This window comes from Schistocerca americana, chromosome 3, assembly GCF_021461395.2.
Source record: "Schistocerca americana isolate TAMUIC-IGC-003095 chromosome 3, iqSchAmer2.1, whole genome shotgun sequence".
NCBI lineage: Eukaryota > Metazoa > Arthropoda > Insecta > Orthoptera > Acrididae > Schistocerca > Schistocerca americana.
In genome coordinates, this window is record NC_060121.1 from 61,918,651 (window position 1) to 62,062,829 (window position 144,179).

Here is a 144,179-nt window from a genome sequence, read left to right on the forward strand (position 1 = left end):
ATCTAAAACTGGACTCACGGGAGAGGTTCATATAATAGAAAGTGAGGGTGTCAGTCCTCTTGTACTTAAGTCGCCATTGTGCCTTTTGTATTAAATTCCGATGCAATATCTGTGTTTCATCGTCAATAAGAAGGTCCAAGGTATACAGTAAACCTGAAGTGAAGCATCGGAATCAAAAACTGGACTCAGAGGAGAGGTTCAAATCATAGATAGTGAGAGTGTCAGTCCTCTTGTACTTATGTCGGGATAGTGCCTTTTGTATTAAATTCGGATGCAATTTCTGTGTTTCATCGTCAATAAGAAGGTCCAAGGTATAAAGGAAACCTGAAGTGAAGCATCGGAATCTAAAACTGGCCTCACAGGAGAGGTTCAAATCATAGAATGTTAGAGTGTCATTCCTCTTGTACTTAAGTCGGCATTGTGTCTTTTGTATTAAATTCGGATGCGATTTCCTTGTTTCATCGTCAATAAGAAGGTACAAGGGATACAGTAAACCTGAAGTGAAGCATCGGAACCTAAAACTGTACTCACAGGAGAGGTTCAAAACATAGTAAGTGAGAGTGTCAGTCCGCTTGTACTTAAGTCGGCTTTGTGCCTTTTGTATTAAATTCGGATGCAATTTCTGTGTTCCATCGTCAATAAGAAGGTCCAAGGGATACAGTAAACCTGAAGTGAAGCATCGAAATCTAAAACTGGACTCACAGGAGAGGTTCAAATCATAGAAAGTTAGTGTGTCAGTCCTCTTGTACCTAAGTCGGCATTGCGCCTTTTGTATTAAATTCGGATGCCATTTCTGTGTTTCATCGTCAATTAGAAGGTCCAAGGGATACAGTAAACCTGAAGTGAAGCATCGGAAACGAAAACTGGACTCACGGGAGAGGTTCAAATCAAAGAATGTTAGAGTATCAGTCCTCTTGTACTTAAGTCGGCATTGTGCCTTTTGTATTAAATTCGGTTGCAATTTCTGTGCTTCCTCGTCAATAAGAAGGTCTAAGGGATTAAGGAAACCTGAAGTGAAGCATCGGAATCTGACACTGGACTCACAGGAGTGGTTCAAATCATAGAAAGTTAGAGTGTCAGTCCTCTTACACTTAAGTCAGCTTTGTGCCATTTGTATTAAATTCGAATGCAATTTCTGTGTTTCATCTTCAATAAGAAGGTCCAAGGTATACAGTAAACCTGAAGTGAAGCATCGGAATCTAAAACTGGACTCACAGGAGAGGTTCAAATCATCTAAAGTGAGAGTGTCAGTCCTCTTGTACTTAAGTCGGCATTGTGCCTTTAGTATTATATTCGGATGCAATTTCTGTGCTTCATCGTCAAGAAAAAGGTACAAAGGATACAGTAAACCTGAAGTGAAGCATCGGAATCTAAAACTGGACTCACAGGAGAGGTTCAAATCATAGAAAGTGAGAGTGTCAGTCTTCTTGTACTTAAGTCGGCTTTGTGCGTTTGGATTAAATACGGATGCAATTTCTGTGTTTCATCGTCAATAAGAAGGTCCAAGAGATACAGTAAACCTGAAGTGAATCATCGGAATCTAAAACTGGACTCAAAGGAGAGGATCAAATTATAGAAAGTGAGAGTGTCAGTCGTCTTGAACTTAAGTCGGCATTGTGCTTTTGTATTAAATTCGGATGCAATTTCTGTGTTTCATCGTCAGTAGGAAGGTCGAACGTATACAGTAAACCTGAAGTGAAGCATCGGAATCTAAATCTGGACTCACAGGAGAGGTTCAAGTCATAGAAAGTTAGAGTGTCAGTCCTCTTGTACTTAAGTCGGCATTGTGCCTTTTGCATTTATTTTGGATGCTATTTCTGTGTTTCATCGTCAATAAGAAGGTCCAAGGTATACAGTAAACCTGAAGTGAAGCATCGGAATCTAAAACTGGACTCACAGGAGAGGTTCAAATCATAGTAAGTGAGAGTGTCAGTCCTCTTGTACTTCAGTCGGCATTGTGCCTTTTGTATTAAATTCGGATGCAATTTCATTGTTTCATCGTCAATAAGAAGGTCGAAGGTATACAGTAAACCTGAACTGAAGCATCAGAATCTAAAACTGGACTCACAGGAGAGGTTCAAATCATAGAAGGTTATGGTGTCAGTCCTCTTGTACTTAAGTCGGCATTGTGCCTTTTGTATTAAATTCGGATGCAATTTCTGTGTCTCATCGTCATCAAGAAGGTCCAAGGTATACAGTAAACCTGAAGTGAAACTTCGGAATCTAAAACGGGGCTCACAGGAGAGGATCAAATCATGGAAAGTGAGAGTGTCAGACCTCTTGTACTTAAGTCGGCATTGTGCCTTTTGTATTAAATTCGGATGCAATTTCTGTGTTTCATCGTCAATAACAAGGTACAAGGGATACTGTAAACCTGAAGTGAAGCATCGGAACCTAAAACTGGACTCACAGGAGAGGTTCAAATCATAGAAAGTGAGAGTGTGAGTCCTCTTGTACTTAAGTCGGCATTGTGCCTTTTGTATTAAATTCCGATGCAATTTCTGTGTTTCATCGTCAATATGAAGGTCCAAGGGATACAGTAATCCTGAAGTGAAGCGTCGGAATCTAAAACTGGACTCACTGGAGAGGTTCAAATCATGGTAAGTGAGAGTGTCAGTCCTGTTGTACATAAGTCGGCATTGTGCCTTTTGTATTAAATTCGGATATAATTTTTGCGTTTCATCGTCAACAAGAAGGTCCTAGGGATACACTAAACCTGAACTGAAGCATCGGAATCTAAAACTGGACTCACAGGAGAGGTTCAAATCATAGAAAATTAGAGTGTCAGTCCTCATGTACTTAAGTCGGCATTGTGCCTTTTGAATTTAATTCCGATGCAATTTCTGTGTTTCATCGTAATAAGAAGTTCCGAGGTATATAGTAAACCTGAAGTGAAGCATCGGAATCTAAAACTGGACTCACAGGAGCGGTTCAAATCATAGAAAGTTATAGTGTCAGTCCTCTTGTGCTTAAGTCGGCTTTGTGCCTTTTGTATTAAATTCGGATGCAATTTCTGTGTTTCATCGTCAATAAGAAGGTCCAAGGGATACAGTAACCCTGAAGTGAAGCATTGGAATCTAAAACTGGACTCACAGGAGAAGTTCAAATCATAGAAAGTGCAAGTGTCAGTCCCCTTGTACTTAAGTCGGCATTGTGCCTTTTGTATTAAATTCGAATGCAATTTCTGTGTTTCATCGTCTATAAGAAGGTCCAAGGGATGCAGTAGACCTGAAGTGAAGCATCGGAATCTAAAACTGGACTCACAGGAGAGGTTCAAATCATAGAAAGTGCAAGTGTCAGTCCACTTGTACTTAAGTCGGCATTGTGCCTTTTGTATTAAATTCGAGTGCAATTTCTGTGTTTCATCGTCTATAAGAAGGTCCAAGGGATGCAGTAGACCTGAAGTGAAGCAACGGAATCTAAAACTGGACTCACAGGAGAGGTTCAAATCATAGAAAGTTAGAGTGTGAGTCCTCTTGTACTTAAGTCGGCATTGTGCCTTTTGTATTAAATTCGAATGCAATTTCTGTGTTTCATCGTCAATAGGAAGGTCGAAGGTATACAGTAAACCTGAACTGAAGCATCGGAATCTAAAACTGGACTCACAGGAGAGGTTCAAATCATAGAAGGTTATGGTGTCAGTCCTCCTGTACTTAAGTCGGCATTGTGCCTCTTGTATTAAATTCGGATGCAATTTCTGTGTCTCATTGTCAACAAGAAGGTCCAAGGTATGCAGTAAACCTGAAGTGAAGCTTCGGAATCTAAAACGGGACTCACAGGAGAGGTTCAAATCATGGAAAGTGAGAGTGTCAGTCCCCTTGTACTTAAGTCGGCATTGTGCCTTTTGTATTAAATTCGGATGCAATTTCTGTGTTTCATCGTCAATAACAAGGTACAAGGGATACAGTAAACCTGAAGTGAAGCACCGGAATCTAAAACTGGACTCACAGGAGAGGTTCAAATCATAGAAAGTGAGAGTGTGAGTCCTCTTGTACTTAAGTGGGCATTGTGCCTTTTGTATTAAATTCCGATGCAATTTCTGTGTTTCATCGTCAATAAGAAGGTCCAAGGGATACAGTAAACCTGAAGTGAAGCGTCGGAATCTAAAACTGGACTCGCTGGAGAGGTTCAAATCATAGAAAGTGAGAGTGTCAGTCCTCTTGTACATAAGTCGGTATTGTGCCTTTTGTATTAAATTCGGATATAATTTATGCGTTTCATCGTCAACAAGAAGGTCCAAGGGATACAGTAAACCTGAAGTGAAGCATCGGAATTTAAAACTGGACTCACAGGAGAGGTTCAAAGCATAGAAAATTAGAGTGTCAGTCCACTTGTACTTAAGTCGGCATTGTGCCTTTTGTATTAAATTCGGATGCAATTTCTGTGTTTCATCGTTAATAAGAAGGTCCAAGGGATACTGTAAACCAGAAGCGAAGCATCGGAATCTAAAACTGTACTCACAGGAAAGGTTCAAATCATAGAAAGTTTGTCAGTCTTCTTGTACTTAAGTCGGCATTGTGCTTTTTGAATTAAATTGCGATGCAATTTCTGTGCCTCATCGTCAATAAGAAGGTCCAAGGTACACAGTAAACCTGAAGTGAAGCATCGGAATCTAAAACTGGACTCACAGGAGAGGTTCAAATCATAGAAAGTTATAGTGTCAGTCCTCTTGTACTTAAGTCGGCATTGTGCCTTTTGAATTTAATTCCGATGCAATTACTGTGTTTCATCGTCAATAAGAAGGTCCAAGGTATACAGTAAACCAGAAGTGAAGCATCGGAATCTAAAACTGGACTCACAGGAGAGGTTCAAATCATAGGAAGTTAAAGTGTCAGTCCCCTTGTACTTAAGTCGGCATTGTGCCTTTTGTATTAAATTCGGATGCAATTTCTTTGTTTCATCGTCAATAAGATGGTGCGAGGGATACAGTAAACCTGAAGTGAAGCATCGGAATCTAAAACTGGACTTACAGGAGAGGTTCCAATCATAGAAAGTGAGAGTTTCAGTCGTCTTGTACTTAAGTCGGCATTGTGCCCTTTGTATTATATTCAGATGCAATTTCTGTGTTTCATCGTCAATAAGAGGGTCCAAGGGATACAGTAAACCTGAAGTGAAGCATCAGAATCTAAAACTGGACTCACGGGAGAGGTTCAAATCATAGAAAGTTGGAGTGTAAGTCCTCTTGTACTTAAGTCGGCATTGTGCCTTTTGTATTAAATTCGGATGCAATATCTGTGCTTCCTTGTCAATAAGAAGGTCCAAGGGATTAAGGAAACCTGAAGTGAAGCATCGGAATCTGACACTGGACTCACAGGAGAGGATCAAATCATAGAAAGTTAGAGTGTCAGTCCTCTTATACTTAAGTCGGCATTGTGCCATTTGTATTACATTCGGATGCAATTTCTGTGTTTCATCGTCAATAAGAAGGTCCAAGGGATACAGTAAACCTGAAGCGAAGCATCGGAATCTAAAACTGGACTCAAAGGAGAGGATCAAATTATAGAAAGTGAGAGTGTCAGTCGTCTTGAACTTAAGTCGGCATTGTGCTATTAGTACTAAATTCGGATGCAATTTCTGTGCCTCATCGTCAATAAGAAGGTCCAAGGTACACAGTAAACCCGATGTGAAGCATCGGAATCTAAAACTGGACTCACAGAAGAGGTTCAAATCATTGAGAGTGCGAGTGTCAGTCCTCTTGTACTTAAGTTGGCATTGTGCCTTTTGTATTAATTTCGGATGCAATTTCTGTGTTTCATTGTCAATTAGAAGGTCCAAGGGATACAGTAAACCTGAAGTGAAGCATCGGAAACTAAAACTGGACTCACAGGAGAGGTTCAAGTCACAGAAAGTTGGAGTGTCAGTCCTCTTGTCCTTAAGTCGGTATTGTTTCTTTTGAATTTAATTCCTATGCAATTTCTGTGTTTCATCGTCAATAAGAAGGTCCAAGGTATACAGTAAACCCGAAGTGAAGCATCGGAATCTAAAACTGGACTCACCGAAGAGGTTCAAATCATAGAACGTTAGAGTGTCAGTCCTCTTGTACCTAAGTCGGCATTGTGCCTTTTGTATTAAATTCAGATGCAATTTCTTTGTTTCATCGTCAATAAGAAGGTACAAGGGATACAGTAAACCTGAAGTGAAGCATCGGAATCTAAAATTGGACACACAGGAGAGGTTCAAATCATAGAAAGTGAGAGTGTCAGTCCTCTTGTACTTACGTCGGCATTGTGCCTTTTGTATTAAATTCGGATGTAATTTCTGTGTTTCATTGTCAATTAGAAGGTCCAAGGGATACAGTAAACCTGAAGTGAAGCATCGGAATCTAAAACTGGGCCCACGGGAGAGGTTCAAATCATAGAAAGTTAAGGAGTCAGTCCTCTTGTACTTAAGTCGGCATTGTGCCTTTTGTATTAAATTCGGATGCAATTTCTGTGCTTCATCGTCAATATGAAGGTCCAGGGGATTAAGGAAACCTGAAGTGAAGCATCGGAGTCTGACACTGGACTCACAGGAGAGGTTCAAATCATAGAAAGTTAGAGTGTCAGTCCTCTTATACTTAAGTCGGCATTGTGCCATTTTTATTAAATTCGGATGCAATTTCTGTGTTTCATCGTCAATAAGAAGGTCCAAGGGATACAGTAAACCTGAAGTGAAGCATCGGAATCTAAAACTGGACTCACAGGAGAGGTTCAAATCATTAAAAGTTAGAGTGTCAGTCCTCTTATACTTACGTCGGCATTGTGCCTTTTGTATAAAATTCGGATGCAATTTCTTTGCTTCTTCGTCAATAAGAAGGTCAAAGGGATTAAGGATACCTGAAGTGAAGCATCGGAATCTGCCACTGGACTCACAGGAGAGGTTCAAATCATAGAAAGCTAGAGTGTCAGTCCTCTTGTACTTAAGTCGGCATTGTGCCTTTTGTATTAAATTCGGATGCTATTTCTGTGTTTCATCGTCAACAGGAAGGTCCAAGGTATACAGTAAACCTGAAGTGAAGCATCGGAATATAAAACTGGACTCACAGGAGAGGTTTAAATCATAGAAAGTCAGAGTGTCAGTCCTCTTGTACTTCAGTCGGCATTGTGCCTTTTGTATTAAATTCGGATGCTATTTCTGTGTTTCATCGTCAATAGGAAGGTCGAAGGTATACAGTAAACCTGAACTGAAGCATCGGAATCTAAAACTGGACTCACAGGAGAGGTTCAAATCATAGAAAGTGAGAGTGTCAGTCCTCTTGTACTTCAGTCGGCATTGTGCCTTTTGTATTAAATTCGGATGTAATTTCTGTATTTCATCGTCAATAAGAAAGTACAAATGATACAGTAAACCTGAGTGAAGCATCGGAATCTAAAACTGTACTCACAGGAGCGGTTCAAATCATAGAAAGTGAGAGTGTCAGTCCTCCTGTACCTAAGACGGCATTGTGCCTTTTGTATTAAATTCGGATGCAATTTCTGTGTTTCATCGTCAATAAGAAGGTCCAAGGGATACAGTAAACCTGAAGTGAAGCGTCGGAATCTAAAACTGGACTCAAAGGAGCGGTTCAAATCATAGAAAGTTGGAGTGTCAGTCCTCTTGTACTTAAGTCGGCATTGTGCCATTAGTATTAAATTCAGATGCAATTTCTGTGTTTCATCGTCAATAAGAAGGTCCATGGGATACAGTACCCCTGAAGGGAAGCATTGGAATCTAAAACTGGACTCACAGGAGAGGTTCAAATCATTGAAAGTGCGAGTGTCAGTCCTCTTGTACTTAAGTCCGCATTGTGCCTTTTGTATTAAATTCGGAAGCAATTTCTGTGGTTCATCGTCAATAAGTAGGTCCAAGGGATACAGTAGACCTGAAGTGAAGCATCGGAATCTAAAACTGGACTCACAGGAGAGGTTTAAATCATAGAAAGTGAGAGTGTCAGTCCTCTTGTACTTAAGTCGGCATTGTGCTTTTTGTATTAAATTCGGATGCAATTTCTGTGTTTCATTGTCAATTAGAAGGTCCAAGGGATACAGTAAACCTGAAGTGAAGCATCGGAATCTAAAACTGGACTCACGGGAGAGGTTCAAATCATAGACAGTTAAAGAGTCAGTCCTCTTGCACTTAAGTCGGCATTGTGCCTTTTGTATTAAATTCGGATGCAATTTCTGTGCTTCATCGTCAATCAGAAGGTCCAAGGGATTAAGGAAACCTGAAGTGAAGCATCGGAATCTAAAACTGGACTCACAGGAGAGGATCAAATCATAGAAAATTAGAGTGTCAGTCCTGTTGTACTTAAGTCGGCATTGTGCCTTTTGAATTTAATTCCGATGCAATTTCTGTGTTTCATCGTAATAAGAAGTTCCGAGGTATACAGTTAACCTGAAGTGAAGCATCGGAATCTATAACTGGACTCTCTGGAGAGGTTCAAATCATAGAAAGTTAGAGTGTCAGTCCGCTTGTACTTAAGTCGGCATTGTGCCTTTTGAATTTAATTATGATGCAATTACTGTGTTTCATGGTCAATAAGAAGGTCCAAGGTATACAGTAAACCAGAAGTTAGGCATCGGAATCTAAAACTGGACTCACAGGAGAGGTTCAAATCATAGAAAGTGAGAGTGTCAGTCCTCTTGTACTTAAGTCGGCATTGTGCCTTTTGTATTAAATTGGGATGCAATTTCTGTGTTTCATCGTCGATAAGAAGGTCCAAGGGATACAGTAAACCTGAAGTGAGGCGTCGGAATCTAGAACTGGACCCACAGGAGAAGTTCAAATCATTGAATGTTAGAGTGTCATTCCTCTTGTACTTAAGTCGGCATTGCGTCTTTTGTATTAAATTAGGATGCAATTCCATTTTTTCATCGTCAATAAGAAGGTACAAGGGATACAGTAAACCTGATGTGAAGCATCGGAACCTAAAATTGGACTCATAGGAGAGGTTCAAATCATAGAAAGTTAGAGTGTCAGTCCTCTTGTACTTAAGTCGGCAATGTGCCTTTTGTATTAAAGTCGGATTCAATTTCTGTATTTCATCGCCAATTAGAAGGTCCAAGGGATACAGTAAAGCAGAAGTGAAGCATCGTAATCTAAAACTGGACTCACGGGAGATGTTCAAATCATAGAAAGTTAGAGTGTCAGTCCTCTTGTACTTAAGTCGGCATTGTGCCTTTTGTATAAAATTCGGATGCAATATCTGTGCTTCTCGTCAATAAGAAGGTCCAAGGGATTAAGGAAACCTGAAGTGAAGCATCGGAATCGGACACTGGACTCACAGGAGAGGTTCAAATCATAGAAAGTTAGAGTGTCAGTCCTCTTATACTTAAGTCGGCATTGTAACATTTGTATTAAATTCGGATGCAATTTCTGTGTTTTATCGTCAATAAGAAGGTCCAAGGGATACAGTAATCCTGAAGTGAAGCATTGGAATCTAAAACTGGACTCACGGGAGAGGTTCAAATCATAGAAAGTAAGAGTGTCAGTCCTCTTGTACTTAAGTTTGCATTGTGCATTTTGTATTAAATTCGGATGCAATTCCCTTTTTTCATCGTAAATTAAAAGGTACAAGGGATACAGTAAACTTGAAGTGAAGCATCGGAATCTAAAACTGGACTCACAGGAGAGTGTCAAATCATAGAAAGTTAGAGTGTCAGTCCTCTTATACTTAACTCGGCATTGTGCCATTTGTATTAAATTCGGATGCAATCTCTGTGTTTCATCGTCAATAAGAAGGTCCAAGGTACACAGTAAACCTGAAGTGAAGCATCGGAATCTAAAACTGGACTCTCTGGAATGGTTCAAAAACATAGAAAGTTAGAGTGTCAGTCCGATTGTACTTAAGTCGGCATTGTGCCTTTTGAATTTAATTATGATGCAATTACTGTGTTTCATCGTCAATAAGAAGGTCCAAGGTATACAGTAAACCAGAAGTGAAGCATCGGAATCTAAAACTGGACTCACAGGAGAGGTTCAAATCATAGAAAGTGAGAGTGTCAGTCCTCTGGTACTTAAGTCGGCATTGTGCCTTTTGTATTAAATTCGGATGCAATTTCTGTGCTTCATCGTCAATAAGAAGGTCCAACGGATTAAGGAAACCTTAAGTGAAGCATCGGAATTTGACACTGGACTCACAGGAGAGTTTCAAATCATAGAAAGTTTGAATGTCTGTCCCCTTATACTTAAGTCGGCATTGTGCCATTTGTATTAAATTCGGATGCAATTTCTGTGTTTCATCGTCGATAAGAAGGTCCAAGGGATACGGTAAACCTGAAGTGATGCGTCGGAATCTAAAACTGGACTCACAGGAGAGGTTCAAATCATATAAAGTTAGAGTGTCATTCCTCTTGTACTTAAGTCGGCATTGTGTCTTTTGTATTAAATTCGGATGCAATTCCCTTGTTTCATCGTCAATAAAAAGGTACAAGGGATAAAGTAAACCTGAAGTGAAGCATCGGATTCTAAAACTGGACTCACGGGAGTATTTCAAATCATAGAAAGTTAGAGTGTCAGTCCTCTTGTACTTAAGTCGGCATTGTGCCTTTTGTATTAAATTCGGATGCAATATCTGTGCTTCTTCGTCAATAAGAAGGTCCAAGGGATTAAGGAAACCTGGAGTGAAGCATCGGAATCTAAAACTGGACTCAAAGGGGAGGATCAAATTATAGAAAGTGAGAGTGTCAGTCGTCTTGTACTTAAGTCGGCATTGTGCCTTTTGTATTAAATTCGGAAGCAATTTCTGTGTCTCATCGTCAATAGTAAGGTCGAAGGTATACAGTAAACCTGAAGTGAAGCATCGGAATCTAAATCTGGACTCACAGGAGAGGTTCAAATCATAGAAAGTTAGAGTGTCAGTCCTCTTGTACTTAAGTCGACATTGTGCCTTTTGTATTAAATTCGGATGCAATTTCTGAGTTTCATCGTCAATAAGAAGGTCCAAGGGATACAGTAAACTTGAAGTGAAGCATCGGTATCTAAAACTGGACTCACAGGAGAGGTTCATATCATAGAAAGTGAGAGTGTCAGTTGCCTTGTACATAAGTCGGCATTGTGCCTTTTGTATTAAATTCGGATGCAATTTCTGTGTTTCATCGTCAATAGGAAGGTCGAAGGTATACAGTAAACCTGAACTGAAGCATCGGAATCTAAACTGGACTCACAGGAGACGTTCAAATCATAGAAAGTTATAGTGTCAGTCCTCTTGTACTTAAGTAGGCATTTTGCCTTTTGTATTAAATTCTGATGCAATTTCTGTGACTCAACGTCAATAAGAAGGTCCAACTTATACAGTAACCCTGAAGTGAAGCATCGGAATCTAAAACTGGACTCACAGGAGAGGTTCATATAATGGAAAGTGAGAGTGTCAGTCCTCTTGCACTTAAGTCGGCATTGTGGCTTTTCTATTAAATTCGGATGCAATTTCTGTGTTTCATCGTCAATAAGAAGGTACAAGGGATACAGTAAACCTGAAGTGAAGCATCGGAATCTAAAACTGGACTCACAGGAGAGGTTCAAATCATAGAAAGTGAGGGTGTCAGTCCTCTTGTACTTAAGTCAGCATTGTGCCTTTTGTATTAAATTCGGATGCAATTTCTGTGCCTCATCGTCAATAAGAAGGTCCAAGGGATTTAGGAAACCTGAAGTGAAGCATCGGAATCTGACACAGGACTCACAGGAGAGGTTCAAACCATAGAAAGTTAGAGTGTCTCTCCTCTTATACTTAAGTCGGCATTGTGCCATTTGTATAAAATTCGGATGCAATTTCTTTGTTTCATCGCAATAAGAAGGTCCAAGGGATACAGTATACCTGAAGTGAAGCATCGGAATCTAAAACTGGACTCAAAGGAGAGGATCAAATTATAGAAAGTGAGAGTGTCTGTCGTCTTGAACTTAAGTCGGCATTCTGCCTTTTGTATTAAATTCGGATGCAATTTCTGTGTTTCATCGTCATTAGGAAGGTCGAATATATACAGTAAACCTGAAGTGAAGCATCGGAATCTAAATCTGGACTCACAGGAGAGGTTCAAATCATAGAAAGTTAGAGTGTCAGTCCTCTTGTACCTCAGTCGGCATTGTGCCTTTTGTATTAAATTCGGATGCAAATTCTGTGTTTCATCGTCAATAAGAAGGTCCAAGGGATACAGTAAACTTGAAGTGAAGCATCGGAATCTAAAACTGGACTCACAGGAGAGGTTCATATCATAGAAAGTGAGAGTGTCAGTCGTCTTGTAGTTTAGTCGGCATTGTGCCTTTCGTATTAAATTCGGATGCAATTTCTGTGTTTCATCGTCAATAAGAAGGTCCAAGGGATACAGTAAACCTGAAGTGAAGCATCGGAATCTAAAACTGGACTCACAGGAAAGGTTCAAATCATAGAAAGTTGGTCAGTCTTCATGTACTTAAGTCGGCATTGTGCTTTTTGAATTCAATTGCAATGCAATTTCTGTGCCTCATCGTCAATTACAAGGTCCAAGGTACACAGTAATCATGAAGTGAAGCATCGGAATCTAAAACTGGACTCACAGGAGAGGTTCAAATCATAGAAAGTTAGAGTGTCAGTCCTCTTGTACTTAAGTCGGCATTGTTTCTTTTGAATTTAATTCCGATGCAATTTCTGTGTTTCATCGTCAATAAGAAGGTCCAAGGTAAACAGTAAAGCTGAAGTGAAGCATCGGAATATAAAACTGGACTCACAGGAGAGGTTCAAATCATAGAAAGTTAGAGTGTCAGTCCTCTTGTACTTAAGTCGGCATTGTGCCTTTTGTATTAAATTCGGTTGCAATATCTGTGCTTCTTCGTCAATAAGAAGGTCCAAGGGATTAAGGAAACCTGGAGTGAAGCATTGGAATCTGACACTGGACTCACAGGAGAGGTTCAAATCACAGAAAGTTAGAGTGTCAGTCCTCTTATACTTAAGTCGGCATTGTGCCATTTGTATTAAATTCGGATGCAATATCTGTGTTTCATCGTCAATAAGAAGGTCCAAGGGATACAGTAAACTTGAAGTGAAGCATCGGAATCTAAAACTGGACTCAAAGGAGAGGATCAAATTATAGAAAGTGAGAGTGTCAGTCGTCTTGAACTTAAGTCGGCATTGTGCCTCTTGTATTAAACTCGCATGCAATTTCTGTGTCTCATCGTCAATAGGAAGGTCGAAGGTATACAGTAAACATGAAGTGAAGCATCAGAATCTAAATCTGGACTCACAGGAGAGGTTCAAATCATAGAAAGTTAGAGTGTCAGTCCTCTTGTACTTAAGTCGGCATTCTGCCTTTTGTATTAAATTCCGATGCAATTTCTGTGACTCATCGTCAATAAGAAGGTCCAAGGTATACAGTAAACCTGAAGTGAAGCATCGGAATCTAAAACTGGACTCACAGGAGAGGTTCATATAATGGAAAGTGAGAGTGTCAGTCCTCTTGTACTTAAGTCGGCATTGTGCCTTTTGTATTAAATTCGGATGCATTTTCTGTGTTTCATCGTCAATAAGAAGGTACAAGGGATACAGTAAACCTGAAGTGAAGCATCGGAATCTAAAACTGGACTCACAGGAGAGGTTCAAATCATAGAAAGTGAGAGAGTCAGTCCTCTTGTACTTAAGTCGGCATTGTGCCTTTTGTATTAAATTCGGATGAAATTTCTGTGCTTCATCGTCAATAAGAAAGTCCAAGGGATTAAGGAAACCTTAAGTGAAGCATCGGAATCTGACACTGGACTCACAGGAGAGGTTCAAATCATAGAAAGTTTGAGTGTCTGTCCCCTTATACTTAAAACGGCATTGTGCCATTTGTATTAAATTCGGATGCAATTTCTGTGTTTCATCGTCGATAAGAAGGTCCATGAGATACGGTAAACCTGAAGTGATGCGTCGGAATCTAAAACTGGACTCACAGGAGAGGTTCAAATCATATAAAGTTAGAGTGTCATTCCTCTTGTACCTAAGACGGCATTGTGCCTTTTGTATTAAATTCGGATGCAATTTCTGTGTTTCATCGTCAATTAGAAGGTCCAAGGGATACAGTAAACCTGAAGTGAAGCGTCGGAATCTAAAACTGGACTCACAGGAGCGGTTCAAATCATAGAAAGTTAGAGTGTCAGTCCTCTTGTACTTAAGTCGGCATTGTGCCATTAGTAATAAATTCAGATGCAATTTCTGTGTTTCATCGTCAATAAGAAGGTCCATGGGATACAGTACCCCTGAAGGGAAGCATTGGAATCTAAAACTGGACTCACAGGAGAGGTTCAAATCATAGAAAGTTAAAGAGTCAGTCCTCTTGCACTTAAGTCGGCATTGTGCCTTTTGTATTAAATTCGGATGCAATTTCTGTGTTTCATTGTCAATTAGAAGGTCCAAGGGATACAGTAAACCTGAAGTGAAGCATCGGAATCTAAAACTGGACTCACGGGAGAGGTTCAAATCATAGAAAGTTAAAGAGTCAGTCCTCTTGCACTTAAGTCGGCATTGTGCCTTTTGTATTAAATTCGGATGCTATTTCTGTGCTTCATCGTCAATAAGAAGGTCCAAGGGATTAAGGAAACCAGAAGTGAAGCATCGGAATCTAAAACTGGACTCAAAGGAGAGGATCAAATCATAGAAAATTAGAGTGTCAGTCCTGTTGTACTTAAGTCGGCATTGTGCCTTTTGAATTTAATTCCGATGCAATTTCTGTGTTTCATCGTAATAAGAAGTTCCGAGGTATACAGTTAACCTGAAGTTAAGCATCGGAATCTAAAACTAAACTCACAGGAGCGGTTCAAATCATAGAAAGTTAGAGTGTCAGTCCTCTTGTACTTAAGTGGGCAATGTGCCTTTTGTATTAAATTCGGATTCAATTTCTGTATTTCATCACCAATTAGAAGGTCCAAGGGATACAGTAAACCAGAAGTGAAGCATCGGAATCTAAAACTGGACTCACGGGAGATGTTCAAATCATAAAAAGTTAGAGTGTCAGTCTTCTTGTACTTAAGTCGGCATTGTGCCTTTTGTATTAATTTCGGATGCAATATCTGTGCTTCTCGTCAATAAGAAGGTCCAAGGGATTAAGGAAACCTGAAGTGAAGCATCGGAATCTAAAACTGGACTCACAGGAGAGGTTCAAATCATTGAAAGTGCGGGTGTCAGTCCTCTTGTACTTAAGTCGGCATTGTGCCTTTTGTATTACATTCGGATGCAATTTCTGTGTTTCATTGTCAATTAGAAGGTCCAAGGGATACAGTAAACCTGAAGTGAAGGATCGGAATCTAAAACTGGACTCACAGGAGAGGTTCAAATCATAGAAAGTTAGAGTGTCAGTCCTCTTGTACTTAAGTCGACATTGTGCCTTTTGTATTAAATTTGGATGCAATTTCTGAGTTTCATCGTCAATAAGAAGGTCCAAGGGATACAGTAAACTTGAAGTGAAGCATCGGAATCTAAAACTGGACTCACAGGAGAGGTTCATATCATAGAAAGTGAGAGTGTCAGTTGTCTTGTACATAAGTCGGCATTGTGCCTTTTGTATTAAATTCGGATGCAATTTCTGTGTTTCATCGTCAATAGGAAGGTCGAAGGTATACAGTAAACCTGAACTGAAGCATCGGAATCTAAAACTGGACTCACAGGAGACGTTCAAATCATAGCAAGTTATAGTGTCAGTCCTCTTGTACTTAAGTCGGCATTTGACTTTTGTATTAAATTCCGATGCAATTTCTGTGACTCAACGTCAATAAGAATGTCCAAGGTATACAGTAACCCTGAAGTGAAGCATTGGAATATAAAACTGGACTCACAGGAGAGGTTCATATAATGGAAAGTGAGAGTGTCAGTCCTCTTGCACTTAAGTCGCCATTGTGGCTTTTCTTTTAAATTCGGATGCAACTTCTGTGTTTCATCGTCAATAAGAAGGTACAAGGGATACAGTAAACCTGAAGTGAAGCATCGGAATCTAAAACTGGACTCACAGGAGAGGTTCAAATCATAGAAAGTGAGAGTGTCAGTCCTCTTGTACTTAAGTCGGCATTGTGCCTTTTGTATTAAATTCGGATGCATTTTCTGTGCTTCATCGTCAATAAGAAGGTCCAAGGGATGAAGGAAACCTGAAGTGAAGCATCGGAATCTGACACTGGACTCACAGGAGAGGTTCAAATCATAGAAAGTTAGAGTGTCTGTCCTCTTATACTTAAGTCGGCATTGTGCCATTTGTATTAAATTCGGATGCAATTTCTTTGTTTCATCGCAATAAGAAGGTCCAAGGGATACAGTAAACCTGAAGTGAAGCATCGGAATCTAAAACTGGACTCAAAGGAGAGGATCAAATTATAGAAAGTAAGAGTGTCAGTCGTCTTGAACTTAAGTCGGCATTCTGCCTTTTGTATTAAATTCGGATGCAATTTCTGTGTTTCATCGTCAATAGGAAGGTCGAATCTATACGGTAAACCTGAAGTGAAGCATCGGAATCTAAATCTGGACTCACAGGAGAGGTTCAAATCATAGATAGTTAGAGTGTCAGTCCTCTTGTACTTAAGTCGGCATTCTGCCTTTTGTATTAAATTCGGATGCAATTTCTGTGTTTCATCGTCAATAGGAAGGTCCAAGGTATACACTAAACTTGAACTGAATCATCGGAATCTAAAACTGGACTCACAGGAGAGGTTCAAATCATAGAAGGTGAGTGTGTCAGTCCTCTTGTACCTCAGTCGGCATTGTGCCTTTTGTATTAAATTCGGAAGCAATTTATGTGTTTCATCGTCAATAAGAAGGGCCAAGGGATACAGTAAACTTGAAGTGAAGCATCGGAATCTAAAACTGGACTCACAGGAGAGGTTCAAATCATAGAAAGTTAGAGTGTCAGTCCTCTTATACTTAACTCGGCATTGTGCCATTTGTATTAAATTCGGATGCAATTTCTGTGTTTCATCGTCAATAAGAAGGTCCAAGGTACACAGTAAACCTGAAGTGAAGCATCGGAATCTAAAACTGGACTCTCTGGAGAGGTTCAAAAACATAGAAAGTTAGAGTGTCAGTCCGCTTGTACTTAAGTCGGCATTGTGCCTTTTGAATTTAATTATGATGCAATTACTGTGTTTCATCGTCAATAAGAAGGTCCAAGGTATACAGTAAACCAGAAGTGAAGCATCGGAATCTAAAACTGGACTCACAGGAGAGGTTCAAATCATAGAAAGTGAGAGTGTCAGTCCTCTTGTACTTAAGTCGGCATTGTGCCTTTTGTATTAAATTCGGATGCAATTTCTGTGCTTCATCGTCAATAAGAAGGTCCAAGGGATTAAGGAAACCTTAAGTGAAGCATCGGAATTTGACACTGGACTCACAGGAGAGGTTCAAATCATAGAAAGTTTGAATGTCTGTCCCCTTATACTTAAGTCGGCATTGTGCCATTTGTATTAAATTCGGATGCAATTTCTGTGTTTCATCGTCGATAAGAAGGTCCAAGGGATACGGTAAACCTGAAGTGATGCGTCGGAATCTAAAACTGGACTCACAGGAGAGGTTCAAATCATATAAAGTTAGAGTGTCATTCCTCTTGTACTTAAGTCGGCATTGTGTCTTTTGTATTAAATTCGGATGCAATTCCCTTGTTTCATCGTCAATAAAAAGGTACAAGGGATAAAGTAAACCTGAAGTGAAGCATCGGAATCTAAAACTGGACTCACAGGAGAGGTTCAAATCATAGAAAGTTAGAGTGTCAGTCCTCTTGTACTTAAGTCGGCATTGTGCCTTTTGTATTAAATTCGGATGCAATATCTGTGCTTCTTCGTCAATAAGAAGGTCCAAGGGATTAAGGAAACCTGAAGTGAAGCATCGGAATCGGACACTGGACTCACAGGAGAGGTTCAAATCATAGAAAGTTAGAGTGTCAGTCCTCTTATACTTAAGTCGGCATTGTAACATTTGTATTAAATTTGGATGGAATTTCTGTGTTTCATCGTCAATAAGAAGGTCCAAGGGTTACAGTAAACCTGAAGAGAAGCATCGGATTCTAAAACTGGACTCACGGGAGTGGTTCAAATCATAGAAAGTTAGAGTGTCAGTCCTCTTGTACTTAAGTCGGCATTGTGCCTTTTGTATTAAATTCGGATGCAATATCTGTGCTTCTTCGTCAATAAGAAGGTCCAAGGGATTAAGGAAACCTGGAGTGAAGCATCGGAATCTAAAACTGGACTCAAAGGGGAGGATCAAATTATAGAAAGTGAGAGTGTCAGTCGTCTTGAACTTAAGTCGGCATTGTGCCTTTTGTATTAAATTCGGAAGCAATTTCTGTGTCTCATCGTCAATAGTAAGGTCGAAGGTATACAGTAAACCTGAAGTGAAGCATCGGAATCTAAATCTGGACTCACAGGAGAGGTTCAAATCATAGAAAGTTAGAGTGTCAGTCCTCTTGTACTTAAGTCGACATTGTGCCTTTTGTATTAAATTCGGATGCAATTTCTGAGTTTCATCGTCAATAAGAAGGTCCAAGGGATACAGTAAACTTGAAGTGAAGCATCGGTATCTAAAACTGGACTCACAGGAGAGGTTCATATCATAGAAAGTGAGAGTGCCAGTTGCCTTGTACATAAGTCGGCATTGTGCCTTTTGTATTAAATTCGGATGCAATTTCTGTGTTTCATCGTCAATAGGAAGGTCGAAGGTATACAGTAAACCTGAACTGAAGCATCGGAATCTAAAACTGGACTCACAGGAGACGTTCAAATCATAGAAAGTTATAGTGTCAGTCCTCTTGTACTTAAGTAGGCATTTTGCCTTTTGTATTAAATTCTGATGCAATTTCTGCGACTCAACGTCAATAAGAAGGTCCAACTTATACAGTAACCCTGAAGTGAAGCATCGGAATCTAAAACTGGACTCACAGGAGAGGTTCATATAATGGAAAGTGAGAGTGTCAGTCCTCTTGCACTTAAGTCGGCATTGTGGCTTTTCTATTAAATTCGGATGCAATTTCTGTGTTTCATCGTCAATAAGAAGGTACAAGGGATACAGTAAACCTGAAGTGAAGCATCGGAATCTAAAACTGGACTCACAGGAGAGGTTCAAATCATAGAAAGTGAGAGTGTCAGTCCACTTGTACTTAAGTCAGCATTGTGCCTTTTGTATTAAATTCGGATGCAATTTCTGTGCTTCATCGTCAATAAGAAGGTCCAAGGGATTAAGGAAACCTGAAGTGAAGCATCGGAATCTGACACAGGACTCACAGGAGAGGTTCAAACCATAGAAAGTTAGAGTGTCTCTCCTCTTATACTTAAGTCGGCATTGTGCCATTTGTATAAAATTCGGATGCAATTTCTTTGTTTCATCGCAATAAGAAGGTCCAAGGGATACAGCATACCTGAAGTGAAGCATCGGAATCTAAAACTGGACTCAAAGGAGAGGATCAAATTATAAAAAGTGAGAGCGTCTGTCGTCTTGAACTTAAGTCGGCATTCTGCCTTTTGTATTAAATTCGGATGCAATTTCTGTGTTTCATCGTCATTAGGAAGGTCGAATATATACAGTAAACCTGAAGTGAAGCATCGGAATCTAAATCTGGACTCACAGGAGAGGTTCAAATCATAGAAAGTTAGAGTGTCAGTCCTCTTGTACCTCAGTCGGCATTGTGCCTTTTGTATTAAATTCGGATGCAAATTCTGTGTTTCATCGTCAATAAGAAGGTCCAAGGGATACAGTAAACTTGAAGTGAAGCATCGGAATCTAAAACTGGACTCACAGGAGAGGTTCATATCATAGAAAGTGAGAGTGTCAGTCGTCTTGTAGTTTAGTCGGCATTGTGCCTTTCGTATTAAATTCGGATGCAATTTCTGTGTTTCATCGTCAATAAGAAGGTCCAAGGGATACAGTAAACCTGAAGTGAAGCATCGGAATCTAAAACTGGACTCACAGGAAAGCTTCAAATCATAGAAAGTTGGTCAGTCTTCATGTACTTAAGTCGGCATTGTGCTTTTTGAATTCAATTGCAATGCAATTTCTGTGCCTCATCGTCAATTACAAGGTCCAAGGTACACAGTAAACATGAAGTGAAGCATCGGAATCTAAAACTGGACTCACAGGAGAGGTTCAAATCATAGAAAGTTAGAGTGTCAGTCCTCTTGTACTTAAGTCTGCATTGTTTCTTTTGAATTTAATTCCGATGCAATTTCTGTGTTTCATCGTCAATAAGAAGGTCCAAGGTAAACAGTAAAGCTGAAGTGAAGCATCGGAATATAAAACTGGACTCACAGGAGAGGTTCAAATCATAGAAAGTTAGAGTGTCTGTCCTCTTGTACTTAAGTCGGCATTGTGCCTTTTGTATTAAATTCGGATGTAATATCTGTGCTTCTTCGTCAATAAGAAGGTCCAAGGGATTAAGGAAACCTGGAGTGAAGCATTGGAATCTGACACTGGACTCACAGGAGAGGTTCAAATCATAGAAAGTTAGAGTGTCAGTCCTCTTATACTTAAGTCGGCATTGTGCCATTTGTATTAAATTCGGATGCAATATCTGTGTTTCATCGTCAATAAGAAGGTCCAAGGGATACAGTAAACTTGAAGTGAAGCATCGGAATCTAAAACTGGACTCAAAGGAGAGGATCAAATTATAGAAAGTGAGAGAGTCAGTCGTCTTGAACTTAAGTCGGCATTGTGCCTCTTGTATTAAACTCGCATGCAATTTCTGTGTCTCATCGTCAATAGGAAGGTCGAAGGTATGCAGTAAACATGAAGTGAAGCATCAGAATCTAAATCTGGACTCACAGGAGAGGTTCAAATCATAGAAAGTTAGAGTGTCAGTCCTCTTGTACTTAAGTCGGCATTCTGCCTTTTGTATTATATTCCGATGCAATTTCTGTGACTCATCGTCAATAAGAAGGTCCAAGGTATACAGTAAACCTGAAGTGAAGCATCGGAATCTAAAACTGGACTCACAGGAGAGGTTCATATAATGGAAAGTGAGAGTGTCAGTCCTCTTGTACTTAAGTCGGCATTGTGCCTTTTGTATTAAATTCGGATGCATTTTCTGTGTTTCATCGTCAATAAGAAGGTACAAGGGATACAGTAAACCTGAAGTGAAGCATCGGAATCTAAAACTGGACTCACAGGAGAGGTTCAAATCATAGAAAGTCAGAGTGTCAGTCCTCTTGTACTTAAGTCGGCATTGTGCCTTTTGTATTAAATTCGGATGAAATTTCTGTGCTTCATCGTCAATAAGAAAGTCCAAGGGATTAAGGAAACCTTAAGTGAAGCATCGGAATCTGACACTGGACTCACAGGAGAGGTTCAAATCATAGAAAGTTTGAGTGTCTGTCCCCTTATACTTAAGTCGGCATTGTGCCATTTGTATTAAATTCGGATGCAATTTCTGTGTTTCATCGTCGATAAGAAGGTCCATGAGATACGGTAAACCTGAAGTGATGCGTCGGAATCTAAAACTGGACTCACAGGAGAGGTTCAAATCATATAAAGTTAGAGTGCCATTCCTCTTGTACCTAAGACGGCATTGTGCCTTTTGTATTAAATTCGGATGCAATTTCTGTGTTTCATCGTCAATTAGAAGGTCCAAGGGATACAGTAAACCTGAAGTGAAGCGTCGGAATCTAAAACTGGACTCACAGGAGCGGTTCAAATCATAGAAAGTTAGAGTGTCAGTCCTCTTGTACTTAAGTCGGCATTGTGCCATTAGTAATAAATTCAGATGCAATTTCTGTGTTTCATCGTCAATAAGAAGGTCCATGGGATACAGTACCCCTGAAGGGAAGCATTGGAATCTAAAACTGGACTCACAGGAGAGGTTCAAATCATTGAAAGTGCGGGTGTCAGTCCTCTTGTACTTAAGTCGGCATTGTGCCTTTTGTATTACATTCGGATGCAATTTCTGTGTTTCATTGTCAATTAGAAGGTCCAAGGGATACAGTAAACCTGAAGTGAAGCATCGGAATCTAAAACTGGACTCACGGGAGAGGTTCAAATCATAGAAAGTTAAAGAGTCAGTCCTCTTGCACTTAAGTCGGCATTGTGCCTTTTGTATTAAATTCGGATGCAATTTCTGTGCTTCATCGTCAATAAGAAGGTCCAAGGGATTAAGGAAACCAGAAGTGAAGCTTCGGAATCTAAAACTGGACACAAAGGAGAGGATCAAATCATAGAAAATTAGAGTGTCAGTCCTGTTGTACTTAAGTCGGCATTGTGCCTTTTGAATTTAATTCCGATGCAATTTCTGTGTTTCATCGTAATAAGAAGTTCCGAGGTATACAGTTAACCTGAAGTTAAGCATCGGAATCTAAAACTAAACTCACAGGAGCGGTTCAAATCATAGAAAGTTAGAGTGTCAGTCCTCTTGTACTTAAGTGGGCAATGTGCCTTTTGTATTAAATTCGGATTCAATTTCTGTATTTCATCACCAATTAGAAGGTCCAAGGGATACAGTAAACCAGAAGTGAAGCATCGGAATCTAAAACTGGACTCACGGGAGATGTTCAAATCATAGAAAGTTAGAGTGTCAGTCCTCTTGTACTTAAGTCGGCATTGTGCCTTTTGTATTAATTTCGGATGCAATATCTGTGCTTCTCGTCAATAAGAAGGTCCAAGGGATTAAGGAAACCTGAAGTGAAGCATCGGAATCGGACATTGGACTCACAGGAGAGGTTCAAATCATAGAAAGTTAGAGTGTCAGTCCTCTTGTACTTAAGTCGACATTGTGCCTTTTGTATTAAATTTGGATGCAATTTCTGAGTTTCATCGTCAATAAGAAGGTCCAAGGGATACAGTAAACTTGAAGTGAAGCATCGGAATCTAAAACTGGACTCACAGGAGAGGTTCATATCATAGAAAGTGAGAGTGTCAGTTGTCTTGTACATAAGTCGGCATTGTGCCTTTTGTATTAAATTCGGATGCAATTTCTGTGTTTCATCGTCAATAGGAAGGTCGAAGGTATACAGTAAACCTGAACTGAAGCATCGGAATCTAAAACTGGACTCACAGGAGACGTTCAAATCATAGCAAGTTATAGTGTCAGTCCTCTTGTACTTAAGTCGGCATTTGACTTTTGTATTAAATTCCGATGCAATTTCTGTGACTCAACGTCAATAAGAAGGTCCAAGGTATACAGTAACCCTGAAGTGAAGCATTGGAATATAAAATTGGACTCACAGGAGAGGTTCATATAATGGGAAGTGAGAGTGTCAGTCCTCTTGCACTTAAGTCGCCATTGTGGCTTTTCTATTAAATTCGGATGCAACTTCTGTGTTTCATCGTCAATAAGAAGGTACAAGGGATACAGTAAACCTGAAGTGAAGCATCGGAATCTAAAACTGGACTCACAGGAGAGGTTCAAATCATAGAAAGTGAGAGTGTCAGTCCTCTTGTACTTAAGTCGGCATTGTGCCTTTTGTATTAAATTCGGATGCAATTTCTGTGCTTCATCGTCAATAAGAAGGTCCAAGGGATGAAGGAAACCTGAAGTGAAGCATCGGAATCTGACACTGGACTCACAGGAGAGGTTCAAATCATAGAAAGTTAGAGTGTCTGTCCTCTTATACTTAAGTCGGCATTGTGCCATTTGTATTAAATTCGGATGCAATTTCTTTGTTTCATCGCAATAAGAAGGTCCAAGGGATACAGTAAACCTGAAGTGAAGCATCGGAATCTAAAACTGGACTCAAAGGAGAGGATCAAATTATAGAAAGTGAGAGTGTCAGTCGTCTTGAACTTAAGTCGGCATTCTGCCTTTTGTATTAAATTCGGATGCAATTTCTGTGTTTCATCGTCAATAGGAAGGTCGAATCTATACGGTAAACCTGAAGTGAAGCATCGGAATCTAAATCTGGACTCACAGGAGAGGTTCAAATCATAGATAGTTAGAGTGTCAGTCCTCTTGTACTTAAGTCGGCATTCTGCCTCTTGTATTAAATTCGGATGCAATTTCTGTGTTTCATCGTCAATAGGAAGGTCCAAGGTATACACTAAACCTGAACTGAATCATCGGAATCTAAAACTGGACTCACAGGAGAGGTTCAAATCATAGAAGATGAGTGTGTCAGTCCTCTTGTACCTCAGTCGGCATTGTGCCTTTTGTATTAAATTCGGAAGCAATTTATGTGTTTCATCGTCAATAGGAAGGTCCAAGGGATACAGTAAACTTGAAGTGAAGCATCGGAATCTAAAACTGGACTCACAGGAGAGGTTCATATCATAGAAAGTGAGAGTGTCAGTCGTCTTGTAGTTTAGTCGGCATTGTGCCTTTCGTATTCAATTCGGATGCAATTTCTGTGTTTCATCGCCAATAAGAAGGTACAAGGGATACAGTAAACCTGAAGTGAAGCATCGGAATCCAAAACTGGACTCACAGGAAAGGTTCAAATCATAGAAAGTTGGTCAGTCTTCATGTACTTAAGACGGCATTGTGCTTTTTGAATTCAATTGCAATGCAATTTCTGTGCCTCATCGTCAATTACAAGGTCCAAGGTACACAGTAAACATGAAGTGAAGCATCGGAATCTAAAACTGGACTCACAGGAGAGGTTCAAATCATAGAAAGTTAGAGTGTCAGTCCTCTTGTACTTAAGTCGGCATTGTATCTTTTGAATTTAATTCCGATGCAATTTCTGTGTTTCATCGTCAATAAGAAGGTCCAAGGTAGACAGTAAAGCTGAAGTGAAGCATCGGAATATAAAACTGGACTCACAGGAGAGGTTCAAATCATAGAAAGTTAGAGTGGCTGTCCTCTTGTACTTAAGTCGACATTGTGCCTTTTGTATTAAATTCGGATGCAATATCTGTGCTTCTTCGTCAATAAGAAGGTCCAAGGGATTAAGGAAACCTGGAGTGAAGCATCGGAATCTGACACTGGACTCACAGGAGAGGTTCAAATCATAGAAAGTTAGAGTGTCAGTCCTCTTATACTTAAGTCGGCATTGTGCCATTTGTATTAAATTCGGATGCAATATCTGTGTTTCATCGTCAATAAGAAGGTCCAAGGGATACAGTAAACTTGAAGTGAAGCATCGGAATCTAAATCTGGACTCAAAGGAGAGGATCAAATTATAGAAAGTGAGAGTGTCAGTCGTCTTGAACTTAAGTCGGCATTGTGCCTCTTGTATTAAATTCGCATGCAATTTCTGTGTCTCATCGTCAATAAGAAGGTCCAAGGTATACAGTAAACCTGAAGTGAACCATCGGAATCTAAAACTGGACTCACAGAAGAGGTTCATATAATGGAAAGTGAGAGTGTCAGTCCTCTTGTACTTAAGTCGGCATTGTGCCTTTTGTATTAAATTCGGATGCAATTACTGTGTTTCATCGTCAATAAGGAGGTACAAGGGATACAGATAACCTGATGTGAAGCATCGGAATCTAAAACTGGACTCACAGGAGAGGTTCAAATCATAGAAAGTGAGTGTCAGTCCTCTTGTACTTAAGTCGGCATTGTGCCTTTTGTATTAAATTCGGATGCAATTTCTGTGCTTCATCGTCAATAAGAAGGTCCAAGGGATTAAGGAAACCTGAAGTGAAGCATCGGAATCTAAAACTGGACCCACAGGAGAGGTTCAAATCATAGAAAGTGAGAGTGTCAGTCCTCTTGTACTTAAGTCGGCATTGTGCCTTTTGTATTAAATTCGGATGAAATTTCTGTGCTTCATCGTCAATAAGAAAGTCCAAGGGATTAAGGAAACCTTAAGTGAAGCATCGGAATCTGACACTGGACTCACAGGAGAGGTTGAAATCATAGAAAGTTTGAGTGTCTGTCCCCTTATACTTAAGTCGGCATTGTGCCATTTGTATTAAATTCGGATGCAATATCTGTGTTTCATCGTCGATAAGAAGGTCCATGGGATACGGTAAACCTGAAGTGATGCGTCGGAATCTAAAACTGGACTCACAGGAGAGGTTCAAATCATATAAAGTTAGAGTGTCATTCCTCTTGTACCTAAGACGGCATTGTGCCTTTTGTATTAAATTCGGATGCAATTTCTGTGTTTCATCGTCAATAAGAAGGTCCAAGGGATACAGTAAACCTGAAGTGAATCGTCGGAATCTAAGACTGGACTCACAGGAGCGGTTCAAATCATAGAAAGTTAGAGTGTCAGTCCTGTTGTACTTAAGTCGGCATTGTGCCATTAGTATTAAATTCAGATGCAATTTCTGTGTTTCATCGTCAATAAGAAGGTCCATGGGATACAGTACCCCTGAAGGGAAGCATTGGAATCTAAAACTGGACTCACAGGAGAGGTTCAAATCATTGAAAGTGCGAGTGTCAGTCCTCTTGTACTTAAGTCCGCATTGTGCCTTCTGTATTAAATTCGGAAGCAATTTCTGTGGTTCATCGTCAATAAGTAGGTCCAAGGGATACAGTAGACCTGAAGTGAAGCATCGGAATCTAAAACTGGACTCACAGGAGAGGTTCTAATCATAGAAAGTGAGAGTGTCAGTCCTCTTGTACTTAAGTCGGCATTGTGCCTTTTGTATTAAATTCGGATGCAATTTCTGTGCTTCATCGTCAATAAGAAGGTCCAAGGGATTAAGGAAACCAGAAGTGAAGCTTCGGAATCTAAAACTGGACACAAAGGAGAGGATCAAATCATAGAAAATTAGAGTGTCAGTCCTGTTGTACTTAAGTCGGCATTGTGCCTTTTGAATTTAATTCCGATGCAATTTCTGTGTTTCATCGTAATAAGAAGTTCCGAGGTATACAGTTAACCTGAAGTTAAGCATCGGAATCTAAAACTAAACTCACAGGAGCGGTTCAAATCATAGAAAGTTAGAGTGTCAGTCCTCTTGTACTTAAGTGGGCAGTGTGCCTTTTGTATTAAATTCGGATTCAATTTCTGTATTTCATCACCAATTAGAAGGTCCAAGGGATACAGTAAACCAGAAGTGAAGCATCGGAATCTAAAACTGGACTCACGGGAGATGTTCAAATCATAGAAAGTTAGAGTGTCAGTCCTCTTGTACTTAAGTCGGCATTGTGCCTTTTGTATTAATTTTGGATGCAATATCTGTGCTTCTCGTCAATAAGAAGGTCCAAGGGATTAAGGAAACCTGAAGTGAAGCATCGGAATCGGACATTGGACTCACAGGAGAGGTTCAAATCATAGAAAGTTAGAGTGTCAGTCCTCTTGTACTTAAGTCGACATTGTGCCTTTTGTATTAAATTTGGATGCAATTTCTGAGTTTCATCGTCAATAAGAAGGTCCAAGGGATACAGTAAACTTGAAGTGAAGCATCGGAATCTAAAACTGGACTCACAGGAGAGGTTCATATCATAGAAAGTGAGAGTGTCAGTTGTCTTGTACATAAGTCGGCATTGTGCCTTTTGTATTAAATTCGGATGCAATTTCTGTGTTTCATCGTCAATAGGAAGGTCGAAGGTATACAGTAAACCTGAACTGAAGCATCGGAATCTAAAACTGGACTCACAGGAGACGTTCAAATCATAGCAAGTTATAGTGTCAGTCCTCTTGTACTTAAGTCGGCATTTGACTTTTGTATTAAATTCCGATGCAATTTCTGTGACTCAACGTCAATAAGAAGGTCCAAGGTATACAGTAACCCTGAAGTGAAGCATTGGAATATAAAATTGGACTCACAGGAGAGGTTCATATAATGGGAAGTGAGAGTGTCAGTCCTCTTGCACTTAAGTCGCCATTGTGGCTTTTCTATTAAATTCGGATGCAACTTCTGTGTTTCATCGTCAATAAGAAGGTACAAGGGATACAGTAAACCTGAAGTGAAGCATCAGAATCTAAAACTGGACTCACAGGAGAGGTTCAAATCATAGAAAGTGAGAGTGTCAGTCCTCTTGTACTTAAGTCGGCATTGTGCCTTTTGTATTAAATTCGGATGCAATTTCTGTGCTTCATCGTCAATAAGAAGGTCCAAGGGATGAAGGAAACCTGAAGTGAAGCATCGGAATCTGACACTGGACTCACAGGAGAGGTTCAAATCATAGAAAGTTAGAGTGTCTGTCCTCTTATACTTAAGTCGGCATTGTGCCATTTGTATTAAATTCGGATGCAATTTCTTTGTTTCATCGCAATAAGAAGGTCCAAGGGATACAGTAAACCTGAAGTGAAGCATCGGAATCTAAAACTGGACTCAAAGGAGAGGATCAAATTATAGAAAGTGAGAGTGTCAGTCGTCTTGAACTTAAGTCGGCATTCTGCCTTTTGTATTAAATTCGGATGCAATTTCTGTGTTTCATCGTCAATAGGAAGGTCGAATCTATACGGTAAACCTGAAGTGAAGCATCGGAATCTAAATCTGGACTCACAGGAGAGGTTCAAATCATAGATAGTTAGAGTGTCAGTCCTCTTGTACTTAAGTCGGCATTCTGCCTCTTGTATTAAATTCGGATGCAATTTCTGTGTTTCATCGTCAATAGGAAGGTCCAAGGTATACACTAAACCTGAACTGAATCATCGGAATCTAAAACTGGACTCACAGGAGAGGTTCAAATCATAGAAGATGAGTGTGTCAGTCCTCTTGTACCTCAGTCGGCATTGTGCCTTTTGTATTAAATTCGGAAGCAATTTATGTGTTTCATCGTCAATAGGAAGGTCCAAGGGATACAGTAAACTTGAAGTGAAGCATCGGAATCTAAAACTGGACTCACAGGAGAGGTTCATATCATAGAAAGTGAGAGTGTCAGTCGTCTTGTAGTTTAGTCGGCATTGTGCCTTTCGTATTCAATTCGGATGCAATTTCTGTGTTTCATCGCCAATAAGAAGGTACAAGGGATACAGTAAACCTGAAGTGAAGCATCGGAATCCAAAACTGGACTCACAGGAAAGGTTCAAATCATAGAAAGTTGGTCAGTCTTCATGTACTTAAGTCGGCATTGTGCTTTTTGAATTCAATTGCAATGCAATTTCTGTGCCTCATCGTCAATTACAAGGTCCAAGGTACACAGTAAACATGAAGTGAAGCATCGGAATCTAAAACTGGACTCACAGGAGAGGTTCAAATCATAGAAAGTTAGAGTGTCAGTCCTCTTGTACTTAAGTCGGCATTGTATCTTTTGAATTTAATTCCGATGCAATTTCTGTGTTTCATCGTCAATAAGAAGGTCCAAGGTAAACAGTAAAGCTGAAGTGAAGCATCGGAATATAAAACTGGACTCACAGGAGAGGTTCAAATCATAGAAAGTTAGAGTGTCTGTCCTCTTGTACTTAAGTCGACATTGTGCCTTTTGTATTAAATTCGGATGCAATATCTGTGCTTCTTCGTCAATAAGAAGGTCCAAGGGATTAAGGAAACCTGGAGTGAAGCATCGGAATCTGACACTGGACTCACAGGAGAGGTTCAAATCATAGAAAGTTAGAGTGTCAGTCCTCTTATACTTAAGTCGGCATTGTGCCATTTGTATTAAATTCGGATGCAATATCTGTGTTTCATCGTCAATAAGAAGGTCCAAGGGATACAGTAAACTTGAAGTGAAGCATCGGAATCTAAAACTGGACTCAAAGGAGAGGATCAAATTATAGAAAGTGAGAGTGTCAGTCGTCTTGAACTTAAGTCGGCATTGTGCCTCTTGTATTAAATTCGCATGCAATTTCTGTGTCTCATCGTCAATAAGAAGGTCCAAGGTATACAGTAAACCTGAAGTGAAGCATCGGAATCTAAAACTGGACTCACAGAAGAGGTTCATATAATGGAAAGTGAGAGTGTCAGTCCTCTTGTACTTAAGTCGGCATTGTGCCTTTTGTATTAAATTCGGATGCAATTACTGTGTTTCATCGTCAATAAGGAGGTACAAGGGATACAGATAACCTGATGTGAAGCATCGGAATCTAAAACTGGACTCACAGGAGAGGTTCAAATCATAGAAAGTGAGTGTCAGTCCTCTTGTACTTAAGTCGGCATTGTGCCTTTTGTATTAAATTCGGATGCAATTTCTGTGCTTCATCGTCAATAAGAAGGTCCAAGGGATTAAGGAAACCTGAAGTGAAGCATCGGAATCTAAAACTGGACCCACAGGAGAGGTTCAAATCATAGAAAGTGAGAGTGTCAGTCCTCTTGTACTTAAGTCGGCATTGTGCCTTTTGTATTAAATTCGGATGAAATTTCTGTGCTTCATCGTCAATAAGAAAGTCCAAGGGATTAAGGAAACCTTAAGTGAAGCATCGGAATCTGACACTGGACTCACAGGAGAGGTTGAAATCATAGAAAGTTTGAGTGTCTGTCCCCTTATACTTAAGTCGGCATTGTGCCATTTGTATTAAATTCGGATGCAATATCTGTGTTTCATCGTCGATAAGAAGGTCCATGGGATACGGTAAACCTGAAGTGATGCGTCGGAATCTAAAACTGGACTCACAGGAGAGGTTCAAATCATATAAAGTTAGAGTGTCATTCCTCTTGTACCTAAGACGGCATTGTGCCTTTTGTATTAAATTCGGATGCAATTTCTGTGTTTCATCGTCAATAAGAAGGTCCAAGGGATACAGTAAACCTGAAGTGAATCGTCGGAATCTAAGACTGGACTCACAGGAGCGGTTCAAATCATAGAAAGTTAGAGTGTCAGTCCTCTTGTACTTAAGTCGGCATTGTGCCATTAGTATTAAATTCAGATGCAATTTCTGTGTTTCATCGTCAATAAGAAGGTCCATGGGATACAGTACCCCTGAAGGGAAGCATTGGAATCTAAAACTGGACTCACAGGAGAGGTTCAAATCATTGAAAGTGCGAGTGTCAGTCCTCTTGTACTTAAGTCCGCATTGTGCCTTCTGTATTAAATTCGGAAGCAATTTCTGTGGTTCATCGTCAATAAGTAGGTCCAAGGGATACAGTAGACCTGAAGTGAAGCATCGGAATCTAAAACTGGACTCACAGGAGAGGTTCTAATCATAGAAAGTGAGAGTGTCAGTCCTCTTGTACTTAAGTCGGCATTGTGCCTTTTGTATTAAATTCGGATGCAATTTCTGTGTTTCATTGTCAATTAGAAGGTCCAAGGGATACAGTAAACCTGAAGTGAAGCATTGGAATCTAAAACTGGACTCACGGGAGAGGTTCAAATCATAGAAAGTTAAAGAGTCAGTCCTCTTGCACTTAAGTCGGCATTGTGCCTTTTGTATTAAATTCGGATGCAATTTCTGTGCTTCATCGTCAATAAGAAGGTCCAAGGGATTAAGGAAACCTGAAGTGAAGCATCGGAATCTAAAACTGGACTCAAAGGAGAGGTTCAAATCATTGAAAGTGCGAGTGTCAGTCCCCTTGTACTTAATTCGGCATTGTGCCTTTTGTATTAAATTCGTATGCAATTTCTGTGTTTCATCGTCAATAAGAAGGTCCAAGGGATACAGTAGACCTGAAATGAAGCATCGGAATCTAAAACTGGACTCACAGGAAAGGTTCAAATCACAGAAAGTTTGTCAGTCTTCTTGTACTTAAGTCGGCATTGTGCTTTTTGAATTCAATTGCGATGCAATTTCTGTGCCTCATCGTCACTAAGAAGCTCCAAGGTACACAGTAAACCTGAAGTGAAGCATCGGAAACTAAAACTGGACTCTCTGGAGAGGTTCAAATCATAGAAAGTTAGAGTGTCAGTCCGCTTGTACTTAAGTCGGCATTGTGCCTTTTGAATTTAATTATGATGCAATTACTGTGTTTCATCGTCAATAAGAAGGTGCAAGGTATACAGTAAACCAGAAGTGAAGCATCGGAATCTAAAACTGGACTCACAGGAGAGGTTCAAATCATAGAAAGTGAGAGTGTCAGTCCGCTTGTACTTAAGTCGGCATTGTGCCTTTTGTATTAAATTCGGATGCAATTTCTGTGTTTCATCGTCGATAAGAAGGTCCAAGGGATACAGTAAACCTGAAGTGAGGCGTCGGAATCTAGAACTGGACCCACAGGAGAAGTTCAAATCATAGAAAGTTAGAGTGTCAGTCCTCTTGTACTTAGGTCGGCATTGCGTCTTTTGTATTAAATTAGGATGCAATTCCCTTGTTTCATCGTCAATAAGAAGGTACAAGGGATACAATAAACCTGATGTGATGCATCGGAATCTAAAACTGGACTCACAGGAGAGGTTCAAATCATAGAAAGTTAGAGTGTCCGTCCTCTTGTACTTAAGTCGGCATTGTGCCTTTTGTATTAAATTCCGATGCAATATCTGTGCTTCTCGTCAATAAGAAGGTCCAAGGGATTAAGGAAACCTGAAGTGAAGTATCGGAATCGGACACTGGACTCACAGGAGAGGTTCAAATCATAGAAAGTTAGAGTGTCAATCCTCATATACTTAAGTCGGCATTGTAACATTTGTATTAAATTCGGATGCAATTTCTGTGTTTTATCGTCAATAAGAAGGTCCAATGGATACAGTAATCCTGAAGTGAAGCATCGGAATCTAAAACTGGACTCACGGGAGAGGTTCAAATCATAGAAAGTTAGAGTGTCAGTCCTCTTATACTTAAGTCGGCATTGTAACATTTGTATTAAGTTCGGATGCAATTTCTGTGTTTTATCGTCAATAAGAAGGTCCAATGGATACAGTTATCCTGAAGTGAAGCATCGGAATCTAAAACTGGACTCACGGGAGAGGTTCAAATCATAGAAAGTTAGAGTGTCAGTCCTCTTGTACTTAAGTTTGCATTGTGTATTTTGTATTAAATTCGGATGCAATTCCCTTGTTTCATCGTCAATAAAAAGGTTCAAGGGATACAGTAAACCTGAAGTGAAGCAACATAATCTAAAACTGGACTCACAGGAGAGGTTCAAATCATTGAAAGTTAGAGTGTCATTCCTCTTATACTTAACTCGGCATTGTGCCATTTGTATTAAATTCGGATGCAATTTCTGTGTTTCATCGTCAATAAGAAGGTCCAAGAGATACAGTAAACTTGAAGCGAAGCAACGGAATCTAAAACTGGACTCAAAGGAGAGGATCAAATTATAGAAAGTGAGAGTGTCAGTCGTCTTGAACTTAAGTCGGCATTGTGACTCTTGTATTAAATTCGGATGCAATTTCTGTGTCTCATCGTCAATAGGAAGGTCGAAGGTATACAGTAAACCTGAAGTGAAGCATCAGAATCTAAATCTGGACTCACAGGAAAGGTTCAAATCATTGAAAGTTAGAGACTCAGTCCTCTTGTACTTAAGTCGGCATTCTGCCTTTTGTATTAAATTCCGATGCAATTTCTGTGACTCATCGTCAATAAGAAGGTCCAAGGTATACAGTAAACCTGAAGTGAAGCATCGGAATCTAAAACTGGACTCACAATAGAGGTTCAAATCATAGAAAGTAAGAGTGTCAGTCCTCTTGTACTTAAGTCGACATTGTGCCTTTTGTATTAAATTCGGATGCAATTTCTGTGCTTCATCGTCAATAAGAAGGTCCAAGGGATTAAGGAAACCTTAAGTGAAGCATCGGAATCTGACACTGGACTCACAGGAGAGGTTCAAATCATAGAAAGTTTGAGTGTCTGTCCCCTTATACTTAAGTCGGCATTGTGCCATTTGTATTAAATTCGGATGCAATTTCTGTGTTTCATCGTCGATAAGAAGGTCCAAGGGATACGGTAAACCTGAAGTGATGCGTCGGAATCTAAAACTGGACTCACAGGAGAGGTTCAAATCATATAAAGTTAGAGTGTCATTCCTCTTGTACTTAAGTCGGCATTGTGTCTTTTGTATTAAATTCGGATGCAATTCCCTTGTGTCATCGTCAATAAAAAGGTACAAGGGATACAGTAAACCTGAAGTGAAGCATCGGAATCTAAAACTGGACCCACAGGAGAGGTTCAAATCATAGAAAGTTAGAGTGTCAGTCCTCTTGTACTTAAGTCGGCATTGTGCCTTTTGTATTAAATTCGGATGCAATATCTGTGCTTCTTCGTCAATAAGAAGGTCCAAGGGATTAAGGAAACCTGAAGTGGAGCATCGGAATCGGACACTGGACTCACAGGAGAGGTTAAAATCATAGAAAGTTAGAGTGTCAGTCCTCTTCTACTTAAGTCGGCATTGTAACATTTGTATTAAATTCGGATGCAATTTCTGTGTTTCATCTTCAATAAGAAGGTCCAAGGGATACAGTAACCCTGAAGTGAAGCATCGGAATCTGAAACTGGACTCACGGGAGAGGTTCAAATCATAGAAAGTTAGAGTGTCAGTCCTCTTGTACTTAAGTCGGCATTGTCCTTTTTGTATTAAATTCGGATGCAATATCTGTGCTTCTTCGTCAATAAGAAGGTCCAAGGGATTAAGGAAACCTGGAGTGAAGCATCGGAATCTGACAGTGGACTCACAGGAGAGGTTCAAATCATAGAAGGTTAGAGTGTCAGTCCTCATATACTTAAGTCGGCATTGTGCCATTTGTATTAAATTCGGTTGCAATTTCTGTGTTTCATCGTCAATAAGAAGGTCCAAGGCATACAGTAAACCTGAAGTGAAGCATCGGAATCTAAAACTGGACTCAAAGGGGAGGATCAAATTATAGAAAGTGAGAGTGTCAGTCGTCTTGAACTTAAGTCGGCATTGTGCCTTTTGTATTAAATTCGGAAGCAATTTCTGTGTCTCATCGTCAATAGGAAGGTCGAAGGTATACAGTAAACCTGAAGTGAAGCATCGGAATCTAAATCTGGACTCACAGGAGAGGTTCAAATCATAGAAAGTTAGAGTGTCAGTCCTCTTGTACTTAAGTCGACATTGTGCCTTTTGTATTAAATTCGGATGCAATTTCTGAGTTTCATCGTCAATAAGAAGGTCCAAGGGATACAGTAAACTTGAAGTGAAGCATCGGAATCTAAAACTGGACTCACAGGAGAGGTTCATATCATAGAAAGTGAGAGTGTCAGTTGTCTTGTGCATAAGTCGGCATTGTGCCTTTTGTATTAAATTCGGATGCAATTTCTGTGTTTCATCGTCAATAGGAAGGTCGAAGGTATACAGTAAACCTGAACTGAAGCATCGGAATCTAAAACTGGACTCACAGGAGACGTTCAAATCATAGAAAGTTAGAGTGTCAGTCCTCTTGTACTTAAGTCGGCATTTTGCCTTTTGTATTAAATTCCGATGCAATTTCTGTGACTCAACGTCAATAAGAAGGTCCAAGGTATACAGTAACCCTGAAGTGAAGCATCGGAATCTAAAACTGGACTCACAGGAGAGGTTCATATAATGGAAAGTGAGAGTGTCAGTCCTCTTGCACTTAAGTCGGCATTGTGGCTTTTGTATTAAATTCGGATGCAATTTCTGTGTTTCATCGTCAATAAGAAGGTACAAGGGATACAGTAAACCTGAAGTGAAGCATCGGAATCTAAAACTGGACTTACAGGAGAGGTTCAAATCATAGAAAGTGAGAGTGTCAGTCCTCTTGTACTTAAGTCGGCATTGTTTCTTTTGAATTTAATTCCGATGCAATTTCTGTGTTTCATCGTCAATAAGAAGGTCCAAGGTAAACAGTAAAGCTGAAGTGAAGCATCGGAATATAAAACTGGACTCACAGGAGAGGTTCAAACCATAGAAAGTTAGAGTGTCAGTCCTCTTGTACTTAAGTCGGCATTGTGCCTTTTGTATTAAATTCGGATGCAATATCTGTGCTTCTTCGTCAATAAGAAGGTCCAAGGGATTAAGGAAACCTGGAGTGAAGCATCGGAATCTGACACTGGACTCACAGGAGAGGCTCAAATCATTGAAAGTTAGAGTGTCAGTCCTCTTATACTTAAGTCGGCATTGTGCCATTTGTATTTAATTCGGATGCAATATCTGTGTTTCATCGTTAATAAGAAGGTCCAAGGGATACAGTAAACTTGAAGTAAAGCATCGGAATCTAAAACTGGACTCAAAGGAGAGGATCAAATTATAGAAAGTGAGAGTGTCAGTGGTCTTGAACTTAAGTCGGCATTGTGCCTCTTGTATTAAATTCGAATGCAATTTCTGTGCTTCATCGTCAATAAGAAGGTCCAAGGGATTAAGGAAACCTGAAGTGAAGCATCGGAATCTAAAACTGGACTCACAGGAGAGGTTCAAATCATAGAAAGTGAGAGTGTCAGTCCTCTTGTACTTAAGTCGGCATTGTGCCTTTTGTATTAACTTCGGATGCAATTTCTGTGCTTCATCGTCAATAAGAAGGTCCAAGGGATTAAGGAAACCTTAAGTGAAGCATCGGAATCTGACACTGGACTCACAGGAGAGGTTCAAATCATAGAAAGTTTGAGTGTCTGTCCCCTTATACTTAAGTCGGCATTGTGCCATTTGTATTAAATTCGGATGCAATTTCTGTGTTTCATCGTCGATAAGAAGGTCCAAGGGATACGGTAAACCTGAGGTGATGCGTCGGAATCTAAAACTGGACTCACAGGAGAGGTTCAAATCATATAAAGTTAGAGTGTCATTCCTCTTGTACTTAAGTCGGCATTGTGTCTCTTGTATTAAATTCAGATGCAATTCCCTTGTTTCATCGTCAATAAAAAGGTACAACGGATACAGTAAACCTGAAGTGAAGCATCAGAATCTAAAACTGGACTCACAATAGAGGTTCAAATCATAGAAAGTTAGAGTGTCAGTCCTCTTGACTTAAGTCGGCATTGTGCCTTTTGTATTAAATTCGGATGCAATATCTGTGCTTCTTCGTCAATAAGAAGGTCCAAGGGATTAAGGAAACCTGAAGTGAAGCATCGGAATCGGACACTGGACTCACAGGAGAGGTTCAAATCATAGAAAGTTAGAGTGTCAGTCCTCTTATACTTAAGTCGGCATTGTAAGATTTGTATTAAATTCGGATACAATTTCTGTGTTTCATCGTCATTAAGAACGTCCAAGGGATTCGGTAAACCTGAAGTGAAGCATCGGAATCTAAAACTGGACTCACGGGAGAGGTTCAAATCATAGAAAGTTAGAGTGTCAGTCCTCTTGTACTTAAGTCGGAATTGTGCCTTTTGTATTAAATTCGGATGCAATATCTGTGCTTCTTCGTAAATAAGAAGGTCCAAGGGATTAAGGAAACCTGGAGTGAAGCATCGGAATCTGACACTGGACTCACAGGAGAGGTTCAAATCATAGAAAGTTAGAGTGCCAGTCCTCATATACTTAAGTCGGCATTGTGCCATTTGTATTAAATTCGCTTGCAATTTCTGTGTTTCATCGTCAATAAGAAGGTCCAAGGGATACAGTAAACCTGAAGTGAAGCATCGGAATCTAAAACTGGACTCAAAGGGGAGGATCAAATTATAGAAAGTGAGAGTGTCAGTCGTCTTGAACTTAAGTCGGCATTGTGCCTTTTGTATTAAATTCGGAAGCAATTTCTGTGTCTCATCGTCAATAGGAAGGTCGAAGGTATACAGTAAACCTGAAGTGAAGCATCGGAATCTGAATCTGGACTCACAGGAGAGGTTCAAATCATAGTAAGTTAGAGTGTGAGTCCTCTTGTACTTAAGTCGACATTGTGCCTTTTGTATTAAATTCGGATGCAATTTCTGAGTTTCATCGTCAATAAGAAGATCCAAGGGATACAGTAAACTTGAAATGAAGCATCGGAATCTAAAACTGGACTCACAGGAGAGGTTCGTATCATAGAAAGTGAGAGTGTCAGTTGTCTTGTACATAAGTCGGCATTGTGCCTTTTGTATTAAATTCGGATGCAATTTCTGTGTTTCATCGTCAATAGGAAGGTCGAAGGTATACAGTAAACCTGAACTGAAGCATCGGAATCTAAAACTGGACTCACAGGAGACGTTCAAATCATAGAAAGTTATAGTGTCAGTCCTCTTGTACTTAAGTCGGCATTTTGCCTTTTGTATTAAATTCCGATGCAATTTCTGTGATTCAACGTCAATAAGAAGGTCCAAGGTATACAGTAACCCTGAAGTGAAGCATCGGAATCTAAAACTGGACTCACAGGCGAGGTTCATATAATGGAAAGTGAGAGTGTCAGTCCTCTTGCACTTAAGTCGGCATTGTGGCTTTTGTATTAAATTCGGATGCAATTTCTGTGTTTCATCGTCAATAAGAAGGTACAAGGGATACAGTAATCCTGAAGTGAAGCATAGGAATCTAAAACTGGACTCACAGGAGAGGTTCAAATCATAGAAAGTGAGAGTGTCAGTCCTCTTGTACTTAAGTCGGCATTGTGCCTTTTGTATTAAATTCGGATGGAATTTCTGTGCTTCATCGTCAATAAGAAGGTCCAAGGGATTAAGGAAACCTGAAGTGAAGCATCGGAATCTAAAACTGGACTCACAGGAGAGGTTCAAATCATAGAAAGTGAGAGTGTCAGTCCTCTTGTACTTAAGTCGGAATTGTGCCTTTTGTATTAAATTCGGATGCAATTTCTGTGCTTCATCGTCAATAAGAAGGTCCAAGGGATTAAGGAAACCTTAAGTGAAGCATCGGAATCTGACACTGGACTCACAGGAGAGGTTCAAATCATAGAAAGTTTGAGTGTCTGTCCCCTTATACTTAAGTCGGCATTGTGCCATTTGTATTAAATTCGGATGCAATTTCTGTGTTTCATCGTCGATAAGAAGGTCCAAGGGATACGGTAAACCTGAAGTGATGCGTCGGAATCTAAAACTGGACTCACAGGAGAGGTTCAAATCATATAAAGTTAGAGTGTCAGTCGTCTTGTAGTTTAGTCGGCATTGTGCCTTTCGTATTAAATTCGGATGCAATTTCTGTGTTTCATCGTCAATAGGAAGGTCCAAGGTATACAGTAAACCTGAAGTGAAGCATCGGAATCTAAAACTGGACTCACAGGAAAGGTTCAAATCATAGAAAGTTGGTCAGTCTTCATGTACTTAAGTCGGCATTGTGCTTTCAGAATTCAATTGCAATGTAATTTCTGTGCCTCATCGTCAATTAGAAGGTCCAAGGTACACAGTAAACATGAAGTGAAGCATCGGAAACTAAAACTGGACTCACAGGAGAGGTTCAAATCATAGAAAGTTAGAGTGTCAGTCCTCTTGTACTTAAGTCGGCATTGTTTCTTTTGAATTTAATTCCGATGCAATTTCTGTGTTTCATCGTCAATAAGAAGGTCCAAGGTAAACAGTAAAGCTGAAGTGAAGCATCGGAATATAAAACTGGACTCACAGGAGAGGTTCAAATCATAGAAAGTTAGAGTGTCAGTCCTCTTGTACTTAAGTCGGCATTGTGCCTTTTGTATTAAATTCGGATGCAATATCTGTGCTTCTTCGTCAATAAGAAGGTCCAAGGGATTAAGGAAACCTGGAGTGAAGCATCGGAATCTAAAGCTGGACTCACAGGAGGGGTTCATATAATGGAAAGTGAGAGTGTCAGTCCTCTTGTACTTAAGTCGGCATTGTGCCTTTTGTATTAAATTCGGATGCAATTTCTGTGTTTCATCGTCAATAAGAAGGTACAAGGGATACAGTAAACCTGAAGTGAAACATCGGAATCTAAAACTTGACTCACAGGAGAGGTTCAAATCATAGAAAGTGAGAGTGTCAGTCCTCTTGTCTTTAAGTCGGCATTGTGCCTTTTGTATTAAATTCGGATGCAATTTCTGTGCTTCATCGTCAATAAGAAGGTCCAAGGGATTAAGGAAACCTGAAGTGAAGCATCGGAATCTGACACTGGACTCACAGGAGAGGTTCAAATCATAGAAAGTTAGAGTGTCATTCCTCTTGTACTTAAGTCGGCATTGTGTCTTTTGTATTAAATTCGGATGCAATTCCCTTGTTTCATCGTCAATAAAAAGGTACAAGGGGTACAGTAAACCTGAAGTGAATCTAAAACTGGACTCACAGGAGAGGTTCAAATCATAGAAAGTTAAAGTGTGTGATGTTACAAAATAAAAGTGATGTTGTTATTCAATGGAAAGTTGGAAATTGAGATTTAGCTTACTGTTTTATCAATCGCAATTGGCGTAAGAATCATGGATTGACCATTGTCATAAAATATTGCATTATGAGATGTGAATAGTTTTTACTTGCGGTTTCGCGTGGCTTGAGGCAGTCTCAACTAGCGTGCTATTGATTAAGAAATTGCGTTATCGTCTTTCTAATTACTTCATGATCGTAGATACGATCATACCCGGTTGTGAAGTTATTGTTATGACAAAACAATTTCCTAAGGGACCAGAAAGTTCTTAAGGGCGCAAAAACAACTGTAACATCACACAAAAGGGAAATTCGATATTAAAGCTGATGCAAGAAGACGATAAAACAGTTTTCTTATTATCAATGTAACACGCACATTAGACTGCTGATCTTGGTGTCTGTAATATTAGCAAAATGCATAATTAAAATGAAAATAATACTGAGGAGATAATAGAAATGAGCACTGCTAAATGATTCAGTATTCCCAGAACAAATATTTATTATAACTAAAACATATATCGTACCTTAAGCTTAATACTACAATGACGGTAGATTTTTATGTCCATATCATGTCCATTGAGCGCTCTTTTATATAGCCATTGTCCTCTTGAGTCGCTCGTGCTTCGTCACGGTAAGTTACAACAGTTCTTCTTCCTACACTTCACTCAAAACTTAGACGGAACACGTTTTTATTTATTTAGTAAAAATAAATAGATCAGACCGCCATAAATCTGCGTCCGTCTTACTTCAGAAAAACAGTAAAAGTCTTCTTAGCGCTCGAGGCTTCATTTGTTCTCCAGCGAACAAAATAGTGAAGGATCGCATATACATCCGTAATTTTCTGTTTATATTGCCGCCCAAAGACGACGAATTACATTATCTAGAAAATTCCACCGTCGCCATGCGACGCCTTATTATATATTAATCATTCTTTATAAACAAGTATTTGCCTTCTGGCTGAATTTGCTGTTTTAATTAAGCCAAAAATAGGAAATATCACATTGCCTCCCATGAGGAGAGAGGAAATGACGAAGGATTACCTCGATCCTCAAGTCCTCATGAGATATTCGTGATTTTTGGTGTGACATTTACATAACGTTACTGGCGTACAAAGTACATAAATTGAAATCACATTTATAAACATATATCAGATATTTATCATTTTTCAAAATAAAGTTTTTCATTCTTTGTTCATCAGTCACTTCATTCCATAATACCAAGATTAACATTTATGTGCATATTTAAGTTTGGTCCATATTTGCTTATAACAATAAGTGAACGTTCATTTCGCTCTTCAGGGGATAGAATTCAGAAATTACTTTCTCTTGAGCTTAACAACTAATACATGAGTACAGTGAGTGCTTATTTTCACTACACTAGAGTGGACAATGTTCGAGCATCTGTTGACTCCTTGTGGTTCAATTACAGTTTAATAACGTAGCACTACACTTCGTGATGCTTTCACTTTCTGTGTTAGCTGTCTACGGCGTTCATCATGCAGTACATCTGTCCTTTCCACTGTGGTGCCAGGAATTCATGCGGCTTCCCGGGTTTTTATTTACAATATGAAACAGAAGAAGTGGAAAATTATTAGTATAACTTATAACCTATTGGATACATTTGTTAAGAATCGGGACTGGTCTGAAGTTTAGGGTCTTCCTATAGTGCACATTCATTTTCTTTGTCCATCAAGAGACAGGATTATAATTCATTTTAGCAGTGTTCAGGAGTGCCGGTATTAATGGCTTTAAGGCCTGAGTAATCTATCAATCTACGTCTCACTCATCTTAACTTCAACTCAAGAAAATTGCTTAATTTACGTATGAAAATGTAGTCACACAAGTGTACAAATGTCTTTCCTCCAGTATGTACGATGGAAGTCATGGCGGTTAGCAGTTTAAAGTTTGGATTGTTTCGTCACCCACACGTCAGCCACTCACAGCGGCTGCACAGTGTTGCGTGAGCTCCAATACTCAGTATCCGTTCGCGCTAAGGCTGTAACAGAGCTGCTGGTCGTAGATTGCTCCTTTTTTTTGTGAACTTCGTATCACACGAGTGCATCGATACAAACACCTCGCGCGCGTTTTCCATCGGAGGAGCTAGACACTGAAGCTGCCTCCATACTTCTCTGTCAACTGCCTCCCATGAGGCTCACAGGTAAGTGACGACGAATGTTTTAGCTGTCGCTGCACTTAGAACAACACTGAACTTTGCGTTGCACCTGTTGTCGTAGCCTTGACTTCTTTTTACACTTGCAGTACAACACTACCACTAATATACAGTGAACAGTTACTTTTATTATGCACGTCGCACTTTAGTGTTCATCTTCACACAGCATTCGTGCTTAGTTCCTTCGCCGATGGAGTTCATTTACAAAACAATTAATTTTGCAGGTTTCCTCCATTGGTACAGAAAGACTTATATTCTACTATTTACAAAAGATCACTTACGAGCTAATATTTACAATTAATGGTCACTCCTTTTGTTAAGTCCAGTGAACAACTGCTTTATGAATGGACTCTTTATATCTCAAGGTTTACTTTCACTAGTGAACCTAAAAATATTCTTTCAAACTTTCTTTTAAGGGCTCATCTCCTCATTATGAGAACTACAGGCTTCGCAACACTCGTTGCATTTATTCTTTAGTGCACCCAAGATCATTTTCTACTGCCACGCAGCATATCTACTACATAACGAGTACGCATTTAACGCTGAATCTTTTTTTTTTTTTTTTGTGCTTGCCAATTTTTTTTTTTTATAAATTTGAGGGCAGATTGGATAACAATAGGTCTCCCTCTTCGCTTCATGTACTCAGCAATCGTTCTCTGTCAAAAAAAATAGGGTAACGCGTGTCTACTATTTTTCGCATGAATGGAATTACCGACAGTTCACTGGGTTTACGCAACCGGTCCATAACAAACATTACCAAAGCTAGCGAAGTTCATCACGCTACGTGTCTCATTTCTCATAAGCACTGCTTTGCCCCGAAGCACACGTGCCTTTTACAAGTCGACCCTTGGTCTGGGTTAATGAACCAGGATCAAAAGGAACGGGCACAAGGAAAATTGATTTCATAAGAGGAGTGTCTTAGGAGACATTTTTGCAATAAAATCTGCATGTAAATTAAATTATCATAATAAACATAGGCACATATATAAATTTCAACCTCTTTCATTACAGCATACTTTGCTACTTCTACGTCTTACTCAGGTTACAGTCAATATTAAGTTTAAATATCACTGCATTGCATGTTCTTTAGATTAGCCTTCAATTAGGGTATTGAATGGTCGCTAGATTACACTACAGATCTTCTGAAGATCTTTACTTGGACTTATTTATGATACAGGGGGCTTGCTGTGTGGTTATTTAGTACCTCGATTCTACTGAAATCAATTCGTCAGCTAACATTCCTCATATACTCTTTACATTGGGCTCAGATCACAGGGAAATAGTTTACTTTCATAGCAATTAATGGCCTCGTGGAGTACTTACGCTACATTATTGATGCTTCATGGTTTGCCTCCATTTGTACTGTATTTCACCTTACTTAGTTTACTACAGCTTATTGTCTCCTTGCGTGAACACATGCGGGTTACCACTTGTTTTTCCATTTAACAGCACGCTTTAACTGAACTTTAAGCTATTTCTTCTACTCCTGTCCACTGTCTGGACTGTTTGAACATGTACCTTTTTTTTTTTAAGCAGGTAATTTGGGCTTTTACAACAGAACTTCAAGTACTTACATTACTAAAAATAAATCTATCTTCTTGTACCTTAAGAGAAGTGCTTATTTACGCATCCTCCTCCATTTCTCACCTTTACATATTTTATTTAGCTCCGGGCAATCACCTCGCAAGCACTTTTTTTCTTATTACTAACTTAAAATTAAATTGAAATTCTTGGTGCAACCTCAATTTCCTGCTTCAGCTTGTTGAAGAAATATCAGTTCATGTCCATCACTATAAACAATTTTTCCATACATAGCATTTAATACTTAAAGTTTACATGTAGTAGCCGTTACTATGTAGTCAGTGCGCTGTTCAACACAATACTTATTATTAACAGTTCACACAAGGAAATTTCCAGTAAGCAAGAATTCATTTCCACGACAGTATTTAACCACTACCATTATAAAATTTCTTTAAGTCTTGGTGGTGAAATAAGCCTTTTACTCTCCCCGTAGCCGGGTCAGTTAACAAATAACTCCCTATGTGCGGTTTCCTTAAAATAAGGTAAGGACCTTGGTACATATGTTGCCACTTGCGATTTTTCTTACATATTAATGATGGCTTGAAATGAGTCTTAAGTAATACCTTTTCACCTACATGGTAATTTACAACTTTGTTTACTTTTTTATCATAGCCTTTCTTCCTTAATTGAGCATTGGTGGTAATGGAACTTAAAGCTTCTCGAATTTTGACATCTAGATCTACCTCAGGGCTAGGTATCTTGGGAAGAGGATCAACCCACTCATTCTGTTCCTTCTTTCGAGATATCAACTCGTGTGGAGTAAAACCTGTGGAAGTGTGTGGCAAATTATTAACTATCTCCTCAAAAGGTGTCACAAAATCAACCCAACGAGTTTGCTTGTCTGGAATGTACGTCCGAACAAATCTGTTAAACTCCTTGAAGATCCGCTCAGTCAAATTCGACTGAGGCCTAAAACGTGATATTAAGATCTGCTTGACATTGTGATGGGCCAAAAACTCACGCCATTTGCGGCAAGTAAAGTTGGATGCATTATCTGAAAGTGTAGATTCGGGGACTCCGAATCGAGGGAAATAGTCATTTTCAAGACAGCGTATAATAGGCGGAGCACAAGATGTCTTCATAACATACATTCGAACGTATTTAGTGAAGTTGTCGAGAACAGCAACGAGGTATTTGACACCTCCCCTACCCATCGGTAGAGGGCCAGCCAGGTCAATGCTAATGAGGTGATTAGGCCTTTCTGCGATGATCGGATTCAATGGAATTAAAGTAGGAATATTCAGAGCTTTCGCCTTTTGGCAGATGACACAGAATTTTAGCAACTTGTGTATCCGACGATGTAGGTTGGGCACATAACAGTAAGTAGCAATCTTCTTTTTACACTTCTCTGGACCATAGTGGCCCCAAGAAATGTGGGTATACCACAAAAGATGTTCGACAAAACTGCTAGGTATACAAACAAGCCAGTTGTCTGATGACACAGAGGTACGATGAAATAATACCTGATTATGAATCTTGAAGAATTTGGACAACTTATGGTTTGGATTTTCTTGAAGAAGTCTGATTACTTTTCCCCACTTAGGATCTGTGGTCTGTAGTGTCTGGATTTGCTTGCACAGTTCCAAGAAATATTTTCTATGAATGGGATCCTGCATAAGAAGAATTTTGTAATTCGACATCTGTTCTACCAACTCACTTGTCTCAGGCAGACCCTCTGGTGAACGAGAAAGTGCGTCTGCAATAATGTTATCCTTGCCCTTTATATACACAATATCAAAATCGTATTCTTGCAGAAATAAACACCACCTGGTCAGACGCGGATGTTGTAATTTACAGGTCAAAAGATACGAAAGTGCTTGATGATCCGTAAACACTTTTATCTTTCTGCCAAAAATGTAATAATTAAACCTCTTGAAGGACCAAATAACTGCAAGTGCCTCCAGCTCAGTAACTGAATAGGACTTTTCACATTCTGTTAAGACCCTACTCGCAAAACTAATCACTCTGATCTGCTCTGTTTCGTCTACTAATTCAATCTGAAACAAACAAGATCCAATTCCAACAAACGAAGCGTCTGAGGTGATACAAAATTCTTTGTCCATTTGTGGATGACAGAGAATGTTATTGTTTACAAGACCATCTTTAATTGCCTGAAAAGCTTTCTGACACTCTGGTGTCCAAATCCAATGCGTACTTTTCTTCAGAAGATTGTGCAAAGCGGGATTGTTCATTACTTGACCAGACAGAAATCGTCGAAAGAAAGACGAAAGACCGAGAAATCCTCTTAGTTGCCTCTTAGTTACCGGCGTAGGGAAATTCTTAATCGCAGACAACTTTTCCGGGTCGGGTTTAATCCCTTCAGGTGTAATCACATGACCTAAAAACTTTACCTCACGTTTTACAAATTTTGACTTTTTCAGATTCGCTGTAACACCATGTTCTTGAAATCTCTGAAACACCTTTCGTAGAATAGCTAAATGATCTTCCCAGTTCTTAATGGCTATCAACACGTCATCTACATAAACAGTTACCTCATCCAGAAGTTCAGGTCCTAACACAAAATCGAGAGCAGAAATAAATATTCCCGAGCTTACATTTAAACCAAAAGGCATGACCTTAAACTGATATGAGCGGCCGGCAAATATAAAAGCAGTATATTTTCTGGATTCCTTGGCCAATTTCACCTGCCAATAGCTACTTCTTAAATCGAGTGTACTCAAAAATCTAATGCCATGAAATTTTTGCAAGTGCTCCTCAAGTGCTTCAGGCCGAGTCCTTATCGGTACAGTTATTTTGTTTATTGATCTGGCGTCCAGTACTAGTCTGACACTACCGTCCTGTTTAAGTACGGACAACAAGGGACTTGAGTACGGCGAATTCGATAACTCGATAACATCCCAACACAGCATTTTCCTAATCTCATGCTTTACAGCTTCTCGTCGGGCGTAGGGTACTGAATAGCTTGCTTTGCAGAACGTTGAGTGGGGAAGCACTTCCATTTTATACTCGAACCCTTTTATTACTCCTGGTTTCTTTGAAAAGATTTTCTTGTAACTTACTAATAAATGGAACAACTCATATTTCTGCTCCCCCCTGAGTTCAGTCGATTCCTTGGCTTTAGCATCGATCTCGTCTGTGTCAGGAAGTAAGTCTTGATACTCATTGTCATTTATGTCATCCCATTTACTCAGGTCATTTGTCTGATCAAAGCACGGTTTGGCGGTCCTCTGTCGTCTCCAAACCTGATGCAATGTCAACACTGCCTTCACTTTACTCCTTAACAAGTTAACAACAACTTGTTGTTGATTTACGATAAAGGTACACATTCCAGATTCAATATCTATCACTGCTTTTGTTTGTCGAAGAAACTCCATCCCCAAGAGACATGGAACTGACAAGTTCTTTACTATTAGAAAGTGGCAAAAAACCAAAACAGATTCTATCTGCAGTTGAAGCTGCGTCTGTAAACTAACTCTCTGTTTCAATGGACCAATCGCTCCCGATATGGAGCAGCCCTGAATCGGCAATGATAAAACTTTTGAAACAGAAGACACCTGTCTGAAGAGACATGATGACATCACATTGATGTTTGCTCCTGTATCAACAATGGCTGTGACAGGAATGTTGGCAATAGAAATCTTAATCGAAGCCTGGACCTGTTCATCATAAATGTCATTAATGTCTTGAGCTTCTAGGTCAGGTGCAAGGTCATCTCGTAAGTCGGTCTCATGGTCGTACCGTATCGCATTAACATACTCAGAATCAGAGTATTCGTTAGTACCCCCACTGGAACCGGCAGCGACCTCTAGGAGGCTGAAAGGTGCTGCCTCTAATTTTCCGCAGGATGTTTAACCTGTTTGTCATTCATGGCCTTAAGTGTTTGTTCCGTTTCATATTGGTGCTGGTTATGTGGTACAAATGCCGGTGTAGAGGGGTAAAATCCACTGGGTGCATTCACTTGTGAATAAAATACTTGAGACGTCTGCTGTCGCCCGATCTTTTGGTTGCCGGCAGAATCATTTCCTTGTGAAGGAAAGTTCGCATTTGGTACCGTTTGAAAATTGTTCCGCGGTCCTCTATTCTGTGAAAAGTTGTTCTGATGTGCTGGGTGGCCTCCGCCTTGCCCATGCCACTTGCTATTTTTCGACCTATAACTTTGATTGTACACTGGTCCATTTGAAAAATTACCAATCGTTTGTGGAGAATTTCCATACTGCTCAGGCGCAGAATTAAAGGGTGGGTTTCCGTACTGATGTTGTTCCTGGTGGTTGTAAATTGGGTGGTATCTCTGCTGATTACTGTAATTGGTTTTCTGCTTCCATTTAAAGTTATTGCCATTTGCGTTTTCATAACGGCTGGCAGGTTGGCAACAGCGGTCGCAGTAGCTCGCTCTCTCCTTCGGCGCATTGTTGTCCGCGTGCGATGCATTCTGTTGGCAGCCAGGGAAGAATTTGCCGCTGCCAACCTTGGAGCGCACATCCTCGCTAATTACATCTAAGGAATCCAGCACAGAAAGGAATGCATTCGTGTCTTCTTCGGACACATTTACTAGTTTATCTCTAATAGACACAGGGAGTTTGCTTTTGAGAATCATAATTACGTCCTTGGAAGAAATCGGAGAATCCCAGAACTTAATTTTTGCTAGATACTTCTCGAAGTATCGCCGGCGACTTCCATGCTTCTCATTGAAAATTTCCGCACCATACACCTCCTTCCTTAATCTTTGCTGTACCCCATTACTCCAAAATTTTGCCAAGAACATTTTCTCAAACTCCTCATAATTCCTACACGTGTCTACCATTTCCGTTCCTCATAATGCTGCATCACCAGAAATTAAGCCAGTGACGAACTGAATACGCTGTCTGTCTGTCCAGCTCCTGGGAAATATGCCGGAAAAATTCTTTAGGAACACGATGGGGTGTATTTCTCGCTTCTGTGGATGAAAAACAGGAAAAGTGCGATGCTTAATCACACTTTCCTCTTGCATTAAACTCACGATTGTGGGCGGATCATTTATTTTCCCTACTCGGGACTCAACAGGACTGTTGTTTTGCATGTAATCAGGCGGTGAACAATAAGGAGTTGACTGACATACGTCACCGTCTAAAGAGTTGTTCCCTATAGTTTGCGTATGCGTGTGCGGATTTTCTACCCAGTTTCTCAGCATTCTGACTTCGTCCACTACTTGCTGCTTCCACTCGGGAAGATCCCGTGTAAGTGTCCTCCGAATCTGTCCCAATTCAGAAACCACTGTCTCTCGCGACTTACCAGGAGCAGCTAAGATTTCATAAGTTACATCCTTGACAGTCTCCCTAAGCTCCTCCCTGACCTTCTTTTCGATAAAAATATCTTTACCTTTTATCCATTCACTGTAGTGTTCCGACAATGCCTCCGCGTGTGCTTTCACGGTGCTCTTAACCTGTTCTTCGATATTGATTGAGTCTATCTGCCTCGACAGATCCTCTACTACACCTTCAATGTCAGATACTGCATTTCTAACTGAGTTTATTTCTTTGGTAGCTGCCTGAATTTTTGTGTTTAATGTTCCAGATACTTCAGCTATTTCACTTTTCACCTGTTTCTGCATTTTCTGAATTTGATCACTGATCTTAGTTTGCACCTCACCCAAATGGGTATTTAATTCAGCCGTAATTTCTTTATGCAGATCTGTTTTGATTGTGCCTAGCTGTGTTTTTAATGATTCGCTTACAGCATCTAATCGGGCGTTAACAGTCTCATTTTGTGTTTTTATAGTCTCATTTTGTGTTTTTACTGATTCGCTTACAGCATCTAATCGGGCGTTAACAGTCTCATTTTGTGTTTTTATAGTCTCATTTACTGCGTCAAACTGTTGTTTCAGCATTTCCATTAACGCACCGAGGTCATTTGTAGCTGCAGCGGGAAGAATTTGGACTTTAGGGTCACTTTCCCCTGTTACAGACATGGTTAGTTCAGTTTCCACACGGGAACCTACCGTTCGCGATCGTAAAGGGTATGGAATACTATTAACGTCTTCACTCCCGTCTCCTGTTGTCACCTGTCTCTGTTTACTATCTGCCATTTTCGTTAGTAAATCACGTGCTACGCAAGGCTTTCGTCGTTTGTCAGTGACGTGGTGAGTCCGCTAAGAGCACCGCTCTCGCGTGAGCAACAAATGAAGTTCTATCTTGCGAGAAGACAAGATGGAACCTAAACGTTTCAGACAAATGAATGAAGATGCTCTTCACTGCAAATTGCACACACTATCCACCATGTTGAAAATGTAATACAGCTATACTAACAATGGGGAGAAATAATTTCTATTATCAGACTACGAATAATTTTACTTTGAAAGATAAAATAAAGCAGATTTTCTATAGCGGGAAGGAGATAGAAAGGATGTGGATCGACTTGGAAAAGCAACGTTGCTACTGAAGCACTACACTGCGTATGCAAAATTCTGACTTACTTTTTGATGGCTTGGTTACCGCTATGTTGTCTCAGCAAATTCGCGTCTCTTTTCTTTTCCTTTCTCTCGATAATTAAACTGCGTTATCGACCGTTATTCTCACAGAGAGACGATGTGTACCTGAAACGACAGAACATTTATTAACACAAGCACATAGAAAATTTTCCAAGAATTTGAACTAATTTTTGGTCAAGCCCCACGCTGGGCGCCAAGTGTGATGTTACAAAATAAAAGTGATGTTGTTATTCAATGGAAAGTTGGAAATTGAGATTTAGCTTACTGTTTTATCAATCGCAATTGGCGTAAGAATCATGGATTGACCATTGTCATAAAATATTGCATTATGAGATGTGAATAGTTTTTACTTGCGGTTTCGCGTGGCTTGAGGGAGTCTCAACTAGCGTGCTATTGATTAAGAAATTGCGTTATCGTCTTTCTAATTACTTCATGATCGTAGATACGATCATACCCGGTTGTGAAGTTATTGTTATGACAAAACAATTTCCTAAGGGACCAGAAAGTTCTTAAGGGCGCAAAAACAACTGTAACATCACACAAAAGGGAAATTCGATATTAAAGCTGATGCAAGAAGACGATAAAACAGTTTTCTTTTTATCAATGTAACACGCACATTAGACTGCTGATCTTGGTGTCTGTAATATTAGCAAAATGCATAATTAAAATGAAAATAATACTGAGGAGATAATAGAAAGGAGCACTGCTAAGTGATTCAGTATTCCCAGAACAAATATTTATTATAACTAAAACATATATCGTACCTTAAGCTTAATACTACAATGACGGTAGATTTTTATGTCCATATCATGTCCATTGAGCGCTCTTTTATATAGCCATTGTCCTCTTGAGTCGCTCGTGCTTCGTCACGGTAAGTTACAACAGTTCTTCTCCCTACACTTCACTCAAAACTTAGACGGAACACGTTTTTACGTTGCTTTTCCAAGTCGATCCACATCCTTTCTATCTCCTTCCCGCTATAGAAAATCTGCTTTATTTTATCTTTCAAAGTAAAATTATTCGTAGTCTGATAATAGAAATTATTTCTCCCCATTGTTAGTATAGCTGTATTACATTTTCAACATGGTGGATAGTGTGTGCAATTTGCAGTGAAGAGCATCTTCATTCATTTGTCTGAAACGTTTAGGTTCCATCTTGTCTTCTCGCAAGATAGATTTTCATTTGTTGCTCACGCGAGAGCGGTGCTCTTAGCGGACTCACCACGTCACTGACAAACGACGAAAGCCTTGCGTAGCACGTGATTTACTAACGAAAATGGCAGATAGTAAACAGAGACAGGTGACAACAGGAGACGGGAGTGAAGACGTTAATAGTATTCCATACCCATTACGATCGCGAACGGTAGGTTCCCGTGTGGAAACTGCACTAACCATGTCTGTAACAGGGGAAAGTGACCCTAAAGTCCAAATTCTTCCCGCTGCAGCTACAAATGACCTCGGTGCGTTAATGGAAATGCTGAAACAACAGTTTGACGCAGTAAATGAGACTATAAAAACACAAAATGAGACTGTTAACGCCCGATTAGATGCTGTAAGCGAATCAGTAAATACACAAAATGAGACTATAAAAACACAAAATGAGACTGTTAACGCCCGATTAGATGCTGTAAGCGAATCATGAAAAACACAGCTAGGCACAATCACAAAATAAAAGTGATGTTGTTATTCAATGGAAAGTTGGAAATTGAGATTTAGCTTACTGTTTTATCAATCGCAATTGGCGTAAGAATCATGGATTGACCATTGTCATAAAATATTGCATTATGAGATGTGAATAGTTTTTACTTGCGGTTTCACGTGGCTTGAGGCAGTCTCAACTAGCGTGCTATTGATTAAGAAATTGCGTTATCGTCTTTCTAATTACTTCATGATCGTAGATACGATCATACCCGGTTGTGAAGTTATTGTTATGACAAAACAATTTCCTAAGGGACCAGAAAGTTCTTAAGGGCGCAAAAACAACTGTAACATCACACAAAAGGGAAATTCGATATCAAAGCTGATGCAAGAAGACGATAAAACAGTTTTCTTTTTATCAATGTAACACGCACATTAGACTGCTGATCTTGGTGACTGTAATATTAGCAAAATGCATAATTAAAATGAAAATAATACTGAGGAGATAATAGAAATGAGAACTGCTAAATGATTCAGTATTCCCAGAACAAATATTTATTATAACTAAAACATATATCGTACCTTAAGCTTAATACAACAATGACGGTAGATTTTTATGTCAGTATCATGTCCATTTAGCGCTCTTTTATGTAGCCATTGTCCTCTTGAGTCGCTCGTGCTTTGTCACGGTAAGTTACAACAGTTCTTCTTCCTACACTTCACTCAAAACTCAGACGGAACACGTTTTTATACATTTAGTAAAAAATTAGATCAGACTGCCACAAATCTGCGTCCGTCTTACTTGAGAAAAACAGTACAAGTCTTCTTAGGGCTCCAGGCTTCATTTGTTCTCCCGCGAACAAAATAGTGAAGGATCGTACATCTATCCGTATTTTTCTGTTTTTATTGCCGCCCAAAGACGACAAATTACATCACTAGAAAATTCCACCGTCGCTATGCGACGCCTCATTATACATTAATCATTATTTACAAACAAGTATTTGCCTTCTGGCTGAAAGTGTTAACTACTCGTATTTGCTGTTTTAATGAAGTCAAAAATAGCGAATATCTCATTGCCACCCATGAGGAGAGAGGGAATGCCGAAGGATTACCTCGATCCTCATGTCCTCATGAGATATTCGTGATTTTTGGTGTGACATTTACATAATGTTACTGGCGTACCATGTACTTAAATTGAAATTACATTTATAAACATATATCAGATATTTCTCATTTTTCAAAATAAAGTTTTTCATTCTTTGTTCATCAGTCACTTCATTCCATAATACCAAGATTAACATTTATGTGCATATTTAAGTTCGGTCCATATTTGCTTATAACAATAAGTGAACGTTCATTTCGCACTTCAGGGGATAGAATTCAGGAATTACTTTCTCTTGAGCTTAACAACTAATACATGAGTACAGTGAGTGCTTATTTTCACTAAACTAGAGTGGACAATGTTCGAGCATCTGTTGACTCCTTGTGGTTCAATTACAGTTTAATAACGTAGCACTACACTTCGTGATGCTTTCACTTTCTGTGTTAGCTGTCTACGGCGTTCATTATGCAGTACATCTGTCCTTTCCACTGTGGTGCCAGGAATTCAAGTGGTTTCCCGGGTTTTTATTTACAATATGAAACAGAAGAAGTGGAAAATTATTAGTATAACTTACAACCTATTGGATACATTTGTTAAGGATCGGGAGTTTAGGGTCTTCCTATAGTGCACATTCATTTTCTTTGTCCATCAAGAGACAGGGTTATAATTCATTTTAGCAGTGTTCAGGAGTGCCGGTATTAATGGCTTTAAGGCCCGAGTAATCTATCAATCTACTTCTCACTCATCTTAACTTCAACTCAAGAAAATTGCTTAATTTACGTATGAAAATGTAGTCACACAAGTGTACAAATGTCTTTCCTCCAGCATGTACGATGGAAGTCATGGCGGTTAGCAGTTTAAAGTTTGGATTGTTTCGTCACCCACACGTCAGCCACTCACAGCGGTCGCACAGTGTTGCGTGAGCTCCAATACTCAGTATCCGTTCGCGCTAAGGCTGTAACAGAGCTGCTGGTCGTAGATTGCTCCTTCTTTTTGTGAACTTCGTATCACACGAGTGCATCGATACAAACACCTCGCGCGCGTTTTCCATCGGAGGAGCTGGACACTGACGCTGCCTCCATACTTCTCTGTCAACTGCCCCCCATGAGGCTCACAGGTAAGTGACGACGAATGTTTTAGCTGTCGCTGCACTTAGAACAACACTGAACTTTGCGTTGCACCTGTTGTCGTAGCCTTGACTTCTTTTTACACTTGCAGTACAACACTACCACTAATATACAGTGAACAGTTACTTTTATTATGCACGTCGCACTTTAGTGTGCATCTTCACACAGCATTCGTGCTTAGTTCCTTCGCCGATGGAGTTCATTTACAAAACAATTAATTTTGCAGGTTTCCTCCATTGGTACAGAAAGACTTATATTCTACTATTTACAAAAGATCACTTACGAGCTAATATTTACAATTAATGGTCACTCCTTTTGTTAAGTCCAGTGAACAACTGCTTTATGAATGGACTCTTTATATCTCAAGATTTGCTATCACTAGCGAACCTAAAAATATTCTTTCAAACTTTCTTTTAAGTGCTCATCTCCTCATTATGAAAACTACAGGTTTCGCAACACTCGTTGCATTTATTCTTCAGTGCACCCAAGATCATTTTCTACTGCCACAAAGCATATCTACTACTTAACGAGTACGCATTTAATGCTGAACCTTTTTTTTTATATATATATTGTCTCAGCAAATTCGCGTCTCTTTTCTTTTCCTTACTCTCGATAATTAAACTGCGTTATCGACCGTTATTCTCACAGAGAGACGATGTGTACATGAAACGACAGAACATTTATTAACACAAGCACATAGAAAATTTTCCAAGAATTTGAACTAATTTTTGGTCAAGTCCCTGTTCGGGCGCCAAGTGTGATGTTACAAAATAAAAGTGATGTTGTTATTCAATGGAAAGTTGGAAATTGAGATTTAGCTTACTGTTTTATCAATCGCAATTGGCGTAAGAATCATGGATTGACCATTGTCATAAAATATTGCATTATGAGATGTGAATAGTTTTTACTTGCAGTTTCGCGTGGCTTGAGGCAGTCTCAACTAGCGTGCTATTGATTAAGAAATTGCGTTATCGTCTTTCTAATTACTTCATGATCGTAGATACGATCATACCCGGTTGTGAAGTTATTGTTATGACAACACAATTTCCTAAGGGACCAGAAAGTTCTTAAGGGCGCAAAAACAACTGTAACATCACACAAAAGGGAAATTCGATATTAAAGCTGATGCAAGAAGTCGATAAAACAGTTTTCTTTTTATCAATGTAACACGCACATTAGACTGCTGATCTTGGTGTCTGTAATATTAGCAAAATGCATAATTAAAATGAAAGTAATAATGAGGAGATAATAGAAATGAGCACTGCTAAATGATTCAGTATTCCCAGAACAAATATTTATTGTAACTAAAACATATATCGTACCTTAAGCTTAATACAACAATGACGGTAGATTTTTATGTCCGTATCATGTCCATTTAGCGCTCTTTTATATAGCCATTGTCTTCTTTGAGTCGCTCGTGCGTCGTCACGGTAAGTTATAACAGTTCTTTACACTTCACTCAACTCAGACATACACGTTTTTATACATTTAGTAAAAATTAGATCAGACCGCCATAAATCTGCGTCCGTCTTACTTCAGAAAAACAATAAAAGTCTTCTTAGCGCTCGAGGCTTCATTTGTTCTCCAGCGAACAAAATAGTGAAGGATCGCATATACATCCGTACTTTTCTGTTTATATTGCCGCCCAAAGACGACGAATTACATTATCTAGAAAATTCCACCGTCGCCATGCGACGCCTTATTATATATTAATCATTCTTTATAAACAAGTATTTGCCTTCTGGCTGAATTTGCTGTTTTAATTAAGCCAAAAATAGCGAATATCACAAGTGACAGTCCTCTTGTACTTAAGTCGGCATTGTGCCTTTTGTATTAAATTCGGATGCAATATCTGTGCTTCTTCGTCAATAAGAAGGTCCAAGGGATTAAGGAAACCTGAAGTGAAGCATCGGAATCGGACACTGGACTCACAGGAGGGGTTCAAATCATAGAAAGTTAGAGTGTCAGTCCTCTTATACTTAAGTCGGCATTGTGCCATTTGTCTTAAATTCGGTTGCAATTTCTGTGTTTCATCGTCAATAAGAAGGTCCAAGGGATACAGTAAACCTGAAGTGAAGCATCGGAATCTAAAACTGGACTCAAAGGAGAGGATCAAATTATAGAAAGTGAGAGTGTCAGTCGTCTTGAACTTAAGTCGGCATTGTGCCTTTTGTATTACATTCAGAAGCAATTTCTGTGTCTCATCGTCAATAGGAAGGTCGAAGGTATACAGTAAACCTGAAGTGAAGCATCGGAATCTAAATCTGGACTCACAGGAGAGGTTCAAATCATAGAAAGTTAGAGTGTCAGTCCTCTTGTACTTAAGTCGACATTGTGCCTTTTGTATTAAATTCGGATGCAATTTCTGTGTTTCATCGTCAATAAGAAGGTCCAAGGGATACAGTAAACCTGAAGTGAAGCATCGGAATCTAAAACTGGACTCAAAGGAGAGGATCAAATTATAGAAAGTGAGAGTGTCAGTCGTCTTGAACTTAAGTCGGCATTGTGCCTTTTGTATTACATTCAGAAGCAATTTCTGTGTCTCATCGTCAATAGGAAGGTCGAAGGTATACAGTAAACCTGAAGTGAAGCATCGGAATCTAAATCTGGACTCACAGGAGACGTTCAAATCATAGAAAGTTATAGTGTCAGTCGTCTTGTACTTAAGTCGTCATTTTGCCTTTTGTGTTAAATTCCGATGCAATTTCTGTGACTCATCGTCAATAAGATGGTCCAAGATATACAGTAACCCTGAAGTGAAGCATCGGAATCTAAAACTGGACTCACAGGAGAGGTCATATAATTGAAAGTGAGAGTGTCAGTCCTCTTGTACTTATGTCGGCATTGTGCTTTTTGTATTAAATTCGGATGCAATATCTGTGTTTCATCGTCAATAAGAAGGTACAAGGGATACAGTAAACCTGAAGTGAAGCATCGGAATCTAAAACTGGACTCACAGGAGAGGTTCAAATCATAGTAAGTGAGAGTGTCAGTTCTCTTCTACTTAAGTCGGCATTGTGCCATTTGTATTAAATTCGGATGCAATTTCTTTGTTTCATCGTCAATAAGAAGATCCAAGGGATACAGTAAACCTGAAGTGAAGCATCGGAATCTAAAACTGGACTCAAAGGAGGGGATCAAATTATAGAAAGTGAGAGTGTCAGTCGTCTTGAACTTAAGTCGGCATTCTGCCTTTTGTATTAAATTCGGATGCAATTTCTGTGTTTCATCGTCAATAGGAAGGTCGAAGGTATACTGTAAACCTGAAGTGAAGCATCGGAATCTAAATCTGGACTCACAGGAGAGGTTCAAATCATAGAAAGTTAGTGTGTCAGTCCTCTTGTACTTAAGTCGGCATTCTGCCTTTTGTATTAAATTCGGATGCAATTTCTGTGTTTCATCGTCAATAGCAAGGTCCAAGGAATACAGTAAACCTGAAGTGAAGCATCGGAATCTAAAACTGGACTCACAGGAGAGGTTCAAATCATAGAAGTTGAGAGTGTCAGTCCTCTTGTACTTCAGTCGGCATTGTGCTCTTTGTATTAAATTCGGATGCAATTTCTGTGTTTCGTCGTCAATAAGAAGGGCCAAGGGGTACAGTAAACTTGAAGTGAAGCATCGGAATCTAAAACTGGACTCATAGGAGAGGTTCATATCATAGAAAGTGAGAGTGTCAGTCGTCTTGTAGTTTAGTCGGCATTGTGCCTTTCGTATTAAATTCGGATGCAATTTCTGTGTTTCATCGTCAATAAGAAGGTACAAGGGATACAGTAAACCTGAAGTGAAGCATCGGAATCCAAAACTGGACTCACAGGAAAGGTTCAAATCACAGAAAGTTGGTCAGTCTTCATGTACTTAAGTCGGCATTGTGCTTTTTGAATTCAATTGCGATGCAATTTCTGTGCCTCATCGTAAATTAGAAGGTCCAAGGTACACAGTAAACATGAAGTGAAGCATCGGAAACTAAAACTGGACTCACAGGAGAGGTTCAAATCGTAGAAAGTGAGAGTGTCAGTCCTCTTGTACTTCAGTCGGCATTGTGCCTTTTGTATTAAATTCGGATGCAATTTCTGTGTTTCATCGTCAATAAGAAGGTCCAAGGTATACAGTAAACCTGAAGTGAAGCATCGAAATCTAAAACTGGACTCACAGGAGAGGTTCAAATAATAGAAACTGAGAGTGTCAGTCCTCTTGTACTCCAGTCGGCATTGTGCTTTTGGATTAAATTCGGATGCAATTTCTGAGTTTCATCGTCTATACGAAGGTCCAAGGGATACAGTAAACTTGAAGTGAACCATCGGAATCTAAAACTGGACTCACAGGAGAGGTTCATATCATAGAAAGTGAGAGTGTCAGTCGTCTTGTACTTAAGTCGGCATTGTGCCTTCTGTATTAAATTCGGATGAAATTTCTGTGTTTCATCGCCAATAGGAAGGTCGAAGGTATACAGTAAACCTGAACTGAAGCATCGGAATCTAAAACTGGACTCACAGGAGAGGTTCAAATCATAGAAAGTTATAGTGTCAGTCCTCTTGTACTTAAGTCGGCATTCTGCCTTTTGTATTAACTTCCGATGCAATTTCTGAGACTCATCGTCAATAAGAAGGTCCAAGGTATACAGTAAACCTGAAGTGAAGCAACGGAATCTAAAACTGGACTCACAGGAGAGGTTCATATAATGGAAAGTGAGAGTGTCAGTCCTCTTGTACTCAAGTCGGCATTGTCCCTTTTGTATTAAATTCGGATGCAATTTCTGTGTTTCATCGTCAATAAGAAGGTCCAAGGGATACAGTAAACCTGAAGTGAAGCGTCGGAATCTAAAACTGGACTCACGGGAGAGGTTCAAATCATAGAAAGTGAGAGTGTCAGTCCTCTTGTACATAAGTCGGCATTGTGCCTTTTGAATTAAATTCGGATATAATTTCTGTGTTTCATCGTCAACATGAAGGTCCAAGGGATACAGTAAACATGACGTGAAGCATCGGAATTTAAAACTGCACTCACAGGAGAGGTTCAACTCATAGAAAATTAGAGTGTCAGTCCTCTAGTACTTAAGTCGGCATTGTGCCTTTTGTATTAAATTCGGATGCATTTTCTGTGCTTCATCGTCAATAAGAAGGTCCAAGGGATTAAGGAAACCTGAGGTGAAGCATCGGAATCTGACACTGGACTCACAGGAGAGTTTCAAATCATAGAAAGTTAGAGTGCCTGTCCTCTTGTACTTCAGTCGGCATTGTGCCTTTTGTTTTAAATTCGGATGCAATTTCGGCGTTTCATCGTCAATAACAAGGTCCAAGGGATACAGTAAACTTGAAGTGAAGCTTCGGAATCTAAAACTGGACTCACAGGAGAGGTTCAAATCATAGTAAGTGAGAGTGTCAGTCCTCTTCTACTTAAGTCGGCATTGTGCCTTTTGTATTAAATTCGGATGCAATTTCTGTGCTTCATCGTCAATAAGAAAGTCCAAGGGATTAAGGAAACCTGAAGTGAAGCATCGGAATCTGACACTGGACTCACAGGAGAGGTTCAAATCATAGAAAGTTAGAGTGTCTGTCCTCTTATACTTAAGTCGGCATTGTGCCATTTGTATTAAATTCGGATGCAATTTCTTTGTTTCATCGTCAATAAGAAGGTCCAAGGGATACAGTAAACCTGAAGTGAAGCATCGGAATCTAAAACTGGACTCAAAGGAGGGGATCAAATTATAGAAAGTGAGAGTGTCAGTCGTCTTGAACTTAAGTCGGCATTCTGCCTTTTGTATTAAATTCGGATGCAATTTCTGTGTTTCATCGTCAATAGGAAGGTCGAAGGTATACTGTAAACCTGAAGTGAAGCATCGGAATCTAAATCTGGACTCACAGGAGAGGTTCAAATCATAGAAAGTTAGTGTGTCAGTCCTATTGTACTTAAGTCGGCATTCTGCCTTTTGTATTAAATTCGGATGCAATTTCTGTGTTTCATCGTCAATAGCAAGGTCCAAGGTATACAGTAAACCTGAAGTGAAGCATCGGAATCTAAAACTGGACTCACAGGAGAGGTTCAAATCATAGAAGTTGAGAGTGTCAGTCCTCTTGTACTTCAGTCGGCATTGTGCCCTTTGTATTAAATTCGGATGCAATTTCTGTGTTTCATCGTCAATAAGAAGGGCCAAGGGGTACAGTAAACTTGAAGTGAAGCATCGGAATCTAAAACTGGACTCACAGGAGAGGTTCATATCATAGAAAGTGAGTGTGTCAGTCGTCTTGTAGTTTAGTCGGCATTGTGCCTTTCGTATTAAATTCGGATGCAATTTCTGTGTTTCATCGTCAATAAGAAGGTACAAGGGATACAGTAAACCTGCAGTGAAGCATCGGAATCCAAAACTGGACTCACAGGAAAGGTTCAAATCATAGAAAGTTGGTCAGTCTTCATGTACTTAAGTCGGCATTGTGCTTTTTGAATTCAATTGCGATGCAATTTCTGTGCCTCATCGTAAATTAGAAGGTCCAAGGTACACAGTAAACATGAAGTGAAGCATCGGAATCTAAAACTGGACTCACAGGAGAGGTTCAAATCATAGAAAGTTAGTGTGTCAGTCCTCTTGTACTTAAGTCGGCATTCTGCCTTTTGTATTAAATTCGGATGCAATTTCTGTGTTTCATCGTCAATAGCAAGGTCCAAGGAATACAGTAAACCTTAAGTGAAGCATCGGAATCTAAAACTGTACTCACAGGAGAGGTTCAAATCATAGAAGTTGAGAGTGTCAGTCCTCTTGTACTTCAGTCGGCATTGTGCTCTTTGTATTAAATTCGGATGCAATTTCTGTGTTTCATCGTCAATAAGAAGGGCCAAGGGGTACAGTAAACTTAAAGTGAAGCATCGGAATCTAAAACTGGACTCACAGGAGAGGTTCATATCATAGAAAGTGAGAGTGTCAGTCGTCTTGTAGTTTAGTCGGCATTGTGCCTTTCGTATTAAATTCCGATGCAATTTCTGTGTTTCATCGTCAATAAGAAGGTACAAGGGATACAGTAAACCTGAAGTGAAGCATCGGAATCCAAAACTGGACTCACAGGAAAGGTTCAAATCACAGAAAGTTGGTCAGTCTTCATGTACTTAAGTCGGCATTGTGCTTTTTGAATTCAATTGCGATGCAATTTCTGTGCCTCATCGTAAATTAGAAGGTCCAAGGTACACAGTAAACATGAAGTGAAGCATCGGAATCTAAAACTGGACGCACAGGAGAGGTTCAAATCATAGAAAGTTAGAGTGTCAGTCCTCTTGTACTTAAGTCGGCATTGTTTCTTTTGAATTTAATTCCGATGCAATTTCTGTGTTTCATCGTCAATAAGAAGGTCCAAGGTATACAGTAAAGCTGAAGTGAAGCATCGGAATTTGAAACTGGACTCACAGGAGAGGTTCAAAACATAGAACGTTAGAGTGTCAGTCCTCTTGTATTTAAGTCGGCATTGTGCCTTTTGTATTAAATTCGGATGCAATTTCTTTGTTTCATCGTCAATAAGAAGGTACAAGGGATACAGTAACCCTGAAGTGAAGCATCGGAATCTAAAACTGGACTCACAGGAGAGGTTCAAATCGTAGAAAGTGAGAGTGTCAGTCCTCTTGTACTTCAGTCGGCATTTTGCCTTTTGTATTAAATTCGGATGCAATTTCTGTGTTTCATCGTCAATAAGAAGGTCCAAGGTATACAGTAAACCTGAAGTGAAGCATCGAAATCTAAAACTGGACTCACAGGAGAGGTTCAAATAATAGAAACTGAGAGTGTCAGTCCTCTTGTACTCCAGTCGGCATTGTGCTTTTCGATTAAATTCGGATGCAATTTCTGAGTTTCATCGTCTATACGAAGGTCCAAGGGATACAGTAAACTTGAAGTGAACCATCGGAATCTAAAACTGGACTCACAGGAGAGGTTCATATCATAGAAAGTGAGAGTGTCAGTCGTCTTGTACTTTAGTCGGCATTGTGCCTTCTGTATTAAATTCGGATGAAATTTCTGTGTTTCATCGTCAATAGGAAGGTCGAAGGTATACAGTAAACCTGAACTGAAGCATCGGAATCTAAAACTGGACTCACAGGAGAGGTTCAAATCATAGAAAGTTATAGTGTCAGTCCTCTTGTACTTAAGTCGGCATTCTGCCTTTTGTATTAACTTCCGATGCAATTTCTGTGACTCATCGTCAATAAGAAGGTCCAAGGTATACAGTAAACCTGAAGTGAAGCAACGGAATCTAAAACTGTACTCACAGGAGAGGTTCATATAATGGAAAGTGAGAGTGTCAGTCCTCTTGTACTCAAGTCGGCATTGTCCCTTTTGTATTTAATTCGGATGCAATTTCTGTGTTTCATCGTCAATAAGAAGGTCCAAGGGATACAGTGAACCTGAAGTGAAGCGTCGGAATCTAAAACTGGACTCACTGGAGAGGTTCAAATCATAGAAAGTGAGAGTGTCAGTCCTCTTGTACATAAGTCGGCATTGTGCCTTTTGAATTAAATTCGGATATAATTTCTGTGTTTCATCGTCAACAAGAAGGTCCAAGGGATACAGTAAACATGACGTTAAGCATCGGAATTTAAAACTGCACTCACAGGAGAGGTTCAACTCATAGAAAATTAGAGTGTCAGTCCTCTAGTACTTAAGTCGGCATTGTGCCTTTTGTATTAAATTCGGATGCAATTTCTGTGCTTCATCGTCAATAAGAAGGTCCAAGGGATTAAGGAAACCTGAAGTGAAGCATCGGAATCTGACACTGGACTCACATGAGAGTTTCAAATCATAGAAAGTTAGAGTGCCTGTCCTCTTGTACTTCAACGGCATTGTGCCTTTTGTTTTAAATTCGGATGCAATTTCGGTGTTTCATCGTCAATAACAAGGTCCAAGGGATACAGTAAACTTGAAGTGAAGCTTCGGAATCTAAAACTGGACTCACAGGAGAGGTTCAAATCATAGAAAGTGAGAGTGTCAGTCCTCTTGTACTTAAGTCGGCATTTTGCCTTTTGTATTAAATTCGGATGCAATTTCTGTGTTTCATCGTCAATAAGAAGGTCCAAGGGATACAGTAAACTTGAAGTGAAGCATCGGAATCTAAAACTGTACTCACTGAAGAGGTTCACATCATAGAAAGTGAGAGTGTCAGTCGTCGTGTACTTAAGTCGGCATTGTGCTTTTTGTATTAAATTCGGATGCAATTTCTGTGTCTCATCGTCAATAGGAAGGTCGAAGGTATACAGTAAACCTGAACTGAAGCATCGGAATTTAAAACTGGGCTCACAGGAGAGGTTCAAATCATAGAAAGTGAGAGTGTCAGTCCTCTTGTACTTAAGTCGGCATTGTGCCTTTTGAATTAAATTCGGATGCAATTTCTGTGTTTTATCGTCAATAAGAAGGTCCAAGGGATACAGTAAACTTGAAGTGAAGCATCGGAATCTAAAACTGGACTCACAGGAGAGGTTCATATCATAGAAAGTGAGAGTGTCAGTCGTCTTGTAGTTTAGTCGGCATTGTGCCTTTCGTATTAAATTCGGATGCAATTTCTGTGCTTCATCGTCAATAGGAATGTCGAAGGTATACAGTAAACCTGAACTGAAGCATCGGGATCTAAAACTGGACTCACAGGAGAGGTTCATATCATAGAAAGTGAGAGTGTCAGTCGTCTTGTAGTTTAGTCGGCATTGTGCCTTTCGTATTAAATTCCGATGCAATTTCTGTGTTTCATCGTCAATAAGAAGGTACAAGGGATACAGTAAACCTGAAGTGAAGCATCGGAATCCAAAACTGGACTCACAGGAAAGGTTCAAATCACAGAAAGCTGGTCAGTCTTCATGTACTGAAGTTGGCATTGTGCTTTTTGAATTCAATTGCGATGCAATTTCTGTGCCTCATCGTAAATTAGAAGGTCCAAGGTACACAGTAAACATGAAGTGAAGCATCGGAATCTAAAACTGGACGCACAGGAGAGGTTCAAATCATAGAAAGTTAGAGTGTCAGTCCTCTTGTACTTAAGTCGGCATTGTTTCTTTTGAATTTAATTCCGATGCAATTTCTGTGTTTCATCGTCAATAAGAAGGTCCAAGGTATACAGTAAAGCTGAAGTGAAGCATCGGAATTTGAAACTGGACTCACAGGAGAGGTTCAAAACATAGAACGTTAGAGTGTCAGTCCTCTTGTATTTAAGTCGGCATTGTGCCTTTTGTATTAAATTCGGATGCAATTTCTTTGTTTCATCGTCAATAAGAAGGTACAAGGGATACAGTAACCCTGAAGTGAAGCATCGGAATCTAAAACTGGACTCACAGGAGAGGTTCAAATCGTAGAAAGTGAGAGTGTCAGTCCTCTTGTACTTCAGTCGGCATTGTGCCTTTTGTATTAAATTCGGATGCAATTTCTGTGTTTCATCGTCAATAAGGAGGTCCAAGGTATACAGTAAACCTGAAGTGAAGCATCGAAATCTAAAACTGGACTCACAGGAGAGGTTCAAATAATAGAAACTGAGAGTGTCAGTCCTCTTGTACTCCAGTCGGCATTGTGCTTTTGGATTAAATTCGGATGCAATTTCTGAGTTTCATCGTCTATACGAAGGTCCAAGGGATACAGTAAACTTGAAGTGAACCATCGGAATCTAAAACTGGACTCACAGGAGAGGTTCATATCATAGAAAGTGAGAGTGTCAGTCGTCTTGTACTTTAGTCGGCATTGTGCCTTCTGTATTAAATTCGGATGAAATTTCTGTGTTTCATCGTCAATAGGAAGGTCGAAGGTATACAGTAAACCTGAACTGAAGCATCGGAATCTAAAACTGGACTCACAGGAGAGGTTCAAATCATAGAAAGTTATAGTGTCAGTCCTCTTGTACTTAAGTCGGCATTCTGCCTTTTGTATTAACTTCCGATGCAATTTCTGTGACTCATCGTCAATAAGAAGGTCCAAGGTATACAGTAAACCTGAAGTGAAGCAACGGAATCTAAAACTGTACTCACAGGAGAGGTTCATATAATGGAAAGTGAGAGTGTCAGTCCTCTTGTACTCAAGTCGGCATTGTCCCTTTTGTATTAAATTCGGATGCAATTTCTGTGTTTCATCGTCAATAAGAAGGTCCAAGGGATACAGTGAACCTGAAGTGAAGCGTCGGAATCTAAAACTGGACTCACTGGAGAGGTTCAAATCAGAGAAAGTGAGAGTGTCAGTCCTCTTGTACATAAGTCGGCATTGTGCCTTTTGAATTAAATTCGGATATAATTTCTGTGTTTCATCGTCAACAAGAAGGTCCAAGGGATACAGTAAACATGACGTTAAGCATCGGAATTTAAAACTGCACTCACAGGAGAGGTTCAACTCATAGAAAATTAGAGTGTCAGTCCTCTAGTACTTAAGTCGGCATTGTGCCTTTTGTATTAAATTCGGATGCAATTTCTGTGCTTCATCGTCAATAAGAAGGTCCAAGGGATTAAGGAAACCTGAAGTGAAGCATCGGAATCTGACACTGGACTCACAGGAGAGTTTCAAATCATAGAAAGTTAGAGTGCCTGTCCTCTTGTACTTCAGTCGGCATTGTGCCTTTTGTTTTAAATTCGGATGCAATTTCGGTGTTTCATCGTCAATAACAAGGTCCAAGGGATACAGTAAACTTGAAGTGAAGCTTCGGAATCTAAAACTGGACTCACAGGAGAGGTTCAAATCATAGAAAGTGAGAGTGTCAGTCGTCGTGTACTTAAGTCGGCATTGTGCTTTTTGTATTAAATTCGGATGCAATTTCTGTGTCTCATCGTCAATAGGAAGGTCGAAGGTATACAGTAAACCTGAACCGAAGCATCGGAATTTAAAACTGGGCTCACAGGAGAGGTTCAAATCATAGAAAGTGAGAGTGTCAGTCCTCTTGTACTTAAGTCGGCATTGTGCCTTTTGTATTAAATTCGGATGCAATTTCTGTGTTTTATCGTCAATAAGAAGGTCCAAGGGATACAGTAAACTTGAAGTGAAGCATCGGAATCTAAAACTGGACTCACAGGAGAGGTTCATATCATAGAAAGTGAGAGTGTCAGTCGTCTTGTAGTTTAGTCGGCATTGTGCCTTTTTGTATTAAATTCGGATGCAATTTCTGTGCTTCATCGTCAATAGGAAGGTCGAAGGTATACAGTAAACCTGAACTGAAGCATCGGGATCTAAAACTGGACTCACAGGAGAGGTTCAAATCATAGAAAGTTATTGTGTCAGTCCTCTTGTACTTAAGTCGGCATTGTGTCTTTTGTATTAAATTCGGATGCAATTTCTGTGCTTCATCGTCAATAAGAAGGTCCAAGGGATTAAGGAAACCTGAAGTGAAGCATCGGAATCTGACACTGGACTCACAGGAGAGGTTCAAATCATAGAAAGTTAGAGTGTCTGTCCTCTTACACTTAAGTCGGCATTGTGCCATTTGTATTAAATTCGGATGCAATTTCTTTGTCTCATCGTCAATAAGAAGGTCCAAGGGATACAGTAAACCTGAAGTGAAGCATCGAAATCTAAAACTGGACTCAAAGGAAAGGATCAAATTATAGAAAGTGAGAGTGTCAGTCGTCTTGAACTTAAGTCGGCATTCTGCCTTTTGTATTAAATTCGGATGCAATTTCTGTGTTTCATCGTCAATAGGAAGGTCGAAGGTATACAGTAAACCTGAAGTGAAGCAATGGAATCTAAATCTGGACTCACAGGAGAGGTTCAAATCATAGAAAGTTAGAGTGTCAGTCCTCTTGTACTTAAGTCGGCATTCTTCCTTTTGTATTAAATTCGGATGCAATTTCTGTGTTTCATCGTCAATAGGAAGGTCCAAGGTATACAGTAAACCTGAAGTGAAGCATCGGAATCTAAAACTGGACTCACAGGAGAGGTTCAAATCATAGAAGGTGAGAGTGTCAGTCCTCTTGTACTTCAGTCGGCATTGTGCCTTTTGTATTAAATTCGGATGCAATTTCTGTGTTTCATCGTCAATAAGAAGGTCCATGGGATACAGTGAACCTGAAGTGAAGCGTCGGAATCTAAAACTGGACTCACTGGAGAGGTTCAAATCATAGAAAGTGAGAGTGTCAGTCCTCTTGTACATAAGTCGGCATTGTGCCTTTTGAATTAAATTCGGATATAATTTCTGTGTTTCATCGTCAACAAGAAGGTCCAAGGGATACAGTAAACATGACGTTAAGCATCGGAATTTAAAACTGCACTCACAGGAGAGGTTCAACTCATAGAAAATTAGAGTGTCAGTCCTCTAGTACTTAAGTCGGCGTTGTGCCTTTTGTATTAAATTCGGATGCAATTTCTGTGCTTCATCGTCAATAAGAAGGTCCAAGGGATTAAGGAAACCTGAAGTGAAGCATCGGAATCTGACACTGGACTCACAGGAGAGTTTCAAATCATAGAAAGTTAGAGTGCCTGTCCTCTTGTACTTCAGTCGGCATTGTGCCTTTTGTTTTAAATTCGGATGCAATTTCGGTGTTTCATCGTCAATAACAAGGTCCAAGGGATACAGTAAACTTGAAGTGAAGCTTCGGAATCTAAAACTGGACTCACAGGAGAGGTTCAAATCATAGAAAGTGAGAGTGTCAGTCGTCGTGTACTTAAGTCGGCATTGTGCTTTTTGTATTAAATTCGGATGCAATTTCTGTGTCTCATCGTCAATAGGAAGGTCGAAGGTATACAGTAAACCTGAACTGAAGCATCGGAATTTAAAACTGGGCTCACAGGAGAGGTTCAAATCATAGAAAGTGAGAGTGTCAGTCCTCTTGTACTTAAGTCGGCATTGTGCCTTTTGTATTAAATTCGGATGCAATTTCTGTGTTTTATCGTCAATAAGAAGGTCCAAGGGATACAGTAAACTTGAAGTGAAGCATCGGAATCTAAAACTGGACTCACAGGAGAGGTTCATATCATAGAAAGTGAGAGTGTCAGTCGTCTTGTAGTTTAGTCGGCATTGTGCCTTTTTGTATTAAATTCGGATGCAATTTCTGTGCTTCATCGTCAATAGGAAGGTCGAAGGTATACAGTAAACCTGAACTGAAGCATCGGGATCTAAAACTGGACTCACAGGAGAGGTTCAAATCATAGAAAGTTATTGTGTCAGTCCTCTTGTACTTAAGTCGGCATTGTGCCTTTTGTATTAAATTCCGATGCAATTTCTGTGTCTCATCGTCAATACGAAGGTCCAAGGTATACAGTAAACCTGAAGTGAAGCATCGGAATCTAAAACTGGACTCACAGAAGGGGTTCAGATCATAGAAAGTGAGAGTGTCAGTCCTGTTGTACTTTAGTCGGCATTGTTTCTTTTGAATTTAATTCCGATGCAATTTCTGTGTTTTATCGTCAATAAGAAGGTACAAGGGATACAGTAAACCTGAAGTGAAGCATCGGAATCTAAAACTGGACTCACAGGAGAGGTTCAGTTCATAGAAAGTGAGTGTGTCAGTCCTCTTGTACTTAAGTCGGCATTGTGTCTTTTGTATTAAATTCGGATGCAATTTCTGTGCTTCATCGTCAATAAGAAGGTCCAAGGGATTAAGGAAACCTGAAGTGAAGCATCGGAATCTGACACTGGACTCACAGGAGAGGTTCAAATCATAGAAAGTTAGAGTGTCTGTCCTCTTACACTTAAGTCGGCATTGTGCCATTTGTATTAAATTCGGATGCAATTTCTTTGTCTCATCGTCAATAAGAAGGTCCAAGGGATACAGTAAACCTGAAGTGAAGCATCGAAATCTAAAACTGGACTCAAAGGAAAGGATCAAATTATAGAAAGTGAGAGTGTCAGTCGTCTTGAACTTAAGTCGGCATTCTGCCTTTTGTATTAAATTCGGATGCAATTTCTGTGTTTCATCGTCAATAGGAAGGTCGAAGGTATACAGTAAACCTGAAGTGAAGCATCGGAATCTAAATCTGGACTCACAGGAGAGGTTCAAATCATAGAAAGTTAGAGTGTCAGTCCTCTTGTACTTAAGTCGGCATTCTTCCTTTTGTATTAAATTCGGATGCAATTTCTGTGTTTCATCGTCAATAGGAAGGTCCAAGGTATACAGTAAACCTGAAGTGAAGCATCGGAATCTAAAACTGGACTCACAGGAGAGGTTCAAATCATAGAAGGTGAGAGTGTCAGTCCTCTTGTACTTCAGTCGGCATTGTGCCTTTTGTATTAAATTCGGATGCAATTTCTGTGTTTCATCGTCAATAAGAAGGTCCATGGGATACAGTAAACTTGAAGTGAAGCATCGGAATCTAATCCTGGACTCACAGGAGAGGTTCATATCATAGAAAGTGAGAGTGTCAGTCGTCTTGTAGTTTAGTCGGCATTGTGCCTTTCGTATTAAATTCGGATTCTATTTCTGTGTTTCATCGTCAATAAGAAGGTACAAGGGATACAGTAAACCTGAAGTGAAGCATCGGAATCCAAAACTGGACTCACAGGAAAGGTTCAAATCATAGAAAGTTGGTCAGCCTTCATGTACTTAAGTCGGCATTGTGCTTTTTGAATTCAATTGCGATGCAATTTCTGTGCCTCATCGTCAATTAGAAGGTCCAAGGTACACAGTAAACATGAAGTGAAGCATCGGAATCTAAAACTGGACTCACGTGAGAGGTTCAAATCGTAGAAAGTTAGAGTGTCAGTCCTCTTGTACTTAGGTCGGCATTGTTTCTTTTGAATTTAATTCCGATGCAATTTCTGTGTTTCATCGTCAATAAGAGGGTCCAAGGTATACAGTAAAGCTGAAGTGAAGCATCGGAATATAAAACTGGACTCGCAGGAGAGGTTCAAATCATAGAACGTTAGAGTGTCAGTCCTCTTGTACCTAAGTCGGCATTGTTCCTTTTGTATTGAATTCGGATGCAATTCCTTTGTTTCATCGTCAATAAGAAGGTACTAGGGATACAGTAGCCCTGAAGTGAAGCATCGGAATCTAAAACTGGACTCACAGGAGAGGTTCAAATCATAGAAAGTGAGAGTGTCAGTCCTCTTGTACTTAAGTCGGCATTGTGCCTTTTGTACTAAATTCGGATGCAATTTCTGTGTTTCATCGTCAATTAGAAGGTCCAAGGGATACAGTAAACCAGAAGTGAAGCATCGGAATCTAAAACTGGACTCACGGGATAGGTTCAAATCATAGAAAGATAAAGTGTCAGTCCTCTTGTACTTAAGTCGGCATTGTGCCTTTTGTATTAAATTCGGATGCAATTTCTGTGTTTCATCGTCAATAGGAAGGTCGAAGGTATACAGAAAACCTGAAGTGAAGAATCGGAATCTAAATCTGGACTCACAGGGGAGGTTCAAAACAAAAAAGTGAGAGTGTCAGTCCTCTTGTACATAAGTCGGCATTGTGCCTTTTGAATTAAATTCGGATATAATTTCTGTGTTTCATCGTCAACAAGAAGGTCCAAGGGATACAGTAAACATGAAGTGAAGCATCTGAATTTAAAACTGCACTCACAGGAGAGGTTCAACTCATGGAAAATTAGAGTGTCAGTCCTCTTGTACTTAAGTCGGTATTGTGCCTTTTGTATTAAATTCGGATGCAATTTCTGTGCTTCATCGTCAATAAGAAGGTCCAAGGGATTAAGGAAACCTGAAGTAAAGCATCGGATTCTGACACTGGACTCACAGGAGAGGTTCAAATCATAGAAAGCGAGAGTGTCAGTCCTCTTGTACTTAAGTCGGCATTGTGCTTTTTGTACTAAATTCGGATGCAATTTCTGTGTTTCATCGTCAAGAGGAAATTCGAAGGTATACAGTAGACCTGAACTGAAGCATCGGAATATAAAACTGGGCTCACAGGAGAGGTTCAAATCATAGAAAGTTATAGTGTCAGTCCTCTTTTACTTAAGTCGGCATTGTGCCTTTTGTATTAAATTCCGATGCAATTTCTGTGTCTCATCGTCAATACGAAGGTCCAAGGTATTCAGTAAACCTGAAGTGAAGCATCGGAATCAAAAACTGGACTCACAGGAGAGGTTCAAATCATGGAAAGTGAGAGTGTCAGTAATCTTGTACTTAAGTCAGCATTGTGCCTTTTGTATTAAATTCGGATGCAATTTCTGTGTTTCATCGTCAATAAGAAGGTACCAGGGATAGAGTAAACCTGAAGTGAAGCATCGGAATCTAAAAGTGGACTCACAGGAGAGGTTCAAATCATAGGAAGTGAGAGTGTCAGTCGTCTTGTAGTTTAGTCGGCATTGTGCCTTTTTGTATTAAATTCGGATGCAATTTCTGTGCTTCATCGTCAATAGGAAGGTCGAAGGTATACAGTAAACCTGAACTGAAGCATCGGGATCTAAAACTGGACTCACAGGAGAGGTTCAAATCATAGAAAGTTATTGTGTCAGTCCTCTTGTACTTAAGTCGGCATTGTGTCTTTTGTATTAAATTCGGATGCAATTTCTGTGCTTCATCGTCAATAAGAAGGTCCAAGGGATTAAGGAAACCTGAAGTGAAGCATCGGAATCTGACACTGGACTCACAGGAGAGGTTCAAATCATAGAAAGTTAGAGTGTCTGTCCTCTTACACTTAAGTCGGCATTGTGCCATTTGTATTAAATTCGGATGCAATTTCTTTGTCTCATCGTCAATAAGAAGGTCCAAGGGATACAGTAAACCTGAAGTGAAGCATCGAAATCTAAAACTGGACTCAAAGGAAAGGATCAAATTATAGAAAGTGAGAGTGTCAGTCGTCTTGAACTTAAGTCGGCATTCTGCCTTTTGTATTAAATTCGGATGCAATTTCTGTGTTTCATCGTCAATAGGAAGGTCGAAGGTATACAGTAAACCTGAAGTGAAGCATCGGAATCTAAATCTGGACTCACAGGAGAGGTTCAAATCATAGAAAGTTAGAGTGTCAGTCCTCTTGTACTTAAGTCGGCATTCTTCCTTTTGTATTAAATTCGGATGCAATTTCTGTGTTTCATCGTCAATAGGAAGGTCCAAGGTATACAGTAAACCTGAAGTGAAGCATCGGAATCTAAAACTGGACTCACAGGAGAGGTTCAAATCATAGAAGGTGAGAGTGTCAGTCCTCTTGTACTTCAGTCGGCATTGTGCCTTTTGTATTAAATTCGGATGCAATTTCTGTGTTTCATCGTCAATAAGAAGGTCCATGGGATACAGTGAACCTGAAGTGAAGCATCGGAATTTAAAACTGCACTCACAGGAGAGGTTCAACTCATAGAAAATTAGAGTGTCAGTCCTCTAGTACTTAAGTCGGCGTTGTGCCTTTTGTATTAAATTCGGATGCAATTTCTGTGCTTCATCGTCAATAAGAAGGTCCAAGGGATTAAGGAAACCTGAAGTGAAGCATCGGAATCTGACACTGGACTCACAGGAGAGTTTCAAATCATAGAAAGTTAGAGTGCCTGTCCTCTTGTACTTCAGTCGGCATTGTGCCTTTTGTTTTAAATTCGGATGCAATTTCGGTGTTTCATCGTCAATAACAAGGTCCAAGGGATACAGTAAACTTGAAGTGAAGCTTCGGAATCTAAAACTGGACTCACAGGAGAGGTTCAAATCATAGAAAGTGAGAGTGTCAGTCGTCGTGTACTTAAGTCGGCATTGTGCTTTTTGTATTAAATTCGGATGCAATTTCTGTGTCTCATCGTCAATAGGAAGGTCGAAGGTATACAGTAAACCTGAACTGAAGCATCGGAATTTAAAACTGGGCTCACAGGAGAGGTTCAAATCATAGAAAGTGAGAGTGTCAGTCCTCTTGTACTTAAGTCGGCATTGTGCCTTTTGTATTAAATTCGGATGCAATTTCTGTGTTTTATCGTCAATAAGAAGGTCCAAGGGATACAGTAAACTTGAAGTGAAGCATCGGAATCTAAAACTGGACTCACAGGAGAGGTTCATATCATAGAAAGTGAGAGTGTCAGTCGTCTTGTAGTTTAGTCGGCATTGTGCCTTTTTGTATTAAATTCGGATGCAATTTCTGTGCTTCATCGTCAATAGGAAGGTCGAAGGTATACAGTAAACCTGAACTGAAGCATCGGGATCTAAAACTGGACTCACAGGAGAGGTTCAAATCATAGAAAGTTATTGTGTCAGTCCTCTTGTACTTAAGTCGGCATTGTGCCTTTTGTATTAAATTCCGATGCAATTTCTGTGTCTCATCGTCAATACGAAGGTCCAAGGTATACAGTAAACCTGAAGTGAAGCATCGGAATCTAAAACTGGACTCACAGAAGGGGTTCAGATCATAGAAAGTGAGAGTGTCAGTCCTGTTGTACTTTAGTCGGCATTGTTTCTTTTGAATTTAATTCCGATGCAATTTCTGTGTTTTATCGTCAATAAGAAGGTACAAGGGATACAGTAAACCTGAAGTGAAGCATCGGAATCTAAAACTGGACTCACAGGAGAGGTTCAGTTCATAGAAAGTGAGTGTGTCAGTCCTCTTGTACTTAAGTCGGCATTGTGTCTTTTGTATTAAATTCGGATGCAATTTCTGTGCTTCATCGTCAATAAGAAGGTCCAAGGGATTAAGGAAACCTGAAGTGAAGCATCGGAATCTGACACTGGACTCACAGGAGAGGTTCAAATCATAGAAAGTTAGAGTGTCTGTCCTCTTACACTTAAGTCGGCATTGTGCCATTTGTATTAAATTCGGATGCAATTTCTTTGTCTCATCGTCAATAAGAAGGTCCAAGGGATACAGTAAACCTGAAGTGAAGCATCGAAATCTAAAACTGGACTCAAAGGAAAGGATCAAATTATAGAAAGTGAGAGTGTCAGTCGTCTTGAACTTAAGTCGGCATTCTGCCTTTTGTATTAAATTCGGATGCAATTTCTGTGTTTCATCGTCAATAGGAAGGTCGAAGGTATACAGTAAACCTGAAGTGAAGCATCGGAATCTAAATCTGGACTCACAGGAGAGGTTCAAATCATAGAAAGTTAGAGTGTCAGTCCTCTTGTACTTAAGTCGGCATTCTTCCTTTTGTATTAAATTCGGATGCAATTTCTGTGTTTCATCGTCAATAGGAAGGTCCAAGGTATACAGTAAACCTGAAGTGAAGCATCGGAATCTAAAACTGGACTCACAGGAGAGGTTCAAATCATAGAAGGTGAGAGTGTCAGTCCTCTTGTACTTCAGTCGGCATTGTGCCTTTTGTATTAAATTCGGATGCAATTTCTGTGTTTCATCGTCAATAAGAAGGTCCATGGGATACAGTAAACTTGAAGTGAAGCATCGGAATCTAATCCTGGACTCACAGGAGAGGTTCATATCATAGAAAGTGAGAGTGTCAGTCGTCTTGTAGTTTAGTCGGCATTGTGCCTTTCGTATTAAATTCGGATTCTATTTCTGTGTTTCATCGTCAATAAGAAGGTACAAGGGATACAGTAAACCTGAAGTGAAGCATCGGAATCCAAAACTGGACTCACAGGAAAGGTTCAAATCATAGAAAGTTGGTCAGCCTTCATGTACTTAAGTCGGCATTGTGCTTTTTGAATTCAATTGCGATGCAATTTCTGTGCCTCATCGTCAATTAGAAGGTCCAAGGTACACAGTAAACATGAAGTGAAGCATCGGAATCTAAAACTGGACTCACGTGAGAGGTTCAAATCGTAGAAAGTTAGAGTGTCAGTCCTCTTGTACTTAGGTCGGCATTGTTTCTTTTGAATTTAATTCCGATGCAATTTCTGTGTTTCATCGTCAATAAGAGGGTCCAAGGTATACAGTAAAGCTGAAGTGAAGCATCGGAATATAAAACTGGACTCGCAGGAGAGGTTCAAATCATAGAACGTTAGAGTGTCAGTCCTCTTGTACCTAAGTCGGCATTGTTCCTTTTGTATTGAATTCGGATGCAATTCCTTTGTTTCATCGTCAATAAGAAGGTACTAGGGATACAGTAGCCCTGAAGTGAAGCATCGGAATCTAAAACTGGACTCACAGGAGAGGTTCAAATCATAGAAAGTGAGAGTGTCAGTCCTCTTGTACTTAAGTCGGCATTGTGCCTTTTGTACTAAATTCGGATGCAATTTCTGTGTTTCATCGTCAATTAGAAGGTCCAAGGGATACAGTAAACCAGAAGTGAAGCATCGGAATCTAAAACTGGACTCACGGGATAGGTTCAAATCATAGAAAGATAAAGTGTCAGTCCTCTTGTACTTAAGTCGGCATTGTGCCTTTTGTATTAAATTCGGATGCAATTTCTGTGTTTCATCGTCAATAGGAAGGTCGAAGGTATACAGAAAACCTGAAGTGAAGAATCGGAATCTAAATCTGGACTCACAGGGGAGGTTCAAAACAAAAAAGTGAGAGTGTCAGTCCTCTTGTACATAAGTCGGCATTGTGCCTTTTGAATTAAATTCGGATATAATTTCTGTGTTTCATCGTCAACAAGAAGGTCCAAGGGATACAGTAAACATGAAGTGAAGCATCTGAATTTAAAACTGCACTCACAGGAGAGGTTCAACTCATGGAAAATTAGAGTGTCAGTCCTCTTGTACTTAAGTCGGTATTGTGCCTTTTGTATTAAATTCGGATGCAATTTCTGTGCTTCATCGTCAATAAGAAGGTCCAAGGGATTAAGGAAACCTGAAGTAAAGCATCGGATTCTGACACTGGACTCACAGGAGAGGTTCAAATCATAGAAAGCGAGAGTGTCAGTCCTCTTGTACTTAAGTCGGCATTGTGCTTTTTGTACTAAATTCGGATGCAATTTCTGTGTTTCATCGTCAAGAGGAAATTCGAAGGTATACAGTAGACCTGAACTGAAGCATCGGAATATAAAACTGGGCTCACAGGAGAGGTTCAAATCATAGAAAGTTATAGTGTCAGTCCTCTTTTACTTAAGTCGGCATTGTGCCTTTTGTATTAAATTCCGATGCAATTTCTGTGTCTCATGGTCAATACGAAGGTCCAAGGTATTCAGTAAACCTGAAGTGAAGCATCGGAATCAAAAACTGGACTCACAGGAGAGGTTCAAATCATGGAAAGTGAGAGTGTCAGTAATCTTGTACTTAAGTCAGCATTGTGCCTTTTGTATTAAATTCGGATGCAATTTCTGTGTTTCATCGTCAATAAGAAGGTACCAGGGATAGAGTAAACCTGAAGTGAAGCATCGGAATCTAAAAGTGGACTCACAGGAGAGGTTCAAATCATAGGAAGTGAGAGTGTCAGTCCTCTTGTACTTATGTCGGCATTGTGCCTTTTGTATTAAATTCGGATGCAAATTCTGTGTTTCATCGTCAATAAGAAGGTCCAAGGGATACAGTAAACTTGAAGTGAAGCATCGGAATCTAAAACTGGACTCACAGGAAAGGTTCATATCATAGAAAGTGAGAGTGTCAGTCGTCTAGTAGTTTAGTCGGCATTGTGCCTTTCGTATTAAATTCGGATGCAATTTCTGTGCTTCATCGTCAATAGGAAGGTCGAAGTTATACAGTAAACCTGAACTGAAGCAACGGAATCCAAAACTGGACTCACAGGAGAGGTTCAAATCATTGAAAGTTATTGTGTCAGTCCTCTTGTACTTAAGTCGGCATTGTGCCTTTTGTATTAAATTCCGATGCAATTTCTGTGACTCACGTCAATACCAATGTCCAAGGTATACAGTAAACCTGAAGTGAAGCATCGGAATCTAAAACTGGACTAACAGGAGAGGTTCAAATCATAGAAAGTGAGAGTGTCAGTCCTCTTGTACTTCAGTCGGCATTGTTTCTTTTGTATTAAATTCGGATGCAATATCTGTCTTTCATCGTCAATATAATGGTCCAAGGGATACAGTAAACTTCAAGTGAAGCATCGGAATCTAAAACTTGACTCACAGGAAAGGTTCATATCATTGAAAGTGAGAGTGTCAGTCGTCTTGTACTTAAGTAGGCATTGTGCCTTTTGTATTAAATTCGGATGCAATTTCTGTGTTTCATCGTCAATAAGAAGGTACAAGGGATACAGTAAACCTGAAGTGAAGCATCGGATCCAAAACTGGACTCACAGGAGAGGTTCAAATCATAGAAAGTTAGAGTGTCAGTCCTCTTGTACTTAAGTCGGCATTGCTTCTTTTGAATTTAATTCCGATGCAATTTCTGTGTTTCATCGTCAATAAGAAGGTCCAAGGTATACAGTAAAGCTGAAGTGAAGCATCGGAATATAAAACTGGACTCACAGGAGAGGTTCAAATCATAGAACGTTAGAGTGTCATTCCTCTTGTACTTAAGTCGGCATTGTGCCTTTTGTATTACATTCGGATGCAATTTCTTTGTTTCATCGTCAATAAGAAGGTACAAGGGATACAGTAACCCTGAAGTGAAGCATCGGAATCTAAAACTGGACTCACAGGAGAGGTTCAAATCATGGAAAGTGAGAGTGTCAGTAATCTTGTACTTAAGTCAGCATTGTGCCTTTTGTATTAAATTCGGATGCAATTTCTGTGTTTCATCGTCAATAAGAAGGTACAAGTGATAGAGTAAACCTGAAGTGAAGCATTGGAATCTAAAAGTGGACTCACAGGAGAGGCTCAAATCATAGGAAGTGAGAGTGTCAGTCCTCTTCTACTTATGTCGGCATTGTGCCTTTTGTATTAAATTCGGATGCAAATTCTGTGTTTCATCGTCAATACGAAGGTCCAAGGGATACAGTAAAATTGAAGTGAAGCATCGGAATCTAAAACTGGACTCACAGGAGAGGTTCATATCATAGAAAGTGAGAGTGTCAGTCGTCTTGTACTTAAGTAGGCATTGTGCCTTTTGTATTAAATTCCGATGCAATTTCTGTGTCTCACGTCAATACGAATGTCCAAGGTATACAGTAAACCTGAAGTGAAGCATCGGAATCTGAAACTGGACTAACAGGAGAGGTTCAAATCATAGTAAGTGAGAGTGTCAGTCCTCTTGTACTTCAGTCGGCATTGTTTCTTTTGTATTAAACTCGGATGCAATATCTGTCTTTCATCGTCAATAAGATGGTCCAAGGGATACAGTAAACTTCAAGTGAAGCATCGGAATCTAAAACTTGACTCACAGGAAAGGTTCATATCATAGAAAGTGAGAGTGTCAGTCGTCTTGTACTTAAGTAGGCATTGTGCCTTTTGTATTAAATTCGGATGCAATTTCTGTGTTTCATCGTCAATAAGAAGGTACAAGGGATACAGTAAACCTGAAGTGAAGCATCGGAATCCAAAACTGGACTCACAGGAGAGGTTCAAATCATAGAAAGTTAGAGTGTCAGTCCTCTTGTACTTAAGTCGGCATTGTTTCTTTTGAATTTAATTCCGATGCAATTTCTGTGTTTCATCGTCAATAAGAAGGTCCAAGGTATACAGTAAAGCTGAAGTGAAGCATCGGAATATAAAACTGGACTCACAGGAGAGGTTCAAATCATAGAACGTTAGAGTGTCAGTCCTCTTGTACTTAAGTCGGCATTGTGCCTTTTGTATTACATTCGGATGCAATTTCTTTGTTTCATCGTCAATGAGAAGGTACAAGGGATACAGTAACCCTGAAGTGAAGCATCGGAATCTAAAACTGGACTCACAGGAGAGGTTCAAATCATAGAAAGTGAGAGTGTCAGTCCTCTTGTACTTAAGTCGGCATTTTGCCTTTTGTATTAAATTCGGATGAAATTTCTGTGTTTCATCGTCAATTAGAAGGTCCAAGGGATACAGTAAACCTGAAGTGAAGCATCGGAATCTAAAACTGGACTCACGGGAGATGTTCATATAATGGAAAGTGAGAGTGTCAGACCTCTTGTACTTAAGTCGGCATTGTGCCTTTTGTATTAAATTCGGATGCAATTTCTGTGTTTCATCGTCAATAAGAAGGTGCAAGGGATACAGTAAACCTGAAGTGAAGCATCGGTATCTAAGACTGGACTCACAGGAGAGGTTCAAAACATAGAAAGTGAGAGTGTCAGTCCTCTTGTACTCAAGTCGGCATTGTGCCTTTTGTATTAATTTCGGATGCAATTTCTGTGTTTCATCGTCAATAAGAACGTCCAAGGGATACAGTAAACCTGAAGTGAAGCGTCGGAATCTAAAACTGGACTCACGGGAGAGGTTCAAATCATAGAAAGTGAGAGTGTCAGTCCTCTTGTACATAAGTCGGCATCGTGCCTTTTGTATTAAATTCCGATGCAATTTCTGTGTCTCATCGTCAATACGAAGGTCCAAGGTATACAGTAAACCTGAAGTGAAGCATCGGAATCTAAAACTGGACTCACAGGAGAGGTTCAAATCATAGAAAGTGAGAGTGTCAGTCCTCTTGTACTTCAGTCGGCATTGTTTCTTTTGTATTAAATTCGGATGCAATATCTGTCTTTCATCGTCAATAAGAAGTTACAAGGGATACAGTAAACCTGAAGTGAAGCATCGGAATCCAAAACTGGACTCACAGGAGAGGTTCAAATCATACAAAGTTAGAGTGTCAGTCCTCTTGTACTTAAGTCGGCATTGTTTCTTTTGAATTTAATTCCGATGCAATTTCTGTATTTCATCGTCAATAAGAAGGTCCAAGGTATACAGTAAAGCTGAAGTGAAGCATCGGAATATAAAACTGGACTCACAGGAGAGGTTCAAATCATAGAACGTTAGAGTGTCAGTCCTCTTGTACTTAAGTCGGCATTGTGCCTTTTGTATTAAAGTCGGATGCAATTTCTTAGTTTCATCGTCACTAAGAAGGTACAAGAGATACAGTAACCCTGAAGTGAAGCATCGGAATCTAAAACTGGACTCACAGGAGAGGTTCAAATCATAGAAAGTGAGAGTGTCAGTCCTCTTGTACTTAAGTCGGCATTTTGCCTTTTGTATTAAATTCGGATGCAATTTCTGTGTTTCATGGTCAATTAGAAGGTCCAAGGTATACAGTAAACCTGAAGTGAAGCATCGAAATCTAAAACTGGACTCACAGGAGAGGTTCAAATAATAGAAACTGAGAGTGTCAGTCCTCTTGTACTCCAGTCGGCATTGTGCTTTTCGATTAAATTCGGATGCAATTTCTGAGTTTCATCGTCTATACGAAGGTCCAAGGGATACAGTAAACTTGAAGTGAACCATCGGAATCTAAAACTGGACTCACGGGATAGGTTCAAATCATAGAAAGTTAAAGTGTCAGTCCTCTTGTACTAAAGTCGGCATTGTGCCATTTGTATTACATTCGGATGCAATTTCTGTGTTTCATCGTCAATTAGATGGTCCAAGGGTTACAGTAAACCTGAAGTGAAGCATCGGAATCTAAAACTGGACTCAAAGGAGAGGATCAAATTATAGAAAGTGAGAGTGTCAGTCGTCTTGAACTTAAGTCGGCATTGTGCCTTTTGTATTAAATTCGGATGCAATTTCTGAGTTTCATCGCCTATACGAAGTTCCAAGGGATGCAGTAAACTTGAAGTGAAGCATCGGAATCTAAAACTGGACTCACAGGAGAGGTTCATATCATAGAAAGTGAGAGTGTCAGTCGTCTTGTACTTAAGTCGGTATTGTGCCTTTTGTATTAAATTCGGATGAAATTTCTGTGTTTCATCGTCAATAGGAAGGTCGACGGTATACAGTAAACCTGAACTGAAGCATCGGAATCTAAAACTGGACTCACAGGAGAGGTTCAGATCATAGAAAGTTATAGTGTCAGTCCTCTTGTACTTAAGTCGGCATTCTGCCTTTTGTATTAAATTCCGATGCAATTTCTGTGACTCATCGTCAATAAGAAGGTCCAAGGTATACAGTAAACCTGAAGTGAAGAAACGGAATCTAAAACTGGACTCACAGGAGAGGTTCATATAATGGAAAGTGAGAGTGTCAGTCCTCTTGTACTTAAGTCGGCATTGTGCCTTTTGTATTAAATTCGGATGCAATTTCTGTGTTTCATCGTCAATAAGAAGGTCCAAGGGATACAGTAAACCTGAAGTGAAGCGTCGGAATCTAAAACTGGACTCACGGGAGAGGTTCAAATCATAGAAAGTGAGAGTGTCAATCCTCTTGTACATAAGTCGGCATTGTGCCTTTTGTATTAAATTCGGATGCTATTTCTATGCTTCATCGTCAATAAGAAGGTCCAAGGGATTAAGGAAACCTGAAGTGAAGCATCGGAATCTGACACTGGACTCACAGGAGAGGTTCAAATCATAGAAAGTTAGAGTGTCTGTCCTCTTATTCTTAAGTCGGCATTGTGAAATTTGTATTAAATTCGGATGCAATTTCTGTGTTTCATCGTCAATAAGAAGGTCCAAGGAATACAGTAAACCTGAAGTGAAGCATCGGAATCTAAAACTGGACTCAAAGGAGAGGATCAAATTATAGAAAGTGAGAGTGTCAGTCGTCTTGAACTTAAGTCGGCATTGTGCCTTTTGTATTAAATTCGGATGCAATTTCTGAGTTTCATCGCCTATAAGAAGTTCCAAGGGATGCAGTAAACTTGAAGTGAAGCATCGGAATCTAAAACTGGACTCACAGGAGAGGTTCATATCATAGAAAGTGAGAGTGTCAGTCGTCTTGTACTTAAGTCGGTATTGTGCCTTTTGTATTAAATTCGGATGAAATTTCTGTGTTTCATCGTCAATAGGAAGGTCGACGGTATACAGTAAACCTGAACTGAAGCTTCGGAATCTAAAACTGGACTCACAGGAGAGGTTCAGATCATAGAAAGTTATAGTGTCAGTCCTCTTGTACTTAAGTCGGCATTCTGCCTTTTGTATTAAATTCCGATGCAATTTCTGTGACTCATCGTCAATAAGAAGGTCCAAGGTATACAGTAAACCTGAAGTGAAGAAACGGAATCTAAAACTGGACTCACAGGAGAGGTTCATATAATGGAAAGTGAGAGTGTCAGTCCTCTTGTACTTAAGTCGGCATTGTGCCTTTTGTATTAAATTCGGATGCAATTTCCGTGTTTCATCGTCAATAAGAAGGTCCAAGGGATACAGTAAACCTGAAGTGAAGCGTCGGAATCTAAAACTGGACTCACGGGAGAGGTTCAAATCATAGAAAGTGAGAATGTCAATCCTCTTGTACATAAGTCGGCATTGTGCCTTTTGTATTAAATTCGGATGCTATTTCTATGCTTCATCGTCAATAAGAAGGTCCAAGGGATTAAGGAAACCTTAAGTGAGGCATCGGAATCTGACACTGGACTCACAGGAGAGGTTCAAATCATGGAAAGTGAGAGTGTCAGTAATCTTGTACTTAAGTCGGCATTGTGCCTTTTGTATTAAATTCGGATGCAATTTCTGTGTTTCATCGTCAATAAGAAGGTACAAGTGGTACAGTAAACCTGAATTGAAGCATCGGAATCTAAAAGTGGCCTCACAGGAGAGGTTCAAATCATAGAAAGTGAGAGTGTCAGTCCTCTTGTACTTAAGTCGGCATTGTGCCTTTTGTATTAAATTCCGATGCAATTTCAGTGTCTCATCGTCAATACGAAGGTCCAAGGTATTCAGTAAACCTGAAGTGAAGCATCGGAATCTAAAACTGGACTCACAGGAGAGGTTCAAATCATGGAAAGTGAGAGTGTCAGTAATCTTGTACTTAAGTCGGCATTGTGCCTTTTGTATTAAATTCGGATGCAATTTCTGTGTTTCATCGTCAATAAGAAGGTACAAGTGGTACAGTAAACCTGAATTGAAGCATCGGAATCTAAAAGTGGCCTCACAGGAGAGGTTCAAATCATAGAAAGTGAGAGTGTCAGTCCTCTTGTACTTAAGTCGGCATTGTGCCTTTTGTATTAAATTCGGATGCAATTTCTGTGTTTCATCGTCAATAAGAAGGTCCAAGGGATACAGTAGACCTGAAGAGAAGCGTCGGAATCTAAAACTGGACTCACAGGAGAGGTTCAAATCATTGAAAGTGCGAGTGTCAGTCCTCTTGTACTTAAGTCGGCATTGTGCCTTTTGTATTAAATTCGGATGCAATTTCTGTGTTTCATCGTCAATAAGAAGGTCCAAGGGATACAGTAGACCTGAAGAGAAGCGTCGGAATCCAAAACTGGACTCACAGGAGAGGTTCAAATCATTGAAAGTGCGAGTGTCAGTCCGCTTGTACTTAAGTCGGCATTGTGCCTTTTGTATTAAATTCGGATGCAATTTCTGTGTTTCATCGTCAATAAGAAGGTCCAAGGGATACAGTAAGCCTGAAGTGAAGCGTCGGAATCTAAAACTGGACTCACAGGAGAGGTTCAAATCATAGAAAGTGAGAGTGTCAGTCCTCTTGTACTTAAGTCGGCATTGTGATTTTTGTATTAAATTCGGATGCAATATCTGTGTTTCATCGTCAATAAGAAGGTCCAAGGGATACAGTAAACCTGAAGTGAAGCATCGGAATCTAACACTGGACTCACAGGAGAGGTTCAAAAATCATACAAAGTTAGTGTCAGTCCTCTTGTACTTAAGTCGGCTATGTGCCTTTTTATTAAATTCGGATGCAGTTTCTGTGTTTCATCGTCATTAAGAAGGTCCAAGGAATACAGTAAACATGAAGTCAGGAATCGGAATCTAAAACTGGTCCCACAGGAGAGGTTCAAATCATAGAAAGTTAGAGTGTCGGTCCTCTTGTACTTAAGTCGGCATTGTGCCTCTTGTATTAAATTCGGATGCAATTTCTTTGTTTCATCGTCAATAAGAAGGTACAAGGGATACAGTAAACCTGAAGTGAAGCATCGGAATTTAAAACTGGACTCACAGGAGAGGTTCATTTCATAGAAAGTGAGAGTGTCAGTCCTCTTGTATTTAAGTCAGCATTGTGCTTTTTATATTAAATTAGGATGCAATTTCTGTGTTTCATCTTCAATAAGAAGGTCCAAGGGATACAGTAAACCTGAAGTGAAGCGTCGGAATCTAAAACTGGACTTACCGGAGACTTTCAAATCATAGAAAGTGAGAGTGTCAGTCCTCTCGTACTTAAGTCGGCATTGTGCCTTTTGTATTAAATTCGGATATAATTTCTGTGTTTCATCGTCAACAAGAAGGCCCAAGGGATACAGTAACCCTGAAGTGAAGCATTGGAATCTGAAACTGGACTCACAGGAGAGGTTCAATTCATAGAAAGTGAGAGTGTCAGTCCTCTTGCACTTTAGTCGGCATTGTGCCGTTAGTATTACATTCGGATGCAATTTCTGTGTTTCATCGTCAATAAGAAGGTCCAAGGGCTACAGTAAACCTGAAGTGAAGCATCGGAATCTAAAACTGGACTCACTGGAAGGGTTCAAATCGTAGAGAGTTATTGTGTCACTCTTCTTGTACATAAGTCGGCATTGTGCTTTTCGAATTCAATTGAGATGCAATATCTGTGCCACATCTCAATAAGAAGGTCCAAGGTACACAGTAAACCTGAAGCGAAGCATCGGTATCTAAAACTGGACTCACAGGGGAGGTTCAAATCATAGAAAGTTAGAGTGTCATTCCTTTTGTACTTAAGTCGGCATTGTGCATTTTGTATTAAATTCGGATGCAATTTCCTTGTTTCATCGTCAAAAAGAAGGTACAAGGGATACAGTAAACCTGAAGTGAAGCATCGGAATCTAAAACTGGACTCACAGGAGAGGTTCAAAACATAGAAAATGAGAGTGTCAATCCTCTTGTACTTAAGCCGGCATTGTGCCTTTTTTATTAAATTCGGATGCAATTTCTTAGTTCCATCGTCAATAAGAAGGTCCAAGGGATACAGTAAACCTGAAGTGAAGCATCGAAATCTAAAACTGGACTCACAGGAGAGGTTCAAATCATAGTAAGTGAGAGTGGCAGTCATCGTGTACTTAAGCCAGCATTGCGTCTTTTGTATTAAATTCGGATGCAATTTCTGTGTTTCATCGTCAATTAGAAGGTCCAAGGGATACAGTTAACCTGAAGTGCAGCATCGGAATCTAAAACTGGACTCACAGGAGAGGTTCAAATCATAGAAACTTAGAGTGTCAATCCTCTTGTACTTAAGTCGGCATTGTGCCTTTTGTATTAAATTCGGATGCAATTTCTGTGTCTCATCGTCAATAAGAAGGTCCTAGGGATTTAGTAAACCTGAAGTGAAGCATCGGAACCTAAAACTGGACTCACAGGAGAGGTTCAAATCATAGAATGTTACAGTGTCAGTCCTCTGTTACTTAAGTCGGCATTGTGCCTTTTGAATTTAATTCCGATGCAATTTCTGTGTTTCATCGTCAATAAGAAGTTCCGAGGTATACAGTAAACCTGAAGTGAAGCATCGGAATCTAAAACTGGACTCACAGGAGAGGTTCAAATCATAGATAGTTAGAGTGTCATTCCTCTTGTACTTAAGTCGGCATTGTGCCTTTTGTATTAAATTCGGATGCAATTTCTTTGTTTCATCGTCAATAAGAAGGTACAAGGGATACAGTAAACCTGAAGTCAAGCATCGGAATCTAAAACTGGACTCACAGGAGAGGTTCAAAACATAGAAAGTTAGAGTGTCAGTCCTCTTGTACTTAAGTCGGCATTGTGCCTGTTGTATTAAATTCGGATGAAAATTCTGTGTTTCATCGTCATTAAGAAGGTCCAAGGGATACAGTAATCCAGAAGTAAAGCATCGGAATCTAAAACTGGACTCACAGGTGGGGTTCAAATCATAAAATGTGAGAGTGCCAGTCCTCTTGTACTTAAGTCGGCATTGTGCCTTTTGTATTAAATTCGGATATAAAATCTGTGTTTCATCGTCAACAAGAAGGTCCAAGGGATACAGTAAACCTGAAGTGAAACATCGGAATTTAAAATTGGACTCCCAGGAGAGGTTCAAATCATAGAAAATTAGAGTGTCAGTCCTCTTGTACTTAAGTCGGCATTGTGGCTTTTGAATTTAATTCCGAAGCAATTTCTGTGTTTCATCGTCAATAAGAATTTCCGAGGTATACAGTAAACCTGAAGTGAAGCATCGGAATCTAAAACTGGACTCACAGGAGCGGTTCAAATCATAGAAAGTTAGAGTGTCAGTCCTCTTGTACTTCAGTCGACATTGTGCCTTTTGTATTAAATACGGATGCAATTTCTGTGTTTCATCGTCAACAAGAAGGTCCAAGGGATACAGTAACCCTGAAGTGAGGCATTGGAATCTAAAACTGGACTCACAGGAGAGGTTCAAATCATAGAAAGTGAGAGTGTCAGTCCTCTTGTACTTAAGTCGGCATTGTGCCGTTATTATTAAATTCGGATGCAGTTTCTGTGTTTCATCGTCAATAAGAATTTCCGAGGTATACAGTAAACCTGAAGTGAAGCATCGGAATCTAAAACCGGACTCACAGGAGAGGTTCAAATCATAGAAAGTTAGAGTGTCAGTCCTTTTGTACTTAAGACGGCATTCAGCATTTTGTATTAAATAAGGATGCAGACTCTTTGTTTCATCGTCAATAAGAAGGCACAAGGGATACAGTAAACCTGAAGTGAAGCATCGGAATCTAAAATTGGACTCACAGGAGAGGTTCAAATCATAGAAAGTGAGAGTGTCAGCCCTCTTGTACTTAAGTCGGCATTGTGATTTTTGTATTAAATTCGGATGCAATTTCTGTGTTCCATCGTCAATAAGAAGGTCCAAGGGACACAGTAAACCTGAAGTGAAGCATCGGAATCTAACACTGGACTCTCAGGAGAGGTTCAAATCATAGAAAGTTAGAGTGTCAGTCCTCTTGAACTTAAGTCGGCATTGTGCCTTTTTACTAAGTTCGGATGCAGTTTCTGTGTTTCATCGTCAATAAGAAGGTCCAAGGGATACAGTAAACCGAAATCAGGAATCGGAATCTAAAACTGGTCCCACAGGAGAAGGTCAAATCATAGAGAGTTAGAGTGACAGTCCTCTTGTATTTAAGTCGGCATTGTGCCTGTTGTATTAAATTCGGATGAACTTTCTGTGTTTCATCGTCATTAAGATGGTCCATGGGTTACAGTAAACCTGAAGTGACGCATCGGAATCTAAAACTGGACTCACAGGAGAGGTTCAAATCATAGAAAGTTAGAGTGTCATTCCTCTTGTACTTAAGTCGGCATTGTGCCTGTTGTATTAAATTCGGATACAATTTCTTTGTTTCATCGCCAATAAGAAGGTACAAGGGATACAGTAAACCTGAAGTGACGCATCGGAATCTAAATCTGGACTCACAGGAGAGGTTAAAATCATGGAAAGTGAGAGTGTCATTCCTCTTGTACTTAAGTCGCCATTGTGCCTTTTATATTAAATTCGGATACAATTTCTTTGTTTCATCGTCAATAAGAAGGTCCAAGGGATACAGTAATCCAGAAGTAAAGCATCGGAATCTAAAACTGGACTCACAGGTGGGGTTCAAATCATAAAATGTGAGAGTGCCAGTCCTCTTGTACTTAAGTCGGCATTGTGCCTTTTGTATTAAATTCGGATATAAATTCTGTGTTTCATCGTCAACAAGAAGGTCCAAGGGATACAGTAAACCTGAAGTGAAACATCGGAATTTAAAATTGGACTCCCAGGAGAGGTTCAAATCATAGAAAATTAGAGTGTCAGTCCTCTTGTACTTAAGTCGGCATTGTGGCTTTTGAATTTACTTATGAAGCAATTTCTGTGTTTCATCGTCAATAAGAATTTCCGAGGTATACAGTAAACCTGAAGTGAAGCATCGGAATCTAAAACTGGACTCACAGGAGCGGTTCAAATCATAGAAAGTTAGAGTGTCAGTCCTCTTGTACTTCAGTCGACATTGTGCCTTTTGTATTAAATACGGATGCAATTTCTGTGTTTCATCGTCAACAAGAAGGTCCAAGGGATACAGTAACCCTGAAGTGAGGCATTGGAATCTAAAACTGGACTCACAGGAGAGGTTCAAATCATAGAAAGTGAGAGTGTCAGTCCTCTTGTACTTAAGTCGGCATTGTGCCGTTATTATTAAATTCGGATGCAGTTTCTGTGTTTCATCGTCAATAAGAATTTCCGAGGTATACAGTAAACCTGAAGTGAAGCATCGGAATCTAAAACTGGACTCACAGGAGAGGTTCAAATCATAGAAAGTTAGAGTGTCAGTCCTTTTGTACTTAAGACGGCATTCAGCATTTTGTATTAAATAAGGATGCAGACTCTTTGTTTCATCGTCAATAAGAAGGCACAAGGGATACAGTAAACCTGAAGTCAAACATCGGAATCTAAAATTGGACTCACAGGAGAGGTTCAAATCATAGAAAGTGAGAGTGTCAGCCCTCTTGTACTTAAGTCGGCATTGTGATTTTTGTATTAAATTCGGATGCAATTTCTGTGTTCCATCGTCAATAAGAAGGTCCAAGGGACACAGTAAACCTGAAGTGAAGCATCGGAATCTAACACTGGACTCTCAGGAGAGGTTCAAATCATAGAAAGTTAGAGTGTCAGTCCTCTTGAACTTAAGTCGGCATTGTGCCTTTTTACTAAGTTCGGATGCAGTTTCTGTGTTTCATCGTCAATAAGAAGGTCCAAGGGATACAGTAAACCGAAATCAGGAATCGGAATCTAAAACTGGTCCCACAGGAGAAGGTCAAATCATAGAGAGTTAGAGTGACAGTCCTCTTGTATTTAAGTCGGAATTGTGCCATTTGTATTAAATTCGGATGCAATTTCTGTGTTTCATCGTCAATAAGAGGGTCCACAGGATACAGTAAACCTGAAGTGAAGCATCGGAATCTAAAACTGGACTCACAGGACAGGTTCAAATCATTGAAAGTTAGAGTGTCAGTCCTCTTGTACTTAAGTCGGCATAGTGCCTTTTGAAATTAATTCCGATGCAATTTCTGTGTTTCATCGTCAATAAGATGTTCCGAGGTATTCAGTAAACCTGAAGTGAAGCATCGGTATCGAAAACTGGACTCACAGGAGAGGTTCAAATCATAGAAAGTTAGAGTGTCAGTCCTCTTGTACTTAAGTCGGCATTGTGCCTGTTGTATTAAATTCGGATGAAAATTCTGTGTTTCATCGTCATTAAGAAGGTCCAAGAGATACCGTAATCCAGAAGTGAAGCATCGGAATCTAAAACTGGACTCACAGGAGAGGTTAAATCATAGAATGTGAGAGTGCCAGTCCTCTTGTACTTAAGTCGGCATTGTGCCTTTTGTATTAAATTCGGATGCAATTTCCGTGTTTCATCGTCAATAAGAAGGTCCTAGGGATTTAGTAAACCTGAAGTGAAGCATCGGAACCTAAAACTGGACTCTCAGGAGAGGTTCAAATCATAGAATGTTACAGTGTCAGTCCTCTGGTCCTTAAGTCGGCATTGTGCCTTTTGAATGTAATTCCGATGCAATTTCTGTGTTTCATCGTCAATAAGAAGTTCGGAGGTATACAGTGAACCTGAAGTGAAGCATCGGAATCTAAAACTGGACTCACAGGATAGTTTCAAATCATAGAAAGTTAGAGTGTCATTCCTCTTGTACTTAAGTCGGCATTGTGCCTTTTGTATTAAATTCGGATGAAAACTCTGTGTTTCATCGTCATTGTGAAGGTCCAAGGGATACAGTAATACAGAAGTGAAGCATCGGAATCTAAAACTGTACTCACAGGAGGGGTTCAAATCATAGAATGTGAGAGTGCCAGTCCTCTTGTACTTAAGTCGGCATTGTGCCTTTTGTATTAAATACGGATATAAATTCTGTGTTTCATCGTCAACAAGAAGGTCCAAGGGATACAGTAAACCTGAAGTGAAACATCGGAATTTAAAATTGGACTCACAGGAGAGATTCAAATCATAGAAAATTAGGGTGTCAGTCCTCTTGTACTTAAGTCGGCATTGTGCCTTTTGAATTTAATTCCGTTGCAATTTCTGTGTTTCATCGTCCATAAGAGTTTCCGAGGTATACAGTAAACCTGAAGTGAAGCATCGGAATTTAAAACTGGACTCACAGGAGCGGTTCAAATCATAGAAAGTTAGAGTGTCAGTCCTCTTGTACTTCAGACGACATTGTGCCTTTTGTATTAAATTCGGATGCAATTTCTGTGTTTCATCGTCAATAAGAAGGTCCAAGGGATACAGTAACCCTGAAGTGAAGCATTGGAATTTAAACTACACTCACAGGAGAGGTTCAAATCATAGAAAGTGAGAGTGTCAGTCCTCTTGTACTTAAGTCGGCATTGTGCCGTTAGTTTTAAATTCGGATGCAATTTCTGTGTTTCATCGTCAATAAGAAGGTCCAAGGGCTACAGTAAACCTGAAGTGAAGCATCGGAATCTAAAACTGGACTCACAGGACAGGTTCAAATCATTGAAAGTTAGAGTATCAGTCCTCTTGTACTTAAGGCGGCATAGTGCCTTTTGAAATTTATTCCGATGCAATTTCTGTGCTTCATCGTCAATAAGATGTTCCGAGGTATTCAGTAAACCTGAAGTGAAGCATCGGAATCCAAAACTGGTCTCACAGGAGAGGTTCAAATCATAGGAAGTTAGAGTGTCAATCCTCTTGTACTTAAGTCGGCATTGTACCTTTTCTATTAAATTCGGATGCAATTTTTGTTATTCATTGTCAATAAGAAGGTCCAAGGTACACAGAAAACCTGAAGTGAAGGATCGGAATCTAAAACTGGACTCACAGGAGAGGTTCAAATCATAGAAAGTTAGAGTGTCAGTCCTCTTGTGCTTAAGTTGGCATTGTGCCTTTTGTATTAAATTCGGATGCAATTTCTGTGTTTCATCGTCAATAAGAAGGTCCAAGGTATACAGTAAACCTGAAGTGAAGCATCGGAATCTAAAACTGGACTCACAGGAGAGGTTCAAATCATAGAAAATTACAGTGTCAGTCCTCTTGTACTTAAGTCGGCATTGTGCCTGTTGTATTAAATTCGGATGAAAATTCTGTGCTTCATCGTCATTAAGAAGTTCCAAGGGATACAGTAATCCAGAAGTGAAGCATCGTTCTAAAACTGGACTCACAGGAGAGGTTCAAATCATAGTAAGTAAGAGTGTCAGTCCTCTTGTACTTAAGCCGGCATTGCGTCTTTTGTATTAAATTCGGATGCAATTTCTGTGTTTCATCGTCAATTAGAAGGTTCAGGGGATACAGTTAACCTGAAGTGCAGAATCGGAATCTAAAACTGGACTCACAGGAGAGGTTCAAATCATAGAAACTTAGAGTGTCAATCCTCTTGTACTTAAGTCGGCATTGTGCTTTTTGTATTAAATTCGGATGCAATTTCTGTGTTTCATCGTCAATAAGAAGGTCCAAGGTATACAATAAACCTGAAGTGAAGCATCGGAATCTAAAACTGGACTCACAGGAGAGGTTCAAATCATAGAAATTTAGAATGTCAGTCCTCTTGTACTTAAGTCGGCTACTTCATTTTGTATTAAATAAGGATGTAATTTCTTTGTTTCATCGTCAATAAGAAGGCACAAGTTATACAGTAAACCTGAAGTGAAGCATCGGAATCTAAAATTGGACTCACAGGAGAGGTTCAAATCATAGAAAGTGAGGGTGTCAGTCCTCTTGTACTTAAGTCGGCATTGTGATTTTTGTATGAAATTCGGATGCAATTTCTGTGTTTCATCGTCAATAAGAAGGTCCAAGGGATACAGTAAACCTGAAGTGAAGCATCGTTCTAAAACTGGACTCACAGGAGAGGTTCAAATCATCGTAAGTAAGAGTGTCAGTCCTCTTGTACTTAAGCCGGCATTGCGTCTTTTGTATTAAATTCGGATGCAATTTCTGTGTTTCATCGTCAATTAGAAGGTTCAGGGGATACAGTTAACCTGAAGTGCAGCATCGGAATCTAAAACTGGACTCACAGGAGAGGTTCAAATCATAGAAACTTAGAGTGTCAATCCTCTTGTACTTAAGTCGGCATTGTGCTTTTTGTATTAAATTCGGATGCAATTTCTGTGTCTCATCGTCAATAAGAAGGTCCAAGGGAAACACTAACCCTGAAGTGAAGCATCGGAATCTAAAAGTGGACTCACAGGAGAGGTTCAAATCATAGAATGTGAGAGTGTCAGTCCTCTTGTACTGAAGTCGGCATTGTGGCTTTTGTATTAAATTCGGATGCAATTTCCGTGTTTCATCGTCAATAAGAAGGTCCTAGGAATTTAGTAAACCTGAAGTGAAGCATCGGAACCTAAAACTGGACTCACAGGAGAGGTTCAAATCATAGAATGTTACAGTGTCAGTCCTCTGTTACTTAAGTCGGCATTGTGCCTTTGAATTTAATTCTGATGCAATTTCTGTGTTTCATCGTCAATACCAAGTTCCGAGGTATACAGTAAACCTGAAGTGACGCATCGGAATCTAAAACTGGACTCACAGGAGACGTTCAAATCATAGAAAGTTAGAGTGTCATTACTCTTGTACTTAAGTCGGCATTGTGCTTTTTGTATTAAATTCGGATGCAATTTCTTTGTTTCATCGTCAATAAGAAGGTACAAGGGATACAGTTAACCTGAAGTGAAGCATCGGAATCTAAAACTGGACTCACAGGAGAGGTTCAAAACATAGAAAGTGAGAGTGTCAGTCCTCTTGTACTTAAGTCGGCATTGTGCCTGTTGTATTAAATTCGGATGAAAATTCTGTGTTTCATCGTCATTAAGAAGGTCCAAGGGATACAGCAATCCAGAAGTGAAGCATCCGAATCTAAAACTGGACTCACAGGAGGGGTTCAAATCATAGAATGTGAGAGTGCCAGTCCTCTTGTACTTAAGTCGGCATTGTGCCATTTGTATTAAATTCGGATATAAATTCTGTGTTTCATCGTCAACAAGAAGGTCCAAGGGATACAGTAAACCTGAAGTGAAACATCTGAATTTAAAATTGGCTCACAGGAGAATTTCAAATCATAGAAAATTAGAGTGTCAGTCCTCTTGTACTTAAGTCGGCATTGTGCCTTTTGAATTTAATTCCGATGTAATTTCTGTGTTTCATCGTCAATAAGAATTTCCGAGGTATACAGTAAACCTGAAGTGAAGCATCGGAATCTAAAACTGGACTCACAGGAGCGGTTCAAATCATAGAAAGTTAGAGTGTCAGTCCTCTTGTACTTCAGTCGACATTGAGCTTTTTGTATTAAATTCGGATGCAATTTCTGTGTTTCATCGTCAATAAGAAGGTCCAAGCGATACAGTAACCCTGAAGTGAAGCATTGGAATCTAAAACTGGACTCACAGGAGAGGTTCAAATCATAGAAAGTGAGAGTGTGAGTCCTCTTGTACTTAAGTCGTCATTGTGCCGTTAGTATTAAATTCGGATGCAATTTCTTTGTTTCATCGTCAATAAGAAGGTCCAAGGGCTACAGTAAACCTGAAGTGAAGCATCGGAATCTAAAACTGGACTCACAGGAAAGGTTCAAATCATAGAAAGTTAGAGTGTCAGTCTTCTTGTACTTAAGTCGGCATTGTGCTTTTCGAAATCAATTGCGATGCAATATCTGTGCCTCATCGTCAATTAGAAGGTCCAAGGTACACAGTAAACCTGAAGTGAAGCATCGGAATCTAAAACTGGACTCACAGGGGAGGTTCAAATCATAGAAAGTTAGATTATCTGTCCTCTTGTACTTAATTCAGCATTGTGCCTTTTGAATTTAATTCCGATGCAATTTCTGTGTTTCATCGTCAATAAGAAGGTCCAAGGTATACAATAAACCTGAAGCGAAGCATCGGAATCTAAAACTGGACTCACAGGAGAGGTTCAAATCATAGAAAGTTAGAGTGTCAGTCCTCTTGTACTTAAGTCGGCATTCTGCATTTTGTATTAAATAAGGATGCAAATTCTTTGTTTCATCGTCAATAAGAAGGCACAAGGGATACAGTAAACCTGAAGTGAAGCATCGGAATCTAAAATTGGACTCACAGGAGAGGTTCAAATCATAGAAAGTGAGAGTGTCAGTCCTCTTGTACTTAAGTCGGCATTGTGATTTTTGTATTAAATTTGGATGCAATTTCTGTGTTCCATCGTCAATAAGAAGGTCCAAGGGATACAGCAAACCTGAAGTGAAGTATCGGAATCTAACACTGGACTCACAGGAGAGGTTCAAATCATAGAAAGTTAGAGTGTCAGTCCTCTTGTACTTAAGTCGGCATTGTGCCTTTTAATTAAGTTCGGATGCAGTTTCTGTGTTTCATCGTCAATAAGAAGGTCCAAGGGATACAGTAAACCTGAAATCAGGAATCGGAATCTAAAACTGGTCCCACAGGAGAGGGTCAAATCATAGAAAGTTAGAGTGTCAGTCCTCTTGTACTTAAGTCGGCATTGTGCCTTTTGTATTAAATTCGGATGCAATTTCTGTGTCTCATCGTCAATAAGAAGGTCCAAGGGAAACACTAACCCTGAAGTGAAGCATCGGAATCTAAAACTGGACTCACAGGAGAGGTTCAAATCATAGAAAGTGAGAGTGTCAGTCCACTTGTACTTAACGCGGCATTGTGCCTTTTGTTATAAATTCGTATGCAACTTCCGTGTTTCATCGTCAATAAGAAGGTCCTAGGGATTTAGTAAACCTGAAGTGAAGCATCGGAACCTAAAACTGGACTCACAGGAGAAGTTCAAATCTTAGAATGTTACAGTGTCAGTCCTCTGTTACTTAGGTCGGCATTGTGCCATTTGAATTTAATTCCGATGCAATTTCTGTGTTTCATCGTCAATAAGAAGTTCCGAGGTATACAGTAAACCTGAAGTGAAGCATCGTAATCTAAAACTGGACTCACAGGAGAGGTTCAAATCATAGAAAGTTAGAGTGTCATTCCTCTTGTACTTAAGCCGGCATTGTGCCTTTTATATTAAATTCGGATGCAATTTCTTTTTTTCATCGTCAATAAGAAGGTGCAAGGGATAAAGTAAACCTGAAGTGAAGCATCGTAATCTAAATCTGGACTCACAGGAGAGGTTAAAATCATAGAAAGTGAGAGTGTCAGTCCTTTTGTACCTAAGTCGGCATTGTGCCATTTGTATTAAATTCGGATGCAATTTCTGTGTTTCATCGTCAATAAGACGGCCCACAGGATACAGAAAACCTGAAGTGAAGCATCGGAATCTAAAACTGGACTCACAGGACAGGTTCAAATCATTGAAAGTTAGAGTGTCAGTCCTCTTGTACTTAAGTCGGCATAGTGCCTTTTGAAATTAATTCCGATGCAATTTCTGTGTTTCATCGTCAATAAGATGTTCCGAGGTATTCAGTAAACCTGAAGTGAAGCATCGGAATCCAAACTGGTCTCACAGGAGAGGTTCAAATCATAGGAAGTTAAAGTGTCAGTCCTCTTGTACTTAAGTCGGCATTGTGCCTTTTCTATTAAATTCGGATGCAATTTTTGTTATTCATCGTCAATAAGAAGGTCCAAGGTACACAGTAAACCTGAAGTGAAGGATCGGAATCTAAAACTGGACTCACAGGAGAGGTTCATATCATAGAAAGTGAGAGTGTCAGTCCACTTGTACTTAAGTCAGCATTGTGCCTTTTGTATTAAATTCGGATGCAATTTCTGTGTTGCATCGTCATTAAGAAGGTCCAAGGGATACAGTAATCCAGAAGAGAAGCATCGGAAACTAAAACTGGACTCACAGGAGAGGTTCAAATCATAGAATGTGAGAGTGCCAGTCCTCTTGTACATAAGTCGGCATTGTGCCTTTTGTATTAAATTCAGATATAATTTCTGTGTTTCATCGTCAACAAGAAGGTCCAAGGGATTCAGTAAACCTGAAGTGAAGCATCGGAATTTAAAATTGGACTCACAGGAGAGGTTCAAATCACAGAAAATTGGAGTGTCAGTCCTCTTGTACTTAAGTCGGCATTGTGCCTTTTGAATTTAATTCCGATGCAATTTCTGTGTTTCATCGTCAATAAGAATTTCCGAAGTATACAGTAAACATGAAGTGAAGCATCGGAATCTAAAACAGGTCTCACAGGAGGGGTTCAAATCATAGAAAGTTAGAGTGTCAGTCCTCTTGTACTTAAGTCGACATTGTGCCTCTTGTATTAAATTCGGATGCAATTTCTGTGTTTCATCGTCAATAAGACGGTCCAAGGGATACAGTAACCCTGAAGTGAAGCATTGGAATCTAAATCTGGACTCACAGGAGAGGTTCAAATCACAGAAAGTGAGAGTGTCAGTCCTCTTGTACTTAAGTCGGCATTGTGCCGTAAGTATTACATTTGGATGCAATTTCTGTGTATCATCGTCAATAAGAAGGTCCAAGGGCTACAGTAAACCTGAAGTGAAGCATCGGAATCTAAAACTGGACTCACAGGAAAGGTTCAAATCATAGAAAGTTAGAGTGTCAGTCTTCTTGTACTTAAGTCGGCATTGTGCTTTTCGAATTCAATTGCGATGCAATATCTGTGCCTCATCGTCAATAAGAAGGCCAAGGTACACAGTAAACCTGAAGTGAAGCATCGGAATCTAAAACTGGTCTCACAGGGGAGGTTCAAATCATAGAAAGTCAGATTATCTGTCCTCTTGTACTTAATTCAGCCTTGTGCCTTTTGAATTTAATTCCGATGCAATTTCTGTGTTTCATCGTCAATAAGAAGGTCCAAGGTATACAATAAACCTGAAGTGAAGCATCGGAATCTAAAACTGGACTCACAGGAGAGGTTCAAATCATAGAATGTTAGAGTGTCAGTCCTCTTGTACTGAAGTCGGAATTCTGCATTTTGTATTAAATAAGGATGTAATTTCTTTGTTTCATCGTCAATAAGAAGGCACAAGGGATACAGTAAACCTGAAGTGAAGCATCGGAATCTAAAATTGGACTCACAGGAGAGGTTCAAATCATAGAAAGTAAGAGTGTCAGTCCTCTTGTACTTAAGTCGGCATTGTGATTTTTGTATGAAATTCTGATGCAATTTCTGTGTTTCATCGTCAATAAGAAGGTCCAAGGGATACAGTAAACGTGAAGTGAAGCATCGGAATCTAACACTGGACTCACAGGAGAGGTTCAAATCATAGAAAGTTAGAGTGTCAGTCCTCTTGTACTTAAGTCGGCATTGTGCCTTTTCAATTTAATTCCGATGCATTTTCTGTGTTTCATCGTCAATAAGAAGTTCCGAGGTATACAGTAAACCTGAAGTGAAGCATCGGAATCTAAAACTGGACTCACAGGAGCGGTTCAAATCATAGAAAGTTATAGTGTCAGTCCTCTTGTACTTAACTCGGCGTTGTGCCTTTTGTATTAAATTCAAATGCAATTTCTGTGTTTCATCGCCAATAAGAAGGTCCAAGGAATACAGTAACCCTGAAGTGAAGCATTGGAATCTGAAACTGGACTCACAGGAGAGGTTCAAATCATAGAAATTAAGAGTGTCAGTCATCTTGTACTTAAGTCGGCATTGTGCCGTTAGTATTACATTCGGATGCAATTTCTGTGTTTCATCGTCAATAAGAAGGTCCAAGGGCTACAGTAAACCTGAAGTGAAGCATCGGGATCTAAAAATGGACTCACAGGAAAGGTTCAAATCATAGAGAGTTATTGTGTCAGTCTTCTTGTACATAAGTCGGCATTGTGCTTTTCGAATTCAATTGCGATGCAATATCTGTGCCTCATCGTCAATAAGAAGGTCCAAGGTACAAAGTAAACCTGAAGGGAAGCATCGGAATCTAAAACTGGACTCACAGGGGAGGTTCAAATCATAGAAAGTTAGATTATCTGTCCTCTTGTACTTAAGTCAGCATTGTGCCTTTTGAATTTAATTCCGATGCAATTTCTGTGTTTCATCGTCATTAAGAAGGTCCAAGGTATACAATAAAACCTGAAGTGAAGCATCGGAATCTAAAACTGCACTCACAGGAGAGGTTCAAATCATAGAAAGTTAGAGTGTCAGTCCTCTTGTACTTAAGTCGGCATTCAGCCTTTTGTATTAAATAAGGATGCAATTTCTTTGTTTCATCGACAATAAGAAGGCACAAGGAATACAGTAAACTTGAAGTCAAGCATCGGAATCTAAAATTGGAGTCACAGGAGAGGTTCAAATCATAGAAAGTGAGCGTGTCAGTCCAGTTATAGTTAACTCGGCATTGTGCCTTTTGTATTAAATTCGGATGCAATTTCTGTGTTTCATCGTCAATAAGATGTTCCAAGGGATACAGTAAACGTGAAGTGAAGCATCGGAATCAAAAACTGGACTCACAGGAGAGGTTCAAATCATAGAAAATGAGAGTGTCAGTACCCTTGTACTTAAGCCGGCATTGTGGCTTTTGTATTAAATTCGGATGCAATTTCTGAGTTCCATCGTCAGTAAGAAGGTCCAAGGGATACAGTAAACCTGAAGTGAAGCATCGAAATCTAAAAGTGGACACACAGGAGAGGTTCAAATGATAGTAAGTGAGAGTGTCAGTCCTCTTGTACTTAAGCCGGCATTGCGTCTTTTGTATTAAATTCGGATGCAATTTATGTGTTTCATCGTCAATTAAAAGGTCCAAGGGATACAGTTAACCTGAAGTGCAGCATCGGAACCTAAAACTGGACTCACAGGAGAGGTTCAAATCATAGAATCTTAGAGTGTCAATCCTCTTGTACTTAAGTCGGCATTGTGAATTTTGTATTAAATTCGGATGCAATTTCTGTGTCTCATCGTCAATACGTAGGTCCAAGGGAAACAGTAACCCAGAAGTGAAGCATCGGAATCTAAAACTGGACTCACAGGAGAGGTTCAAATCATAGAATGTTACAGTGTCAGTCCTCTGTTACTTAAGTCGGCATTGTGCCTTTTGAATTTAATTCCGATGCAATTTCTGTGTTTCATCGTCAATAAGAAGTTCCGAGGTATACAGTAAACCTGAAGTGAAGCATCGGAATCTAAAACTGGACTCACAGGAGAGGTTCAAATCATAGAAAGTTAGAGTGTCATTCCTCTTGTACTTAAGTCGGCATTGTGCCTTTTGTATTAAATTCGGATGAAAATTCTGTGTTTCATCGTCATTAAGAAGGTCCAAGGGATACAGTAATCCAGAAGTGAAGCATCGGAATCTAAAACTGGACTCACAGGAGGGGTTCAAATCATAGAATGTGAGAGTGCCAGTCCTCTTGTACTTAAGTCGGCATTGTGCCTGTTGTATTAAATTCGGATATAAATTCTGTGTTTCATCGTCAACAAGAGGGTCCAAGGGATACAGTAAACCTGAAGTGAAACATCGGAATTTAAAATTGGACCCACAGGAGAGGTTCAAATCATAGAAAATTAGAGTGTCAGAACTCTTGTACTTAAGTCGGCATCGTGCCTTTTGAATTTAATTCCGAAGCAATTTCTGTGTTTCATCGTCAATAAGAATTTCCGAGGTATACAGTAAACCTGAAGTGAAGCATCGGAATCTAAAACTGGACTCACAGGAGCGGTTCAAATTATAGAAAGTTAGAGTGTCAGTCCTCTTGTACCTCAGTCGCCATTGTGCATTTTGTATTAAATTCGGATGCAATTTCTGTGTTTCATCGTCAATAAGAAGGTCCAAGGGCTACAGTAAACCTGAAGTGAAGCATCGGAATCTAAAACTGGACTCACAGGAAAGGTTCAAATCATAGAAAGTTGGAGTGTCAGTCTTCTTGTACTTAAGTCAGCATTGTGCATTTCGAATTCAATTGCGATGCAATATCTGTGCCTCATCGTCAATTAGAAGGTCCAAGGTACACAGTAAACCTGAAGTGAAGCATCGGAATCTAAAACTGGACTCACAGGGGAGGTTCAAATCATAGAAAGTTAGATTATCTGTCCTCTTGTACTTAATTCAGCATTGTGCCTTTTGAATTTAATTCCGATGCAATTACTGTGTTTCATCGTCAATAATAAGGTCCAAGGGATACAGTAAACCTGAAGTGAAGCATCGGAATCTAACACTGGACTCACAGGAGAGGTTTAAATCATAGAAAGTTAGAGTGTCAGTCCTCTTGTACTTAAGTCGGCATTGTGCCTTTTTATTACGTTCGGATGCAGTTTCTGTGTTTCATTGTCAATAAGAAGGTCCAAGGTATACAGTAAACCTGAAATCAGGAATCGGAATCTAAAACTGGTCCCACAGGAGAGGGTCAAATCATAGAAAGTTAGAGTGTCAGTCCTCTTGTACTTAAGTCTGCATTGTGCCTGTTGTATTAAATTCGGATGAACTTTCTGTGTTTCATCGTCATTAAGATGGTCCATGGGTTACAGTAAACCTGAAGTGACGCATCGGAATCTAAAACTGGACTCACAGGAGAGGTTCAAATCATAGAAAGTGAGCGTGTCAGTCCTGTTGAAGTTAAGTCGGCATTGTGCCTTTTGCATTAAATTCGGATGCAATTTCTGTGTTTCATCGTCAATATGATGGTCCAAGGGATACAGTAAATGTGAAGTGAAACATCGGAATCTAAAACCGTACTCACAGGAGAGGTTCAAATCATAGAATGTTAGAGTGTCAGTCGTCTTGTACTTCAGTCGGCATTGTACATTTTGTATTACATTCGGATGCAAATTCTGTGTTTCATCGTCAATAGGAATGTTGAACGTATACAGCAAACCGGAAATGAAGCATTGGAATCTAAAACTGTACTCACAGGAGAGGTTCATATCATAGAAAGTTAGTGTGTCAGTCCTCTTGTACTTAAGTCGGCATTGTGCTTTTTGTATTAAATACGGATGCAATTTCTGTGTTTCATCGTCAATAATAAGTTATAAGGTATACAGTAAACCTGAAGTGAAGCATCGGAATCAAAAACTGGACTCACAGGAGAGGTTCAAATCATAGATAGTGAGAGTGTCAGTCCGCTTGTACTTAAGTCGGCATAGTGCCTTTTGTATTATATTCGGATGCAATTTCTGTGTTTCATCGACAATAAGAAGGTCCAAGTTATAAAGGAAACATGAAGTGCAGCATCGGAATCTAAAACTGGACTCACAGGAGAGGTTCAAATCATAGAAAGTTAAAGTGTCAATCCTCTTGTACTTAAGTCGGCATTGTGCCTTTTGTATTAAATTCGGATGCAATTTCTGTGTCTCATCGTCAATAAGAAGGTCCAAGGGAAACACTAACCCTGAAGTGAAGCATCGGAATCTAAAACTGGACTCACAGGAGAGGTTCAAATCATAGTAAGTGAGAGTGTCGGTCCACTTGTACTTAGGTCGGCAATGTGCCTTTTGTTATAAATTCATATGCAATTTCCGTGTTTCATCGTCAATAAGAAGGTCCTAGGGATTTAGTAAACCTGAAGTGAAGCATCGGAACCTGAAACTGGACTCACAGGAGAAGTTCAAATCTTAGAATGTTACAGTGTCAGTCCTCTGTTACTTAGGTCAGCATTGTGCCTTTTGAATTTAATTCCGATGCAATTTCTGTGTTTCATCGTCAATATGAAGTTCCGAGGTATACAGTAAACCTGAAGTGAAGCATTGGAATCTAAAACTGGACTCACAGGAGAGGTTCAAATCATAGAAAGTTAGAGTGTCATTCCTCTTGTACTTAAGTCGGCATTGTGCCTTTTATATTAAATTCGGATGCAATTTCTTTGTTTCATCGTCAATTAGAAGGTACAAAGGATACAGTAAACCTGAAGTGAAGCATCGTAATCTAAATCTGGACTCACAGGAGAGGTTAAAATCATAGAAAGTGAGAGTGTCAGTCCTTTTGTACCTAAGTCGGCATTGTGCCATTTGTATTAAATTCGGATGCAATTTCTGTGTTTCATCGTCAATAAGAGGGTCCACGGGATACAGTAAACCTGAAGTGAAGCATCGGAATCTAAAACTGGACTCACAGGACAGGTTCAAATCATTGAAAGTTAGAGTGTCAGTCCTCTTGTACTTAAGTCGGCATAGTGCCTTTTGAAATTAATTCCGATGCAATTTCTGTGTTTCATCGTCAATAAGATGTTACGAGGTATTCAGTAAACCTGAAGTGAAGCATCGGAATCCAAAACTGGTCTCACAGGAGAGGTTCAAATCATAGGAAGTTAGAGTGTCAGTCCTCTTGTACTTAAGTCGGCATTGTGCCTTTTCTATTAAATTCGGATGCAATTTTTGTTATTCATCGTCAATAAGAAGGTCCAAGGTACACAGTAAACCTGAAGTGAAGGATCGGAATCTAAAACTGGACTCACAGGAGAGGTTCAAATCATAGTAAGTTAGAGTGTCAGTCCTCTTGTACTTAAGTCGGCATTGTGCCTGTTGTATTAAATTCGGATGAAAATTCTGTGTTTCATCGTCATTAAGAAGGTCCAAGGGATACAGTAATCCAGAAGCGAAGCATCGGAATCAAAAACTGGACTCACAGGAGAGGTTCAAATCATAGAATGTGAGAGTGCCAGTCCTCTTGTACTTAAGTCGGCATTGTGCCTTTTGTATTAAATTCGGATATAATATCTGTGTTTCATCGACAACAAGAAGGTCCAAGGGATACAGTAAACCTGAAGTGAAGCATCGGAATTTATAATTGGACTCACAGGAGAGGTTCAAATCACAGAAAATTGGAGTGTCAGTCCTCTTGTACTTATGTCGGCATTGTGCCTATTGAATTTAATTCCGATGTAATTTCTGTGTTTCATCGTCAATAAGAATTTCCGAGGTATACAGTAAACATGATGTGAAGCATCGGAATCTAAAACAGGACTCACAGGAGCGGTTCAAATCATAGAAAGTTAGAGTGTCAGTCCTCTTGTACTTAAGTCGACATTGTGCCTTTTGTATTAAATTCGGATGCAATTTCTGTGTTTCATCGTCAATATGAAGGTCCAAGGGCTACAGTAAACCTGCAGTGAAGCATCGGAATCTAAAACTGGACTCACAGGAAAGGTTCAAATAATAGAAAGTTAGAGTGTCTTTCTTCTTGTACTTAAGTCGGCATTGTGCATTTCGAATTCAATTGCGATGCAATATCTGTGCCTCATCGTCAATTAGAAGGTCCAAGGTACACAGTAAACCTGAAGTGGAGCATCGGAATCTAAAACTGGACTCACAGGGGAGGTTCAAATCATAGAAAGTTAGGTTATCTGTCCTCTTGTACTTAATTCAGCATTGTGCCTTTTGAATTTAATTCCGATGCAATTTCTGTGTTTCATCGTCAATCAGAAGGTCCAAGGTATACAATAAACCTGAAGTGAAGCATCGGAATCTAAAACTGGACTCACAGGAGAGGTTCAAATCATAGAAAATGAGAGTGTCAGTCCTCTTGTACTTAAGTCGGCATTGTGATTTTTGTATTAAATTCGGATGCAATTTCTGTGTTCCATCGTCAATAAGAAGGGCCAAAGGATACAGTAAACCTGAAGTGAAGCATCGGAATCTAACACTGGACTCACAGGAGAGGTTCAAATCATAGAAAGTTAGAGTGTCAGTCCTCTTGTACTTAAGTCGGCATTGTGCCTTTTTATTAAGTTCGGATGCAGTTTCTGTGTTTCATCGTCAATAAGAAGGTCCAAGGGATACAGTAAACCTGAAATCAGGAATCGGAATCTAAAACTGGTCCCACAGGAGAGGGTCAAATCATAGAAAGTTAGTGTGTCAGTCCTCTTGTACTTAAGTCGGCATTGTGCTTTTTGTATTAAATACGGATGCAATTTCTGTGTTTCATCGTCAATAAGAAGTTATAAGGTATACAGTAAACCTGAAGTGAAGCATCGGAATGAAAAACTGGACTCACAGGAGAGGTTCAAATAATAGATAGTGAGAGTGTCAGTCCGCTTGTACTTAAGTCGGCATAGTGCCTTTTGTATTATATTCGGATGCAATTTCTGTGTTTCATCGTCAATAGGAAGGGCCAAGGGATACAGTAAACCTGAAGTGAAGCATCGGAATCTAACACTGGACTCACAGGAGAGGTTCAAATCATAGAAAGTTAGAGTGTCAGTCCTATTGTACTTAAGTCGGCATTCTGCATTTTGTATTAAATAAGGATGCAAATTCTTTGTTTCATCGTCAATAAGAAGGCACAAGGGATACAGTAAACCTGAAGTGAAGCATCGGAATCTAAAATTGGACTCACAGGAGAGGTTCAAATCATAGAAAATGAGAGTGTCAGTCCTCTTGTACTTAAGTCGGCATTGTGATTTTTGTATTAAATTCGGATGCAATTTCTGTGTTCCATCGTCAATAAGAGGGGCCAAGGGATACAGTAAACCTGAAGTGAAGCATCGGAATCTAACACTGGACTCACAGGAGACGTTCAAATCATAGAAAGTTAGAGTGTCAGTCCGCTTGTACTTAAGTCGGCATTGTGCCTTTTTATTAAGTTCGGATGCAGTTTCTGTTTTTCATCGGCAAGAAGAAGGTCCTAGGGATTTAGTAAACCTGAAGTGAAGCATCGGAATCTTAAACTGGTCTCACAGGGGAGGTTCAAATCATAGAAAGTCAGATTATCTGTCCTCTTGTACTTCATTCAGCCTTGTGCCTTTTGAATTTAATTCCGATGCAATTTCTGTGTTTCATCGTCAATAAGAAGGTCCAAGGTATACAATAAACCTGAAGTGAAGCATCGGAATCTAAAACTGGACTCACAGGAGAGGTTCAAATCATAGAAAGTTAGAGTGTCAGTCCTCTTGTACTTAAGTCGGAATTCTGCATTTTGTATTAAATAAGGATGTAATTTCTTTGTTTCATCGTCAATAAGAAGGCACAAGGGATACAGTAAACCTGAAATGAAGCATCGGAATCTAAAATTGGACTCACAGGAGAGGTTCAAATCATAGAAAGTAAGAGTGTCAGTCCTCTTGTACTTAAGTCGGCATTGTGATTTTTGTATGAAATTCTGATGCAATTTCTGTGTTTCATCGTCAATAAGAAGGTCCAAGGGATACAGTAAACGTGAAGTGAAGCATCGGAATCTAACACTGGACTCACAGGAGAGGTTCAAATCATAGAAAGTTAGAGCGTCAGTCCTCTTGTACTTATGTCGGCATTGTGCCTTTTCAATTTAATTCCGATGCAATTTCTGTGTTTCATCGTCAATAAGAAGTTCCGAGGTATACAGTAAACCTGAAGTGAAGCATCGGAATCTAAAACTGGACTCACAGGAGCGGTTCAAACCATAGAAAGTTATAGTGTCAGTCCTCTTGTACTTAACTCGGCGTTGTGCCTTTTGTATTAAATTCGGGTGCAATTTCTGTGTTTCATCGCCAATAAGAAGGTCCAAGGAATACAGTAACCCTGAAGTGAAGCATTGGAATCTGAAACTGGACTCACAGGAGAGGTTCAAATCATAGAAATTAAGAGTGTCAGTCATCTTGTACTTAAGTCGGCATTGTGCCGTTAGTATTACATTCGGATGCAATTTCTGTGTTTCATCGTCAATAAGAAGGTCCAAGGGCTACAGTAAACCTGAAGTGAAGCATCGGAATCTAAAAATGGACTCACAGGAAAGGTTCAAATCATAGAGAGTTATTGTGTCAGTCTTCTTGTACATAAGTCGGCATTGTGCTTTTCGAATTCAATTGCGATGCAATATCTGTGCCTCATCGTCAATAAGAAGGTCCAAGGTACAAAGTAAACCTGAAGGGAAGCATCGGAATCTAAAACTGGACTCACAGGGGAGGTTCAAATCATAGAAAGTTAGATTATCTGTCCTCTTGTACTTAAGTCAGCATTGTGCCTTTTGAATTTAATTCCGATGCAATTTCTGTGTTTCATCGTCATTAAGAAGGTCCAAGGTATACAATAAAACCTGAAGTGAAGCATCGGAATCTAAAACTGCACTCACAGGAGAGGTTCAAATCATAGAAAGTTAGAGTGTCAGTCCTCTTGTACTTAAGTCGGCATTCTGCCTTTTGTATTAAATAAGGATGCAATTTCTTTGTTTCATCGACAATAAGAAGGCACAAGGAATACAGTAAACTTGAAGTCAAGCATCGGAATCTAAAATTGGAGTCACAGGAGAGGTTCAAATCATAGAAAGTGAGCGTGTCAGTCCAGTTGTAGTTAACTCGGCATTGTGCCTTTTGTATTAAATTCGGATGCAATTTCTGTGTTTCATCGTCAATAAGATGTTCCAAGGGATACAGTAAACGTGAAGTGAAACATCGGAATCTAAAACCGTACTCACAGGATAGGTTCAAATCATAGAATGTTAGAGCGTCAGTCGTCTTGTACTTAAGTCGGCATTGTGCATTTTGTATTAAATTCGGATGCAAATTCTGTGTTTCATCGTCAATAGGAATGTCGAACGTATACAGCAAACCGGAAATGAAGCATCGGTATCTAAAACTGTACTCACAGGAGAGGTTAATATCATAGAAAGTAACAGTGTCAGTAATCTTGTACTTAAGACGGCATTGTGCTTTTTTTATTAAATACAGATGCAATTTCTGTGTTTCATCGTCAATAAGAAGGTCCAAGGTATACAGTAAACCTGAAGTGAAGCATCGGAATCAAAAACTGGACTCACAGGAGAGGTTCAAATCATAGAAAATGAGAGTGTCAGTACCCTTGTACTTAAGCCGGCATTGTGGCTTTTGTATTAAATTCGGATGCAATTTCTGAGTTCCATCGTCAATAAGAAGGTCCAAGGGATACAGTAAACCTGAAGTGAAGCATCGAAATCTAAAAGTGGACACACAGGAGAGGTTCAAATGATAGTAAGTGAGAGTGTCAGTCCTCTTGTACTTAAGCCGGCATTGCGTCTTTTGTATTAAATTCGGATGCAATTTATGTGTTTCATCGTCAATTAAAAGGTCCAAGGGATACAGTTAACCTGAAGTGCAGCATCGGAACCTAAAACTGGACTCACAGGAGTGGTTCAAATCATAGAAACTTAGAGTGTCAATCCTCTTGTACTTAAGTCGGCATTGTGCCTTTTGTATTAAATTCGGATGCAATTTCTGTGTTTAATCGTCAATACGTAGGTCCAAGGGAAACAGTAACCCAGAAGTGAAGCATCGGAATCTAAAACTGGACTCACAGGAGAGGTTCAAATCATAGAATGTTACAGTGTCAGTCCTCTGTTACTTAAGTCGGCATCGTGCCTTTTGAATTTAATTCCGATGCAATTTCTGTGTTTCATCGTCAATAAGAAGGTCCAAGGGCTACAGTAAACCTGAAGTGAAGCATCGGAATCTAAAACTGGACTCACAGGAAAGGTTCAAATCATAGAAAGTTAGAGTGTCATTCCTCTTGTACTTAAGTCGGCATTGTGCCTTTTGTATTAAATTCGGATGAAAATTCTGTGTTTCATCGTCATTAAGAAGGTCCAAGGGATACAGTAATCCAGAAGTGAAGCATCGGAATCTAAAACTGGACTCACAGGAGGGGTTCAAATCATAGAATGTGAGAGTGCCAGTCCTCTTGTACTTAAGTCGGCATTGTGCCTTTTGTATTAAATTCGGATATAAATTCTGTGTTTCATCGTCAACAAGAAGGTACAAGGGATACAGTAAACCTGAAGTGAAACATCGGAATTTAAAATTGGACCCACAGGAGAGGTTCACATCATAGAAAATTAGAGTGTCAGACCTCTTGTACTTAAGTCGGCATTGTGCCTTTTGAATTTAATTCCGAAGCAATTTCTGTGTTTCATCGTCAATAAGAATTTCCGAGGTATACAGTAAACCTGAAGTGAAGCATCGGAATCTAAAACTGGACTCACAGGAGCGGTTCAAATTATAGAAAGTTAGAGTGTCAGTCCTCTTGTACCTCAGTCGCCATTGTGCATTTTGTATTAAATTCGGATGCAATTTCTGTGTTTCATCGTCAATAAGAAGGTCCAAGGGCTACAGTAAACCTGAAGTGAAGCATCGGAATCTAAAACTGGACTCACAGGAAAGGTTCAAATCATAGAAAGTTGGAGTGTCAGGCTTCTTGTACTTAAGTCAGCATTGTGCATTTCGAATTCAATTGCGATGCAATATCTGTGCCTCATCGTCAATTAGAAGGTCCAAGGTACACAGTAAACCTGAAGTGAAGCATCGGAATCTAAAACTGGACTCACAGGGGAGGTTCAAATCATAGAAAGTTAGATTATCTGTCCTCTTGTACTTAATTCAGCATTGTGCCTTTTGAATTTAATTCCGATGCAATTACTGTGTTTCATCGTCAATAAGAAGGTCCAAGGGATACAGTAAACCTGAAGTGAAGCATCGGAATCTAACACTGGACTCACAGGAGAGGTTTAAATCATAGAAAGTTAGAGTGTCAGTCCTCTTGTACTTAAGTCGGCATTGTGCCTTTTTATTAAGTTCGGATGCAGTTTCTGTGTTTCATTGTCAATAAGAAGGTCCAAGGTATACAGTAAACCTGAAATCAGGAATCGGAATCTAAAACTGGTCCCACAGGAGAGGCTCAAATCATAGAAAGTTAGAGTGTCAGTCCTCTTGTACTTAAGTCTGCATTGTGCCTGTTGTATTAAATTCGGATGAACTTTCTGTGTTTCATCGTCATTAAGATGGTCCATGGGTTACAGTAAACCTGAAGTGACGCATCGGAATCTAAAACTGGACTCACAGGAGAGGTTCAAATCATAGAAAGTGAGCGTGTCAGTCCTGTTGAAGTTAAGTCGGCATTGTGCCTTTTGAATTAAATTCGGATGCAATTTCTGTGTTTCATCGTCAATATGATGGTCCAAGGGATACAGTAAATGTGAAGTGAAACATCGGAATCTAAAACCGTACTCACAGGAGAGGTTCAAATCATAGAATGTTAGAGTGTCAGTCGTCTTGTACTTCAGTCGGCATTGTACATTTTGTATTACATTCGGATGCAAATTCTGTGTTTCATCGTCAATAGGAATGTTGAACGTATACAGCAAACCGGAAATGAAGCATTGGAATCTAAAACTGTACTCACAGGAGAGGTTCATATCATAGAAAGTTAGTGTGTCAGTCCTCTTGTACTTAAGTCGGCATTGTGCTTTTTGTATTAAATACGGATGCAATTTCTGTGTTTCATCGTCAATAATAAGTTATAAGGTATACAGTAAACCTGAAGTGAAGCATCGGAATCAAAAACTGGACTCACAGGAGAGATTCAAATCATAGATAGTGAGAGTGTCAGTCCGCTTGTACTTAAGTCGGCATAGTGCCTTTTGTATTATATTCGGATGCAATTTCTGTGTTTCATCGACAATAAGAAGGTCCAAGTTATAAAGGAAACATGAAGTGCAGCATCGGAATCTAAAACTGGACTCACAGGAGAGGTTCAAATCATAGAAAGTTAAAGTGTCAATCCTCTTGTACTTAAGTCGGCATTGTGCATTTTGTATTAAATTCGGATGCAATTTCTGTGTCTCATCGTCAATAAGAAGGTCCAAGGGAAACACTAACCCTGAAGTGAAGCATCGGAATCTAAAACTGGACTCACAGGAGAGGTTCAAATCATAGTAAGTGAGAGTGTCGGTCCACTTGTACTTAGGTCGGCAATGTGCCTTTTGTTATAAATTCGTGTGCAATTTCCGTGTTTCATCGTCAATAAGAAGGTCCTAGGGATTTAGTAAACCTGAAGTGAAGCATCGGAACCTGAAACTGGACTCACAGGAGAAGTTCAAATCTTAGAATGTTACAGTGTCAGTCCTCTGTTACTTAGGTCAGCATTGTGCCTTTTGAATTTAATTCCGATGCAATTTCTGTGTTTCATCGTCAATATGAAGTTCCGAGGTATACAGTAAACCTGAAGTGAAGCATTGGAATCTAAAACTGGACTCACAGGAGAGGTTCAAATCATAGAAAGTTAGAGTGTCATTCCTCTTGTACTTAAGTCGGCATTGTGCCTTTTATATTAAATTCGGATGCAATTTCTTTGTTTCATCGTCAATTAGAAGGTACAAGGGATACAGTAAACCTGAAGTGAAGCATCGTAATCTAAATCTGGACTCACAAGAGAGGTTAAAATCATAGAAAGTGAGAGTGTCAGTCCTTTTGTACCTAAGTCGGCATTGTGCCATTTGTATTAAATTCGGATGCAATTTCTGTGTTTCATCGTCAATAAGAGGGTCCACGGGATACAGTAAACCTGAAGTGAAGCATCGGAATCTAAAACTGGACTCACAGGACAGGTTCAAATCATTGAAAGTTAGAGTGTCAGTCCTCTTGTACTTAAGTCGGCATAGTGCCTTTTGAAATTAATTCCGATGCAATTTCTGTGTTTCATCGTCAATAAGATGTTACGAGGTATTCAGTAAACCTGAAGTGATGCATCGGAATCCAAAACTGGTCTCACAGGAGAGGTTCAAATCATAGGAAGTTAGAGTGTCAGTCCTCTTGTACTTAAGTCGGCATTGTGCCTTTTCTATTAAATTCGGATGCAATTTTTGTTATTCATCGTCAAAAAGAAGGTCCAAGGTACACAGTAAACCTGAAGTGAAGGATCGGAATCTAAAACTGGACTCACAGGAGAGGTTCAAATCATAGTAAGTTAGAGTGTCAGTCCTCTTGTACTTAAGTCGGCATTGTGCCTGTTGTATTAAATTCGGATGAAAATTCTGTGTTTCATCGTCATTAAGAAGGTCCAAGGGATACAGTAATCCAGAAGCGAAGCATCGGAATCAAAAACTGGACTCACAGGAGAGGTTCAAATCATAGAATGTGAGAGTGCCAGTCCTCTTGTACTTAAGTCGGCATTGTGCCTTTTGTATTAAATTCGGATATAATATCTGTGTTTCATCGACAACAAGAAGGTCCAAGGGATACAGTAAACCTGAAGTGAAGCATCGGAATTTATAATTGGACTCACAGGAGAGGTTCAAATCACAGAAAATTGGAGTGTCAGTCCTCTTGTACTTATGTCGGCATTGTGCCTTTTGAATTTAATTCCGATGTAATTTCTGTGTTTCATCGTCAATAAGAATTTCCGAGGTATACAGTAAACATGATGTGAAGCATCGGAATCTAAAACAGGACTCACAGGAGCGGTTCAAATCATAGAAAGTTAGAGTGTCAGTCCTCTTGTACTTAAGTCGACATTGTGCCTTTTGTATTAAATTCGGATGCAATTTCTGTGTTTCATCGTCAATATGAAGGTCCAAGGGCTACAGTAAACCTGCAGTGAAGCATCGGAATCTAAAACTGGACTCACAGGAAAGGTTCAAATAATAGAAAGTTAGAGTGTCTTTCTTCTTGTACTTAAGTCGGCATTGTGCATTTCGAATTCAATTGCGATGCAATATCTGTGCCTCATCGTCAATTAGAAGGTCCAAGGTACACAGTAAACCTGAAGTGGAGCATCGGAATCTAAAACTGGACTCACAGGGGAGGTTCAAATCATAGAAAGTTAGGTTATCTGTCCTCTTGTACTTAATTCAGCATTGTGCCTTTTGAATTTAATTCCCATGCAATTTCTGTGTTTCATCGTCAATCAGAAGGTCCAAGGTATACAGTAAACCTGAAGTGAAGCATCGGAATCAAAAACTGGACTCACAGGAGAGGTTCAAATCATAGAAAATGAGAGTGTCAGTACCCTTGTACTTAAGCCGGCATTGTGGCTTTTGTATTAAATTCGGATGCAATTTCTGAGTTCCATCGTCAATAAGAAGGTCCAAGGGATACAGTAAACCTGAAGTGAAGCATCGAAATCTAAAAGTGGACACACAGGAGAGGTTCAAATGATAGTAAGTGAGAGTGTCAGTCCTCTTGTACTTAAGCCGGCATTGCGTCTTTTGTATTAAATTCGGATGCAATTTATGTGTTTCATCGTCAATTAAAAGGTCCAAGGGATACAGTTAACCTGAAGTGCAGCATCGGAACCTAAAACTGGACTCACAGGAGAGGTTCAAATCATAGAAACTTAGAGTGTCAATCCTCTTGTACTTAAGTCGGCATTGTGCCTTTTGTATTAAATTCGGATGCAATTTCTGTGTTTCATCGTCAATACGTAGGTCCAAGGGAAACAGTAACCCAGAAGTGAAGCATCGGAATCTAAAACTGGACTCACAGGAGAGGTTCAAATCATAGAATGTTACAGTGTCAGTCCTCTGTTACTTAAGTCGGCATTGTGCCTTTTGAATTTAATTCCGATGCAATTTCTGTGTTTCATCGTCAATAAGAAGTTCCGAGGTATACAGTAAACCTGAAGTGAAGCATCGGAATCTAAAACTGGACTCACAGGAGAAGTTCAAATCATAGAAAGTTAGAGTGTCATTCCTCTTGTACTTAAGTCGGCATTGTGCCTTTTGTATTAAATTCGGATGAAAATTCTGTGTTTCATCGTCATTAAGAAGGTCCAAGGGATACAGTAATCCAGAAGTGAAGCATCGGAATCTAAAACTGGACTCACAGGAGGGGTTCAAATCATAGAATGTGAGAGTGCCAGTCCTCTTGTACTTAAGTCGGCATTGTGCCTTTTGTATTAAATTCGGATATAAATTCTGTGTTTCATCGTGAACAAGAAGGTACAAGGGATACAGTAAACCTGAAGTGAAGCATCGGAATTTAAAATTGGACCCACAGGAGAGGTTCAAATCATAGAAAATTAGAGTGTCAGACCTCTTGTACTTAAGTCGGCATTGTGCCTTTTGAATTTAATTCCGAAGCAATTTCTGTGTTTCATCGTCAATAAGAATTTCCGAGGTATACAGTAAACCTGAAGTGAAGCATCGGAATCTAAAACTGGACTCACAGGAGCGGTTCAAATTATAGAAAGTTAGAGTGTCAGTCCTCTTGTACCTCAGTCGCCATTGTGCATTTTGTATTAAATTCGGATGCAATTTCTGTGTTTCATCGTCAATAAGAAGGTCCAAGGGCTACAGTAAACCTGAAGTGAAGCATCGGAATCTAAAACTAGACTCACAGGAAAGGTTCAAATCATAGAAAGTTGGAGTGTCAGTCTTCTTGTACTTAAGTCAGCATTGTGCATTTCGAATTCAATTGCGATGCAATATCTGTGCCTCATCGTCAATTAGAAGGTCCAAGGTACACAGTAAACCTGAAGTGAAGCATCGGAATCTAAAACTGGACTCACAGGGGAGGTTCAAATCATAGAAAGTTAGATTATCTGTCCTCTTGTACTTAATTCAGCATTGTGCCTTTTGAATTTAATTCCGATGCAATTACTGTGTTTCATCGTCAATAAGAAGGTCCAAGGGATACAGTAAACCTGAAGTGAAGCATCGGAATCTAACACTGGACTCACAGGAGAGGTTTAAATCATAGAAAGTTAGAGTGTCAGTCCTCTTGTACTTAAGTCGGCATTGTGCCTTTTTATTAAGTTCGGATGCAGTTTCTGTGTTTCATTGTCAGTAAGAAGGTCCAAGGTATACAGTAAACCTGAAATCAGGAATCGGAATCTAAAACTGGTCCCACAGGAGAGGCTCAAATCATAGAAAGTTAGAGTGTCAGTCCTCTTGTACTTAAGTCTGCATTGTGCCTGTTGTATTAAATTCGGATGAACTTTCTGTGTTTCATCGTCATTAAGATGGTCCATGGGTTACAGTAAACCTGAAGTGACGCATCGGAATCTAAAACTGGACTCACAGGAGAGGTTCAAATCATAGAAAGTGAGCGTGTCAGTCCTGTTGAAGTTAAGTCGGCATTGTGCCTTTTGAATTAAATTCGGATGCAATTTCTGTGTTTCATCGTCAATATGATGGTCCAAGGGATACAGTAAATGTGAAGTGAAACATCGGAATCTAAAACCGTACTCACAGGAGAGGTTCAAATCATAGAATGTTAGAGTGTCAGTCGTCTTGTACTTCAGTCGGCATTGTACATTTTGTATTACATTCGGATGCAAATTCTGTGTTTCATCGTCAATAGGAATGTTGAACGTATACAGCAAACCGGAAATGAAGCATTGGAATCTAAAACTGTACTCACAGGAGAGGTTCATATCATAGAAAGTTAGTGTGTCAGTCCTCTTGTACTTAAGTCGGCATTGTGCTTTTTGTATTAAATACGGATGCAATTTCTGTGTTTCATCGTCAATAATAAGTTATAAGGTATACAGTAAACCTGAAGTGAAGCATCGGAATCAAAAACTGGACTCACAGGAGAGGTTCAAATCATAGATAGTGAGAGTGTCAGTCCGCTTGTACTTAAGTCGGCATAGTGCCTTTTGTATTATATTCGGATGCAATTTCTGTGTTTCATCGACAATAAGAAGGTCCAAGTTATAAAGGAAACATGAAGTGCAGCATCTTAATCTAAAACTGGACTCACAGGAGAGGTTCAAATCATAGAAAGTTAAAGTGTCAATCCTCTTGTACTTAAGTCGGCATTGTGCATTTTGTATTAAATTCGGATGCAATTTCTGTGTCTCATCGTCAATAAGAAGGTCCAAGGGAAACACTAACCCTGAAGTGAAGCATCGGAATCTAAAACTGGACTCACAGGAGAGGTTCAAATCATAGTAAGTGAGAGTGTCGGTCCACTTGTACTTAGGTCGGCAATGTGCCTTTTGTTATAAATTCATATGCAATTTCCGTGTTTCATCGTCAATAAGAAGGTCCTAGGGATTTAGTAAACCTGAAGTGAAGCATCGGAACCTGAAACTGGACTCACAGGAGAAGTTCAAATCTTAGAATGTTACAGTGTCAGTCCTCTGTTACTTAGGTCAGCATTGTGCCTTTTGAATTTAATTCCGATGCAATTTCTGTGTTTCATCGTCAATATGAAGTTCCGAGGTATACAGTAAACCTGAAGTGAAGCATTGGAATCTAAAACTGGACTCACAGGAGAGGTTCAAATCATAGAAAGTTAGAGTGTCATTCCTCTTGTACTTAAGTCGGCATTGTGCCTTTTATATTAAATTCGGATGCAATTTCTTTGTTTCATCGTCAATTAGAAGGTACAAGGGATACAGTAAACCTGAAGTGAAGCATCGTAATCTAAATCTGGACTCACAAGAGAGGTTAAAATCATAGAAAGTGAGAGTGTCAGTCCTTTTGTACCTAAGTCGGCATTGTGCCATTTGTATTAAATTCGGATGCAATTTCTGTGTTTCATCGTCAATAAGAGGGTCCACGGGATACAGTAAACCTGAAGTGAAGCATCGGAATCTAAAACTGGACTCACAGGACAGGTTCAAATCATTGAAAGTTAGAGTGTCAGTCCTCTTGTACTTAAGTCGGCATAGTGCCTTTTGAAATAAATTCCGATGCAATTTCTGTGTTTCATCGTCAATAAGATGTTACGAGGTATTCAGTAAACCTGAAGTGATGCATCGGAATCCAAAACTGGTCTCACAGGAGAGGTTCAAATCATAGGAAGTTAGAGTGTCAGTCCTCTTGTACTTAAGTCGGCATTGTGCCTTTTCTATTAAATTCGGATGCAATTTTTGTTATTCATCGTCAAAAAGAAGGTCCAAGGTACACAGTAAACCTGAAGTGAAGGATCGGAATCTAAAACTGGACTCACAGGAGAGGTTCAAATCATAGTAAGTTAGAGTGTCAGTCCTCTTGTACTTAAGTCGGCATTGTGCCTGTTGTATTAAATTCGGATGAAAATTCTGTGTTTCATCGTCATTAAGAAGGTCCAAGGGATACAGTAATCCAGAAGCGAAGCATCGGAATCAAAAACTGGACTCACAGGAGAGGTTCAAATCATAGAATGTGAGAGTGCCAGTCCTCTTGTACTTAAGTCGGCATTGTGCCTTTTGTATTAAATTCGGATATAATATCTGTGTTTCATCGACAACAAGAAGGTCCAAGGGATACAGTAAACCTGAAGTGAAGCATCGGAATTTATAATTGGACTCACAGGAGAGGTTCAAATCACAGAAAATTGGAGTGTCAGTCCTCTTGTACTTATGTCGGCATTGTGCCTTTTGAATTTAATTCCGATGTAATTTCTGTGTTTCATCGTCAATAAGAATTTCCGAGGTATACAGTAAACATGATGTGAAGCATCGGAATCTAAAACAGGACTCACAGGAGCGGTTCAAATCATAGAAAGTTAGAGTGTCAGTCCTCTTGTACTTAAGTCGACATTGTGCCTTTTGTATTAAATTCGGATGCAATTTCTGTGTTTCTTCGTCAATATGAAGGTCCAAGGGCTACAGTAAACCTGCAGTGAAGCATCGGAATCTAAAACTGGACTCACAGGAAAGGTTCAAATAATAGAAAGTTAGAGTGTCTTTCTTCTTGTACTTATGTCGGCATTGTGCATTTCGAATTCAATTGCGATGCAATATCTGTGCCTCATCGTCAATTAGAAGGTCCAAGGTACACAGTAAACCTGAAGTGGAGCATCGGAATCTAAAACTGGACTCACAGGGGAGGTTCAAATCATAGAAAGTTAGGTTATCTGTCCTCTTGTACTTAATTCAGCATTGTGCCTTTTGAATTTAATTCCCATGCAATTTCTGTGTTTCATCGTCAATCAGAAGGTCCAAGGTATACAATAAACCTGAAGTGAAGCATCGGAATCTAAAACTGGACTCACAGGAGAGGTTCAAATCATAGAAAGTTAGAGTGTCAGTCCTCTTGTACTTAAGTCGGCATTCTGCATTTTGTATTAATTAAGGATGCAAATTCTTTGTTTCATCGTCAATATTAAGGCACAAGGGATACAGTAAACCTGAAGTGAAGCATCGGAATCTAAAATTGGACTCACAGGAGAGGTTCAAATCATAGAAAATGAGAGTGTCAGTCCTCTTGTACTTAAGTCGGCATTGTGATTTTTGTATTAAATTCGGATGCAATTTCTGTGTTCCATCGTCAATAAGAAGGGCCAAGGGATACAGTAAACCTGAAGTGAAGCATCGGAATCTAACACTGGACTCACAGGAGAGGTTCAAATCATAGAAAGTTAGAGTGTCAGTCCTCTTGTACTTAAGTCGGCATTGTGCCTTTTTATTAAGTTCGGATGCAGTTTCTGTGTTTCATCGTCAATAAGAAGGTCCAAGGGATACAGTAAACCTGAAATCAGGAATCGGAATCTAAAACTGGTCCCACAGGAGAGGGTCAAATCATAGAAAGTTAGTGTGTCAGTCCTCTTGTACTTAAGTCGGCATTGTGCTTTTTGTATTAAATACGGATGCAATTTCTGTGTTTCATCGTCAATAAGAAGTTATAAGGTATACAGTAAACCTGAAGTGAAGCATCGGAATCAAAAACTGGACTCACAGGAGAGGTTCAAATAATAGATAGTGAGAGTGTCAGTCCGCTTGTACTTAAGTCGGCATAGTGCCTTTTGTATTATATTCGGATGCAATTTCTGTGTTTCATCGTCAATAGGAAGGGCCAAGGGATACAGTAAACCTGAAGTGAAGCATCGGAATCTAACACTGGACTCACAGGAGAGGTTCAAATCATAGAAAGTTAGAGTGTCAGTCCTATTGTACTTAAGTCGGCATTCTGCATTTTGTATTAAATAAGGATGCAAATTCTTTGTTTCATCGTCAATAAGAAGGCACAAGGGATACAGTAAACCTGAAGTGAAGCATCGGAATCTAAAATTGGACTCACAGGAGAGGTTCAAATCATAGAAAGTGAGAGTGTCAGTCCTCTTGTACTTAAGTCGGCATTGTGATTTTTGTATTAAATTCGGATGCAATTTCTGTGTTCCATCGTCAATAAGAGGGGCCAAGGGATACAGTAAACCTGAAGTGAAGCATCGGAATCTAACACTGGACTCACAGGAGACGTTCAAATCATAGAAAGTTAGAGTGTCAGTCCGCTTGTACTTAAGTCGGCATTGTGCCTTTTTATTAAGTTCGGATGCAGTTTCTCTTTTTCATCGGCAAGAAGAAGGTCCTAGGGATTTAGTAAACCTGAAGTGAAGCATCGGAACCTAAAACTGGACTCACAGGAGAAATTCAAATCTTAGAATGTTACAGTGTCAGTCCTCTGTTACTTAGGTCAGCATTGTGCCTTTTGAATTTAATTCCGACGCAATTTCTGTGTTTCATCGTCAATAAGAAGTTCCGAGGTATACAGTAAACCTGAAGTGAAGCATTGGAATCTAAAACTGGACTCACAATAGAGGTTCAAATCATAGAAAGTTAGAGTGTCATTCCTCTTGTACTTAAGTCGGCATTGTGCCTTTTATATTAAATTCGGATGCAATTTCTTTGTTTCATCGTCAATAAGAAGGTACAAGGGATACAGTGAACCTGAAGTGAAGCATCGTAATCTAGATCTGGACTCACAGGAGAGGTTAAAATCATAGAAAGTGAGAGTGTCAGTCCTTTTGTACCTAAGTCGGCATTGTGCCATTTGTATTAAAATCGGATGCAATTTCTGTGTTTCATCGTCAATAAGAGGGTCCACGGGATACAGTATACCTGAAGTGAAGCATCGGAATCTAAAACTGGACTCACAGGACAGGTTCAAATCATAGAAAGTGAGAGTGTCAGTCCTTTTGTACCTAAGTCGGCATTGTGCCATTTGTATTAAATTCGGATGCAATTTTTGTTATTCATCGTCAATAAGAAGGTCCAAGGTACACAGTAAACCTGAAGTGAAGGATCGGAATCTAAAACTGGACTCACAGGAGAGGTTCAAATCACAGAAAGTGAGAGTGTCAGTCCACTTGTACTTAAGTCAGCATTGTGCCTTTTGTATTAAATTCGGATGCAATTTCTGTGTTGCATCGTCATTAAGAAGGTCCAAGGGATACAGTAATCCAGAAGTGAAGCATCGGAAACTAAAACTGGACTCACAGGAGAGGTTCAAATCATAGAATGTGAGAGTGCCAGTCCTCTTGTACATAAGTCGGCATTGTGCCTTTTGTATTAAATTCGGATATAATTTCTGTGTTTCATCGTCAACAAGAAGGTCCAAGGGATTCAGTAAACCTGAAGTGAAGCATCGGAATTTAAAATTGGACTCACAGGAGAGGTTCAAATCACAGAAAATTGGAGTGTCAGTCCTCTTGTACTTAAGTCGGCATTGTGCCTTTTGAATTTAATTCCGATGCAATTTCTGTGTTTCATCGTCAATAAGAATTTCCGAAGTATACAGTAAACATGAAGTGAAGCATCGGAATCTAAAACAGGTCTCACAGGAGGGGTTCAAATCATAGAAAGTTAGAGTGTCAGTCCTCTTGTACTTAAGTCGACATTGTGCCTCTTGTATTAAATTCGGATGCAATTTCTGTGTTTCATCGTCAATAAGACGGTCCAAGGGATACAGTAACCCTGAAGTGAAGCATTGGAATCTAAATCTGGACTCACAGGAGAGGTTCAAATCATAGAAAGTGAGAGTGTCAGTCCTCTTGTACTTAAGTCGGCATTGTGCCGTAAGTATTAAATTTGGATGCAATTTCTGTGTATCATCGTCAATAAGAAGGTCCAAGGGCTACAGTAAACCCGAAGTGAAGCATCGGAATCTAAAACTGGACTCACAGGAAAGGTTCAAATCATAGAAAGTTAGAGTGTCAGTCTTCTTGTACTTAAGTCGGCATTGTGCTTTTCGAATTCAATTGCGATGCAATATCTGTGCCTCATCGTCAATAAGAAGGCCAAGGTACACAGTAAACCTGAAGTGAAGCATCGGAATCTAAAACTGGTCTCACAGGGGAGGTTCAAATCATAGAAAGTCAGATTATCTGTCCTCTTGTACTTAATTCAGCCTTGTGCCTTTTGAATTTAATTCCGATGCAATTTCTGTGTTTCATCGTCAATAAGAAGGTCCAAGGTATACAATAAACCTGAAGTGAAGCATCGGAATCTAAAACTGGACTCACAGGAGAGGTTCAAATCATAGAAAGTTAGAGTGTCAGTCCTCTTGTACTTAAGTCGGAATTCTGCATTTTGTATTAAATAAGGATGTAATTTCTTTGTTTCATCGTCAATAAGAAGGCACAAGGGATACAGTAAACCTGAAGTGAAGCATCGGAATCTAAAATTGGTATCACAGGAGAGGTTCAAATCATAGAAAGTAAGAGTGTCAGTCCTCTTGTACTTAAGTCGGCATTGTGATTTTTGTATGAAATTCGGATGCAATTTCTGTGTTTCATCGTCAATAAGATGTTCCAAGGGATACAGTAAACGTGAAGTGAAACATCGGAATCTAAAACCGTACTCACAGGAGAGGTTCAAATCATAGAATGTTAGAGCGTCAGTCGTCTTGTACTTAAGTCGGCATTGTGCATTTTGTATTAAATTCGGATGCAAATTCTGTGTTTCATCGTCATTAGGAATGTCGAACGTATACAGCAAACCGGAAATGAAGCATCGGTATCTAAAACTGTACTCACAGGAGAGGTTAATATCATAGAAAGTAACAGTGTCAGTAATCTTGTACTTAAGTCGGCATTGTGCTTTTTTTATTAAATGCGGATGCAATTTCTGTGTTTCATCGTCAATAAGAAGGTCCAAGGTATACAGTAAACCTGAAGTGAAGCATCGGAATCTAAAACTGGACTCACAGGAGCGGTTCAAATCATAGAAAGTTAGAGTGTCAGTCCTCTTGTACTTAACTCGGCGTTGTGCCTTTTGTATTAAATTCGGATGCAATTTCTGTGTTTCATCGCCAATAAGAAGGTCCAAGGAATACAGTAACCCTGAAGTGAAGCATTGGAATCTGAAACTGGACTCACAGGAGAGGTTCAAATCATAGAAATTAAGAGTGTCAGTCATCTTGTACTTAAGTCGGCATTGTGCCGTTAGTATTACATTCGGATGCAATTTCTGTGTTTCATCGTCAATAAGAAGGTCCAAGGGCTACAGTAAACCTGAAGTGAAGCATCGGAATCTAAAAATGGACTCACAGGAAAGGTTCAAATCATAGAAAGTTGGAGTGTCAGTCTTCTTGTACTTAAGTCAGCATTGTGCATTTCGAATTCAATTGCGATGCAATATCTGTGCCTCATCGTCAATTAGAAGGTCCAAGGTACACAGTAAACCTGAAGTGAAGCATCGGAATCTAAAACTGGACTCACAGGGGAGGTTCAAATCATAGAAAGTTAGATTATCTGTCCTCTTGTACTTAATTCAGCATTGTGCCTTTTGAATTTAATTCCGATGCAATTACTGTGTTTCATCGTCAATAAGAAGGTCCAAGGGATACAGTAAACCTGAAGTGAAGCATCGGAATCTAACACTGGACTCACAGGAGAGGTTTAAATCATAGAAAGTTAGAGTGTCAGTCCTCTTGTACTTAAGTCGGCATTGTGCCTTTTTATTAAGTTCGGATGCAGTTTCTGTGTTTCATTGTCAATAAGAAGGTCCAAGCTATACAGTAAACCTGAAATCAGGAATCGGAATCTAAAACTGGTCCCACAGGAGAGGGTCAAATCATAGAAAGTTAGAGTGTCAGTCCTCTTGTACTTAAGTCTGCATTGTGCCTGTTGTATTAAATTCGGATGAACTTTCTGTGTTTCATCGTCATTAAGATGGTCCATGGGTTACAGTAAACCTGAAGTGACGCATCGGAATCTAAAACTGGACTCACAGAAGAGGTTCAAATCATAGAAAGTGAGCGTGTCAGTCCTGTTGAAGTTAAGTCGGCATTGTGCCTTTTGCATTAAATTCGGATGCAATTTCTGTGTTTCATCGTCTATATGATGGTCCAAGGGATACAGTAAATGTGAAGTGAAACATCGGAATCTAAAACCGTACTCACAGGAGAGGTTCAAATCATAGAATGTTAGAGTGTCAGTCGTCTTGTACTTCAGTCGGCATTGTACATTTTGTATTACATTCGGATGCAAATTCTGTGTTTCATCGTCAATAGGAATGTTGAACGTATACAGCAAACCGGAAATGAAGCATTGTAATCTAAAATGTACTCACAGGAGAGGTTCATATCATAGAAAGTTAGTGTGTCAGTCCTCTTGTACTTAAGTCGGCATTGTGCTTTTTGTATTAAATACGGATGCAATTTCTGTGTTTCATCGTCAGTAATAAGTTATAAGGTATACAGTAAACCTGAAGTGAAGCATCGGAATCAAAAACTGGACTCACAGGAGAGGTTCAAATCATAGATAGTTAGAGTGTCAGTCCGCTTGTACTTAAGTCGGCATAGTGCCTTTTGTATTATATTCGGATGCAATTTCTGTGTTTCATCGACAATAAGAAGGTCCAAGTTATAAAGGAAACATGAAGTGCAGCATCGGAATCTAAAACTGGACTCACAGGAGAGGTTCAAATCATAGAAAGTTAAAGTGTCAATCCTCTTGTACTTAAGTCGGCATTGTGCCTTTTGTATTAAATTCGGATGCAATTTCTGTGTCTCATCGTCAATAAGAAGGTCCAAGGGAAACACTAACCCTGAAGTGAAGCATCGGAATCTAAAACTGGACTCACAGGAGAGGTTCAAATCATAGAAAGTGAAAGTGTCGGTCCACTTCTACTTAGGTCGGCAATGTGCCTTTTGTTATAAATTCATATGCAATTTCCGTGTTTCATCGTCAATAAGAAGGTCCTAGGGATTTAGTAAACCTGAAGTGAAGCATCGGAACCTGAAACTGGACTCACAGGAGAAGTTCAGATCTTAGAATGTTACAGTGTCAGTCCTCTGTTACTTATGTTAGCATTGTGCTTTTTGAATTTAATTCCGATGCAATTACTGTGTTTCATCGTCAATAAGAAGTTCCGAGGTATACAGTAAACCTGAAGAGAAGCATTGGAATCTAAAACTGGACTCACAGGAGAGGTTCAAATCATAGAAAGTTAGAGTGTCATTCCTCTTGTACTTAAGTCGGCATTGTGCCTTTTATATTAAATTCGGATGCAATTTCTTTGTTTCATCGTCAATAAGAAGGTACAAGGGATACAGTAAACCTGAAGTGAAGCATCGTAATCTAAATCTGGACTCACAAGAGAGGTTAAAATCATAGAAAGTGCGAGTGTCAGTCCTTTTGTACCTAAGTCGGCATTGTGCCATTTGTATTAAATTCGGATGCAATTTCTGTGTTTCATCGTCAATAAGAGGGTGCACGGGATACAGTAAACCTGAAGTGAAGCATCGGAATCTAAAACTGGACTCACAGGACAGGTTCAAATCATTGAAAGTTAGAGTGTCAGTCCTCTTGTACTTAAGTCGGCATAGTGCCTTTTGAAATTAATTACGATGCAATTTCTGTGTTTCATCGTCAATAAGATGTTACGAGGTATTCAGTAAACCTGAAGTGAAGCATCGGAATCCAAAACTGGTCTCACAGGAGAGGTTCAAATCATAGGAAGTTAGAGTGTCAGTCCTCTTGTACTTAAGTCGGCATTGTGCCTTTTCTATTAAATTCGGATGCAGTTTTTGTTATTCATCGTCAATAAGAAGGTCCAAGGTACACAGTAAACCTGAAGTGAAGGATCGGAATCTAAAACTGGACTCACAGGAGAGGTTCAAATCATAGTAAGTTAGAGTGTCAGTCCTCTTGTACTTAAGTCGGCATTGTGCCTGTTGTATTAAATTCGGATGAAAATTCTGTGTTTCATCGTCATTAAGAAGGTCCAAGGGATACAGTAATCCAGAAGCGAAGCATCGGAATCAAAAACTGGACTCAAAGGAGAGGTTCAAATCATAGAATGTGAGAGTGCCAGTCCTCTTGTACTTAAGTCGGCATTGTGCCTTTTGTATTAAATTCGGATATAATATCTGTGTTTCATCGACAACAAGAAGGTCCAAGGGATACAGTAAACCTGAAGTGAAGCATCGGAATTTAAAATTGGACTCACAGGAGAGGTTCAAATCACAGAAAATTGGAGTGTCAGTCCTCTTGTACTTATGTCGGCATTGTGCCTTTTGAATTTAATTCCGATGTAATTTCTGTGTTTCATCGTCAATAAGAATTTCCGAGGTATACAGTAAACATGATGTGAAGCATCGGAATCTAAAACAGGACTCACAGGAGCGGTTCAAATCATAGAAAGTTAGAGTGTCAGTCCTCTTGTACTTAAGTCGACATTGTGCCTTTTGTATTAAATTCGGATGCAATTTCTGTGTTTCATCGTCAATATGAAGGTCCGAGGGCTACAGTAAACCTGAAGTGAAGCATCGGAATCTAAAACTGGACTCACAGGAAAGGTTCAAATAATAGAAAGTTAGAGTGTCTTTCTTCTTGTACTTAAGTCGGCATTGTGCATTTCGAATTCAATTGCGATGCAATATCTTTGCCTCATCGTCAATTAGAAGGTCCAAGGTACACAGTAAACCTGAAGTGAAGCATCGGAATCTAAAACTGGACTCACAGGGGAGGTTCAAATCATAGAAAGTTAGGTTATCTGTCCTCTTGTACTTAATTCAGCATTGTGCCTTTTGAAGTTAATTCCGATGCAATTTCTGTGTTTCATCGTCAATCAGAAGGTCCAAGGTATACAATAAACCTGAAGTGAAGCATCGGAATCTAAAACTGGACTCACAGGAGAGGTTCAAATCATAGAAAGTTAGAGTGTCAGTCCTCTTGTGCTTAAGTCGGCATTCTGCATTTTGTATTAAATAAGGATGCAAATTCTTTGTTTCATCGTCAATAAGAAGGCACAAGGGATACAGTAAACCTGAAGTGAAGCATCGGAATCTAAAATTGGACTCACAGGAGAGGTTCAAATCATAGAAAGTGAGAGTGTCAGTCCTCTTGTACTTAAGTCGGCATTGTGATTTTTGTATTAAATTCGGATGCAATTTCTGTGTTCCATCGTCAATAAGAAGGGCCAAGGGATACAGTAAACCTGAAGTGAAGCATCGGAATCTAACACTGGACTCACAGGAGAGGTTCAAATCATAGAAAGTTAGAGTGTCAGTCCTCTTGTACTTAAGTCGGCATTGTGCCTTTTTATTAAGTTCGGATGCAGTTTCTGTGTTTCATCGTCAATAAGATGGTCCAAGGGATACAGTAAACCTGAAATCAGGAATCGGAATCTAAAACTGGTCCCACAGGAGAGGGTCAAATCATAGAAAGTTAGAGTGTCAGTCCTCTTGTACTTAAGTCGGCATTGTGCCTGTTGTATGAAATTCGGATGAACTTTCTGTGTTTCATCGTCATTAAGATGGTCCATGGGTTACAGTAAACCTGAAGTGACGCATCGGAATCTAAAACTGGACTCACAGGAGAGGTTCAAATCATTGAAAGTGAGCGTGTCAGTCCTGTTGTAGTTATGTCGGCATTGTGCCTTTTGCATTAAATTCGGATGCAAATTCTGTGTTTCATCGTCAATAGGAATGTCGAACGTATACAGCAAACCGTAAATGAAGCATCGGAATCTAAAACTGTACTCACAGGAGAGGTTCATATCATAGAAAGTTAGTGTGTCAGTCCTCTTGTACTTAAGTCGGCATTGTGCTTTTTGTATTAAATACGGATGCAATTTCTGTGTTTCATCGTCAATAAGAAGTTGTAAGGTATACAGTAAACCTGAAGTGAAGCATCGGAATCAAAAACTGGACTCACAGGAAAGGTTCAAATCATAGATAGTGAGAGTGTCAGTCCGCTTGTACTTAAGTTGGCATAGTGCCTTTTGTATTATATTCGGATGCAATTTCTGTGTTTCATCGTCAATAGGAAGGGCCAAGGGATACAGTAAACCTGAAGTGAAGCATCGGAATCTAACACTGGACTCACAGGAGAGGTTCAAATCATAGAAAGTTAGAGTGTCAGTCCTATTGTACATAAGTCGGCATTCTGCATTTTGTATTAAATAAGGATGCAAATTCTTTGTTTCATCGTCAATAAGAAGGCACAAGGGATACAGTAAACCTGAAGTGAAGCATCGGAATCTAAAATTGGACTCACAGGAGAGGTTCAAATCAGAGAAAGTGAGAGTGTCAGTCCTTATGTACTTAAGTCAGCATTGTGATTTTTGTATTAAATTCGGATGCAATTTCTGTGTTCCATCGTCAATAAGAGGGGCCAAGGGATACAGTAAACCTGAAGTGAAGCATCGGAATCTAACACTGGACTCACAGGAGAACTTCAAATCATAGAAAGTTAGAGTGTCAGTCCGCTTGTACTTAAGTCGGCATTGTGCCTTTTTATTAAGTTCGGATGCAGTTTCTGTGTTTCATCGGCAAGAAGAAGGTCCTAGGGATTTAGTAAACCTGAAGTGAAGCATCGGAACCTAAAACTGGACTCACAGGAGAAGTTCTAATCTTAGAATGTTACAGTGTCAGTCCTCTGTTACTTAGGTCAGAATTGTGCCTTTTGAATTTAATTCCGACGCAATTTCTGTGTTTCATCGTCAATAAGAAGTTCCGAGGTATACAGTAAACCTGAAGTGAAGCATTGGAATCTAAAACTGGACTCACAGTAGAGGTTCAAATCATAGAAAGTTAGAGTGTCATTCCTCTTGTACTTAAGTCGGCATTGTGCCTTTTATATTAAATTCGGATGCAATTTCTTTGTTTCATCGTCAATAAGAAGGTACAAGGGATACAGTGAACCTGAAGTGAAGCATCGTAATCTAGATCTGGACTCACAGGAGAGGTTAAAATCATAGAAAGTGAGAGTGTCAGTCCTTTTGTACCTAAGTCGGCATTGTGCCATTTGTATTAAATTCGGATGCAATTTCTGTGTTTCATCGTCAATAAGAGGGTCCACGGGATACAGTATACCTGAAGTGAAGCATCGGAATCTAAAACTGGACTCACAGGACAGGTTCAAATCATTGAAAGTTAGAGTGTCAGTCCTCTTGTAGTTAAGTCGGCATAGTGCCTTTTGAAATTAATTCCGATGCAATTTCTGTGTTTCATCGTCAATAAGAAGTTCCGAGGTATTCAGTAAACCTGAAGTGAAGCAACGGAATCCAAAACTGGTCTCACAGGAGAGGTTCAAATCATAGGAAGTTAGAGTGTCAGTCCTCTTGTACTTAAGTCGGCATTGTGCCTTTTCTATTAAAATCGGATGCAATTTTTGTTATTCATCGTCAATAAGAAGGTCCAAGATACACAGTAAACCTGAAGTGAAGGATCGGAATCTAAAACTGGACTCACAGGAGAGGTTCAAATCATAGAAAGTGAGAGTGTCAGTCCTCTTGTACTTAAGTCGTCATTGTGATTTTTGTATTTAATTCGGATGCAATTTCTGTGTTCCATCGTCTATAAGAAGGGCCAAGGGATACAGTAAACCTGAAGTGAAGCATCGGAATCTAACACTGGACTCACAGGAGAGGTTCAAATCATAGAAAGTTAGAGTGTCAGTCCTCTTGTACTTAAGTCGGCATTGTGCCTTTTTATTAACTTCGAATGCAGTCTCTGTGTTTCATCGTCAATAAGAAGTTCCTAGGGATTTAGTAAACCTGAAGTGAAGCATCGGAACCTAAAACTGGACTCACAGGAGAAGTTCAAATCTTAGATTGTTACAGTGTCAGTCTTCTGTTACTTAGGTCAGCATTGTGCCTTTTGAATTTAATTCCGATGCAATTTATGTGTTTCATCGTCAATAAGAAGTTCCGAGGTATACAGTAAACCTGAAGTGAAGCATCGGAATCTAAAACTGGACTCACAGGAGAGGTTCAAATCATAGAAAGTTAGAGTGTCATTCCTCTTGTACTTAAGTCGGCATTGTGCCTTTTATATTAAATTCGGATGCAATTTCTTTGTTTCATCGTCAATACGAAGGTACAAGGGATACAGTAAACCTGAAGTGAAGCATCGTAATCTAAATCTGGACTCACAGGAGAGGTTAATATCATAGAATGTGAGAGTGTCAGTCCTTTTGTACCTAAGTCGGCATTGTGCCATTTGTATTAAATTCGGATGCAATTTCTGTGTTTCATCGTCAATAAGAGGGTCCACGGGATACAGTAAACCTGAAGTGAAGCATCGGAATCTAAAACTGGACTCACAGGACAGGTTCATATCATTGAAAGTTAGAGTGTCAGTCCTCTTGTACTTAAGTCGGCATAGCGCCTTTTGAAATTAATTCCGATGCAATTTCTGTGTTTCATCGTCAATAAGATGTTACGAGGTATTCAGTAAACCTGAAGTGAAGCATCGGAATCCAAAACTGGTCTCACAGGAGAGGTTCAAATCATAGGAAGTTAGAGTGTCAGTCCTCTTGTACTTAAGTCGGCATTGTGCCTTTTCTATTAAATTCGGATGCAATTTTTGTTATTCATCGTCAATAAGAAGGTCCAAGGTACACAGTAAACCTGAAGTGAAGGATCGGAATCTAAAACTGGACTCACAGGAGAGGTTCAAATCATAGAAAGTGAGAGTGTCAGTCCACTTGTACTTAAGTCAGCATTGTGCCTTTTGTATTAAATTCGGATGCAAATTCTGTGTTTCATCGTCAATAAGAAGATCCAAGGAATACAGTAAACCTGAAGTGAAGCATGGGAATCTAAAGCTGGACTCACAGGACAGGTTCAAATCATAGAAAGTTAGAGTGTCAGTCCTCTTGTACTAAGTCGGCATTGTGCCTGGTGTATTAAATTCGGATGAAAATTCTGTGTTTCATCGTCATTAAGAAGGTCCAAGGGATACAGTAATCCAGAAGTGAAGCATCGGAATCTAAAACTGGACTCACAGGAGAGGTTCAAATCATAGAATGTGAGAGTACCAGTCCTCTTGTACTTAAGTCGGCATTGTGCCTTTTGAATTAAATTCGGATATAATATCTGTGTTTCATCGTCAACAAGAAGGTCCAAGGGATACAGTAAACCTGAAGTGAAGCATCGGAATTTAAAATTGGACTCACAGGAGAGGTTCAAATCACAGAAAATTGGAGTGTCAGTCCTCTTGTACTTAAGTCGGCATTGTGCCTTTTGAATTTAATTCCGATGCAATTTCTGTGTTTCATCGTCAATAAGAATTTCCGAGGTATACAGTATACATGAAGTGAAGCATCGGAATCTAAAACAGGACTCACAGGAGCATTTCAAATCATAGACAGTTAGAGTGTCAGTCCTCTTGTACTTAAGTCGACATTGTGCCTTTTGTATTAAATTCGGATGCAATTTCTGTGTATCATCGTCAATAAGAAGGTCCAAGGTACACAGTAAACTGAAGTGAAGCATCGGAATCTAAAACTGGACTCACAGGGGAGGTTCAAATAATAGAAAGTTAGATTATCTGTCCTCTTGTACTTAATTCAGCATTGTGCCTTTTGAATTTAATTCCGATGCAATTTCTGTGTTTCATCGTCAATAAGAAGGTCCACTGTATACAATAAACCTGAAGTGAAGCATCGGAAACTAAATCTGGACTCACAGGAGAGGTTCAAATCATAGAAAGTTAGAGTGTCAGTCCTCTTCTACTTAAGTCGGCATTCTGCATTTTGTATTAAAACAGGATGCAATTTCTTTGTTTCATCGTCAATAAGATGGCACAAGGGATACAGTAAACCTGAAGTGAAGCATCGGAATCTGAAATTGGACTCACAGGAAAGGTTCAAATCATAGAAAGTGAGAGTGTCAGTCCTCTTGTACTTAAGTCGGCATTGTGATTTTTGTATGAAATTCGGATGCAATTTCTGTGTTTCATCGTCAATAAGAAGGTCCAAGGGATACAGTAAACCGGAAGTGAAGCATCGGAATCTAACACTGGACTCACAGGAGAGGTTCAAATCATAGAAAGGTAGAGTGTCAGACCTCTTGTACTTAAGTCGGCATTGTGCCTTTTTATTAAATTCGGATGCAGTTTCTGTGTTTCATCGTCAATAAGAAGGTCCAAGGGATACAGTAACCCTGAAGTCAGGAATCGGAATCTAAAACTGGACCCACAGGAGAGGTTCAAATCATAGAAAGTTAGAGTGTCAGTCCTCTTGTACTTAAGTCGGCATTGAGCCTGTTGTATTAAATTCGGATGAAATTTCTGTGTTTCATCGTCACTAAGATGGTCCATGGGTTACAGTAAACCTGAAGTGACGCATCGGAATCTAAAACTGGACTCACAGGAGAGGTTCAAATCATAGAAAGTGAGCGTGTCAGTCCTGTTGTAGTTAAGTCGGCATTGTGCCTTCTGCATTAAATTCGGATGCAATTTCTGTGTTTCATCGTCAATATGATGGTCGAAGGGATACAGTAAATGTGAAGTGAAACATCGGAATCTAAAACCGTACCCACAGGAGAGGTTCAAATCATAGAATGTTAGAGTGTCAGTCGTCTTGTACTTAAGTCGGCATTGTGCATTTTGTATTAAATTCGGATGCAAATTCTGTGTTTCATCGTCAATAGGAATTTCGAACGTATACAGCAAACCGGAAATGAAGCATCGGAATCTAAAACTGTACTCACAGGAGGGGTTCATATCATAGAAAGTTAGAGTGTCAGTCCTCTTGTACTTAAGTCGGCATTGTGCTTTTTGTATTAAATACGGATGCAATTTCCGTGTTTCATCGCCAATAAGAAGGTCCAAGGTATACAGTAAACCTGAAGTGAAGCATCGGAATCAAAAACTGGTCTCACAGGAGAGGTTCAAATCATAGATAGTGAGAGTGTCAGTCCGCATGTACTTAAGTCGGCATGGTGCCATTTGTATTATATTCGGATGCAATTTCTGTGTTTCATCGTCAATAAGAAGGTCCAAGGTATAAAGGAAACATGAAGTGCAGCATCGGAATCTAAAACTGGACTCACCGGAGAGGTTCAAATCATAGAAAGTTAGAGTGTCAATCGTCTTGTACTTAAGTCGGCATGGTGCCTTTTGTATTATATTCGGATGCAATTTCCGTGTATCATCGTCAATAAGAAGGTCCTAGGGATTTAGTAAACCTGAAGTGAAGCATCGGAACCTAAAACTGGACTCACAGGAGAAGTTCAAATCTTAGAATGTTACAGTGTCAGTCCTCTGTTACTTAGGTCGGCATTGTGCCTTTTGAATTTAATTCCGATGCAATTTCTGTGTTTCATCGTCAATAAGAAGTTCCGAGGTATACAGTAAACCCGAAGTGAAGCTTCGGAATCTAAAATTGGACTCACAGGAGAGGTTCAAATCACAGAAAGTTAGAGTGTCATTCCTCTTGTACTTAAGTCGGCATTGCGCCTTTTATATTAAATTCGCATGCAATTTCTTTGTTTCATCGTCAATAAGAAGGTCCAAGGAATACAGTAAACCTGAAGTGAAGCATGGTAATCTAAATCTGGACTCAGAGGAGAGGTTAAATTCTTAGAAAGTGAGAGTGTCAGTCCTTTTGTACCTACGTCGGCATTGTGCCATTTGTATTAAATTCGGATGCAATTTCTGTGTTTCATCGTCAATAAGAGGGTCCACGGGATACAGTAAACCTGAAGTGATGCATCGGAATCTAAAACTGGACTCACAGGACAGGTTCAAATCATTGAAAGTTAGAGTGTCAGTCCTCTTGTACTTAAGTCGGCATAGTGCCTTTTGAAATTAATTCCGATGCAATTTCTGTGTTTCATCGTCAATAAGATGTTCCGAGGTATTCAGTAAACCTGAAGTTAAGCATCGGAATCCAAAACTGGTCTCACAGGAGAGGTTCAAATCATAGGAAGTTAGAGTGTCAGTCCTCTTGTACTTAAGTTGGCATTGTGCCTTTTCTATTAAATTCGGATGCAATTTTTGTTATTCATCGTCAATAAGAAGGTCCATGGTACACAGTAAACCTGAAGTGAAGGATCGGAATCTAAAACTGGACTCACAGGGGAGGTTCAAATCATAGAAAGTTAGATTATCTGTCCTCTTGTACTTAAGTCAGCATTGTGCCTTTTGAATTTAATTCCGATGCAATTTCTGTGTTTCATCGTCAATAAGATGGTCCAAGGTATACAGTAAACCTGAAGTGAAGCATCGGAATCTAAAACTGGACTCACAGGAGAGGTTCTAATCATAGAAAGTTAGAGTGTCAGTCCTCTTGTACTTAAGTCGGCATTGTGCCTTTTGTATTAAATTCGGATGCAATTTCTGTATTTCATCATCAATAAGAAGGTCCAAGGGATACAGTAACCCTGAAGTGAAGCATTGGAATCTAAAACTGGACTCACAGGAGAGGTTCAAATCATAGAAAGTGAGAGTGTCAGTCCACTTGTACTTAAGTCGGAATTGTGCCGTTTGTATTAAATTCGGATGCAATTTCTGTGTTTCATCGTCAATAAGAAGTTCCAAGGGCTACAGTAAACCTGAAGTGAAGCATCGGAATCTAAAACTGGACTCACAGCAAAGGTTCAAATCATAGAAAGTTAGAGTGTCAGTCTTCTTGTACTTAAGTCGGCATTGAGCTTTTTGAATTCAATTGCGATGCAATATCTGTGCCTCATCGTCAATAAGAAGGTGCAAGGTACACAGTAAACCTGAAGTGAAGCATCGGAATCTAAAACTGGACTCACAGGGGAGGTTCAAATCATAGAAATTTAGATTATCTGTCCTCTTGTACTTAAGTCAGCATTGTGCCTTTTGAATTTAATTCCGATGCAATTTCTGTGTTTCATCGTCAATAAGATGGTCCAAGGTATACAGTAAACCTGAAGTGAAGCATCGGAATCTAAAACTAGACTCACAGGAGAGGTCCTAATCATAGAAAATTAGAGTGTCAGTCCTCTTGTACTTAAGTCGGCATTGTGCCTTTTTATTAAATTCGAATGCAGTTTCTGTGTTTCATTGTCAATAAGAAGTTCCAAGGGATACAGTAAACCTGAAGTCAGGAATCGGAATCTAAAACTGGTCCCACAGGAGATGTTCAAATCATAGAAAGTTAGAGTGTCAGTCCTCTTGTACTTAAGTCGGCATTGTGCCTGTTGTATTAAATTCGGATGAAATTTCTGTGCTTCATCCACATTAAGAAGGTCCATGGGATACAGTAAACCTGAAGTGAGGCATCGGAATCTAAAACTGGACTCACAGGAGAGGTTCAAATCATAGAAAGTGAGCGTGTCGGTCTTCTTGTAGTAAAGTCGGCATTGTGCCTTTTGTATTAAATGCGGATGCAATTTCTGTGTGTCATCGTCAATAAGATGGTCCAAGGGATACAGTAAACGTGAAGTGAAACATCGGAATCTAAAACTGTACTCACAGGAGAGGTTCAAATCATAGAATGTTAGAGTGTCAGTCCTCTAGTACTTAAGTCGGCATTGCGCATTTTGTATTAAATTCGGATGCAAATCCTGTGTTTCATCGACAATAGGAATGTCGAACGTATACAGCAAACCGGAAATGAAGCATCGGATTCTAAAACTGTACTCACAGGAGAGGTTCATATCATAGAAGTTAGAGTGTCACTCCTCTTGTACTTAAGTCGGTATTGTGCTTCTTGTATTAAATACGGATGCAATTTCTGTGTCTCATTGTCAATAAGAAGGTCCAAGGTATACAGTAAACCTAAAGTGAAGCATCGGAATCGAAAACTGGACTCACAGGAGAGGTTCAAAACATAGAAAGTTAGAGTGTCAGTCCTCTTGTACGTAAGTCGGCATTTTGCCTTTTGTATTACATTCGGATGCAATTTCTGTGTCTCATCGTCAATAAGAAGGTCCAAGGGAAACAGTAACCCTGAAGTGAAGCATCGGAATCTAAAACTGGATTCACAGGAGAGGTTCAAATCATAGAAAGTGAGAGTGTCAGTCCTCTTGTACTTCAGTCGCCATTGTGCCTTTTGTATTAAATTCGGATGCTATTTCTGTGTTTCATCGGCAATAAGAAGGTCCAAGGGATACAGTAAACCTGAAGTGAAGCATCGTAATAAATCTGGACTCACAGGAGAGGTTAAAATCATACAAAGTGAGAATGTCAGTCCTTTTGTACCTAAGTCGGCATTGTGCCATTTGTGTTAAATTCGGATGCAATTTCTGTGTTTCATCGTCAATAAGAAGGTCCAAGGGATACAGTAAACCAGAAGTGAAGCATCGGAATCTAAAACTGGACTCACAGGACAGGCTCAAATCATTGAAAGTTAGAGTGTCAGTCCTCTTGTACTTAAGTCGGCATTGTGCCTTTTGAGATTAATTCCGATGCAATTTCTGTGTTTCATCGTCAATAAGACGTTCCGAGGTATTCAGTAAACCTGAAGTGAAGCATCGGAATCCAAAACTGGTCGCACATTAGAGGTTCAAATCATAGGAAATTAGAGTGTCAGTCCTCTTGTACTTAAGTCGGCATTGTGCCTTTTGTATTAAATTCGGATGCAATTTTTGATATTCATCGTCAATATGAAGATCCAAGGTAACAGTGAACCTGAAGTGAAGGATCGGAATCTAAAACTGGACTCACAGGAGAGGTTCAAATCATAGAGTGTGAGAGTGTCAGTCCACTTGTACTTAAGTCAGCATTGTGCCTTTTGTATTAAATTCGGATGCAATTTCTGTGTTTCATCGTCAATAAGAACGTCCAAGGGATACAGTAAACCAGAAGTGAAGCATCGGATTCTAAAACTGGAATCACAGGAGAGGTTCAAATCATAGAAAGTGAGAGTGTCAGTCCTCTTGTACTTTAGTCGGCATTGCTCCTTTTGTATTAAATTCGGATGCAATTTCTGTGTTTCAACGTCAATTAGAAGGTCCATGGGATACAGTAAACTTGAAGTGAAGAATCGGAATCTAAAACTGGACGCACAGGAGAGGTTCAAATCATAGTAAGTTATAGTGTCAGCCCTCTTGTGCTTAAGTCGGCATTGTGCCTTTTGTATTTAATTCTAATGCAATTTCTGTGTCTCATCGTCAATAAGAAGGTCCAAGGGATACAGTAACCCTGAAGTGAAGCATCGGAATCTAAAACTGGACTCAATGGAGAGGTTCAAATCATAGAAAGTGAGAGTGTCAGTCCTCTTGTACTTAAGTTGGCATTGTGCCTCTTGTATTAAATTCGGATGCGATTTCCGTGTTTCATCGTCAATAAGAAGGTCCTAGGGATACAGTAAACCTGAAGTGAAGCATTGGAACCTAAAACTCGACTCACAGGAGAGGTTCAAATCATAGAAGGTTACAGTGTCAGTCCTCTTGTACTTAAGTCGGCATTGTGCCTTTTGAATTTAATTCCGATGCAATTTCTGTGTTCATCGTCAATAAGTAGTTCTGAGGTATACAGTAAACCTGAAGTGAAGCATTGGAATCTAAAACTGAACTCACACGAAAGGGTTCAAATCATAGAAAGTTAGAGTGTCATTCCTCTTGTACTTAAGTCGGCATTTTGCCTTTTGTATTAAATTCGGATGCAATTTCTTTGTTTCATCGTCAATAAGACGGTACAAGGGATACAGTAAACCTGAAGTGTAGCATCGGAATCTAAAACTAAACTCACAGGAGAGGTTCAAAACACAGAAAGTGATAGTGTCAGTCCTCTTGTACTTAAGTCGGCATTGTGCCTTTTGTATTAATTTCGGATGCAATTTCTGTGTTTCATCGTCAATAAGAAGGTCCAAGGGATACAGTAAACCTGAAGTGACGCATCGTAATCTAAATCTGGACTCACAGGAGAGGTTCAAATCATTGTAAGTAAGAGTGTCAGTCCTTTTGTACCTAAGCCGGCATTGTGCCTTTTGTATTAAATTCGGAAGCAATTTCTGTGTTTCATCGTCAATAAGAAGGTACACGGGATACAGTAAACCTGAAGTGAAGCATCGGAATCTAAAACTCGACTCACAGGACAGGTTCAAGTCATAGAAAGTTAGAGTGTCAGTCCTCTTGTACTTAAGACGGCATAGTGCCTTTTGAAATTAATTCCGATGCAATTTCTGTGTTTCATCGTCAATAAGATGTTCCGAGGTATACAGCAAACCTGAAGTGAAGCACCGGAATCTAAAACTGGACTCACAGGAGAGGTTCAAATCATAGGAAGTTAGAGCGTCAGTCCTCTTGTACTTAAGCCGGCATTGTGCCTTTTGTATTAACTTCGAATGCAATTTTTGTTATTCATCGTCAATAAGAAGGGCCAAGGTACACAGTAAACCTGAAGTGAAGCATCTGAATCTAAAACTGGACTCACAGGAGAGGTTCAAATCATAGACAGTGAGAGTGTCAGTCCACTTGTACTTAAGGCAGCATTGTGCCTTTTGTATTAAATTCGGATGCAATTTCTATGTTTCATCGTTAATATGAAGGTCCAAGGGATACAGTAAACCTGAAGTGAAGCATCAGAATCTAAAACTGGACTCACAGGAGGGGTTCAAATCATAGAAAGTTAGAGTGTCAATCTTCTTGTACTTAAGTCGGCAATATACCTTTTGAATTTAAGTCCGATGCAATTACTGTGTTTCATCGTCAATAAGAAGTTCCGAGGTATACAATAAACCTGAAGTAAAGCATCAAAATCTAAAACTGGACTCACAGGAGACGTTCAAATTATAGAAAGTGAGAGTGTCAGTCCTCTTGTACTTAAGTGGGCATTGTGCATTTTGTATTCAATTCGGATGCATATCTGTGTTTCATCGTCAATAAGAAGGTCCAAGGGATACAGTAAACCTGAAGTGAAGCATCGGAATCTAATACTGGACTCACAGGAGAGGTTCAAATCATAGAAAGTTAGAGTGTCAGTCCTCTTGTACTTAAGTCGGCATTGTGCCTTTTTATTAAATTCGGATGCAGTTTCTGTGTTTCATCGTCAATAAGAAGGTCCATGGGATACAGTAAACCTGAAGTCAGGAATCGGAATCTAAACTGGACCCACAGGAGAGGTTCAAATCATAGAAAGTTAGAGTGTCAGTCCTCTTGTACTTAAGTCGGCATAGTGCCTTTTGTATTAAATTCGGATGAAATTTCTGTGTTTCATCGTCATTAAGAACGTCCATGGGATACAGTAAACCTGAAGTGGCGCATCGGAATCTAAAACTGGACTCACAGGAGAGGTTCAAATCATAGAAAGTGAGCGTGTCAGTCCTCTTGTACTTAAGTCGGCATAGTGCCTTTTGTATTAAATTCGGATGCAATTTCTTTGTTTCATCGTCAATAAGAAGATCCAAGGGAAACAGTAACCCTGAAGTGAAGCATCGGAATCTAAAACTGGATTCACAGGAGAGGTTCAAATCATAGAAAGTGAGAGTGTCAGTCCTCTTGTACTTCAGTCGGTATTGTGCCTTTTGTATTAAATTCGGATGCAATTTCCCTGTTTCGTCGTCAATAAGAAGGTCCTAGGGATACAGTAAACCTGAAGTGAAGCATCGGAACCTAAAACTACTCTCACAGGAGAAGTTCAAATCATAGAATGTTACAGTGTCAGTCCTCTGTTACTTAAGTCGGCATTGTGCCATTTGAATTTAATTCCGATGCAATTTCTGTGTTTCATCGTCAATGAGAAGTTCCGAGGTATACAGTAAACCTGAAGTGAAGCATCGGAATCTAAAACTGGACTCACAGGAGAGGTTCAAATCAAAGAAAGTTAGAGTGTCATTCCTCTTGTACTTAAGTCGGCATTGTGCCTTTTGTATTAAATTCGGATGCAATTTCTTTGTTTCATCGTCAATAAGAAGGTACAAGGGATACTTAAACCTGAAGTGAAGCATCGGAATTTAAAACTGGACTCACAGGTGAGGTTCAAAACATAGAAAGTGAGAGTGTCAGTCCTCTTGTACTTAAGTCGGCATTGTGCATTTTGTATTAAATTCGGATGCAATTTCTAAGTTTCATCGGCAATAAGAAGGGCCAAGACATACAGTAAACCTGAAGTGAAGCATCGTAATCTAAATCTGGACTCACAGGAGAGGTTAAAATCATAGAACGTAAGAACGTCAGTCCTATTGTACCTATATCGGCATTGTGCCTTTCGTATTAAATTCGGATACAATTTCTGTGTTTCATCGTCAATAAGAGGGTCCACGGGATACAGTAACCCTGAAGTGAAGCATCGGAATTTAAATCTGGACTCACAGGACAGGTTCAAATCATTGAAAGTTAGAGTGTCAGTCCTCTTGTACTTAAGTCGGCATAGTGCCTTTTGAAATTAATTCCGATGCAATTTCTGTGTTTCATCGTGAATAAGATGTTCCGAAATATTCAGTAATCCTGAAGTGAAGCATCGGAATCCAAAATTGGTCTCACAGGTGAGGTTCAAATCATAGGAAGTTAGAATGTCAGTCCTCTTGTACTTAAGTCGGCATTGTGCCTTTTGTACTAAATTCGGATGCAATTTTTGTTATCCATCGTCAATAAGAAGGTCCAAGGTACACAGTAAACCTGAAGTGAAGGATCGGAATCTAAAACTGGACTCACAGGAGAGGTTCAAATCATAGAAAGTGAGAGTGTCAGTCCTCTTGTACTTAAGTCGGCATTGCGCCTTTTGTATTATATTTGGATGCAATTTCTGTGTTTCAACGTCAATTAGAAGGTCCAAGGCATACAGTAAACTTGAAGTGAAGCATCGGAATCTAAAACTGGACGCACAGGAGAGGTTCAAATCATGGAAAGTTATAGTGTCAGTCCTCTTGTGCTTAGGTCGGCATTGTGCCTTTTGTATTAAATTCGGATGTAATTTCTGTGTCTGATCGTCAATAAGAAGGTCCAAGGGATACAGTAACCCTGAAGTGAAGCATCGGAATCTAAAACTGGACTCAAAGGAGTGGTTCAAATCATAGAAAGTGAGAGTGTCAGTCCTCTTGTACTTAAGTCGGCATTGTGAATTTTGTATTAAATTCGGATGCAATTTCTGTGTTTCATCGTCAATAAGAAGGTCCAAGGTATACAGTAAACCTGAAGTGAAGCATCGGAATCTAAAACTGGACTCAAAGGAGTGGTTCAAATCATAGAAAGTGAGAGTGTCAGTCCTCTTGTACTTAAGTCGGCATTGTGCCTTTTGAATTTAATTCCGCTGCAATTTCTGTGTTTCATTGTCAATAAGAAGTTCCGAGGTATACAATAAACCTGAAGTGAAGCATCGGAATCTAAAACTGGACTCACAGGAGAGGTTCAAATGATAGAAAGTTAGAGTGTCATTCCTCTTGTGCTTAAGTCGGCATTGTGCCTTTTGTATTAAATTCGGCTGCAATTTCTTCGTTTCATCGTCAATTAGAAGGTCCAAGTCATACAGTAAACTTGAAGTGAAGCATCGGAATCTAAAACTGGACGCACAGGAGAGGTTCAAATCATGGAAAGCTATAGTGTCAGTCCTCTTGTGCTTAAGTCGGCATTGTGCCTTTTGTATTAAATTCGGATGCAATTTCTGTGTCTGATCGTCAATAAGAAGGTCCAAGGGATACAGTAACCCTGAAGTGAAGCATCGGAATCTAAAACTGGACTCAAAGGAGTGGTTCAAAACATAGAAAGTGAGAGTGTCAGTCCTCTTGTACTTAAGTCGGCATTGTGAATTTTGTATTAAATTCGGATGCAATTTCTGTGTTTCATCGTCAATAAGTAGGTCCAAGGGATACAGTAAACCTGAAGTGACGCATCGTAATCTAAATCTGGACTCACAGGAGAGGTTCAAATCATTGTAAGTGAGAGTGTCAGTCGTTTTGTACCTAAGTCGGCATTGTGCCTTTTGTATTAAATTCGGAAGCAATTTCTGTGTTTCATCGTCAATAAGAAGGTACACGGGATACAGTAAACCTGAAGTGAAGCATCGGAATCTAAAACTGGACTCACAGGACAGGTTCAAATCATAGAAAGTTAGAGTGTCAGTCCTCTTGTACTTAACCCGGCATAGTGCCTTATGAAATTAATTCCGATGCAATTTCTGTGTTTCATCGTCAATAAGATGTTCCGAGGTATACAGCAAACCTGAAGTGAAGCATCGGAATCTAAAACTGGCCTCACAGGAGAGGTTCAAATCATAGAAAGTGAGAGTGTCAGTCCACTTGTACTTAAGTCAGCATTGTGCCTTTTGTATTAAATTCGGATGCAATTTCTATGTTTCATCGTCAATATGAAGGTCCAAGGGATACAGTAAACCCAAATTGAAGTATCGGAATCTAGAACTGGACTCACAGGAGGGGTTCAAATAATAGAAAGTTAGAGTGTCAGTCCTCTTGTACTTAAGTCGGCAATATACCACTGAATTTAATTCCGATGCAATTTCTGTGTTTCATCGTCAATAAGAAGTTGCGAGGTATACAGTAAACCTGAAGTGAAGCATCAAAATCTAAAACTGGACTCACAGGAGAGGTTCAAATTGTAGAAAGTGAGAGTGTCAGTCCTCTTGTACTTAAGTCGGCATTGTGCATTTTGTATTCAATTCGGATGCAATTTCTGTGTTTCATCGTCAATAAGAAGGTCCACGGGATACAGTAAACCTGAAGTGAAGCATCGGAATCTGAAACTGGACTCACAGGACAAGATCAAATCATAGAATGTTAGAGTGTCAGTCTTCTTGTACTTAAGTCGGCATTGTGCCTTTTGTATTAAATTCGGATGCAATTTTTGTTATTCATCGTCATTAAGAAGGTCCAAGAGATACAGTAAACTTGAAGTGAAGCATAGGAATCAAAAACTGGACGCTCAGGAGAGGTTCAAATCATAGAAAGTTATAGTGTCAGTCCTCTTGTGCTTAAGTCGGCATTGTGCCTTTTATATTAAATTCGGATGCAATTTCTGTGTCTCATCGTCATTAAGAAGGTCCAAGGGATACAGAAACCCTGAAGTGAAGCATCGGAATCTAAAACTGGACTCACAGGAGAGGTTCAAATCATAGAAAGTGAGAGTGTCAGTAGTCTTGTACTTAAGTCGGCATTGTGCCTTTTGTATTAAATTCTGATGCAATTTCCGTGTTTCATCGTCAATAAGAAGGTCCTAGGGATACAGTAAACCCGAAGTGAAGCATCGGAACCTAAAACTGGACTCACAGGAGAGGTTCAAATCATAGAAAGTTACAGTGTCAGTCCTCTTGTACTTAAGTCGGCATTGTGCCTTTTGAATTTAATTCCGATGCAATTTCTGTGTTTCATTGTCAATAAGAAGTTCCGAGGTATACAACAAACCTGAAGTGAAGCATCGGAATCTAAAACTGGACTCACAGGAGAGGTTCAAATGATAGAAAGTTAGAGTGTCATTCCTCTTGTGCTTAAGTCGGCATTGTGCCTTTTGTATTAAATTCGGCTCCAATTTCTTTGTTTCATCGTCAATAAGACGGTACAAGGGATACAGTAAACGTGAAGTGTACCATCGGAATCTAAAACTGGACTCACAGGAGAGGTTCAAAACATAGAAAGTGAGAGTGTCAGTCCTCTTGTACTTAAGTCGGCATTGTGAATTTTGTATTAAATTCGGATGCAATTTCTGTGTTTCATCGTCAATAAGAAGGTCCAAGGGATACAGTAAACCTGAAGTGACGCATCGTAATTTAAATCTGGACTCACAGGAGAGGTTCAAATCATTTTAAGTGAGAGTGTCAGTCCTTTTGTACCTAAGTCGGCATTGTGCCTTTTGTATTAAATTCGGAAGCAATTTCTGTGTTTCATCGTCAATAAGAAGGTACACGGGATACAGTAAACCTGAAGTGAAGCATCGGAATCTAAAACTGGACTCACAGGACAGGTTCAAATCATATAAAGTTAGAGTGTCAGTCCTCTTGTACTTAACCCGGCATAGTGCCTTATGAAATTAATTCCGATGCAATTTCTGTGTTTCATCGTCAATAAGATGTTCTGAGGTATACAGCAAACCTGAAGTGAAGCATCGGAATCTAAAACTGGACTCACAGGAGAGGTTCAAAACATAGAAAGTGAGAGTGTCATTCCTCTTGTGCTTAAGTCGGCATTGTGCCTTTTGTATTAAATTCGGCTCCAATTTCTTTGTTTCATCGTCAATAAGACGGTACAAGGGATACAGTAAACGTGAAGTGTAGCATCGGAATCTAAAACTGGTCTCACAGGAGGGGTTCAAATAATAGAAAGTTAGAGTGTCAGTCCTCTTGTACTTAAGTCGGCAATATACCACTGAATTTAATTCCGATGCAATTTCTGTGTTTCATCGTCAATAAGAAGTTGCGAGGTATACAGTAAACCTGAAGTGAAGCATCAAAATCTAAAACTGGACTCACAGGAGAGGTTCAAATTGTAGAAAGTGAGAGTGTCAGTCCTCTTGTACTTATGTCGGCATTGTGCATTTTGTATTCAATTCGGATGCAAATTCTGTGTTTCATCATCAATAAGAAGGTCTACGGGATACAGTAAACCTGAAGTGAAGCATCGGAATCTGAAACTGGACTCACAGGACAAGATCAAATCATAGAAAGTTAGAGTGTCAGTCTTCTTGTACTTAAGTCGGCATTGTGCCTTTTGTATGAAATTCGGATGCAATTTTTGTTATTCATCGTCATTAAGAAGGTCCAAGAGATACAGTAAACTTGAAGTGAAGCATAGGAATCAAAAACTGGACGCTCAGGAGAGGTTCAAATCATAGAAAGTTATAGTGTCAGTCCTCTTGTGCTTATGTCGGCATTGTGCCTTTTATATTAAATTCGGATGCAATTTCTGTGTCTCATCGTCATTAAGAAGGTCCAAGGGATACAGAAACCCTGAAGTGAAGCATCGGAATCTAAAACTGGACTCACAGGAGAGGTTCAAATCATAGAAAGTGAGAGTGTCAGTAGTCTTGTACTTAAGTCGGCATTGTGCCTTTTGTATTAAATTCTGATGCAATTTCCGTGTTTCATCGTCAATAAGAAGGTCCCAGGGATACAGTTAACCCGAAGTGAAGCATCGGAACCTAAAACTGGACTCACAGGAGAGGTTCAAATCATAGAAAGTTACAGTGTCAGTCCTCTTGTACTTAAGTCGGCATTGTGCCTTTTGAATTTAATTCCGATGCAATTTCTGTGTTTCATTGTCAATAAGAAGTTCCGAGGTATACAGTAAACCTGAAGCGAAGCATCGGAATATAAAACTGGACTCACAGGAGAGTTTCAAATCATAGAAACTTGGAGTGTCATTCCTCTTGTACTTAAGTCGGCATTGTGCCTTTTGTATTAAATTCGGTTGCAATTTCTTTGTTTCATCGTCAATAAGACGGTACAAGGGATACAGTAAACCTGAAGTGTAGCATCGGAATCTAAAAGTGGACTCACAGGAGAGGTTCAAAACATAGAAAGTGAGAGTGACAATCCTCTTGTACTTACGTCGGCATTGTGCCTTTTGTATTTAATTCGGATGCAATTTCTGTGTTTCATCGTCTATAAGAAGGTCCAAGGGATACAGCAAACCTGAAGTGAAGCATCATAATCTAAATCTGGACTCACAGGAGAGGTTCAAATCATTGTAAGTGAGAGTGTCAATCCTTTTGTACCTAAGTCGGCATTGTGCCATTTGTATTAATTTCGGAAGCAGTTTCTGTGTTTCATCGTCAATAAGAAGGTACACGGGATACAGTAAACCTGAAGTGAAACATCGGAATCTAAAACTGGACTCACAGGAGAGGTTCAAATCATAGAAAGTGAGAGTGTCAATCCTCTTGTACTTAAGTCGGCATTGTGCCTTTTGTATTAAATTCGAATGCAAAATCTGTGTTTCATCGTCAATAGCAAGGTCGAAGGCATACAGCAAACCGGAAATGAAGCATCGGAATCTAAAACTGGACTCACAGGAGAGGTTCGAATCATAGATAGTGAGAGTGTCAGTCCTCTTGTGCATAAGTCGGCATAGTGCCTTTTGAATTTAATTCCGATGCAATATCTGTGTTTCATCGTTAATAAGATGTTCCGAGGTATACAGTAAACCTGAAGTGTAGCATCAGAATCTGAAATTGGACTCACAGGAGAGGTTTAAATCATAGGAAGTTAGAGTGTTAGTCCTCTAATACTTAAGTCGGCATTGTGCCTTTTGTATTAAATTCGGATGCAATTTCTTTGTTTCATCGTCAATAAGACGGTACAAGGGATACAGTAAACCTGAAGTGAAGCATCGGAATCTAAAACTGGACTCACAGGAGAGGTTGAAAACATAGAAAGTTAGAATGTCATTCCTCTTGAACTTAAATCGGCATTGTGCCCTTTGTATTAAATTCGGATGCAATTTCTTTGTTTCATCGTCAATAAGACGGTACAAGGGATACAGTAAACCTGAAGTGTAGCATCGGAATCTAAAACTGGACTCACAGGAGAGGTTCAAAACATAGAAAGAGAGAGTGTCAGTCCTCTTGTACTTAAGTCGGCATTGTGCCTTTTGTATTAAATTCGGATGCAATATCTGTGTTTCATCGTCAATAAGAAGGTCCAAGGGATACAGTAAACCTGAAGTGAAGCATCGTAATCTAAATCTGGACTCACAGGAGAGGTTCAAATCATTGTAAGTGAGAGTGTCAGTCCTTTTGTACCTAAGTCGGCATTGTGCCATTTGTATTAATTTCGGAAGCAATTTCTGTGTTTCATCGTCAATAAGAAGGTACACGGGATACAGTAAACCTGAAGTGAAGCATCGGAATCTAAAACTGGACTCACAGGACAGGTTCAAATCATAGAAAGTTAGAGTGTCAGTCCTCTTGTACTTATGTCGGCATAGTGTCTTTTTAAATTAATTCCGAAGCAATTTCTGTGTTTCATCGTCAATTAGATGCTCCGAGGTATACAGTAAACCTGAAGTGAAGCATCGGAATCTAAAACTGGACTCACGGGAGTGGTTCAAATCATAGAAAGTTAGTGTGTCATTCCTCTTGTACTTAAGTCGGCATTGTGCCTTTTGTATTAAATTCGGATGCAATTTCCGTGTTTCATCGTCAATAAGAAGGTCCTAGGGATACAGTAAACCTGAAGTGAAGCATCGGAACCTAAAACTGGACTCACAGAAGAGGTTCAAATCATAGAAAGTTACAGTGTCAGTCCTCTTGTACTCAAGTCGGCATTGTGCCTTTTGAATTTAATTCCGATGCAATTTCTGTGTTTCATTGTCAATAAGAAGTTCCGAGCTATACAGTAAACCTGAAGTGAAGCATCGGAATCTAAAACTGGACTCACAGGAGAGGTTAAAATCATAGAAAGTTAGAGTGTCATTCCTCTTGTACTTAAGTCGGCATTGTGCCTTTTGTATTAAATTCGGATGCAATTTCTTTGTTTCATCGTCAATTAGACGGTACAAGGGATACAGTAAACCTGAAGTGTAGCATCGGAATCTAAAACTGGACTCACA